At 44.6% G+C, this 144,179-nt stretch overlaps 2 protein-coding genes across 4 annotated transcripts; both read left to right on the forward strand.

Annotated features, from left to right (window-relative positions):
* The first annotated feature begins 19,248 nt into the window (after window positions 1-19,248).
* Window positions 19,249-78,823, forward strand: LOC142792857 (cell adhesion molecule Dscam1-like). The gene is made up of 17 exons (XM_075885689.1): window positions 19,249-19,400; window positions 21,060-21,215; window positions 22,111-22,413; window positions 50,124-50,447; window positions 51,808-51,953; window positions 60,071-60,332; window positions 64,020-64,181; window positions 65,647-65,946; window positions 66,422-66,643; window positions 67,851-68,024; window positions 68,562-68,709; window positions 69,478-69,626; window positions 72,802-72,933; window positions 74,988-75,155; window positions 75,700-75,770; window positions 76,244-76,493; window positions 78,720-78,823. The coding sequence occupies exons 1-17, from the start codon at window positions 19,289-19,291 to the stop codon at window positions 78,821-78,823; spliced, it is 3,183 nt and encodes a 1,060-aa protein (XP_075741804.1). The 5' UTR covers window positions 19,249-19,288.
* Window positions 78,824-81,592: 2,769 nt separating this feature from the next.
* Window positions 81,593-92,166, forward strand: LOC142786785 (cell adhesion molecule Dscam2-like). Of its 3 annotated transcripts, none has more exons than XM_075884433.1 (8): window positions 81,593-81,774; window positions 82,825-83,118; window positions 84,107-84,298; window positions 84,760-85,046; window positions 85,768-85,834; window positions 88,543-88,693; window positions 89,985-90,112; window positions 90,805-92,166. In XM_075884433.1, the coding sequence occupies exons 1-8, from the start codon at window positions 81,606-81,608 to the stop codon at window positions 90,861-90,863; spliced, it is 1,347 nt and encodes a 448-aa protein (XP_075740548.1). In that variant the 5' UTR covers window positions 81,593-81,605; the 3' UTR covers window positions 90,864-92,166. The 3 variants fall into 3 exon arrangements, with proteins under 3 accessions (XP_075740548.1, XP_075740555.1, XP_075740556.1); XM_075884440.1 differs by having other exon boundaries at window positions 90,808-92,166; XM_075884441.1 differs by lacking the exon at window positions 90,805-92,166 and having other exon boundaries at window positions 88,543-88,725; window positions 89,985-90,109.
* Window positions 92,167-144,179: the final 52,013 nt, after the last annotated feature.

The following is a 144,179-nucleotide window of genomic DNA, read 5'->3' on the forward strand; positions in this document are numbered from 1 at the left end:
AGTGTATACGTACGTACATGAAAATCGGAAGTTCCCACGTCCCTTTCCTGGGAACCATTACCGGGAGAAACAGCAATTCTAATTTTTCCCGTCTGTAGAGCAGGTTTTTGTTCTTTTATTACCTTACATTGCAACGTATGTAATTTTAGCCTTTGACAGCAATACTTATATGTCAGTTACAAGCTGAAAATAAGTGTATGCCTTCCCACAGTAGTGTACCCAGAAAATAATTAATATAAATTTCTCATACAGTAGCATTCGCTCATTTCGATAATGTCAGGCACAATTAGTGCGTGTCAAATGGTTGTTTTTCATTTAGGTATATATTGGAGCCGCTTCTTTACGTTTCAAAGCTAATTTAGCAAGGTATAAGGCAACACTGCAGTAGCACTGCTTAGTGAAGCTGAACAATATATAGGCAGTGACCACTAGCTACAAATTCCTAACATTCGTTGACTTAGATTTATATGAAGCAAGTAATTGCAATTGGAATGCGAACCACCGTTTGTGGCTATCTTGCGCAAAAAATATGAAGACGTACTGCAGATCCGGGAGTGTAGTTTTCGTTTTTGCTTAGATTGTAACCGACTATGCTTCTCCTCCTCAGTCCCACCGATGGTAAATTTGCTCAATATATAGGGCAATGGAAGACAGCACGCATTGCCTTTCAAAGTGCTTGGCTCTTCATAGAATATTTTAGAGCGAAAAAGTTTAGAAATGGACAGAAAATGAACACAGCGTTCTGTCTCTTTTGTGACTTTCTATCACCCGTCGCGCTGTAATATATTCTACAATGAACAATCACTAACTAGTCCAACTCACAATTTTGCTTGGCTCCTCCTCAGAGGCACTTTTTGGTCGCTACTGTGACTCGTACTGAAATTTAGCGATTTTGGTCAAAGTTGTACCGCTTCTGTCGTTTCAAAGAGCATAGAAAATAGTGCGATCTAACACTACCGACTTTTACATCTGCTGTCTAGGAAGTTGGTCCGTTTTTATACTAAGCCGTGCATTTGTTAACACGTGCTTAATTTCCCCGCTGTTCTCAGAAATTTGGACATTTCAAGATAATTCATGACAGTACGGTTACTTTGAGCCAGAAGAGGTATAAGTGAAGTGCACGCTTTTGTGAAATGTTCCTTGATATGCATAACAAAATTTGACCTGCCACGGTGAATTATTGTTTGAATTGTGTGAAGTATGTGCAAAAAATTTGCCGCAGAGAAATCAGCGGCGTTATACTCAAAATTATCTACAGCTGCTTTACATCAGGCTTCAAGAAACTCTTACATGAATAGCTAATGTGATTATAAGATAGAAAGTGTCCCTGGCAGAGGTATGAGTACAGTTTTAGCTGAGTACTTGTGACCTGGCTGTTCTAGCACATCAATTCCTAAGGAAACAGTTGCTCTAAAAAGAAGGGCTTGGCCATCTGTAAATGAAGCTTTTGAAATGGATGTATGAGGAGTTCGAGTTTTAATGAAATGAATTTTTTCACAAAATAACCTAAAAGGAGAAAAGCTACCTTTAAGATGAGTGACTTCTTAAAAAGGGCACAATTGTCTCAACGAGGGGAATTCACGATTTCAATCTGACAAGAACTACACGCGATATTTACCTAGCTGTAACAAAAAGCTCAAATTTGAGTTGTCAATGAGGCCATAATCACGAGAAATCCCCTCGGAGCATCGAAGTTTTAAAAGTCATTCTTTGGCAATTAGGCGACATCATAAAATGCCTAGCGGTAATTTTTACTGATAAGAAAGAAACAGTATAATGTGTATTTTCAGTGAAAGCATCCGCGGTTTCCAAACACAATTAATAGAAGATGACTATAACAAAAAGATAATTAGTAAACAAACTGCTGCCCCTTCGGTGCATATAGGCACTTGCACAGTCTTTCCCTACCACTCTTGGCAGGTATTCAGTAACAAGCCGTTGAACAAGCGGAATCTCTAATGTAAGGGCAGCTCCACACTAGGAGTACCGACCATAAAGACGGCATGGTTCTGGGCGGCCTTCTTAGTTGCTTTTCCGTTATATCTTTTTTTCCTACTTTCTTTCATTTTGTCATATTCTGTCCTTTCCGTCTTTTTTTTTTGTCTCTTTCCTTCCTATTGTTTCTTTTCATTCTCTCTTTTTCTGGCTCTCACGTGCTGCCTCCCTTTTTTTCGTTATTTTTAGACATTGCATATACCTTTTATACCGTTCCTACATTTTGCCAAGTGGTGACACCGTACGACAGCCCGGGTCACTGAGGTGCTTCGCACTTATCTTTATCTAGGCTCCCGAAGAAGAAGATGAAGAAGACTGCTCCGTGGCGCTAAGCGCGCACTCTATATGCTACACATGACTATACTAGTCATGTTTCAAGCGCCGCCGCGGTTGTCTAGTAGCTAAGGTACGCGGCCGCCGACCTGCTGCTCGCGGGATGAAATCTTGGCTGTGGCGGCGGCATTTTCGATGGAGTCGGAAATGCTGTACGCTCGTGTGTTCAGATTTGGGTGCACGTTAAAGAACTACAGGTGGTGTAAATTTCCGGAGCCCTACACTACGGCCTCTGTCATCATCATATGGTAATTTCGGGACGTTAAACCGCACATATAGACATGCGCTGGGTCCTATCCTCACACATGTTCAAAAAAGTTTCCATCTCGAATCAATGTTGAAATTCTACTTAGTGTTAGGCATTGCTTTTGAATATGCCAAAATTTAGAGGCTCTATGGTCAAGCAATCCCAAAGTAGGCCTTGAGAATTAGTGATATGGCAAGTACGTACGTCATCTCTTTACGGATACTTAGATAATGCCCTGCACGGTTGCCTAGTCCTTATGCCGTCGCAATGCAGCGGCTAACGTGGTGGCATTACGATGGAATCTAAATGCAGAACGGCTTGTGTATTTAGACTTACATATTGTTAGAGAGCTCCAGCGGGTTAAAAACTCTTGAGAATTACTCAGCCATACACCATGCCACATCCTCAGACCGGTGTGTTTGCACGTAAAGGTCGGGATTTTTTATCTTAATTAGAGCTCTAGAAAAAGGAGGAATAAACGCGTGCAGGCGAGCACTGTACGAGAAGAGAAGAAGAAGAAGTTGGAAACAAGAAATGGTGTTTGGTCTGGTTTCCTCAACGATCGATAAATTTCCTTTACATTGTGGAAACCCCTCGTGCGCACACGTCTCCTCCATCGCACGACTTCAGGGAACTTCTACTCGACCGCGTCGTGCTGCGGGCGGCGAGGAATGCAACGGATTGTTACTAATCGGCGTAGACCAGACTCAACTTCAAACACTGGATCCGATGGAATGCCTCAAGACCAAGCACTCCGCTTGACAAGTCCAGAACACCAAGCCCCTGCAGGTAGCAAAGTCTCTGATAACAGACCCTACCACGTACAAGCGTTAGCTCACAGCTATTTACGACCGTTTGTCAGTTAGCAACAGCGGGCTCTCGAAGATTAAGGATGCGCTCGAGGAGCACCTAGCTGACGAGGAGCTCGAAGCAGAGTATGCCGCGGCAGCAAAATATGACGACCAAGCTATCAGCATGCTCGCCGAGATTCGCTGCAATATAGACGGCTTAAGACGCGTGAAAAGTACAGCGGTGACTGCTCCTACGAACGCGACAGAAACAGTTCTTGACGCTATGACCAGAATTGGCCAAAGGCTGCCGAACCTTCACTTGCCAAAATTCAGAGGCAATATTCACGAGTTGTTGGCTTTCTGGGAGCAGTTCGAACAGACTGTTCACCTTAACAACTTATTATCGATGACTACGAAGTTTTTCTACCTGCAGCATTATTTTTCGGGTGAAGCGGCAGCTGCGATCTCTGTATTCCCGACTTCCGAATCGTGTAACGCCGACGTTATAGATCTAATGAAAGAACGGTTCGGCGATCAGGCCAGAATCGTGCAGCACCATCTGTCAATGATTCGAAATCTTCCGCATGTCAAGTTAGTAAACGACATCCGAAGCCTTGGGCAACTATACGATACTGTGCAGCTCAACGTTCGATGTCTCACTGCACTAAATGTACCAACGGTAACTTTCTCGGCAATTTTGGTTGACATTCTACTAGAGGCTTTGCCGTACATTATCATTCTAGCATATGTCACAGCAAAGCGCAGCGAGACTTTAGGACAACATGAGTCTTCTACAAACGAGTCAGATCCAGCATTGAAAGCTGCAAACACGAATTCAGAGCTAAAAGTGCTGTCCATGTTCATACGTATTGAGTTGGAAAGCCGGGAGCAGTGTCAGCATTTTTCAGAACGACCTGTTATCAACCACGCTCCCCATCATCAGAGAGGACGAGACGTCAACACAAGCACTGCTTCGGTACTGCACAGTGCGTCGTACAAGACGAACGAATGCTTTTTCTGCAAATTTACGGAACATGTCACACGCGCCTGTGACGCCAACCTCTCCATCGTTTATAAGAAAAAGAAGTTAGCTGAAGCCAACCGCTGCTACAGATTCACATCACGAGGTCACCTGGCTCGACCTTGCAAAGTGAAACTTACGTGCTCAACTTGTCATGGAAGGCACGCGACGAGTATGTGTGACCCTAAATACGTAAGAAAACCGGCTACATCGGAAACGTCGCCACGAGCAGAAACTTCAGGCTGCACATCAGGTACGTCGCACTCATTAATGTTCTGCGGTAAGAATTCCTCAAGTGGGTGCGCTAAGACGGAAACAGGAGTGCACCTGCAGACCTTTCGCGCCCTTGTCGTCAACAATAGCAGGTCAAGATACGTTAGAAAGATTTTCGATGGAGGAAGGCAGCGATCATACATCACAGAAGATCTAGCTGGAAAAATGCAACTTAAGCTGCTGGGAGAAACTCGAGTTTCATTTACCACCTGCGGCAGCGTTTCCCCAAGTTCAGCAGAAAGACGAAAAGTTGTTGAAGTCCCCTGTGGAGCTAACACCATTCTCAAATCCACATTATTCGAGCCATTGTCGTACCAGTTATCGGTGACGACATTCTTTCGCCGACAAGTGATGGCTACCTCATACAGAAGTTGCGTCGCGAAAGGAAAGTTATAGCAGATGAAAAGAACATTCATGAGGCGGAGACTGAGACTGGCACCAGCTTGTTGATTGGAGCTGACCATCTGTGGAAAGTTCCTACAGGAGGAGTCATAAGAAGTAGAGAAATTCCAGGATTCGTCGCAATCAACACAGTGTTTGGATGGACACTGCCAGGGCCCAGTCGTCAAAGTGACTCGCTCGGCTGCGACACTAACATCATGTTCTGTGTCCTACAAGTAGAAGAGATCAGCGTAAACGACACAGTATCACATATTCCCGAATCATTCTGGCAGTATGAAGCAGCAGCCATCATAGATCCTGGTCTTGGTGAAGCACACTGACATGAGTTGATCGCGAGCTTCCGAGGAACGACTGAGTAGTGAAATGAGAGACACGGAATCACTTGGAAGAAAGATCAGAAACAGCTACTAAGAAACGACCGTGATGCCGTGCTGACATGTCTAGAAAGTTTGGCAAAATGTCAACGGATGAATGATATCTTGAATCGATATGCCCATTCGTCTGGCAATGCATAGGGCAAGGTTAAGCGGAGATGCTACCTGAGAATGCTACGATCTATCAGGCCAACTGTCATGCATCACATCGAGAAGTTGTAAGAGAACACTGTTTGACTTCTGAGCTCCAAGTCGTGTTTCACACTTCAGCCCTCAACTACTGTTTCGATAAAAAGGTGAACCACAAGCCAGAGAGGGGCATCAAAGCGAGCTCTTCATTCACACCATCAACGCATCGAAGACATTCGAAGTTTATTTCACGTGGAGCCCTTTGGTTTGGTGGTTCGTGTGGCAGATTTGCCAGAGAAGTGAAGTCTTCATTGCTCAAGGCACTTTGAAAGAGCAAGCACAGCTGCGAAGAAACGGAGAAGGGGCAAGTGTAAGCAAATGCGAATGACAAACTAGGACAGCTCACCTACACGTATACGGACATCAAAGAGTGCAGACGAGCACTGTACGAGAAGAGAAGAAGTTGGAAACAAGTAATGGTGTTCGGTCTTGTTTCTTCGCTCATCGATAGTTTTCCTTTACAAGAGCAAGACATCTCTCTCGCACTTGTTAAAATTTTTAGTATGCTGAATGGCGTCGGTATTAAAAGAACTGCGTTTGGTAGGGAAGCATTTCATTGGCATTTTAGCGTCCTCCTTCAATAACTGAGATGCTTTCACACCACGTGTATCGCCTGTTACGAACAAAAAAAAGAGCTTTGTGATACGCACCTAGTTATAGTGTTTTTATTTCTGAGAAATCTGCCACATTTATAAAAAAAAGGTGATTTAAGACTCAATATATGATCTTTCACTGCAAAGTTGTTTTTTTTTTGCAATGTATGTGTCAATCGAGAGAGAGTTATTTTATTGGGCAGCTGCAGAAGTTTGCCTGGCTTTTCACCTCACATACTACTCCAGGTACCGGGTGATGACTATGATAACTACAATGATAAACACATAACGCGTAAGGTAACACACACGCACTACGCTATTTACAAAGTTTTGTTCAGACGTGTGTCCCTAGAGAATGTCAGTAGTGATTTTGTGGCGTGAAAAGCACTGGAGCTGTTCTGCCATGGACCTATAATATGTGTCAAATACAAGCTTGTGTTCCGTTGTAGTTTGAAGGCCTGAATCAGAGACTCTCTTTCCCGTGCGTTTATCGTGCACTCACAGACGACGTCATTTATGTCTTCTACGACCTTACATTCCACACGCAATAGTGAGTCTGACAGTCCAACTTTATTCCAGAAGTAATTGGTATATGCGAAATTTATTCGGATCTGGTGTAAACATGTTTCGTCTTGCCTGTTGAGATTTCTGTATTGATACAAAAACACTCAGAAGGAAATTCTTTTACAAATACGCGTTACTAAAATTTACGAGACTTTTATGGAATAGGCTGTGAGCGCAAAATTCCTGGTGTGTGTGTTCATGCATGTATCTGCGGGTGTCTGTGCATGTTTTATGGTGTAAAACGTAACGCATAAAGGCGACACACAAAAGAGGGAGGACACAGGACACGCGCTGATTTAGTGTTTTTCCTGGCTTCTTTTTTGGTGTGTTGCCTTTATGCAAATCATTTGATACCATGAAGCTAAACCAACTCGCTCAGTTTTGTACGCTGGTGCAGTCTTTACGTGTGTGTGCGAGTGTGTGTGTAAATCTGTGATTAAATGCAAACGCACATCAGTTTCAGACAGGATGAGACAGTGTTAACAAGAAGCATATTAGAGCTCACGTTCTTACCCATACACTGAATGAGGTAGTACCAACCAATAAATGAAGAGTAATATCAAATAAAGCAATCCGATTCCCGATTGCTTAGAAGAAGACAACGTAGCTTATTTGTCCTGGTCGCGTGCGCTTCCTCTCAATTATAGTATTTAAAACAACTATAAGACTATCACTTTGAATGATTCGACGAAAGTATATATACTTACGCACTGTAAGCACAAATCTGACTGTCCTTACACCGTGGTCGTTCAAAAGCAAGAACAGCATAAGAGTATCATTAGAGCGCCACCATACACCTTTGTTTTGCCACTGGACGTTATATTCGGTAAATGACAAAGTACGCTCTTGAGCGGGCAGCCACAGAGGTCGTCTTTAATGGTCCGTGCAAAGACATTTTCGAGAGGAAAAGAAATCGAGAAAATGAACGTAACATACTTGAAAAAGCGGTTTCAGACGTTGCCCAAGATGGAGTGTGGCCGAGTGCCCATTATCCGATAAACCACAGTTGCCTTGTCGGAAGTCCACCGCTCTTCTTTATATGTACTGTTTCCTATGTGAGTTAGTTCTTGGTTTAGTATATGTGTTCTCTATTTCACTGTAGTTTGCTTGCCCTGGAAATTCGAGGTCTTTTGTGGGGTCCTTCTTGAGTGGGTTTTCATTATTAACGGTCTCTTGTGGACTTCACGGCATCTGCGCGTTGTGAAAGAGGCATGCTTTCTCTCTTTGGTTTGCGACAGTGTACAGCTGTTCCGGAAGTGTTCTGGAGTGCATGAATCAGTCCTTGCATAAGTTAAAGCTTTCTTTTTACGCGAAGCTCTTGCAATCACATTAAGGCGCAGAAAACTGTAGTTTTTCGTTGCGTATATGTGTGCGCGTGCTTCACTGTGTTCGTAAGGACACTACCTAGTTTTGGCGTGTGTGCATGTATTCGATATTTGCAATGTATTTCGTCCAATGACGTCATGCTGAAACTTTGTTTACAAAAATGTATGTCTTATATAATAATTGAGAGTCCATGAAGTCAAAAAGAGGGTAGCGGAGAGTCCACATAAGGCTGAAAATAGGCGACTACAGAAAAGGCTCAGAATAGCCAGAGCACAAACGAAACCATTTTAATTCATACACTCTTAGTCGTTAGAGTATGTTAAAATTTCAACGTGCTATAATAATTCTGGACTATTCAGCTGATTATCGTGTTAACACAATTCAAAGGCTTTACTCATAATGTCCCGGAATCGTGGTGACTACGATTCTTCTGAAGAATTTTTTTTTGCCGTGTTGTTGTAGATTACACTACATGAGAAAGACGCAACTGGATATTTGGAAGCACAATGGAAACCAGCGAAAAACCATGGCTCTCAACAAGTACTTGTAGCTATATGTTGCTAGCTGACTATAGTCAGTAGTAATACTATATACATGCGAATATATCTCCTTACATATGCGTTTCTGTGGACCCACAGCAACCGGATACCTAGCGGTAATATACTATAAATACTATAAAGTTTAAAAAGTGCACTGCTCTTGTTCTGGACCATGACAAAAAATATATCTTAAGCCACTTTACCTTGTTTTGCTGAACTTGATAAATAAACACGTTTCAACCAAGAAGTTCTTGTAATATGGGATGTGTATTTTTTATGCTTAACACTTACTAAAGCAGATGACACGTGGTACCTGTGCACTTAAAAGAATTAGAAGTATATATATATATATATATACTCTGACGACTTACTCTGACGAAGGCCGTGCCACGGCCGAAACGTTAGTAAATACGATTTCCTTTTCAAGTGTGCTATCTGCAAGTTCATTCAATATATATATATATATATATATATATATATATATATATATATATATATATATATATATATATATATATATATATATATACTTCCTATCCTCTCTTACGTTCTTCCTTTTAGTGAATTTTAAAGAGGCGGGCACAGGACAGGATTTCATACTAGCTTGGACTATTGCATGGAAGCGAATGGGGTCTGTTGGCTGTTTCGGAAACAAAATTAAGAAGGCTGAATCACTATAAACAAGGCATGGCTGTAATCTCCAGCACAAGCTTAGAGTAGTAACCAGGTTGAAAACATGCTGAAGACTAGAAATATTGTGTGGTGGTTCTCGCGCTTCTGCAAGAAAACGAAGTGCCAAAGCAACTTTAAATTATAGCTCTACTGAACACAAGAGGAATACACACCGTCAAACACTCACCTTCGGGTGGAATGATTGCTTTAATAGACAGCACACAAATATAGAAGAACGGAAACGGAGACATTTTATGCGGTCTTTTTAGGAGTTCAGCGCATACCTTGCTCAAGTGTTTGCGAAGAAAAAAAAACATTTAGAGACAACGCTTTCAAGGAGGCACCAAGCGTACTGGAATTCAAGGCATTTCTACGTCGACACTGCGAATTTGGCTATAGAGCCAGGCATGAGAAAATTTTCAACATAAAAAAAGATTTTTGAAATACTATCAGAACTAGGTCTAGCTGGCAGAAAAACGCGTTTCTAAAGTGAGGAAAACACGAAAAGGTGATATAAGGCTGACTTTTTTGTCACCCTTGTTCTTTCGTTTATGTAATCTTTACTATTTGCTGCAGGGTGGGCCGCCTCGGGCGTTTAGAGCGGGAGTTATGCATGCACTGTCCCAGAGAGCGCAGTGCTTTTGAACTATGTGCATATACTGAGTGTTCTCGGCGCCCCGCGTTATATACATAAAATTATACCATGTTTCCTCATCGTTCTTTTCAGTTTGTTTGCTTTTAAAAAATGTTGTTTTTGTTGGTGCCTGAGCTTTTGCTTGAAAAAAAAATAAACTCTCTGGCGTGACGGAACTAACCTGGCTGTCGCTAGCAAAGCAAAAAAAAAAAAAAAACACGAATTGCGAAGTCGTTCACGTTGAATGAACGAAATTGTGAATGCCGGAGAAGAACAGAACCCGATGCGGGCTACGGATAATCATTTCCTTCGTGCCTGCAAGGCATGACCAAATGAGAGCGACAGCAGAAAATGTTAGAATGGGGGAGGAGAAAAAAAAATAAAATGGTGAGTGAATAAGTGAAGTCAACTAAGCCTGGTTCCACGCGAAGAACACGAAAACGGTATCCAACGGTGACTTTCTAAAGAGAGTCTAGCAAGAGCGGAGACTCTTTCAACCGCTTTAGAAAGATTGCCGTTGAAAAACTGGAGTTGCAGCGCTGTACTCGGAAGGAGCTACGTCTCTTAAACTTTTATTGTTATGTTTAGTAATGCTTAGCGTTTTTAAACGCGTGGCTGCGTACCACAGTAGTGGAATCTCAGTGCACTGTAACAGAGTAGCTGTTAGATAGACAACGCAAAAAAACATATTTCCAGGCCTTATCAATCTTGAGTGCTTCCTCGAGTGGAGCATGGAGAAAGCAACGAGGGTTGTCATGGATATGTCTCCTTTTTCTCGTTGGACCGCCGGATCGTTTGCATTCTTTTCGTTGCGTATTTTTACATTCGCTCTCGTGTGGTTTCAAACTGTTTCTTTTTAAATATAAGTAGAACCTTTGTAGGAAGCCAATAATTGTAGAGACTGCCAACGTGATAGCAAGAATTAATGTCACTATACACAGCCCGCTGAGGTTGCAGTGCCCTGCAGGAGACATGCAGTGGTGATATCGGTCTTCTATTTTAGGGGCGAAGCTTTTTATAGAGGCACCCGTTCGTCCCTCGTAGCCGTTGTAGTGTGTAACAAGTATAACATTTTGATCTCCAAGGTGGTGCCGGTGGGAGATTTCTTCTGTGCGTTGTTGAACAATAAAAAATAGTGCTGAATGTACATGCCAATGGCTGCTAATGGAGAATGAGAGACAGCACCATTCGGCTTTTAGTTAACGCGCACGCTGCGATCAACATTAGCAGTCATTGGTATGTACATTGAGCACTATCTGACAAGAAAGGGTTGCTATGTTATACGCGCTGGGTGTAACCTTCTTAGATCTAGAGAGGTTTAGCGAGCGTTGAGCCGCAATGCCATGAATCCGATGAACTAGTATATACCATGAACTCGAGGTGGTTAAAGGTGGGAAGTAGATACGAAGCGCAAGCCGTAAGAAAGTAAAAGCCGAATTCTCCTGTCTCTCATTTCCCATTAGCAGCTATTGGCATGTACATTGAGCACTATCTGACAGGAAAAGGTTGCTACGTTATACTTGCTGGGCGTAACCTCCTTAGTTTTAGAAAGGTTTAGCGAGTGTTGGGCCGCAGTGCCATGAATACAGTGAACTAGATATATCATGAACTCAAGGTGCTTAAAGGTGGGAAGTAGACCCGAAGCGCAAGCCGTAAGAAAGTATGCGTGTGCCACCTCTTGTTTAGTCCTTGGAATGTCCGCTGGATAGCGGTGCTTCTCTATGGGGAATATCGGATGAAACGATGCGGGATGGTGGTACTTGGAGTGTTGAATAGATGGACGAACGGACTCACAGGCAGATGCATGGATGGAAGCATGAACGGACGCAGGGGCGGAGGCATGGACGAACGCAGGAACGGACGCACGAACAGACGCACGCACGGATGGGCGGATGGACGCACGGACGGTCAAACAGACGCACACAGGGACGGACGCAAGCAAGAACGAATGGACGGACGAATGCTTCGCCTCACTTTCGATCATTCACTACGTGGATATGCTGCCATTTTTTTCTTTTGCTGATCACTGACTGCACCTTTTGTCTTGGTAAACGTTCTGCATAGGAAGTCTTGGAATAAAATTTGCGCCATATTAACAATTAAATGTACACACCAGGTAAACTCTTTAGCGTTTCGCAGTGTCCTTTTCGCAGCTCGTGCTTGAACATGATTAAAAGGTAAAAGCCATCCTTCAGAAGAAAACCACCTCCATGCTCCTGGCTCAGCGTGTCATGTCGTCGTCCTGGTCCGTCATAAAATGGTATACGCCCAAAAATTAGGCAACTCCCAGCACTCGCTACTGTTCATAATATGTGCACTATGAGTAATTGTTTGTCCTCACTGCCTAAAATATTGTGTTTTAGCAATGGCGTCAGAATGTCCAACAGAATTTACCAGGACACTCAATTTTTTAGTCTAAAGCCAGAGATACAACCGCAGAACTCTAGGGTAAACCCATCTATTTGAAACGCGATCTCTTGAAACATATCTGCAAAGTGTTCGTACTTTCCATACCACCAGTTTATGAAAAGTGATAAACGCAACAGTGAGGTCAACGTGCAGACGACGACGTTAATAGAGATAAAACACTTTCTCATACATGCCGTAGGGAGCGGAAATCTGGCAAACAGGGATAGAGAAGCACCTTAGGGTAAGCTTCGTTTTCATGCAGTTTTCCGATCACATCAGGCGTGCCGAAACATCCTTCTCTACAGCCTAGTCCTCATAAATGGTATCTATGTAAAACTAATGTGACGAAACATCTCAGACAAGTCCTTCTTGTTCTTTCTTTTCTTCTTCTTAATCTCTCTTCAATTGTTTTTTAAAAGTATATTTGCTGTGGGAAACACCGTCGCAAATTTCATATTTCACTCATCCCTTGCTTTTTCGTAAGTGGAACTCAAACAACCTTTTCTCGTACTTCGCCCTTCCTTATCTTCACTTTCTCTCTGGCTTTCTTTTTTTTCCTTCTCAGGACACGGCTTTGATGCGTACGCTTCACAATGCTTTGATTGATTGATTGATATGTGGGGTTTGACGTCCCAAAACCACTATATGATTATGAGAGACGCCGTAGTGGAGGGCTCCGGAAATTTCGACCACCTGGGGCTCTTTAACGTGCACCCAAATCTGGGCACACGGACCTACAACATATCCGCCTCCATCAGAAATGCAGCCGCTGCAGCCGGGATTCAAACCCGCGACCTGCGGGTCAGCAGCCGAGTACCTTAGCCACTAGACCACCGCGGCGGGACACACTTCACAATGCTGGCTACATTGGCACCATATCACCTGTCAGATCTACAAGCACCTTTTTCCTTCGTGTCCTTGCCTTGTTCTCGCGAATTATTTTACATGCTCCGAACAAAACAAACCGGACCATTTTTCGTCGAGGCTACATGACCGAAATTCTGCACAACCGAGGTACTTGCTTTTGCGACTGTGCAGCGCCTCTGTCTCGCCTGCCAAGCACCGGTAGCTCCTGCGCGTTTGTTTATATCGCCGAGATTTACTGCGTCGTAAAGCGAGTCCTTCCTACAGAGAACGACGCTGCAGAAAGTAAGGGCGGTATAAGAATAGGCACCTTGGCCTTGTTTGTGTCTATGGAACACCAGGGACACGCCAGCCCGTTCCCCTTCAGGGTCGTTCTTTCCCTCCAACGCCATCTGCCACTGATAGTCGCGATTCGGGTAGGAACTACATGTGTGGGTCTCACGACGACACTAAGGGACGTGCCGCGTCGGAGAGGCGAGGACAGTGAAAGGAAGGCAAGTATTCCAACATAGGTGCCGGCTGCTTTCTTCAAGGAGTCCTGTTGCCAGCATACGCCAATCAAGAAGCGCGATAGGAACAATGAAGAGTAATGGCCTCATTGGGGGTCGTACTCGAGAGTATCGGTAAACTAAGCCTGTTTTGGGCCATATTGTGTTTTCTTGCGTCTGCGTGAATCATGGCCTCCGTACGAAAGCATGGGACAAAGCCTTGAAAAGATTGTGGTTTAAGCATGTAGCAAATTTATTTATTTATTTATTTATTTCATTAGTATACAGAGATACACAAGGACAAGGAGGAAAGAGGGAGAGAGCAAGCTGACAACTGCCTCCTAAATGGGCACAACGAAAGACAAGTAAAACTAGGCTTAGGATGCCTAACGCATTGTGGTTTACCATCTCATGGTTCCCATAAACCATGTGTCATTTTACTTTGTGATAAAATTGAACGGCTTTAACTTGCTAAGGTCCACCTTCCCATTGTTCCGTTTTCTGTTTCGTTTTAAGTTTTGTAGCTTCACCATTTTTGTTACGAGATGTTTTATTTTTCAGCAGGAAGTGTTTCTCGATTCGCCACATCCGTTATGGTAGCCCCCCAGGCAGTTTCGAGATGAATCTTGTGAATAATGCTGTGATCTGAAAAGGCCTTTCGACAACATTCACCTCAAAGCGCGGGTTCCTAGAATCAATGACATAAATAAAGTAAAGGTGCCTTCACTTTTATATAAAGCGCAAATATATGTGCAAGCTTTTGCAAGACTAGCAATAACTTACAAGCATGCCACATTTCAAAGTGTTCTTGCCGTAGCGCCTCTTCACTGATTGCACCGTATTTCAGTTACGTCACCCCGAACGGTTCCTAAGCGTGCGCAAGCCTTGAATGATATTGGCGTACTCAACAACGAGACACAAATATGTAGAGTAAGCACTGTTGCAACAGATAAGTTCACGATGACTGCCCCAAAAAGCTCGTGCATTCCTACCGCCGTACGTACCTTCCTACTTGCCGTCATTCATCATCACTGTTCTACATAATGCAGCCTTAAATGAGGCTGGCTTTCACGCATAACCTAAATGAGTGCTAACACATGTACAATCGCAGTGAAAATCTTGAAGACGACCGGAACGCGGGGCAAATAGTATCATGGTGGCTGTTCCGAAACTCAAAAGCGTTAACTGGGCACACGTGTCCTCGTTGCCTTCCCGACCTTCTCGTTCGCTTGCTTCAGCTGCGCGCGAATGAGAACTTTAACTGCCGGCTGCCACTTCTGCAGTCACAGTGGAAGCAGTGAGTGATTTGCCCGTAAGAAAAAGTAGCGCCGCTTTCTTCAGGTCGAACCACTCGCTCACAGCAATGCTGGTAGGCACCAATCTCGTCCTGTAGCTCTGCAAGGTTTTTCTAAGTTATGTCCAGCGTTCTGTTCTTTTGCAAGTTTTATTCAGGACCTGTACTTAAGCGAGTAAATTATTAACAAATGTAAAAAATTACGTGGCGTAGTCGCAGCTGCAAGAACATGTCACCAAGGTGAGCGAGGAAGCGTGACCTGGTAAAGCGGAAGAGCGAAGAATGGCAAACTAGTGATACTATTGTACAGCAAAGGACGTGTGGAGCGGTGGTTTGCAATTCTCCCATTCCTGCGCATTGGGCGGTGTGGTAAGACTACCCGCTTTTCGAAGTAAAGCATCTTTTTGGTTCACGTGCGTAACACCATAGGTATGTGCGTCCCTATACGAACGCACCGCAACGCACTCGCCTCGCCGCAGGTGTTGAAGCGGTGCCAAGTAGGTCATGCCGCAATGGCGGGTTCACACAACGCCGACAAAATTTCAAGGCCGAAAGGCTGCCGCAGTGACGTCAGAGGGTGGGGGCCCAGTTACGCCGCGAACGCGGCGGAAAGCCTGGGTTTCGTTCACGTTTTAGGAGAACCAACGCTCCCGCTCTCGCAGCTGCTGCGGCTTGATTGGGCCGAATAAAAGATGTGGAAAAAAAGTCTTACCGAGCATGCTCAGTCTGGCAACTGGGCCCCCAACCTCTGACGTCACTGCGACAGCCTTTCGGCCTTGAAATTTAGTCGGCGTTGGTTCACATCGTGCTCCCCTCGCACGCTTTCCTCGCAGGTGCGCGCTGACATGATTCTCTCCCTCACCCGCAGCACGCTCGCCGCTTCGCCCGCAGCTGCCGGCTCCTTGATCCACTCGCAATATACTACTCGCTCACTTCACCCTCTCCAACGCCCGCAACGTTCGACCACACATCCAGTGGAAGCAAGCTTTCGGCTCGTTTATGTGCGATAAAATCTACACGAAACCCAACCCACTTGCCGTGTTTTTATGTTTCTAACAAACGTTTACTCGAGTAAACGCTATATCGAATTTCACTTCAAGCCATTCTTCCAGCACCCGCATCGACGCCCGTTTCAACTGGGTCAGCACCGTGCGCACCGCTGCTCCTTTGCATCCCATCAGGGTTCCTTTCGGAGAGATTGTCCGCATTGTTTCTTTGAAGTCTACTGGTCTGGTGTAAATTCGTTGTTTACGGCAAGCTGTTGAGCTCATAAGCACGCGATGAATGCCCCTTGTGGAGGTTCTCACTGAATGACCATGACACTCATATGTTTTTATACCAAGGGGTAAGTATTTACGTGACCAATTTTCCCCTGCTTTTGTTTGTCCTTAATATTTACTCTTTTTTTTATTTTCCCCCAGGTGTTTCTTTCTCCAGTGCAGGGTTACCCACTGAGCATTTATCTTCCAGTTAACCTCCATTTTTTCTCTCTCTTTACAGATGCAATTAGTGTCAGTCTATGTCTCTATTTATCCCCATTGCATAAATATTAGTATTGGTGATTGCAAGTAAAAACAAAGCTCCTCTTAGAATTTGGAGCGATAGGTACATTTCACAAGATGTACGCTCACGAAAAGCCTTGTTCCGCAAACGTGGCCTTAGTGCTCATCCGAGGTGAAACCAGCATTCTTGAGTTGTGTAATCTCTGCGGGATATCATTCACATATTGATAGAGAATATTGATATTGATAGAGACATATTGATAGAGAATATTCACATATTGATAGAGAAGTGATTGAAGCGTCCGCGCTGGTGTTTATGCTGCGTTTCAGCCCGTTGATCACACGCTTCATTTTACCTCAGTCGCGTTAAGCGAAACATTATAGCCGCAGAGAAAACAAAAAGCGCGCTCCAAGCTTGGCTGCAAGTAGGCAGGCACGACGTGCATCGGCGCCTTAGACTTACTTCTAATAAAGAGTGGAGGTGTGTTGATTCCTCAGTTCGTGAGCGCAGAGGTTGGTTTTCGCCTAAGCCCACGCTTGATGTAAAGTTAAACTCACCTCTTCTTTTTCCAAAGTAAGCTAAACTGAGCTACCACTCGACAAACTTGGTATAACCATTTTCAAGCACTGGAAATAATACATGTTTATGCATTTACTTTATGAAATACTTTATAAATGAGGAGATATTTTTTGTGATAGCAGATACATCAACATTTACTACATCTTTTTTGTTTATATTTGCCTGTTGTGTGAGTACAACATTTCAAAAGTGTTTTCGACAGGTTCCAACCATACGAGACAATGTTCTGTTTGACTACACACGCGTAAATATCAAGCTGTTTCTTATTTATTTGCGTACTTCTATTGGTACATCAGCTCAATTCATATTTATCTGGTTGTCATCTACGTTTGAGAGTTTTCATTAGTTTTCTCATTCATATGCGGTGCATAAAATAGCTCGTCTTGCGCGAATGCTGTCTCGGAGAAAAATAATTCCGCGGCCTCTTTCATCCCAGAGTGACAATATAATTGAAGGCGCGTCGTCTACGTGTGACGCGCTCAAGCCTTCTCGCAGCGCAAACGTATCACTATTTTCGGGATTCAGAGCACGCCTCGCTCCCGGCTATAGTTGGATCGCATTTCGGGAAGCCCCCGGGGGCCGAGACCAACACCTATAGCCAAAAGGCTGGTGTAATAAGGTTGTTCGATTGAAAAATGGCCGGCACAACACGCCTGCTCCCTCCATGACCCTCTGTTGTGTGTCGCTGTTCTAGCGTGCTCGAAGTAATTGCACTGTAGGCTGGAACTCTTTTTCATTAACCCCCGTGGAAAACACACCTCCTATATCAATTTACGTCAAGCGGTGGTGAAAAGGGTAAGAACGGAAAGGATGTAAATGACTACAGAAATTGCTGATCACGCCGTTGCGATAATGATAACAGCATATTGATATCTTTCTCTTGTCACCTCCGTAATTACCTTTTGTAGCTTTGCGATGTTGAGCTTTTATGACTCAGCACTTTCAGCTTCAGATGTTATGGCAACATCTTCTTAGCACGTTAGCCTTGCCTTTAGCCGTTGTGACGACCCGACTCCCCTTTATGGCACAGACGTCCGCTTCTAACCCGTGATTGAATATTTACAGCGATCTGTTGAGAATCTAGCTTTTAAACAGGCCACGTTTATAGAGTTAGCTTAGCGCACTTAAGACTAAAGCACGCAGGATTGTTCATCATTTCTGATTCACTCTTTTTTTTATAGCAAGTTCTTTTATATCTTCTTCGGAGAGCTTAAGCTCTGTTTTAAAAGAAAGACTTTTGAGGTGTATTTATAGTGTTAGCTTTTTGTTTTAGTATCAATAAATAATTGTACGCCTAAGCGTTTTGAAATCGTAACTAAGTTCGTAAATGAGTAGTGCTTCATGTCCATATTTTTTAAAAGGCGTCCGTTCACAACACAAAATAAACATTTGTTTTGCACACAATGCGTTACCGCTCTCGGATAAGCTTTCTTGTGTGTGGTGGCACATTTATTGTTGCTATCTTGCGCACTACCACATAAACAATTCATAGTATTTTGTCATTACTTCAAATATATAGCTTCGCCTGTGTGAATCACGATAAAAATAGCATGAAACTGGAACCTATGTATTTCCATCTTTAACACTAAAACGCAAATCTTTCTGGAACTCGCGGTGCGCCGTCAGAGTTGCGTGCTGCACACTACTGGCGCCGTACTACACGGTTCATATTCAATGCCTTTCGGCATGCATCCTAGTTGCGTGTGATGTATAAATAATCTATCTCATCTTATCAATATCTAGAATGACTTGCTAAGCGTATGGCAAGACAAACACCATCAGCATTCATTAAACAGTATTTTCTTGGTTCTGACTCTCCCTCTTTCCTTTTATGCGTACTCAAGTGCTGGTGCTTTATCTGTCTCCGCATTTTGTTCATATATCTTACTGTACATAAGAGTAATTCGCACTACACAATGAACTGTGGATATATAAACAACCACACAGAAATCGTGGATCACTACATAGATCAACAAATTGATTCCTTCCTATTAATGCCCTACCTGCAGTATGCTCCATCACTCAAGTAAATAACGTAATAATTTGTTTTTAGTGTAAAAATCAGACATACTATAAACGGCTATGTTGCCGCATAAAAATGACCTGCCTTATCTAACGGTAGTGTTTTTCTTTTCTTTCTTTTTGCAGTGGTGCAGCAGCAATATGAAATTCGTGTTTACGACGACTTCGTAATCCGCATGAACACCGGCGTGCTTCGGTGTCACGTCCCGAACTACGTCAAAGAATACGTCGTCGTAACGTCGTGGGTTCGCAGCGACGGCTTCATCATTTCTGTGCAAGCCATCCCAGGTAAACGAGAGTTGCTTACGACAGACTAGTATCAATCTAGAAGCGAAAACTTACGTTATACTATTGAACAGTAGAAATTTACTTTCAATACTGATGCAATTATTCGGCTCTCCGATCAAATATTTGCGCACAAGGTTATTTTGTCGTTGCAAATGTTGTCGTGTGTTGTGTTTAGCGGAGCATGCCTGGTAATTATCTGTATGAATTTTTTAAGAAAGAATTAACAGCACATATATGATAAAGAAAAGCGATGTTATGAGTAAAGGCGGAAGGGGCCCTTTAGGTCTGGTCTTTTTGTACATTTTTCTTATCGTGTATGTTGTGCTAATACGTAATACTGAGACCTTTAGACTGAAGCTTCAGTTCTTACCAGGTAAGTTTTGCAGTTAGGAGGTGAATATTTAAGTCTTTGTAATATATTTCAGCTTATAAACTATGACTATGTATATCTAATTACCGGCATCAAATATATCAATAACGTGGTAAATGTGCAGAAAACAAAAAAAAATTTAATGCGAACGAATACCTAAAGGTTTTTTTTTTTGGTGTAGCACTTCTGTGAATGTACCACAACTCAATGCCGTTGCACAATTTGGTCAATCTGTCACTTCTTGATCAGTCATCTCACCTAAAAGCATCGCTGTAATGACAAGTCTGGCTCCTGCTTTCAGGCTTACTGGTTCGAGAAGCAGGCACCAATGCTGAAATCAATATCAAGTGCTGTTGATATTGAGTTTCTATAGTTCTGGAGCATATTTCCTCCATAATTATACCTGTGCGTACAAATGCTCTCATCAAACGACTTTTTTTCGGAGATCAGTAAGTGTCAGCGTGGTTTCATAACCAAAAATAAATGACCAAAAAACATATAAAGGAAAAACGGAGTTAATAGTTATGGTATAAGCATAAAGTTTGTAAGTTAGGATGATATTGAGACCACGTAATTTGACTAGGTAAATAATGGTGCCGATAATGTTCACAGATCTTGCGCAGGAATCTGAGCTTTGCCCAATGATACTTATAGGCTAAGCTTTGGAGCAGCTTTTCTTCTTACTTCTACAAAATATGGACCATAATGTATAATTGGTTGTAAAGTGTAGAAAATTTAGAGTCTACCAAGTACTCTTATGAGTCTTCATAAATAAAAACACGAAAAGCCGAAATTCTCTTGGCACCTTACAAATGACGACAGATAAAAAGAATTCTCTAATTATTTGGGTGCTGAAGAAATCAGCTGAAACTGCGCTTTTCTGCACATCAATTTCAGTTAGCTGTCGCAACTTCTGGCTCGCTTCAATGAAGACGCACAAGAGTCCATTTCTGTAATTGCTCTGGATCAAAAAAAAAAGGTTGGCTCTATAGTTTTGGAGAAAAAAGCGGGAATGCCTCAGAATCAATTTTATATCAGGCTAACAGTCAGAGTGAGGCAGCCAGCCTCATTATAATTATTGCCCACGTATGTTGCGTTCATGGCAAGAATAAATGGCTATTTAGTTTCCTGTAGGGCGAACTAAACTTTTTATGAGGCTCCTACACGTTAACGACACGCATGATGACTCGTGATTCATTTCTGTCTTTGTTGCAGAAATTATTGGGAACGTGGGCGTCCACGTTTGTTCAAACTGTGCTTCTCTTTCTTGCGTGTGTTTGCTGGTGCAGATGAGAATTCGAAGTACGTAGCCTTCACGTCGGGTGAGCTGCACGTTCGGCGTGCAGGACCTGAAGACAGCCACCACTCGTTCCAGTGCCAGACCAAAGACACTCTCACCGGTGCAGTGGTTAGCAGCATCACGGCTGGAAAACTTGTGATAACTGGTACGAGCAGGCGTTCACTATAAAAAGGCATTTCAAGCATGGTGTGCTTGTCTCCCGCTGTTCGTATTAGAGCTAAAGTGTTAGAGCTAAATACTAGAGCAAGTATCTACGCTCTCAAACGAGAATGTAGGCGAATAGCAGCGAGAATAAGAATCAGATCATCCAGCCACCTTGTCAGTATCGTGGTAAACGTATAAGCAGTAAAATACGAAAACGTCTACGTGTGTTCTTCCATTTCTTCTACACACAGTGTCTCAAGTCAGGCTGGGGTAGGGGCACAATGCCACGACAGGAGCCATTCATAAGTTATGCGTACGCCGTTTCCGAGGAAATGCAGACGGATGAACCAGTCACCTCTACCAATAATCTAACAAGAAAATGTCTACTGACATACATTCTCCGGAAGGAGTAATGACGATTGTCAAACTGGCTCAAAGTGGAGCCTGTCTATTAATCGTTGCGTTCGTTTTGACCCTTGTCTGGCTCACAGAGAGTCCCGCTATGGTCTCGGATGACTTATCTTCTACTGCTTGGTGACGCTATACATATTCGAGCGGGAGACACATTAAACAAATGAATGCATTGATTTTACTCCGCTCAAGAATTTCTTTTCGAAGTAGTTGTAGGTGACATTTGCAGCAGTATTCATATTCTTCCGTTTAGCTTTCTTTAGCGCAGTGTACGATTAGTAAAGATTAGTAATGTTGCCATATTATAAATGATAATGCCTTACGTCAGACCACTGAATTGCTAGTTCAGATAAAACCATCACTACAAAACCTATTGTTCCAGATTTCTGATGTACGGTTCTACACACGCTTCGAATGGCAACCTTTTTTTTCGCGTCGGACTGTGTGAGTTCTCCCTTGACTCCCCCCCTTTTTTTTTTCGGCAGAGCCACACTCCAGCATTCCTGCCAAGGTGATCCACTGGAGCCGACAGGTAGAAGGGCCGCAAGGATCAGCGCTTTTCGTGCCGTGCGAAGCCCAGGGCCACCCACAGCCTTCGTATCGCTGGTACCGCCAGTACGGTGCCCGACTACGACCGCTGCTGCCCCTCAGCGAGCCAGGAATCGTGCTGGTCGGCGGCACTCTCGTGTTCAGGCGGGCGTCGGTCCAAGACAGCGCCACCTACGTGTGTGTTGTTAGCAACGGAGCAGGAGCCGAGGAGAAGAACGAGATACAGGTCTTGATCACTGGTGAGTGACCATTATTCGCTGCCATGAGGGCATCAGTGTGAATGATATTATTTTGTGCATCAAAAGTGCACACACGTTCGGCTGCCAATCGAGAGGTTGCTGGTTCAATCCCAATTACGGCAGTTGGATTTGAGTAGAGGTTAAGTGCTAGAGGCCTGCTTACTCTGTGATATCTGTACACGTTAGAGCACCTAATGAATAAAATTTTCGGAGGCTTCCCTTTGGACGTGTCTCCTTATCATACTATGTTTTGGCATGAAAAACCCCAGATATTATATTTATTAAACATTCGCCGACATCTACCGAAGCACAGCGATGATTGCTAAAAAAAGAAACCGGAGTTTTTATTCTCTCCAACCATCTTCAGTTATATCAATATGAAACGAGCAATAAATCGAAAGCAACCTAATGGTAGAAACTTCATGCATTGTTTTACAAGGTTGTTATTATTAACTGTTGGAGCTTAACATTCGAAAGCTACCATATCAATATGAGAGACGCTGTACAGGAAGGCTCGGGAAACTTCAACTGCCTGGGGTTCTTGAACGCACACCTAAATCTAAGCACACGTGCCACACTTTCGCCTCCATCTAAAAATACGGCCGCCGCGGCCCGAATTTGATGCCGCGACCTGCCAGTGTACAGCCGAGTAACTTAGCCACTTGACCACTACGGCGGGTATTGACGAGGGCGTTAACGCGATAGAATGACAGAGCTCTTTTATAAGAGCGATAGAGAGAGATAGACAGAAAAGAGAAGGCCGGGAGGTTAACCAGAGTCGTTCGTCGGAAGCCGAAATTCAGCATTTGCTGCTGTTAAAAAGTGGAGATGGAGTCAAATAAATTAATATGAAAAAGCTCTAGTTCAAGTGGCAGTCAAAGCCAAATCATATGCGTCGCCAGCTGGTGCTCTGGCACAGCGCTGCGTTAGTGCCTTAAACTGCTCTAAAAAGAAAAATCACTAGCCAAGCACATTTTACGGATTGTTAACCATTGCAGTTCAAATGTTCGACCATGGGTGGTTGTAGATCTCTTAAACGAATTTTTGACTGTCCCTCAGTGAAAATACGAAATAATGTAAATAAAGAATAATAATAACAATAACAATATTAAAAAGCTTCAAATTGAGTGACCACGGAACAAAGCGCTTTCGTGCGTCGAGCGGACGTTGTGCCACAGAATCATGCCACTGCTTCAAGCTACTTCGAAAAACATCACTCAAATATCTCCCGTAATGAAAGGAGTCTGCTCAAGACTTGGTGTGGTTGCAGAAGCGCACGAAAGGTCAGAATATGTGAATTCCTTAACAATTTGGTAATTAAAATTCGCCCACGTATTACGACGTGTGTAGCTGCGCAGGTGCGCGTGGCAACTTACTGACGCGCAGTTCATACTTCGCCAGTTCACGATAGGAAAAATCCTTGCGTAAAAAAATGACAGCATATCCACGGGGGGAATGATGGAGAAGGGGGCGAAGCATCCGTCTGTCGATTCATTCTTGCTTCCGTCCGTCCATGCATCTGTCTGTGTGACCGTTCGTGCGTTCATCCGCCCGTCCGTGCGTGCGTCTGCTCGTGGGTCCGCACGCCCATCCATGCGTCCGTCCCTGCGTTCGTCCATACGTCCATCCGTTCCTGCAGCCACCCGTGCGTCCGTCCATGCATCTGTCTTTGTGTCCGTTCGTCCATCTTGTCAACACTCCAAGTATCACCATCTCGCATTTTTTCATTATATATTCCGCATATAGAAGCGCCGTCATCCAGCGGGCATTCCAAGGACTAAACGAGAGGTGCCACACGCCCACTTTCTTACGGCTTGCGCTTCGGGTCTACTTCCCACCTTTAACCACCTCGAGTTCATAGTATATACTAGTTCACTGTATTCATGGCACTGCGGCCCAACGCTCGCTAAACCTTTCTGAAACCAAGGAGGTTACGCCCAGCGAGTATAACATAGCAACCCTGTCTTGTCAGATAGGGCTCAGTGTACATGCCAATGGCTGCTAGTGGGGAATGAGAGACAGGAGGATCCGGCTTTTAGTTAACGTACACACTGCGAATTTTCATTGTTCAACAACGCACAGGAGAAATCTCCCACCGACACCACCCTGCAGGTCAAAACGTAAGACTGGTTACGCACTACAACTACGACGAGGGACGTATGGGTGCCGCTTTTTAAGGAGCTTCGCCTTTAAAAGAAGTTTTCAACTGTAGTTGGTGCATGCGTTCAGGAACAGTGTGAAAAGCTCAGAGATATACGAGTGCAAACGTTCCTTTTCCTGCGGCATGGCTAAGGCGTCCATCGATAAGTGCCGTGTGGGTTAGCAATTGAGAGGGCAGTGATGATGACTTGATATTTGGCGTTTAACGTCCCAAAACTACCATATGATTATGAGAGACGCCTTAGTGAAGAGCTCCGAAAATAGAAGGCAATGACCATGCATGGGTCCATAATACGTCATCACATTCTATTCTTGACGACGAAGCTTAAGTTTGAGGCCTTAAGTAGCCTCCAAGTTTGTGTCTCTTAAGCCATTAAAGTAAGGTGTTCCTGGGCAAAAGAATCTGCGCGTTTAAAGCCACCAAGGTCGTAGGATCTGCAGAGGCACGTAAGAAATGAGAAAACTTTCTTAGCGAAGCAAAGACACTTGGACCCAACCAGGTGGTATAGTGGTTACAGCACTACACTGCTAACTCGGAGGTCAGGGGATCGAACCCCTGCTACGAGAGTTGAGCTTTCCAAGGACGCGACAATATCCGAGGCTCCTGTACATAAATTCAGTTGCACGTCAAAGAACAAACACCATGTAGTCAAAATTCGTGAAGTGCTCCATTGTGGCGTCACTCATAATTATATCGTGGTTTCGGAAAGTTAAAATTTTGTCAATATTAGTAGGGGCAGTTTAAGCATATTATTTACATGCCTCTCCATCTAGCTACGCCAGGGTGCTCTCGTGATCGTCTTCACAGTATGATGCAGACTGAAATTACGCGAGAGAGTAAGAGTGCTTGGTTAAATGACTTGAATAACTATAAAATCCTGTCGCGTACGTCGTCAACCCTTTTTCTCCAGATGATAGGGGTACACATGCGTTAGCAAGGGCCAGGTTCTAAAGGTATGCACCACTGGTGATTGAGTATGTCTGCCTAAGATAGGCCAGATTAAGCAATGGATATTTAAACTGTAGGGTTGCAAAAATTACCTGAGCAGCGTTGACCCGGTGAATGCAAAGAATACAAAACACAATCTAATCAGGAATGAATTCCGAAGCATTCTGCGTGGCAGCAAAGTATTCTATCACAGAGCTACCCAATCTTATTGTTTTGTAAACTAAAAAAAATTGCACGTGTAATTTCGCTGCAACCTCAATTGTGCTTGCATTGCTGGCTATCTAAATTTATCAGAAACAATGAAGACATTACTTATGGATATATATAATGTAGGCGTCATTTCGGCTTAACATAAATTGCGTTTCCAGTATTAGTTCCAATTTTATCGAAGTCTAATAAACAGTACATTGTAGGTCCAAAATTCAGAAAGGTATATTCAAGTGATTACGTAAGCGCTGATGAAAGCACTAACAATAGTTACGTAGATTATTCACATCATCGGACGGTAATGTGAACTGCGTCGTAATAACAATGGCGCATGTGCTCTAACGTGAGGGCTGACGTTACGTACTACTATAATCAACCTTCAAATTGCAGTGTAGTCGGTGTGCCTGAAAAGTGGATGATGTGCGCCCATTTGGTACACTTACGAAACACGTCGTTCCGCCACGTAACGCCTGGCACTCAAATCCAATAATGCTGATATACGACTTCTGGCTGGGTTGACTGCTTCGCATGAAAGAGATTCTCACAAGGTGTGAGATGCATCGAACTTCTTTTTACTGTTCTTAACTACTCATTAGGTTTTGTTCATTCTGCCTTACTAAAAGATTTGCTTTTTCGCATGCTGTTCTTCCTAATCTACGTTAATGATGGTTTGCTATTTTTCGTTCACTTAACTAACGCCCTGTGTAATGCCTATAGCTATAAGGGTACAATAAGTAATAAGAAAAAAGTTTATGATAGGATTTCAAAATAGTGCGTGCCACAAAGTGCACAGGCCACGTAAATCTACTATTTTCATCAGTTCTTTTTTTGTATTGCTTTTTAGTTTTTTTAACTGGCCGCTGTAAGAAGCCGCTGCATGTCCCTAATTAAGGCCCCTAGATTTTTGAATGACCCACTGAATCTCATCTAGTACTGCGAACGCATCATATCTCTACGTATTTTTCACCACTATGTCTTTTATCAAATAGGCAGCCTTATCTGATGCTCCTCTATAACACATAACACATGATACCGAGTATTGAATGTGGTCTCTAGAATATATATATATATATATATATATATATATATATATATATATATATATATATATATATATGTCACACAGGTCCCGTTAATTAGGGAGGCGATCGCCGGGCTAATTCCAAGGGCCGAAGTATCGGTCCCCCGAACCGCACCACGAAAGCGTGGACAATTTAGAAGTGGTCCTTTTTGGCGCGCCAGCGGACGCCGGCTGTGGTCCAAAGAACAAGTCAGAGCCGAGAGTTGATAAACCAACAAAATTATATTCTCAATAATGGCAGATCGGAAAAACAATACACAATTATGCTCACTCCACAATAGTTGCATACAATACGTCACCAATCAAACAACGTACTACACAGTACAATCAGCCACACTCAAAACCACGGACACAGACAACGATACGCTCTACAATGCAGTCGCATGCATTGAGCATCCAAGACACTTAAAGACTAAAGAGATAGACAACCTATCCAGTCCAAAGTTCTTGGAACAAAAGTCTGAATGATACTCTTCCGAGAATCACTCACTCAAAGTCCAGCGTTGTTGTCGTTCCGCGCCCTCGAAGTTTCTCTTCCAGGAAACCTCGCGTCTTCAATTGGCCACTCTCCAAGCTTCAACGTCTTCGCCCGAACACGTCGGCTTCACACACGCAGCTGTCACCACGCGTCTTCGCTCGATAGCGGTAAACACACTCTCTTGCTTGTAGTTCGAGTCGTCACCCCTCAGGTGGAAATCCTCTTCATCTCCTGCTTTGTCGCTACCGACAAAACCTTCGCCGACTACACGGCGGAATCCCTACGCGCTCTGGCGCTAACTTCCGTCTCCTCCTGATCTCTCATCTCGGCTGCTCGGTTAAATACCTTGCGCGCGACATTCCAGACGGTTCTCGTCATTTCGTCGGCGCGATACGCAGCGAAGGCTGGGAAGAGGGCGAGGCTGTACGAGGGCCGTCCCCGACCGATGACTCAACTCGGTATGACCACGCCTATTTCCTTCTGGAACTTTCGCGGGCTATCTCGGCCGCCGATGTGGGGTGAGGAGGTTCGTCGGCGAAGCCCAACACCGACTAAATTCCAAGGCCGAAAGGCTGCCGCAGTGACGTCAGAGGTTGGAGGCCCAGTTACCCAACTGAGCATGCTCAGTAAGACTTTTTTTTCCACATCTTTTATTCGGCCCAATCAAGCCGCAGCAGCTGCGAGAGCGGGAGCGTTTGTTCTCCTAAAACGCGAACGAAACACCGGCTTTCAGCAGCGTTCGCGACGTAACTGGGCCTCCACCCTCCGCTGTCACTGCGGCAGCCATTCGGCCTTGGAATTTAGTCGGTGTTGCGAAGCCACGCTTCCGAGGGGAGAGCGCGCGCCCCGGGGAGCCTTTAGATGTTTGTTTTCTTTTTCTTTTGACCTCGCGGCGCCACTCCGGCGTTTCGTCGCGACAATTTGGCGGCGCGCCCATTTTTAGCGCTCGTTCTGTGACACTGCCCCCCACTTTAAGAATATTATCTCATAATATTCAGAACCACACAAACGAGCGCGAACAGTCCCCACACACTCAAAGACTGTAACATAGTCCGTCGCTCATGACACGTCACATTCGCAATAGTTCACTCAATACAATTGTACATTGTAATTCAATTCCACAACACTTGAAATATAGCCACAGGTACATGACTACAACGCTTCATCACACATTCCAAACAATACAAACGTACAAAGTTCACTCATTACCACAATTATACAACACTATACATCACATCACAGCACAGACACTTCGACACTTGTGACACAGGATAACACAACATTAACACAACATATGGCACTCAGCACTGCCAAACACATTCTGATTCGACCTCAGCACCTATCCTGTGTATTCCGAGCTGCGCTTGCGTCCTTTCTTGTGGTGCTCGCTCGATCTCTTCTTGTTTTTCCTTGTTCTTTTTCGGCGAGCCTTTTCCAACGACGGTATCTGAGGCGGCGTCTCAGCCATCGTTTTCACTTCCGACCCTGCTAACGGGTCATGACGTTCAACGGGTCCTGTCTGTTTATTTACCAGCTCGTTCATGTCACGGCATTTGGCCTGGCTGGCCGACTCCGTCTCCTTTACACTGTCGGTCGGTTGAGTTCGTGCCGACGTAAGTCCAGTTGCTCGGCCCGGGAACTCATTCAACACGATCAACTTCTCACTCACTGTCTCTTGCGCCGCGGCTTCCCCTTGGGCTCTAGTGAGATCCGTCACGGGATGCTCCTCCCCTGTATGCCGTGGCCGCTGGGTTGGCGAGGGCTCTATCTTCGGGTCTTCTCCCAAACATTCCGGATCATTCGGTCCTCGCGCCCCGTCGATGTTTCCGATGACAAGGTCGTACAGGGGGGTCGTCATACATAAAGCAGTAAGCTTCCCGCTGAAGTACGGGGTTTCAACCTCAATTTCTGCTTCGGGAAGCATCCGGACTGTACGGTCAATTGGGCAAACTGGTTTCGTTCTGCCTGTCAACTCACTTTCCCGTACCAAATTTCTCCGCACGATAACCGTGGAGCTACCGGTGTCTCTTAGAACCGTAATCTTCTTGCCTGCAACCTTTCCAGGCAGCGTTGGCATACCCTTCGTAACACCGGTTGGCTGTTTTGACATTACAGCACCCACAATAGGAATTTTCTCCCCATTCTTCAACTCTACGAATCCATCGGTGACGGCATTATTATCAGATTTCGGTGCCACTTGCACACAGGATACCTGGTGAGTTTGACTCACTCCGTTCCGACAAGCGTCTGCTTTGTGCCCAGTCTGACCACACTTGAAACATTTTACTGACGTAGGGCTCGTAAAGATCGTTCGACAATTTTGCGCGCAATGACCCACTCGGTTGCACAAAAAACATCGCGGAATGCTCTCTTGTGCACGCTTCTTTTCTTCGGGAGCCTATTTCTTCGAATCATCGGGACAATCCTTCTTGACTTTGGCCAAATTAGTTCCACCTTGCGCTTCCAAGAATTGATCAGCCAATTCAAGCATTCCTTCAAGTGACTCAGCCTTCCTCTCTTTCAAATACAGCGACAGGCTTGGGTGGCAACTAGTAAGAAATTGTTCTCTAATTAGGAGCTCTCTAAGTTCATCGTACTACTGCGCTGTCCCGGAAAGTTCAATCCATCTGTCGAAATAATGGCAAAGTCGGGCGGCATACTGCGTAGCCGTCTCACCATCAGCTGGCTTTCCTGTCCGAAATCTGTCCCGGAATCCTTCTACAGTAAACCTAAATCGCTTCAGCAAAGCAGCTTTCACCTTTGCATAGTTGGCTGCATCGGTCGGCGTCAGCCTACCGTACACACTGAGCGCTTCACCACTCAAGCAAGTACTCAAAGCAGTTGCCCATTGATGTTCCGGCCAATTCTGGCTCTTCGCAATCGTCTCAAATCGGTGAAGGTACGCGTCAAGGTCGTCCTTCCTTTCATCAAACGCTACGAGCAGCTTGCTTGGGTTCAAGCGGAAGCCGTGATCTTCCCGTTCGCTGCTTTCAACTCTAGCCTGGACGGGAGTTTCGCTTCGCTGTTGCAAACGGAGCCAATCGAGTTCCTTCTCGTGCTGCCACTGCCGTTCCCTTTCAGCCATCTCCGCTTCTCTTTCTTCTTTCGCCCTCTCAGCTGCCAGTCTTTCTCTCTCTATCTCCAACTTCAATTGTTGCTCTCTTTCTTCCTTCAGCTGTCGCTCCTTCGCTTCTCTTTCTTCTCTCGCCCTTTCGGCGGCCAGCTTTTCTCTATCCAGCTCCAACTTCAATTGTTGCTCTCTTTCATCCTTCGCCCTCTCAGCTGCCAACCTCTCTCGTTCCAACTCAGCTGCTTTTTCTTCCTTGGCTCTCTCAGCTGCCAACCTCTCTCTCTCCACCCCCTCTTTCTCCTTCTGGCTTACCCATTTCCGTAGTTCGGCGCCAGAAAGACCCATCTTCTCACCAAGAGCGCCTAACTTTTCGAGATCACCATCCATGGTGTCTCGCAACTCGCAAGTAAAACCTTGCCGCGTGCAAAAAGTATCTGCCTAAATCAGTCTATCGGAACACTCCCCTGCACTCGTTAACGAGAACACTGCACAACACACAAAATCGTTCCGATAGCACTATCAACACTCGAGGCTCTTTCTCACTACCTTGGACACACTGTGCACCAAAAGGTCCTGTGTCGCGGACGCCAGATTAATTGTCACCCAGGTCCCGTTAATTAGGGAGGTGATCGCCGGGCTAATTCCAAGGGCCGAAGTATCGGTCCCCCGAACCGCACCACGAAAGCGTGGACAATTTAGAAGTGGTCCTTTTTGGCGCGCCAGCGGACGCCGGCTGTGGTCCAAAGAACAAGTCAGAGCCGAGAGTTGATAAACCAACAAAATTATATTCTCAATAATGGCAGATCGGAAAAACAATACACAATTATGCTCACTCCACAATAGTTGCATACAATACGTCACCAATCAAACAACGTACTACACAGTACAATCAGCCACACTCAAAACCACGGACACAGACAACGATACGCTCTACAAAGCAGTCGCATGCATTGAGCGTCCAAGACACTTAAAGACTAAAGAGATAGACAACCTATCCAGTCCAAAGTTCTTGGAACAAAAGTCTGAATGATACTCTTCCGAGAATCACTCACTCAAAGTCCAGCGTTGTTGTCGTTCCGCGCCCTCGAAGTTTCTCTTCCAGGAAACCTCGCGTCTTCAATTGGCCACTCTCCAAGCTTCAACGTCTTCGCCCGAACACGTCGGCTTCACACACGCAGCTGTCGCCACGCGTCTTCGCTCGATAGCGGTAAACACACTCTCTTGCTTGTAGTTCGAGTCGTCACCCCTCAGGTGGAAATCCTCTTCATCTCCTGCTTTGTCGCTACCGACAAAACCTTCGCCGACTACACGGCGGAATCCCCACGCGCTCTGGCGCTAACTTCCGTCTCCTCCTGATCTCTCATCTCGGCTGCTCGGTTAAATACCTAGCGCGCGACATTCCAGACGGTTCTCGTCATTTCGTCGGCGCGATACGCAGCGAAGGCTGGGAAGAGGGCGAGTCTGTACGAGGGCCGTCCCCGACCGATGACTCAACTCGGTATGACCACGCCTATTTCCTTCTGGAACTTTCGCGGGCTATCTCGGCCGCTGATGTGCGGTGAGGAGGTTCGTCGGCGAAGCCACGCTTCCGAGGGGAGAGCGCGCGCCCCGGGGAGCCTTTAGATGTTTGTTTTCTTTTTCTTTTGACCTCGCGGCGCCACTCCGGCGTTTCATCGCGACAATTTGGCGGCGCGCCCATTTTTAGCGCTCGTTCTGTGACAATATATATTGTTACGGATGTGATGGGTTTATTTACAATGAAAAATGTCAGCGCTCTACCGTCACTGCCGAATCACCATCGCTCGAGCGCGTCCGATCTCTTCTTCTTCCTCGCTCTTTCAGTCCGCGTTACATTTCCCTCCGGGCCAGACGAAGCTCACCGAGCGAGTAGAATCGATCGGTGTTGTAGGGCTTCAATCGGGCAATGTGCACAATTTGCGTCTTGCGCGAACGCCGGTTCTGAGCTGTCACTCTCGCGACAGCGTAAGTGATGTCACTTAAGCACTGAGTAATGACAAACGGTCCTGAGTACTTATTTTGAAACTTCTGGCAAAGTCCCTTTTTTCGAACAGGCGTCCACAGCCAGACCAAATCACCTGTAGCGAAAGTCACGGGCGGGTGTTTTGCGTCGTAACGGTCTTTCGCGCGAGCGTGGGCGGAAAGAGTTCGGAGCCGAGCAAGTCGACGAGCTTCTTCGGTGCGACACAAAGTCTGCGCGACACTGGCGTTTTCGTTCGTCGAAAATGGAAGTATGGTGTCAAGGAAACTTTGCGGATGACGAGCATAGAGAAGAAAGAAAGGCGTATAACCTGTGACTTCGTGTTTCGCGGTATTAAAGGCGTATGTAACAAATGGTAATACGGCATCCCAGTTCTTGTGATCCGCTGCGACGTACATTGAAAGCATGTTGATGATGGTACGATTGGTGCGCTCAGTGAGGCCGTTGGTCTGAGGGTGGTATGGCGTGGAATGGCGATACTGACACCCACAAAGCCGTAGCAACTCTTCGACAACGTCAGCGGTAAACTGTCGGCCGCGATCACTTATCACCACACGAGGGGCCCCGTGACGAAGTATGATCGAGTGTAGAAGAAACCATGACACATCAGATGATGTGGCTGAAGCAACCGCCATCATTTCAGTATACCGCGTCAGGTAATCTACGCGCACAATAATCCAGCGGCGGCCGGTGGTAGACTTGGGGAAAGGGCCCAGTAAATCTATGCCGACTTTTTTGAATGGTGATGTCGGTGGCTTAACCGGCTGCAGTGGGCCGGCCGATGGTGTGGTAGGTTGTTTGTGGCGTTGGCAGACATCACAACTTGCGACGTAGTGCTTGGTGGTCTTCCAGAGTCGAGGCCAGTAAAAACGTTGTCGGATACGGTGAAGCGTTCGGGCAAATCCAAGGTGCCCAGACGTGATGTCATCGTGCACAGCTTGGAATACCGCAAGACGCAGGCATTCTGGCACGACGAGTAGTAGTGTGGAACCATGGCTGGAGTAATTCTTGCGATATAGTAGGGCGTCATGAATCACGAATGGCGTGGCGCGTTTAGAGCTACAAGCCACATCAATCATTGGTTTCAGCGAAGGGTCACGCTGTTGTTCGTGACGAAAGACATCCAAATTTGGAAAGTTGGATGAGATTGCGGCCAGGTAGTTGTCAAAATCATCATCATCAGCATCCACAGTTGGAGATGGAAGACGAGATAAGCAGTCGGCATCTGCGTGACATCGACCGCTCTTGTAGGTCACAGAATAATTATATTCTTGAAGCCGTAAGGCCCAGCGAGCCAACCGACCAGCTGGGTCACGTAGTCCGACAAGCCAACAAAGCGAATGATGATATGTGACGATCTTGAACTGCCGGCGGTACAAATAAGGTCTGAACTTTTGGACGGCGAAAACAACTGCAAGACATTCCAGTTCGGTGACCGTATAATTCCTCTCCGCCTTAGTCAAAGTACGACTTGCATACGCCACGACGTGCTGCCGGCTATCGTGATATTGAACTAGCACGGCACGAACTCCGATACCACTAGCATCTGTATGCAGTTCCGTGAGTGCCTCCGGGTCGAAATGGCGCAAGAGGGGCCCGGAAGTAACCAAATATTTCAGCTGCTCGAAAGCAGCCTCACACTCAATGGTCCATCGAAATGGAGTGTTTTTGCGGAGCAACTCTGTCAGGGGATGAGCAAGCTGGGCGAAGTCTTTGATAAACCGACGAAAATAAGAACACAGGCCCACGAAGCTACGGAGATCCTTCAAAGACGTCGGTTGCTTGAAGTCTCGAACAGCACTGATTTTGTGCGGGTCTGGTCGTATACCGTCCTTGTCAAGTAGATATCCAAGCACAAGGGCTTGACGCTCATCAAAATGACACTTCTTTGCGTTTAAAACGAGACCAGCTTGTTTGACGCAGTCTATAACAACGCTAAGCCGATGGTTGTGTTCGTGGAATGTCTTGCCAAAAATAATTACATCATCGAGATAACACATACATATCTCCCATTTGAGACCGCGAAGGATGGAGTCCATGAATCGCTCGAAGGTAGCTGGGGCATTGCATAAGCCAAACGGCATAACGTTGAATTCAAATAATCCATCAGGCGTGACAAAAGCAGTCTTCTTTTTGTCAGACGGATGCATTGGTATTTGCCAGTATCCAGACCTTAGGTCGACAGACGAAAAGTATGCGGCCGAGTGCAGACAATCAACAGCATCGTCGATGCGTGGTAGCGGATACACGTCTTTCTTTGTGACGGCGTTGAGACGGCGGTAGTCTACACAGAATCGCCAAGAGTTGTCTTTCTTTTTTACCAATATAACAGGAGCTGCCCAGGGACTGCTTGACTTTTGAATAACGTCTTTCTGCAGCATGTCGTTGACCTGATCGGCGATCACTTGCCTCTCTGACGGGGATACGCGATAGGGTTTCTGGCGTATCGGTGTAGCATCTCCCGTGTTGATGCGGTGGTGCATACGGGATTCGGGCAACATGGAACAACGCCTGTTTTGAGCGAAATCAAAGACTCCCGCGTAGCGTGTAAGTACCTCCTCAAGGACATTCTGCTCGGAAGAAGGCAACGACTTGTTGATCATACGTTTAATCTCGGCTGAGTAGTTGGGCGCAGTCTGACTGATAGCTGGAGACTCTGAGACCATTCTCACGTCAATTGTGGCCTGCTCCTCGAACGTACCCAGTTTGAATCCGTCTGGTACAACAACAGGCTCTGAGGCTGCGTTGAGTGCCCACAAGCAAGCATGTCCGTCGATGGCTGTAAGGACAGACCGTGTGACCAGCACATTCTTCTTAATGGCGTTTGCATGATCAGGCTCCACAAGTCCAGTGCAGGGTCCTGAGCGGACATGAGAAGAGCACACGGGTACAAACACTGCTGTCCGACCAGGGATCGTCACATCTTCAGACAACGAAAGAGCATCGATGGGCAGAGTCGGAAAATCGTCAACTATTGCAGCGGGCAACGTACTTTGTAGAAGAATCTCTCCAGTTCCACAGTCAAGCGTAGCGCCGCATTCATGAAGGAGGTCTATCCCTAAAATGATGTCATGAGTTGCGCGAGCCAGTACGGTGAATTCAACTCGGAAATTTTGTCCACCAATCGTGAGTACAACTGAACAAATACCAACAGTGCATAACGTTTCGCCTCCAACTCCACGAAAAGTTTCTTTACGATTCCACGCGAACATAACTTTGTGACCCAAGAAACGATGTTTGAAACGAAGGCTCATAACCGAAACAGCAGCACCAGTGTCTACAAGAGCAAGAGTATCTACACCGTCTATACACACACGCACTTTGTTCATCAACATCACAGCAGAAGGAGGAATTGGCGAAACTGACCGTCCCGCGACCGCACCTCCATCGGTCGCACCAGTTAGTTTCCCAGCTGATGCGGGGAAGGTGACCGACGACGCGGAGACGGCGACCGGCGGGACCGTGTCGGAGGCGGCGCCAGGCTTCTCTCGGAGGCAGGGGACTCGCTGCGAAGTTCGTTAGGCCATTGCTGTCGGGGACGGTGGTCGGCCGAGTGAGAGGTCCAGGTTTCGTGCATACGAGGCGGGTGCGTCGAAAAACGTGGCGGCACAGGCGTTTCGTACATACGAGCCGGATACGTCGAAAAACGTGGCGGTGCAGGCGGCCGTCTGGGACAGAAGCGCGAAATATGCCCTGGGAGACCACATGTGTCGCAAACGGGGACTTGTCGACTTACGTTAGCCGGAGCAGAGGTGGCAGAAGTACGCGGAAACGGGTCGTGCTCCGCAGGAACATTTTGTGATGAAGCATAGTAAACTTCTGGTAGAGGCCTGGTTGACGACGGTCGGGGGTCCGCAGCGGCACGTCGAGATGATGACATCCGGTGGTGGCCACGACCCGTCGGGGAAAACGGAAGCCGCGGGGTAAAATCTGCAGTTTCTGTGCGTGGTCGGTTTTCGACGTGACGCTCTCGCATCCAGTAGGGAGGTGGTTCGGGGCACGTAGCGAACGAGCATTGGTGGTGAACGTCACCTGCTTAAAGTCGTACGAGCTCTTCTCGAACTACCCGACGTACGAGGTAGGAAATGTCTTCGCAGGTGGCGACGTCCATACTTGCGACAGTGGGAACATTGTCCAAGCGCCCGAACTTGGGTAAAATTCTTCGGGTCTTCAACGCCTCGAATGCGCGACATTGCTGCCTGAAAATCGAAGGAGTGTTCAAGTTTTCTTTTGTTATCAAAAAATTGTACACGTCCTCGGCGATGCCTTTCAACAAATGACCGACTTTGTCTTCGTCAGACATATTTGCGTTGACAATTCCGCAAAGCTTCAACACTTCTTCAATGTAGGTTGTGCACGTCTCGCCGGGCAACTGAGCCCTACGTGACAGCGTTTGCTCAGCTTTCTTTTTCATGGAACTCGTGTCCCCAAAGCAGGCCTTCAGTTCCTTAACAAATATATCCCAAGTGGGGAGGACATGTTCATGGTTCTCAAACCAAAGCAAGGCTGTCCCGGCAAGGAAGAATACTACGTTCACGAGCTTCGCCGGTGCGCCCCATTCGTAGTAGCGGCTCACTCTCTCGAAGTGTTTTAGTCAAGCGTCCACGTCTTCGTCAGTTTTACCTGAGAAAATTCGTGGCTCAGGTGCCCAGTAGTCTGGTTGTCGAGGTCGACGGCCACCTTGTGCTGTGTCGGTGGCACTGGTGGATGCAGCAGCGTAGGACGTCGATGGGATTGCTGTGTCGTCGTTCATGCTGATGTTGTCCGGAGGTAGGCCAGCTAAGCGTCTGCTTCTTCGAAGAACTTCTGCTGCGGGGTCCAGGATGGCAAGTTACCCAGCACCGCTCCACCAAAGCTGTTACGGATGTGATGGGTTTATTTACAATGAAAAATGTCAGCGCTCTACCGTCACTGCCGAATCACCATCGCTCAAGCGCGTCCGATCTCTTCTTCTTCCTCGCTCTTTCAGTCCGCGTTACAATATATATATATATATATATATATATATATATATATATATATATATATATATATATATTGTGGGCATTTGTTACTTTCATCGTCATCATCCCTGCATGAACACAATCACCATCATCAGCTTGTCTTTTTGTCCTCATTGCCACTCTGGGTCATCATCATCGTCATCGTCTGTGTACTGGCTCTGCCCGTTCGTTTTGCGAGGTCTTTCCTCAAATAAACGCTGACGCAGCCAAGACTACCAAGACTTCGTACGTAGTGGAGGTGGACTTTCGGTCCTCTGACCTCCCGCAGCCCACTTTACCCCCTGGAGCTTCGTTCAGGCCGCCACTTGCGCCCGCAGTCAGGCAGCATGTCCCTGACCGAGCCTGCCGGCACTGATGTCATCAACCACGCACCGCCGCAAGTTGTCCCTCCTACTTACATACATCGACATCAGTGGGAACCCCCGCTCTTCGCTGGCCTTCGGGGAGAACACGTGGAAGACTGACTTGATGACTACGACCGCGTAAGTGCCGCTAATAGGTGGGACGAGGCCGCCAAACTGCGTTACGTCCCTTTTTATCTGATCGGAGTCGCGAAGACATGGTCTTTCAACCACGTCGTTGGCTTACCCGACTAAGCTACCTTCCAGCAGCAGCTGCGACACGTCTTTGGGACACCAGACATTCGATCCGCCGTCGCGAAGAGGACACTCGATACTCGCCGACAACATCCCGGTGAATCGTGCACTTCATACATCGAGGATGTCCTCGCACTTTGCCGGCGTGTCAATCAATCCATGCCGGAATCGGACACAGTGCGCCATATAATGAAAGGCATGGGGCCTGTTGCCTTTAATGCCCTCGCTGTGTGAAACCCAGCTACCATCGCTGATGTCGTGACGACATGCAAGCGGCTTGATGCGCTGGACTCCGTTCGCCTTCAACCGGACATTGGCGACCACCACTCCACGTCAGATGGCCATCTGCGTGACCTCATCCAGGACATTATACGCGAAGAATTGCGGTCCATGGGCTCCACACCTCCTACACCGCGACCTACACAGCCTTCGGGAATGCCCTTACGTGACATCATCAGGGAGGAACTTACATAACTGACTGGCTCTGCGCCCGTACAGCCATCTCCTTCTTACCTTATATCCACGTACCCTCAAATTGCTGCCGTGCCTCCCAGTGACGCCCACGCGACATTGCCACGTCCATTCTACGCGTCAGTTGCTGCCGCTCCCCCGGTGAACCACCATTCCGTGCCCCCTGACCCTTCGGCCCACCTGACCGCGCTATCTCCAGGTGCCCCGAATGCCTTATATTTCCCACCGTGGCGCTCGTTTCGCCCTGTATGCTGCTACTGTGGCTATCACGGCCACATATCTCGTTTCTGCTGAAAGTGCCAGCAAGATGAGCGTCGGAACGACGTGCGTGAACGGGATTTGTACACCGGGGCATCTTATCAAGGTCGGCGTTATTCTTCTACCCCGCACCGGTCTCCATCTCCTCCTGCATCGACTGCACCACGAAACAGCCGAAACACGAGACGCCGCTCGCCTTCGCCCTTCCGCCGTTCCACTTCTCCACTTCGGCCCGCCTCATTCCCCTCTGATATTTATTCGGAAAACTAAGTGATGCAGTTTGTGGAGGAAAAACTGCATTCGGAATTATCAATCGTTATAGAACTGAAATTCCTCCATCAGGCCCGTGTAACATGGTTTCTGTGGAAGTGGAAGGAGTGCGAGTCGATGCTTTTGTGGACACAGGTGCGACATTGTCTGTGATACGTGATGACTTGTGTGAACATTTAAGGAAAGTAATGACGCCTTATGATGGCCCCACGTTAGTTGCTGCCCAGGGGAACGGCATTCACCCTTCCGTGTTTTGTACTGTGCGTGTTTTCATCGGCGGCATCCGCCATCGTGTCCAGTTTGCTGTCCTGTCCCGCTGCTCTCACCAACTAATTTTAGGGTTGGATTTTCTATCATCTGCTTCCGCGGCGATTTGTTGTGGACAACGCGTCGTTCACCTCGCTGACACGGACTACATACTTGACGACGACAATCAGAAGCCACTTCATCTGGTCGCTGCGAAAGACATCGAACTGCCGCCACTACAAGAGCAAATTGTCAGCATTACGTCCAACGACATCTGTCACGGGGATGTATTGGTCTCACCGTCACCACTTTGCGTTCGCAAAGGTATAGTTCTTCCGTCCGGTGTCGTTCGTTTTTGCAATGGCTCGGCACTTGTCACCGCTGTCAATTCTACACCGGAGAAGATCTTACTGCCACAGGCCACTACTGTGGCCCGTGTTGCTGACTTCAAGCCTGTATTTGTCACGCCACTTCAGACCATCGCATCCAAAGAACCTTGCCTAGGTGAGCATGTTTCTTCCTCCGCCTTTACCACCGCTATCAGCAGCGAATTGACATATTCACAGAGGCAGCAGTTGCTCGCATTGTTACAGAAACATGCTAATTCTTTCGATATTGGCTCGTCTAAGCTGGGTCGCACTAATACTACAGCACATCCAATTCAAACTGTTGGGACATCTAACGTACACCGCCGACCCTACCGCGTGTCTCTAACTGAAAGAAAAATTATAGAAGTAAACGTTGTGGACATGCTTAAACGGGAAGTCATCCGTCCCTCATCTAGCCCTTGGTCGTCTCCTATTGTTTTGGTCCATAAAAAGGATGGCTCTGTGCGGTTTTGCGTGGACTACCGGGTGCTCAATAAGATCACACGCAAAGGCGTGTACCCTATGCCACGCATTGACGACGCCCTTGATACCCTACAAGGCGCGGAATTCTTTTCAAGCATCGACTTGCGTTATGGGTACTGGCAGATGCCCATGCATAAAGACGATAAGGAGAAAACGACATTCGCAACCCCCGACGGGCTATATGAATTCAACGTGATGCCTTTCGTGCTCTGCAACGCACCCGCGACTTTAGAGCGCATGATAGATACCGTGCTGCGCGGCCTGAAATGGAAAAGTTGCCTTTGCTACCTGGACGACATTATTATCCTTTCGTCAACGTTTCCTGAGCACCTAGAACGATTGGATCAAGTTTTGACGTGCCTTGCAGGCACCGGGCTTCAAATAAACACTAAGAAATGCTCTTTTGCTAGCAAATCTATCAAGGTCTTAGGACATGTCGTTAGCAAAGATGGCATCCGGCCCGACCCTGACAATATTTCTGCAGTCCTTCACTTTCCGCGTCCCGAAAAACAAAAGGAGCTTCGCAGTTTCCTTGGCCTCGCCTCCTATTTTCGCCGGTTTATCCAGAACTTCGCTTCTATTGCTGCTCCGTTACACCAACTACTTGCTTCCAACGTCCCCTTTCTGTGGTCTCTAGAATGTCAAACGGCATTCGACCTGTTGAAGCGGGTACTCACGTCTGAACCTCTGCTCTGCCACTTTGACGAAGCCGCACCGACAATCCTCCATACCGACGCTAGCAGCCTTGGTATAGGAGCTGTTCTTCTACAACGCGACAAGTCTTCCCTAGAGAAAGTTGTTGCATATGCCAGTCGCGTACTCACCCCTGCCGAAAAGAACAACACTATAACTGAGCAAGAGTGTTTGGCTGTGGTTTGGTCGGTCCAGAAGTTCCGTCCCTATCTTCACGGCCGTCTCTTCACAATCGTTACGGACCAACACGCCTTATGCTGGCTTTCTACACTGAAGAACTTGTCCGGACGCTTGGGTCGGTGGATACTACGCTTGCAGGAGTACGACTTTGACATAACTTACAAATCAGGCAGAAAACTTCAAGACGCCGACGCTTTATCTCGTTGCCCGCTTCAAACTACCCATATTAGCGTTGGTGAGAACTCAACCGCCACCTCTACCAAAATTCATACGCTCGCATCAATAAGGCAACCCTCTTCGGACGACAATCCAACATTTATCTCCCACCAGCGGTCCGATTCATACTGCAGACGCATGATGGACCACCTTTCGGGAGTTTCTCATCCACCCAACGCGCGGCTCCGTCGTCAACTCCTGCACTTTAAGCTGGACAATGGGGTTCTCTACCGCCACGTCTATCACCGTGACTGTCAGCGCCGGGTTCCTGTACTGTCACACTCTCTTCGACTTCAGGTGCTTGAAGCCTTCCACGACGACTTTACTGCTGGTCATTCTGGTTTTAAAAAAACTCTTGACTGCATTCGATGTCGTTATTACTGGCCTGGCCTTTCTTCTAGTTTAGCGTGGTACGTCGGCTCCTGCTACTCATGCCAGCGTCGTAAACTCCCCACGTCTGCACCTGCTGGACCTCTACAGCCACATCCATGCCCTTCACTGCCGTTCGAGGTTGTAGGTGTTGACTTTTACGGGCCTCTTCCCGTCACATCTGCTGGCAAACAATGGATAGTGACCGCCGTGTACCACCTGACACGCTACGCTGAGACTTCCTCTGTTATTACAGGCTCAGCTGTGGAAGTTGCAGACTTTATTCTTCACGCAATAATACTGCGTCATGGGGCTTGTCGTGTACTGCTCATTGACCGCGCAAAGTGTTTCTGTCACAAATGGTAAATGAAGGATTGTGCGCTTCTGGAACTACACACAAGACAGCCTCAAGCCACCACCGTCAGACAAATGGTCTCACAGATTTCACCGAACCCTTGCTGACATGATAGTCGTTTACGTCCAACCCAAGCACAAAAACTGGGATACTCTTTTACCATTCCTGACATTCGCTTACAACACCACCGCTCAGCGAACAGCTTGCTACTCACCGTTTTACTTCGTGTACGGACGCACCCCGACTACCTTTCTCGACGTCTCCTTCTTTAACAGCCATGGGAATTCATGTCAGTCTTCTAGCGAAGAACACATTTCCCGCCTGGCCCAGTCTCGCCATCAGGCTCGCATCAGTACTGAATCGAGACAGCACGAGCGGAAGATCATCTATGATGAATCCCACCGCGTTGTGTCTTTCCAACCTGGTGACGAGGTGCTGCGTTTGACACCTATTCGCACTCCTGGTCTTTGTGACAAATTCCAACCACGCTTCATCGGGCCATACATTGTTTCAGAACAGACTTCGCCAGTTAATTATCGTGTCACACCACTCGTCGCCCAAACAGACCGCCGCACCGCAGCACAGAGATTGTCCACATTTGTCGCATGAAACCTTTCACGCGACGTTCCCCGTCACTTTGACTTACGGCGGCCAGGGTGTCCGCTTCCAAAGGGGGGGGGGGGATTAGTGTGGGCATTTGTTACTTACATCGTCTTCATCCTTGCATGATCACAATCACCATCATCATCTTGTCTCTTTGTCCTCATTGCCACTTTGGGTCATCATCATCGTGATCGTCTGTGTACTGGCTCTGCCCGTTCGTTTTGCGAGGTCTTTCCTCAAATAAACGCTGACGCAGCCAAGACTACCAAGACTTCATTATATATATATATATATATATATATATATATATATATATATATATATATATATATATATATATATACCGAACTAAAACTATTCCAATCTGAGCTGTCTCTTAATTGCTCCAAGTTTATTGTGCACGTACACGTTCCACTACTCTTTTAAATACACCCCAAGTGAGCGACCACGACCATTCCTTTTCACAGGCGTTGGAATTTCGTAAGTCATCATCATCCTTACTTAAATATTGTGGCGCTATATTTCAGGAGGGCGAGGTATGTAGCGCTTCATGTGACGAATCATCATTACCCGTAGCAAATCTCTCGATTCCCATGCTATACCCTTTAGAGTCAAATCGATAGTCATAGCACATGCGTGCATCAATGTTTTTAGGCCCGTTTTATTCTGCTTTTATGTGTCCACTCACGAAAGTAAGTTTCTCTTTTGTTCTTTGCTTTATCTCACATTGGGTCGAGTAACAGAAACGCTTACGACTCATCTTTAAGTATATTGGAGCCGTCGTGAGCGATACCAACTTTCATATTCCTTGATGGCCTCTCAAACTTTACGTTGAGGATAAAAGCGCATGTTCGCTCATCGCCCCCATCTATTCCTTAACGTTCCCTACGTTGTCGTAATTCGACGCTCCAGCCATCGTTGAGGTAAAACGTGTTCGAAAAACAAAACTTTTCTACATGAAACTGGCCATAAACTACACGAGCAAATGTGTTTAGTTCAAGCAGTTTTTTTGTGTGTTTGTGCGGGGTGATACTGGTGTGGTAGCACTGATGATGGCAACATTGTGTACTTTTTTTTCTTTTCTCTTGTTCTTTCTTTAACGGTCCATGAGAATATCACGTTGATAATGCGTCAGTTTTTCAAGTCTACTCGGGCAACGAGAAAAAAAAAAGAATCATCCATTTTCTTTTATCTTCACCTTATTTCTGCGTGATATACTTCGTCGTATTTGTCTCGGTGTGTCTTGTTTTTTCATTTAGTGTAACGTACCAGGAAGATTGGCTAAAACTCTTGTCGAACTTTAGAAACATGAATGAGCAGCTGCATGGCACCGACAACTTTCATTGCAATACTTTGCTGGTGTTTCGAGAAATAAAGAAAGCTTGTGAACTGTTTCTTTCGTGATGCCCCTGCGCGCCTGCACACCACGAGCAATTTGCTGTTCTTGAGCCTATCGCTTAATGCGGTTTGCATTTTCGCATAAAGCTGTATTTGAAGTTAGGCACGTAAATTTAGAATCACGCAGACGGGACATCGTTCTTGGCGGTATTTACACGCAAATTACCTATCTACATTTTCCACATTCACTGAGAGAGAGCCAGTTAAATTATGCTAGAAAGCCCACCAATGCTTACGTGAGTTAAAACAAGCGTTCGAGAGAAGTTTGAAGTTGTCTATACTAATTAAAGCCTCGCATCACGGTTTCTTAAGCTGGAGCGTCATTCATCGCAGTGACGAGTGAAAGTTTCACAGTACTTCAAACTACGCTTGCATATACTCGCAGAGGTAGCATTGACGAGAACTGCTAGTTATCATGGAAGCATTGAGAAAGTTAAACCATGTTGCCTTATCTTGATTTACGTCAATTCTATGAAACAAGCACGACTTCAATTGCTTTCCTTATAATGGAGAGAGGAAGAAATAGGGAAGAATATAGAGAATAACGAAACTCAAGCTAGTTAGGCTTCCCTATATGCAGGGTGACGTCGAAAAGAAATTAAAGGTTAATATAGAGAAAAAGTAACGGTAAAGAAAGAATGAAAAGGACCAGTTGCTGTAGATACGCACAACACGAACTCGTGCCCTTAGCTCGCAGATGCTGGAAAAGTCTGGTTGTCTTCAACTATACCCCAACAGGGCTTTCGTGATCTTGTCCTTCTGCGGCAATCCTCACTGTGAAGCCATCGATCTGCAGTAATACGTAACGATAAATCTTAGCTTCCTTTAACTGCTGCTTTAACCTTCCTACTGTATTTGTTAGCCATAGCGTGAGCGCTTTGTTATCGGTAGTAGAGAAGATAATTTCGTAGATTGCGCGAATCCATAGCTTTTGTCAGTGGCTGGACAGAGTGCAATGCACAGCTTATCCAGTTTATGTCTGCAAGAGTGGAAACTCATATCGCACGAAATTTCATATGTTCCATATTTCAGGAGATTCATGGTGCTGTGTCTACCAGGAATATAGCTGCAAGCTTAACCGGGCCCCACTAACTTATTTAAAAAAAAATGTTACAACGTTTTTCTCGCGAACCAATATAGAAGCGAAAGCAACCCTCAGGTTAACATTGTTTTTTTTTCTTCTTTCGTTCAGAGCGAAACGCATCCGCAACACAGCCTTCTTGAATAAGTAGTTCGCCCTTGTTTGCATGGAAAATGGATTCCTGGTGAAAGCATTTGACCTGGTAAAAATTACTGAAACTGTGTCACTTGTAGTAAAACAGGCACCGAAAAGCCGTGCTCTTTTATAAATTCAACCTACATCGATCGTCTTCTACAGAAAATTAATGTGGCCCTGACGGGAACGGCTGTGCGGCTGGGCAAAGAAACAATGACCACTTTAATTATTTCCGTTGCGTTGAAAATTAATGGCTAGGACACAGAATTGACTTCAACCTTAACGGGAAGAAATATCACATTCCGGCTAAAACCAAGGCCAGTGAGGAGGAATAGGAGTATTAGAAAAAAATACAGACCGGAGAAGCTTGTTACGCTATGTCAACTGGTCTGAGAGTGAATAAGAATGGATGAGAATGCAGCGATTACTACTTCGTTTTCCCTTGAAAAAGGAAGAATCAAATAATTATCTCTACAGCCTGCAAGACTCTGCTTTTGATATCTCTGAATATGTTTAACGTGTCGACATAATGAAACAACCTGACATAAACAAGTTTATCAAGCGAAAACTGTATAGGTAGAAATACATACACCGTAAGGAAAGGCAGCGAGGGTTAATCATTATTAACACAACTGGTCTGCTTCCATCTGCTAGCGGAAGTGGTGGAAAGATAGGTGGAAAGATCAGCGCAGAGAAAAACGACAGTGAGGAAAAAAAAGCCTGAACCCGAGTGAAAGATGAGGAGCGGTAATACTATATAGTGTCAAATAGGCCGCTGTGACAGAGCAATTGTCTAAGGCTCTAATAAATTTGCGTGTGAAGACAATTTTGAACTGTCTCCTCCAACAGCTAGGGTCTGTCCCCAAGCCGGTCTAACAGAGTCGCTAGTGCAGTCAATGCGCCCTGTGGTGCGAGCTGCAACATAGAACGTATTCAAAAGTTTCAACGCTGCCACAGCTATTGCAAGCAGCTGTTACATACCTGCCGATTAAGAAGGCAAAATATTTGGTGAAAGATAAACCAAGCTACTGTGGACAAAGCATCTTTGTATAAAAACAGGTGAGCCCAGACAGCGGCCAACAAAGTCGGAGATATGTTGATCTATACCATGGCTGGATAATCGCAAGTGGCTGTGCTTGTCGTATGCTACGTACAGCAAGGACAGAAAAAAACTGCTTGAGCGTTGCGGAGAAAAGTTGCGATTTTTTCAATATTTGGCCATCAGTCGAATCTGTGCTTGAGCCATGCACCGTTTGGAAGGGGGCGGAGTTGTTCTGGCTGGCGCTTACTTTGAAGAAGAGGGGGGCACCACGTCACTCTCCCGACAATTCCGCAAAATGACAACCAGAGTATAATGAATGAGATCGTCAGAATCCCAGACAGAGACAACCGCCTGTTTCTGTTAAAAAGCCACAAGGAGTCCGTGCAAATTTTTTATGTAGGAAATCATTTCATTTGAAAATATAGCTGATCCCCCTAAATAAAAATCGGTATGACACCAAAAAGAAACATGCCTTTACAAAGGTAATCATATGGTGGTTTTGGGACGTTAAACCCCACATATCAATCAATCAGTGTCTATTGTGCATTGTTTCAGCAACAGAAACAAATTGCTAAGTCAGGTTAGCAACGAGAAGCAACTGGAAACTTGAAGCACGTGCCTCAAGCAGAAAGCACGCACAAAATTAGAACACACAGGACGGACGCGGACTAACAACTGTCATAATTCTTTCTTGATCGTCTGCCAGCAGTGTGCTACTTTCGTAAACATGTCCGTGGCAGCCTGCAAAGTGATTTTGGTCTTCTCCTGATTACAAACCTGATAAGCGCGCACGCAAGGAAGACCACGTTCCGTGGGACAGTGGGGTGGCGCTTCACGGAGGGGGCGACCATGAGAGAACGTTGAACGCGAGACCGTCAAGCCATCTCGCCAGTGATAATAAAAACGTGCTAAAGTTTTCAAGGTCTGAGGACTTCCAAACGGTGTATGGTGCATATAAATGGCTTGCCGTGAGCACTCCCGACACGTACGTTTTGTGGCGTAATGGTTAGCGCCACGCGCTGAGAATCGAGATGTTGCTGGTTCGATTCCGCGCGGCACTCTTTTGCCTTCTTTTTCTTTGCAATCTGCTAACATATGTTTCTCAAAGTCACTTCTGTGACGGAAGTACGTCAGTGGAGTCGAGGTGGACTCCTACATAAAACACTTTCGTGTTAAATAAACATCGTCAAACACCAGGGATCCAACACGGTACAAAAGTGAACCCCCATTTAGGATCGAACTCGAGTGTTTGACAAACGCGCCCTCGCAATGCATTTTGCTAATATTCTTGTTATTTGAATTTTGTAGATGGACCACTCCTGGAAAGCGCTAGTCATGTGTCGCCGCCCAGATGTGGATACCTTTTTTCCAACTAAGCTTTCTGTCTGATAAACTCTACGCATCTTTTGTGGCTTCGTGCTGCACACGATTCATTGCGAGAAAGCTTTTCGTGATGAGGAAGGATGTGCACAAGACACCTCACGTGTGCTCTGAGAGTCTCCATGCCAATGCATTCGTTTTTGCTGTGAAGTCGTTTTCAATCGTGATGGCATTTTCTGTTGACGAATATCACGGAAATTGAAATCAAGTGCTACGCGCCGTATTGAAAACGCTTTCGAGCGTACGAGAGAGATTAGGAGTTCTACTATGTCTCTGCTGCATACGGTGCCTATGACCGAATCGAACTAGAGGGAGCGAATTTCTCAATAAAGAAAACAGGAACTCTGCTTTTTAACGAAATACACCATTCGTGCTAAAAAAAAGGTAACCACTGCTAACCATGCACCAGTGATTAAAGAACTTAGCTTGTATTAGCGCAGCATTTATGAAAAAGAAAAAGATGACACAAACGTCCACAGAGGTAGGCGCTAAACTTCCAACTGTTTATTTCGTGCCCTTCACATCCATTTAATGCCTGCGTAAATACACAGCTTATCTTGCACGTGGTCTCATTCTAAGGTACGTCAATTTTTTTCTGTCATTAGGATTTATAACCTACTCACACAAAAGTATCGCATATCTGCTTTGGCTTTAGCTTCTTTTCACGTGTCAGATGATTCTAAAACCGGTCAATAACGATGCAGCTGTACAGATTAGGAGAGCTACCACAACCCTTTCATTGTGCTGTTAGCCACTCAAAGTCTAATATTGCGTTGTAGTCGTGTTCCCGTAGTCTACCATTAAGCCATCACTTTGTCTGCCCTATATGGCACTCGTCACACGATAATAAAACTTGTAGACAACGCAGCACACACAATCTACACATCTGACCTGGTGTCTCGTATCACAGACTAAGCGAGGGACACTAACACTGGGACAAGTCAACTTGCTAAGCTCCCGTAGTTTTGGGGCGACCGAAAACACTACGCCCACATTACTCCGATAGGCAACTTTCTTGAAGTTATGGTAAATAGTGTGCATGTACGGGATCACACCTACTCTGCTACCCGAACACACCAACGCTTGTCGCCTATCGTTGTGTTAATCTTTTAGGCGGCGGTTATACAAGCTAAGTCCGTGGATAACCAACTCACCCGAGCCACAACACTTCGGCGGCTATAGACTTATGGCGTTATGATGATTGTGAAGTGTGACTTTGTGTGTACGTTTTTGCTCTCCTCTGTGTCTCTTTTTCTCCATCTTTAAAACTAATCCAGGCATTTCACCAGTGTACGGTAGTATACCGGTCCTTCTAGACGCGTAAACATCCCCGCCTTTCCTTTCAATCGTGTTCCTCGTACGGTGCCTTTGCGAATATCTTCTGACGTGCTGCTTGCTTTATAGTAACATTTAGTGTGCAAGTGGAAGGCTACTGACGGATAATCTGCTGTTGTAAATCTGATGCTAATAAAACCAGGCAATCAAAAAGGACATTGCCAATACACCTAGAATCTTATAGCAAAAGCTGTACATGGCTAGGGAAAAAAAAACGAAAAACCGTCTGGTAGCGGTGTCACGAGCCATCTCCATTGGCTGTGTTATCAAGTACGTCGTTCGCAGCGTTATACACAAGCACGTGCGCCATTGGCTGCGTCATGAGTGACGTCATTCATCCCATCGAAGCCACGTCTTGAGCACGCACGCATGACTTTGTCTAGAAGCCTTCCACATGAGTATGCTAGAAACAACTCTAGAAGAGGGCCGAAAGTGAAAACGTAACCAGTCGCTGGCAATACGTTCTTCAAATGCCCGAAGTAGGATTATTCTTTAGCGGGACGGCTCAGTGCTCTCCCACAGTTGAGTACGAAGTACTCGAAATTGTTGAACACTTTTTCTAAACACAAAGCTGAGATTATCCGGGCCGATGGTGCAACCTTGGCACAAAAACAGGCGCGGGAGGCCAAGTGCTAGTAACAACTGCGTACCGTTGATCCAGCACTCTTCCAAGCCGCGCTTAATCTCGAACGAGAAAACCCCCGGTGGTGGGCGCATCCTGCAAACCACACCGCCAAGTTAGTTCACAAGGTCAAACGCTTGAAACAACGCGGCCTTGCAGCGTCATAGCGATGATTGCGGGAGCGCGTTTGCCGCGGTGAACGCCCACTTTCGACAGTAGTTTGCTACAGCGGCACGTTGGTTTCGGCGGTGAGACGTCTATGACCACATATGGTTCGAGAACAACCGCTGTGATAAACACATTGCGAAAATCATTTAACCGCTCAGTACACTCCTTCATGACCATGATCGTGTCAGACACAATGGTAAACCTAAGCCAAACGTGCGTATAACCTCATCAAGAAGCACGAAAATGTCACCAATAATTGTGAAAGGCTTCTGTGCCGCGTCGGTTGAAACCAATGGCGAACAATGGTGCCGCATGTTTCGCTTTGCGTTGGTTAACTATTTGAACGGAGTGCTTGTGCGGTCACTTTTTTACAAGCTCTGATAATTCATCCACTTGTATTTCATTCAGCCGTCTTCAGTGTCTTAAAGTGTGCTATTTATGCGTGTGTGTGTGTTTTTCTCTATTGTTCTTTCCTTCTGCTCCTCCTTTCACAGAACCGTTGGAAGTACAAATGTGGCCCAGAACACGGGAGGTTCGCTCCGGCGACTCCGTCACTCTGAATTGCAGCGTGTCCGGGTTTCCTGTACGTTCCGTCACGTGGTCCAAGGACGGGAGACCTATACTAGGACCGTCGACTGCGGGCGCATCGACATCGGCGGGCAGTGGCGGCGCTTCGGCACTGTCGCGGCGCGTGCTGATGCTGAACCGGTACGCGCTGAGGATTCAGGCAGCGCAGAGTGATGACTCGGGTGTATACCAGTGCCACGCTACGAACGAGAGGGACTCCGCGCAGGCGCATGCCTACGTCCATGTCAAGTGTACGTGAGCATCTTACGCGTTTTATATGAATATTTTAGCGGCCCAAATGCCTCAACGTATGCGTTACATGCATGCTCGGTCACGCTCTGTTATGTTTATCAGGACAGCGTAGATTACCCAATTAAATGTGCATTCGCGATGCAGGCAGAGCTTATGAAAGCTATCTGAAAAAAAGAAATTTAATGAATACACTATAGTTTATGCTTTAATTCAAATTTTAAATATGGTTTGCTGTGCGAGTTGCTAATTTAGCTTGATGTGGCCAGCGTGAAACCTGCCAGTCTTCTGTTTGTATTTTGCTCTGTCTTTGCAGTTCCCATGTTGAATACGTCAAGATGCATTGGCATGCCTGTAAATTTTGTGAAACATTGCCGAACACTTTCCGTCGCGCAGAATTTAACGAATAATTTACAGGAATTGCACCAAAGAGAGCTGCTAGCTTCTTTAGATAAGCTTTGGTGACTTGGGATTGTGGCTGTTCCGCCACTCATCTCCTAAAGTTTGTGTGTGTGTGTGTGTGTTAGTGTGTGTGTGTGTGTGTGTGTGTGCTTGTGTGTGTGCGTGTGTTGTGTGTGTGTGTGAGTGTGTGTGTGTGTGTGTGTGTGTGTGTGTGTGTGTGTGCGTGTGTGTGTGTGTGCGTGTGTGCGTGCGTGCGTGCGTGCATGACAAAAATATTTAGTGCAATGCCGTATTCAATATATAGCTAACTAAATATGCAGGTTACTGGGAAAGACAAGTATACTTCTTTTTATGTAATGCTAGAAACAAGCGTAAAAGAGTGAGCTGTACTTAGTTTCTGTCTGAATTTACTGAAACGTGCAGTGCCTCATCTACGTGTATAGATGTCTATATCAATAGCTGGCGAACATTCAGAGCTATACTTAAATTTATTTTTTTTTATTTTCCGTGTCCTCAAAATGCATATGCGCAGTTAGAAAAAACAAAATGCAAACATCTAATGCGCGCTATGCAGCCAGCTTCTCGACTTATATTCTATACGGGTGTAGTTTTCCTTCCACATGGCCATGAGAAATGAACGGCCACATCATTTACGCTAAATGTAGGGCACCGTTCCGCCTATCTGCCTGCATGCCATTAATGGGTTTGCAACTCTTCCTAATGACTGAACAGGAACATTTTTTCAATTGAGATAGGGCAGTGTCTGGTAATCGTGCATCGTCTTTGCCTAAGTATACCATCCCATTTTTTCACCGAAGTACCTAAAGACCACTTGACCTAGTTGTCAACAGCCTCGCTCGATTAGTGATGGTGCTAGCTATATAGCTATACATTTATTTATTGATTGTGATACGGAAACAGCGTGAATAACTATTCTCAACGCGCCTTTGGTTTGTACAGCGGAACCGCCGGTTCTCGTTTCACACTTCGAAGATAACGTTGTACGTCGAGATGAGCCGGTGTCTCTTCGATGCGCCGCCACAGGGACACCACTGCCCCAAATAACGTGGTCCATCTATGATATACAAGTGCAGGACTCCAGTCGAGTGAGTATCTTCTTACTTGAGCAAGTTGTACTGAGTGATGCTGCCTGTTTGTTTTGAATAAAGAGGCATTTTTACTGAATGAGCCCAAAACACAAAATAAAGAAAGTGATTCTGTGTTTTCTTCAAGACAGGAATGTATAAACGTACTGCTGATTGCGGTTGTGGGTAGGTTTATAAAAAACAGCTTTGTAACGTAAAAGCACTACAAATTCTGGTAACGACCACCTTTAAATGCAAATACATTTTTTAGTCGGGCTATGTCAGGCATTCACCATTGTCCGCGGCGGTGACCGCGCCCCGGCAAGTGTTCTCTATAAAGTCCCTTGATCTTGGGAAAGTACCGCCATCCACTGTACTCGTCGCAATGCACTCGACCTGCTCTCTCCATCCTCGCACCATTCGCGTCCTCCCAGTCTCCGACACTTCTGCAGAATTATTGGTCTCTTTGGCGGTTGCCCTTAGAAACGCGTGGGTCTTGCACTTTGCCGCGTTTTTAATGCGAAGCATGTCTTAGCGAACTTCGGAGAGTTTCAGCGTATCTATCTATCTATCTATCTATCTATCTATCTATCTATCTATCTATCTATCTATCTATCTATCTATCTATCTATCTATCTATCTATCTATCTATCTATCTATCTATCTATCCGCCTACGACCTTCAGCTCTCCGGGCGGTTTCCATAATAGTATTGATACCAAAATTGGTCTGGCATAACATGACTGTGACGAGCATAAGTGACTAGACTTAACATGAAAATAATGATACGTACGTCATAAATAACATGATTTATATTTCATGGTATGGCAGCTCTTGCGGAGGTTTCGTTCGCTTGACATGTTTCAAAACTGATATCGTATTACATGACCGCATGGTGAACCTATGGAAAAGACCATAACATGAAAATGATGACGTGCGTGTCACGTAACAACGTGACTACATGCCACGCTAATGATGCGCTGGTGGCAATTTCGCTAGCTTCACTTATACCGAATTCGGCATTACAGGACGTGAATGGATGAAGAAGGTATGTGACTAGTGCAAACATGATAATCGTGAGATGTGAGAGGTAACAACATGACTACATGCCACGCTCATGATGCGCTCGCGGCCGTTTCGCCAGATTCAGCTATAGCAAATTTGGTATTACGGGACGTGAATGAATGGCGAAGGCATGCGACTGGTGCAAACGCGATAATAATCAGGTGTGTGTCATGTCATGTAACAACATGGCTACATGCCACACTAAAGATGCGCTCGCGGCAGTTTCGTTAGCTTCACATATGCCGAATTCGGTATTACATGCAGTGAATAAATGACAAAAATATGTGACTGGTGCGAGCATGATAAGCATGAGAAGCGTGTCATGCGAGAACATGACTGCTTGCCACAGTGAAGGCTCCGATACAGTTCGACGTGACCCGGCGCGCGTGTGCGCGGGCGTTCGTTTCTTATTGTTACTCCAGGGATGCCACGTCAGGCGCCAATCTGCCTCCCATACACTTGCAGGCGCGCGCTGCACGGCGTAGCTTTGACGCGTGAGCGTTTGAGCGCGCCCGGTGTCCCCCGACACGAAGAGAGGCAGACGCGGTGCTTTCTGAGTAACGTCGTCAGCGCGAAATGCAGCATGTCGTATTTCGAGTCGGTTGGCGCCGGGCCACGCCGACAGACGCTGGTCGCACCATAGAGTATCCTAAAATTAACTAGAGGGGACTTTGGCGCTGCGATCGTTCAGCGACCATGGGAATAATGGGTAGTACTCACAATAGCCTAGTGTTCGTACTTGCGGGCGGCGAATTCTACTTGTGGCTTCGTTTACTGCTGGTTACGATTTTGTTTTGAAGGAAAGAACGAACCCTTCTGAACTTTGTGACCCGATTTGAAATGGTAAGCTTAAAAGAGTAAGGTTGTGAAGCGCAAACGCTGAAGATTTGCTAATTTTTTTTCGCGAAAAAACAGCTCCAAGCCACACGAACACACACGGAGTCAGCAGCGGGCCAAAAGCACGAAAATTAGACAAATATGTGTTCTACCCATCATTCCCATTCTCACTGAAGCGCTGCGCGTTGCAGATCCCTTAGACACTAGCGCCAGAGTTTCCTCTAGTGTATATTAGAAAACTCTATGGGTCGCGCCAGTTGCGCCTGGCGTCAGACTATATAGTGCTTGCGTTAATTGTGTTAGTGTAGTGTCGCAGGGCCCAGCGCGCGCATCAACGTTAAGTCGGAATGTACTGGGCCCTTCACGATGCGCTCACCACAGTTTCGCTCGTGATGCTCTCGCCGCCGTTTTGCTAGGTCTCCATATACCAAATTTGATATTGCATGACGCGAACGGACCATGAAGGTAAATGACACGTCGATACAAAACTTCACTACATACTACGCTTACAGCACACTCGCGGCCTTTTCGCTAGCTCTAGATATACAAAATTTGGTATCAGGTGACGTGATTAGATGACGGGGGTAAATAACACTTCGAAACATGATAATCTTGGCATGAAGGTCATGTACGACCTAATTTTCCTCCACCTCGTAACGTTGGGCTGACTTTAAAGTGACAATCAACCTTCCTCATACGTGCTTCGCATATCATCGATTTCCACTGTACGTGGGATCTGCCAATCTTTTTTTGGGAGATCGAGAATGAGTGGACGCCGTTATATACATTATCAATCGACTTTGCTGTGTCGTCCTACGGGCTGTGCTTGCATGTAACATGCAATTATAGCATGCGCAATTACAGTGCATGGTGGGATTATAGCATTCATGGTGCATGGCAGTTTCAGTTATAGCACGCACGTGAAAAAGTTTCTTTCCTGTGACCGTTGCCTTGAACAGTGACGTCATTCCGGTCGTCTGCTTGCGGCGCTCATTGGTGCTTCAGTTTCGGTTACGCCGTCGAATTTCACTGCGCCGCTATAATTACTAGGGGCCGCTTTTTCTTTATCTCAAAGCAGTGATGCGTTCCACGCACGAAGAACTTGAATTCACCCTTTAGACATTTTCCGCCATTTTTCGCCGACGCTCTGCCTAACAAACGTAGCGCACGCGTTGTTATCTGCGCTTTGTGTGGGCGCTAAGCTATGCTGTTGCGCCTATTACTGCAACAGCCACAGTGAAAATGATTACATGGTTTTTACAATAATCCAAGGTAAATGCGATGGCTTGCTCAAGCAGCAGTGGCTGCACAACATCGGCCGAAAAAAAAATATCTTTCTGACATGAACACTGTACTTTGCGAGGTAAGGCGCCTTTCTTATTGCTCGTATCAAAGCATCACCGAATGCTGCATTTGAAATATTGTTTCGGGCTGCTCTTCAACATACGTGTTTTTTTTTTAGGCGCGGAACTTCATCCGCCATGGGTTGCATGTCCTCTGTCGTCGTTATTGTCATAATAGCCAGTTGCAAAGCATTAGATGTCGATAAAAACGGTGCCATAGCATATCCACGCAGTGAATGGTGAGGAGTGGGACGAAGCGTCCATCACTTCGTCCGTGCTTCTGTGCGTCCGTGTGTGAATCCATCCGTTCGTTCGAGGGCCCATCCGTAGGTCTGTGCGTACGTCTGTCCGCACGCCTCGCCCCACTCGTTAACGTTAACCTCGTGGATATGCTGTGATTTTTTTTTTCTCGCCTGCCCGTGCGTTCCTTCAAAGGAGAGTTGTCATCAATATGCTGAATTTTAGAAACAAAAAGAAATTTGAATCGTGTAACGTTTTTATACAAAATTGTGTCAGGGAAAGTTGCCCTAAATGTACCTTCTTGCGTTCAGCCAGCCACTGCTAGGAATACCTTCCGTAAACGTGATCGATTCTTGGCACTCAGGTTTTTACGAACTAATGCTTACAAACACAGTTATTTTGCCAGCACAGTTGATGAATGCAATCCACTGCCTCATGAGGTTTTTCAGGTGACAATTTTTAATGTTGCTGGAACGTTATCTACTTGGTAATTAGAATGTTCAAATAAGTTATAAATTTTGTTGCTGTTTCATAGAGATGTGACCTCTGTTACCGTATGAATTCTTGTTGCTTCTTTTTTACTGTTACGAATGACTTGATGTTTCTTATGCCCCTCCTGCCTGAACCAAAATGCTGGTCAGCAGTATTACTAAATATCTAAATAAAAGAAATAAAAATATTCACCTCCTACTTCATCACCTCTCGCACACTTCAGCAATCATCGAAAATGCACAACTGTAGTCTGTTTTCACTGCGAGCAATTACGTAGGATGATACACCTTCTGGATCGTGCTTTCTGTGACTGTTAGGATGCGTTTACGCGAATTTTTGTTAGAGAAAACAAATGAATGGATGAATACAAATAATTCTGATTGGCGCTTGCTTTCGTAAGGGTATTTATTTTTATTGTTTTTGGGAAAATTAACACACAAAATCAAGAAAGATAGGTGGTATATGAAAAAAAAGTAAAGAAATACTGAGGCGCAACGAAAAAAAGCTATAGCACGGTGATAGCGAGTGACCCAATTTATTAGGAAACCGTGGCCGCAATAGTTTTGGTCCCGCCTGCATTAGCATGTCTTCCATTCTCTAATAAGAAACTTTCTTATACTTTTTACGACGGTCACCTGAGTATTTCTGACCGGGATCAGCCACTTCGGATGGGACTTTTTCGGTCGCTATAGATGCGCAGATTATGATGACATTCCTGGTGCAGAGTTTCTTCTTTCACAAGTAACACCATCGCTAGTTTCTTTGACAAAACCGTGGTATCAAGGTTTTAAATACTCATTTTCTTATGTTTCTCTTATTGTGGTAAATGAGTCACTGTTGGTGACCCTAATCCAACCAATATTGCTCAAAGGCCTTCTTACTTTTGCAGACCACTGCGCACAGCTACTCTCACGCCGAGGAGATGAACACATGGCTAAACGATCCACCATGTACGAAGTAATTCCAATATGTGACGCTCATACCTGTGTCGTACACTGGCACAAAAGCACGGAAAAAAATTCTGAACACACACGAACATACCACAAGCGGAACTACTTCAGATGCAAACGTACAGCCTGTTATCATGTGGCATAAAAACTTTCGCATCGTAGAACTCTCAATAAATACTTTTATTTACTTAGCATGCCCCATTTATACAATCTTTGGAAGAAGCTAAATCCTTTAATGGACGGTTGCCTCAGTGTTTATAATTTTATTATCACCATTTAAAAAGAAATTTCAGCACTAGTGCGGCGCGCAAGCTGCCGCAAAAAAACTGCCTCAATTGTAATGTGCGGCTCACCCACGGGAACGTCGGCGAAAAATGGCGCCGCGCGTATGGCAAGCGGGCGAGGGGAATTAAAGAGGAAACGCGTGCGTGAAAGAGAGTGTCGTTACTTTTAGCAACTGCGCCGTGCTCCCGACCGGGTTGCAGAAATTAGGTGCCTTTTCTCATCTTCTAACCACTACCACCGTTACTTTCCCAAGTTCAAGGGGTTTTAGTTCTCTATCGGCTATCACTCCCTCTCTGATAGCTACAGCTGCGGGCGCACGCGCTTGTCCTCGCCCCTATAGAAACCAGAGCATGTGGCGCCGGAGAGTGTAGAAGAGGGTTGATACAGTTCATCGCCACTCCTTCTCTCGCCATTCGCTCTCTCTTCTCCCTGTAGTGCACTCTTCCGCCCGCTCGCGCCTCACTCTAGACCTTTCGCTGGCTGGGCGCCTATCAAAAACATCCGGAAATGCGGGTTTGAGATGACACTCTGAAACGCCAACGCCGAGTCCAGAACTCTGGCGCCCCACTTTCCTGTCCGCTCTCTTGTCACTCTGGAACGTTCACCGACTGGGCGCATCTCAAGGCGATGGCTGAAGTTGGTAAAGATGAATGTCAGGCGGCAACAGTACCCTATCTCGGCATAAGAAAGGCCTTCGCATTTCTTCACAGTTCTTTTCGGGGAGGTAGGGGCACTTCATGCCACGGTATTCCTTCAGAAACGAAACGTCCTAGGGGAATGAGCTTTAACAGTCTGGCACCACGACAACGCAATAATCACGTAGCCCGTTTTAAGAAAGGCTCTCATATCTCGTCGTGACACGCTACGTCGCAAAAAGACGTCATAAATAAGAAAAAAAAACGTGCCATATTCAGTCAATTAGGTGCATCCTTTATTATTTCTTCTCGATACCAGTCCTGCCTTCTGTCTTGTTGTTCATCCCCCCCCCCCTCGATACCAGTCAGATCTGCCTGATAATAGTAATACTATTATTTCTATAACTACTACTACTACAACTACTACTACTACTACTACTACTACTACTACTACTACTACTACTACTACTAATAATAATAATAATAATAATAATAATAATAATAATAATAATAATAGTACTAATAATAGTAATAATAATATTGATTTTTCACCAATACGTTCGATGAAGCACAGATGCAGGTAAAAGCTGCTCTCCGAAAGAGGCAGCTTAGCAAGGGCCCTCAGCCACCTTTTCACCTATTTTTTTCCCTCTCATTCATCACACCCTCCTGTCGTCCTTCCCTGCTCAGTCCCATTGCTTATCCCTGACACCTACTTTTAGTCCATGAGAGAAAACAACTTCTATCTGATGCAAGGTGACTAACTAAGGGAGTTTTGGTTTCCTTTCCGACATATCCGTAGGGTGGCGTCTTGTATCCCTCACGATCACAGTGTTGGCGGTCGCGCTTGCTCCCTATGCGACATTTTCTTTTTGGATGGTGCGTCTCCGTTCGTCGCATTATGCGGGCTGCCAAATGATATGCGTCACTGCGACGGTGCTCCATGCGCTGTTTTCAATATGCTCGACCACTGACGCTAATATGTTTGCGGGCGTCAGCCTACAGTGCAGACGTCCGCGAAGTTTGGTACATGATGCAAGCTCTATTTTGAGTATTATAAGTGAGACGCTTAACACAGAGAAAGAAAGAACTTTGAAGTCAAGCCATGCTTTTTTTTCCTTTTTTTTTGCAACGAAATTATATCACTAAGAATTGCTAATAATAGTGCATTTGCTTAATATCGATAAGTCGATATAACTTCCGTGCTTACGCAATGAACACAGCGAGCCAGTTAATCATAAAGAAAGGAATCAACTCAGACTATCAAGCTTGCACAAGTGAAGTAAGGGTTAGGCGTATTGAATAGATAGTTAGCTGTCATTACTGAAGTTGAATACAGCACTCAAAGGAGAAATTACTTGGATGTTCAAAGGCAGCAGACGCCACAGCCTTCCAGTATTTCCATTATTTTACCTAGATTGTCAAGCCATTCAATAGTTTATGTCGCGTAATTTCCATGCTTTAATCTCACGAAAATTTAAGAAGCAGCTGTTGCGGAGTTTCCATGAACTATTTATGCTAATTGTGGGTGAGATGCGTGTAGGATCGTAGAAGCAATATTTATGTAGGTTGAAGGCCAGCCTATATGTATGATATAGAGGAATTTCAGATTTAATAGGAATTTGCCACCAGATTCAAATACTTGTCTTTTCATTGATAGTGCTTTGACCTGATAAGGAAATTTTCGTGATAATAAGAGTGTGTTCAAGTGGCAGGTATTGCACTGTTAACATTGATAAAATTAAGTTGTTGTATTAACACATCTTGTGTCGCTTCAGAGAATCTCGCAAAGCGAGGAACGTTAGAAAGCACCCAAAATACATAGACCTGAAAGAACAAGATTTGTGATCGGCGCGATGCGATAAATTCAGGAGGAGCCGTGATTCGTCATAGCTTCTACACAATAGCCCAAACCCTCTGATTAGGTCAAGTTCCGAGAAAGCTTTGCAGTCCTTATATCTTTTATCTCTGTAGCTTCATAAGTGAACTTGGGTATAAAGTTCTAATGGATAAGTTGTCATAGATTTGGTATGCGCAAATCAAGAAACACGACTATTAGGTCGAGAAGCTGGGAAATTACACGACACACAAGCTACGATATGTGTGTAGTCCTCAAGTAGTACGCTGGCTAAAGTACACGTAAAGTGACAACAAAAGAACACCGATATAAACCGATACGTAAAAAGCAACGCCCCTGAGATCGCTGGTTCTTTCTCCCCAGTGTATAAATACACGTGAAGGCCCGACGTGAGAAGAACGCTTTGTGGCTTTGGTGTTGGCGGCGCCTCGCAGGTCCGTGTCGGTGACTACGTGAGCCGAGATGGGTCCGTGATCAGCTTCGTAAATATCACAAGGGTTAGGCCCGAAGATGGCGGTGCCTACCGCTGCGAAGCCTCCAACGAACACGGCTCGGACGCACACTCCGGTCGCCTGAACGTGCTCGGTCCACCGGCGGTGCACACAATGCACAACCGCACAGTTGTTGCGGGAAGGAGGGCGATGCTGCATTGCCCCTACTCTGGCTTTCCGGTGACGAGAGTAATTTGGCGTAAAGGTGAGTACACGAAAATGTGCATTGCGTAGGTGATGGAAGATGTGACTAAATTATGACTGAGTGCTCCATTATTTTGTGGAAAAATTCGTGTTTTGAGGCAGTGACCGTTGGCCACAGGGTAGCTTTGTGTGGCTTAGAATCTCGCTTGTCCAATGACTAAAGTAGCGAAGATTGCCCTACTTAACAAGGTAGACATCGCGCTACGAACAGAAAGTGACAATATCTTGAAATATATGCGTATCGAAATTTGGGCCCAGGTGATCGTTACGCACGTCCGGAGAAACAGCGAGAAGACCTGATACATTGTGTCTTTCAAAATATGTATCTTTAAAATAATGTTTCAAAAGTCAGAGAAAGTAAAACACATTTCAAACAGCAATTAAGATTGTTAGACTAATCTACTTGCTAATTATTGAAGTTAGGCGGCTAGGCCAAATAGGAGAACTGATGTTCTTCATGCGAATAACCCATCAAAGCTTTGTGATACAAAATAAAGACAACCTCCAGTACTTGTTCTGGCGTAAATAAATTAGAACGATTGAGCATTCAAAACCGAAACTAATGTTTACTATAACAAGGGAATGCTCTGAACGGCTGCTGCACCATTGTACTGAAAGTGAATGCCATATCAGGTCATGTCACTTGTGGTGCTGAAAGTTGTAGTTACTTAAGAGCTCTGTACGGCAATGCCAAATTGATGCTGGTTTAGAATGTACGCTTCAAACTCGGACCACCTGGGCTTGAATGGTAGCCGTAGACAGTGAACGTTTTTAGTGGCACTTGTTATAACTGCATTGGTTTTCCTTTATTCTTAAGTATCACCATGATTTGCTACAATTTTCTAAAACAAATGAACGTGAACATCACCTCTCGTGCCGATTTTTTCATTTACTGAATTGAAAAATAAAAAGTTTATGTCACCATTACCTTGCGACAGATACTTCTATCCACTTGAGTGTTTGAAATAAAAAATTAAAAAAACAAAATAGCATATATACACATATACAGTCCTACATAGGTGACAAAAAAAGTTCTCATGAGGCAGGAACAAACACGCAGCCGCCACGCTCCCGGTTAACTCTTATTCGCGAAAATCACGGAGTTCCTACTTTCAATTTTTGATCAAGCTCATTCGGTGGCCTTGAAAATAACAACGCCCACTACCAACTTTTTCTCTTTTAGACTTCACACTTCACGTTACTTTTTTTTGTAGAAATACGCAGCAACAGAAGCTAGCCTTAAGAAATAAAGAAAAACTAATGCAGCTTTGATTGATATCTCGGGTTTAACGTGCCAAAACCACCATATGATTATGAGAGACGCCGTAGTGGAGGGCTCCGGAAACTTCGACCACCTGGGGTTCTTCGACGTGCACCCAAATCTGGACACACGGGCCTACAACATTTCCGCCTCCATCGGAAATGCAGCCGCCGCAGCCGGGATTCGAACCCGCGACCTGCGGGTCAGCAGCCGAGTACATTAGCCACTAGACCACCGTGGCGGAGAAACTAATGCAGCTATGCCAAGTGAGCATAAAAGTGAAAACACACCTTCAGCTGCGATTCGAACTGAGGCTTTTCTAGCGGGATGCGGGTATTCTACTTCTGCACCACGTTGGTGGAGCTGCGCACAACCATTATGCGAAGGCACAATGCAAGCTACTGATCGCAGTGTCACAATCGGCTTGAGCCTGTTCTTGCTTCACTTCTTCAAGCTCATTCCGAGTACTCCCCTTCTCTAGTAACCCTACCGAAACCTAGACACGGCCGATTGCAGCAAGCAGGCGACCAGTGGGTTCACAACACATGACAGAAATTACAGTGTTACCAGCATTTGTTAAAGTATGTGTGTCATGAGTGCTATAATTGCAAGCCGCACGTCTTCAAAATGAAGTCGGTTAATGACTGGTATAACCAGGTGCACTCACTCCTGTCATTTCAGCGGAATAAGGCAATAGCGCTCTTGCAGGCTGCGGTTTTGGTTTTACTGATGAATTCGGAAACAATATAACTGCAGGCCCCCAGTTCAAAATCCCACAGATATACTGAGTTCTTCGCATGAAGGGTTTCCATGCTCGCATTTGGCATCACTGCCTAACTCTACTAATTGAAAAGTATGTTGTTTAACTTTCTTAACCATCATCTGAAATGACGCTTTCAACAATCCTGATAGATTCGGCTACAGACGAAGTAATCGTGAAAGCATCGAACACACACAGCATTTTTCCAAAGTTGGCGAATTTACGACTCATTGCTTGAAACTCTCTGAATGTGGGAAATATACTGAACGAGCGAGTACCAACACTCTATGAAGCATTCATTGAAAAAAATAATGATCATATGCAGGGTAGGCAGAGTTATTAGTCGAGCAAGCTAAATAGGAGATCTAACTTCATGTTTTGCTAACAAATAAAAAAAAATAATCGGGATGGAATGAGGGAACTTAATTTCATTAAAGTGGGATGGGATGCGCTAATACTGATCCTAACGCTGAATCAGGCTAACATAATTCAGAGCATAGCCCTTTGATACCGCAACAAGCGCAAATAAAGGAAATTAGAATTTTTATCTCTGCGTTATGTGAGGCGCATATCGCTAATCGTCTCCATAAAGCCTTTGCTCAAGAATATGCATTCCATTCATTGTGAGAAATGCAGGCAGGCCAGAGCCACAGCTTTGCATGTTGAGTACGGGTAGTACAGAATGACAGTTAATACAGACGTCGGGGAAGTGAAAAATTATTACCAACTAGAGCGGTGGCTTCAAACGCTCAACGCGCCATGAGGGGTAGACCAATGCGCAGGGACCGTATTGGTCACAACACACACTTGAAACATACCCTGAGGTGTTTAGGCCAGAATGCATATGATGTGAGGCTTTGGCAAATTTTGATCATATCGCGTGGGATTATAGCATAGCTATATGTCGACCACCAGCAGATATTATGGGCGATCCGACTCTCGAGCATTGGGGGCAGGCCGCATTTGCACACTATAGCCCATTTGGCCAGATAAGCTTCACCTAGGTCACCGTGCAGCTTGGGTTAATGTACAACAAACGAAGAATCGTGTGCATCTACTGTCTTACGAAATACCTTTTCATCCATCGAGTCTACCTTCAAAACTTCAGTGCAGCACGCACAGTAGTAATCTATACTGGTTAGGAAGATACTGCTGACTTAAAGATCCTGAGACCTAATCCCTACCTCGGCCACTGAATTTCAATGAAGACGAATTGCTGGTGTCCCTCGTATTTATATTAGGGAGCACGTTAGAAACACCAGGTGGTGTAAACTTCCAGACCTCTCCACTATGACGCATTGTATATTCCTATGGGGGATATGGGACGTGAAACCCCGACATTGATTAGAGCTTCAGTGCAGCGTAAATATTTTAGTTGAAATAAAGCTTTTTTTACACCGGTGACATGTAAAACTTCACTACCATAAAATTAGTGGTTCTACAGCCCCTTAACTGCAACAATGACCCTAGGTTTTCTATTGCCATGAGTATTTGCAAACTTCCAGGTATACTGACACTTGACGTGATATCGCAATACGTAATCATGTATCGAGAAGCGCATCCAGTATATCGAAGACTGCGTTCTGCGCGGTACCCTGTCTGTTCTTCTGAGCGTGTACGCTGTAGTTCGTGGGAGAAGCAGTTTTTCATCTTGCGAAACACCGCAGACGGGAAAAGCCTGCCTAGCAGCAAACGTGTGATGCCGTATCAGAACGGATCTCTCATTCTGGAGACGGTGAGCCGCAAGGACGACGAAGGACGCTACTCCTGCACCGTACGAAACGAGCACGGCAGCGAAGCCCGCAACCACCTTTTCCTCAGGGTTCTCGGTGAGTTTGCATGTCGCATTAACTTTAAATTGGTTCATTTTCAAACGCCTGGAATCAGGCGTATCCCACTGATTAAGAGTGAGACTGCATACACTCATTTCATTATGTATTCAAACCTCTCCGCTCCTTCATCTCGAGCTTCTTTCCACAAAAAGAAACGTTCTATAACCCCAAGTGCTTCATTCCACAGTCCCGTATCGTAATTTGTATAATACACATTTGTTATATGAAGCGATGAAAATGAAGCAGTGAAAAGAGGTTATGTTTCAAGCCAACTGCTTTTTTCGATCACTTGTTTGGCCCTCTTGACAAAACTGTGCCCGCAGCCATACTTTCTGTTCAGTTATCTTCTAATCACTTCAGTCCTTCATCATCCCTGAATATCCCTTATGTTCGTTACTCTTTTTACTTATTACGCAGTTCTACTGATTTTATCGAACAACATGAAGAGTAGAACATCTGCGTTTTATATAGGTTCGTCACGTATACGATAAATAAAACCAATGAAAATGTTCGTGATTTTAGCCTAGCGGTTTCTTCTCTTTCGAAAGCTTGTCATTCCTTACACGCGTCTTATTCACAGTTAGAAAAATGTTAAGAAAAGTTACTGCGGGCAAGAAAAACTCGACACAAAGAAAAGATACAGAGGAAACAAGCGTGTGTGTGCATAGCTTTTTCTTGCACTAATTATTATCTCTGTATGTATTAAATAGGCCTTTAAATTGTCCAAATAAATCATGGTGTTCGTTGTTTTTTTTTATCTAGCGGATAATGCGAACTTCACTGTGTCTAGAGGTTTTCTTACTAAAATAAGATGCTTGCTCCCCCATGATATTCCTTTTGCTGCGTCTTTGTGGCTGTGCTTTCTGGTGTCCCCACATGCTCCCAAAGCAACACTTGGTGGCGGTTCGACGCTGCACAAGCAGCGCCCTCTCTGGCAGAAAAGTGTGGATATACGTACCTCGCGCATTTTACATTCTCTCCACCACGCTACAGCTCGCTTCCGTACTCATGCAGGGCTCTCGCGCTCTGCTTACAGTGTTCCGCAATGCAGAGTTTGAAAGAAAAGTTTCCCAGCCGGACGGGTGCTACGAAAAGTGAACGTAATTGTGCAAAATTAGCACGTGCAGAACGCGTGCTGCACGTGCTTCGTCTGCAGTGAAACTTATTGAATCGCCTGCGCCCTACTTCGGGCCTATCCCCAATTTCCCCGGCCCTTGCCGCCAGAGCCGCAGCGCGGCGTTGTCATCGCTCCTCAAACATGAGCTTTGGGTCCCTATATATATAGGGACCCAAAGTGATGGGCGAGTTACCTATATTACCTACAGTTACCTATAGTTCCCTATTTATGCCTATATAATTGTCTATATATGGTTATACTACCTATATATAAGAACATCCAAGCGAACTTACCCACCCTTCCTTTCTGTTTGCGTCCTCTCTCGGAACACGAAATTTCCTACAGTTCCACCATCGATCACACCATTCTCCTTTCCGGAGAAACCTCAGCTGGGCTCCCGTGCCAGCGTTACATGCAGCGTTCCCGATGGTGACCCACCAATACGTCTCTCATGGCTTCGCGATGGCGTGCCATTGGACCCATCGCCATCTACCGGAAAAGAAGGTGTCTCTTTCGGTCACGTGGATGACTTCATCTCCACGCTGGTGTTTAAGTCCCTGCGTGAGGAGCACACGGCCGTGTACACCTGCCTTGCGGCGAACGAAGCCGCTGCTGTCAACTACTCTGCGCCGCTTGTCGTCTACGGTAAGTACAAACCAGACGTTTTCAAATGAGGTCTGCAAAATATGCAACAACATACCAATAAATGTGGTACGTGCGACAAGAGAAATTCAAAGTTCCTGGTCCTACTCCTTCGGGAAAGTTTGCCGCTAATACGCTTCACATTGAAAAAAAAAACGGCACTCTTCAAAAGTTCTGTGTCGAGGTTAATAGCTGGCATATCGTATAACACGCAGAAAATCTACGTACATTTATATTTATTTATGTGTACGATATAGTCGCACGCTCATGATTCTGTTCAATGCAGCTTGTTTACCTATGCTGATGTTTCTGTTCCACGTTCACAATTTTAGGACGATGAACCCGACTGGCGTTAAATACCACACTAGGCATTCGCAATTACTTCTCACAGTTTTTTGAAGTTTCTATATACTCTTTATTGACTTATGCAGTAATAAATTAATGTATTATCACTCGATGCTCGGTCTTTCTGTGGCAGCCCCACCAAGATGGCGGCTGGAGCCCGCGGATACGACTGTTACTACCGGTGAGCGAGTAATCCTGGACTGTCAGGCTGATGGCACCCCGGAACCCAGGGTTCGTTGGAAGAAGTCGGCAGGTTTGAAGGTTTCCCTCTCGCACCACTCTTTCGCCACTATAGGCTGCCTAGACAGTGTTCTTAGCTGTTTCCGAGTTTGCAAGGTTGAGTTGATGGTTACTCGTACTAAAGGCTAACGTTGAACATGACATCAGTTTTCCCTCTGTGCGTGCCTTTACACTCCCGTAATATGTCATGTTCACAACTCGCCAACTAAGTTATTAAACTTCGGCTTAAGGGTGAAATTTCGCGTTCATCTTTTTTCTCTAATTATCACCAGCATATGAATTGTTTGTGACAAACTTATTTTAATAATCGCACATGGATGAGCTTAAAATAAATTCATAAGTTCAGCCAGCCTACTACAAAAACGTAAGCCATGGTAAAGCAAATAAACGCACTAAAAACGTTGCTTCCTCGTGCCTGAAATTCCCGGTACACTCGACACACTGCGCTGTGCAAACTCAAAGTTTAAATCGCTTGATTATGCAAGCACGTTTTGTAACAAGATGTTCACTCGAAACCAGTTCGTAGTTCATGGGCCTTTTTTTTTCATCAAACCAAATTCAGCAGTTTTTTTTCTGTCATGATTTGCCTGATGGCAACGGTGCTAGACTGGCGATGCGAAACTCGCACATGCGATTCCGACCCTCGCTGTCGCATTTCACTGCAGGTTAAATAGTAGAGAGTGAACGACTGTAGCCTTTCGCTGCAACTTAACTAACCGGAGGTGGTTGAAATTAGCCGGAGCCTTTCACTTTAGTGTCTCGGTAACACGGGTCTCTTTTAGACGTTCAACCCAACAAACTAACCTAACTATGCAATTAACGCTCACTTATTCAAATCGAAATTTCGCGCACGGCTAGTAAATTGCAAGGGAGCTTCGAAAAAATACATAATAGACCGTGTCTAAAATAAAGGCTCGTTCACAATGTCTCGTTATACTGGATGGCGCATAGCATCTGTTTATCAGAACAGCTAGACATCGACCTGTACCAATCGCTGGGAACACGACTTCGTGTATTTCTACACTTGCTTTTTCTCTACATCGTTTCACTGTGGCACATGTGTGCCAAACAATAATGAACACGAATAGCGCGATCTCTTCCCATTCTCGTGGCAATATTGACTGTGCACATGTATTATTGTGAATTTTATCAATTTTACCCTACAAACAAATAAATGCACGCAATGTTATTTCTAGTACCATTAGGACTAGTATTTTACTATATAATCGTCTTGTATTGTTCTAGAAATGTTTTCATCTCAAATTTGAAGTTTTTTTCTAGCTTTCACGTGGCATATGCGCACTGTTGTTGCCTTTTGTCAGGACCTCAGAGCACGGAATTCCGCACCGTTGTCAGCAGCTCTCGCATGCAAGCACTGGTGAACGGATCGCTAGTGATTCAAGAAGTGGAGACCGCGGATGCAGGCGGTTATATGTGCGAGGCCTCGAACGGCGTTGGTCTGCCCCTGTACACTGTCGTGCAGGTTAACGTCCATGGTAAGCAATTCAGTATTATAAAAAATGACAAATAGCGCTAAAAAGTGCATTATAATGAGGCATGTGATCTGTAATATTAGGATAAACCATGGTTGCGTCTCAACAGTGAATAAACAACTTGTATGAAGTAAAACTAACGTGCTGAAGAATCAGTGTATTTTTATCAGGACAGCTAACGTACCTAAAAAGCACTATATTTTGATCAGGAGGTGTAGCTGTAGCCGAAGTTGTGCAAACCGCCGTGAATAATCTTCATCTTAAGAACATGTCATCACTAAAAAAGGAACAGATATGTAACCTAAGATTTCGATAATGACATGAGTCTTAGAACGGTTTCACTTCACTGCTCGACAAACACAAGCTTCAGTGATAGCTGGGCCTTTTTTTATGAAAGGTCTGCACTGAAAAACAATCGACGAGAATAACACGGTTTCAGCTCTCACTAAAGCCTTCGTTGTTTGTTTTAGAATGCTTAGCTTATTTCTTTTGCACGCAGGAATAACATTATTTATTTTACCGTTCTTTTTTTCATTTCAGCCCCCGCCAAAGTAAGGCAGCGTTTTATGTCCCACATGGCTGGGAGAGGGCAAGTGGTGAAGCTACGCTGTGAAGCTACGGGAGATGAACCTATCAGCTTTTTTTGGTCGAAAGACAGCAAACCAATCAAGGCATTCTCTAATCCTAGGTAGGGACAATATTATGTTACCAAATACTGGAGCTTACTTCATTTGTTAATTTAGAACAGTGGGAGCTTTCTGTTTTTCCTGTTACCGCTCTACAATATGTCTTTCAGTTACATTAAGCTCAGCGACATACTGTTTCGTACCTTCGTCATTGTGAAATAAAACGCGAAATTGAGACTTGCCAGTGAAATTCGTTTGACATTGTATACGGGAGTGAACACGCATGCAAGACCTTAGCATTGCCTTTTTGGTTTCGATGAATGACTACGGTTGGAAAGAATTTTGAAAAAAAATTTTATAAATGATTTACAATAAAGAAAATGCTCGGAAATTTCTGAAACTGAAAAAATCAACGTGCGCGCAATTATTAGTTTTTTTTAGAGAACATGAAGACAAATTGATGCAGTAAAGTTATTTTGTGGCAGTCAGTGCATCTTTTGATTAGGCACGATTTGAACAAGTCAACTTTTGTGGTTTCAAATGCTACCGAGCTCAAGCGGCATGACAGTCCTATTGGGTTCGTCCTCGCGTGCAGGCCACCCGTAGCTATAAATCAAGCCCATTCAGCTCGTTTCGAACACTTGAGCTGCTCGTTAATGGCTTTCTTAAAGTGTGGGTCTCGAAGTGTTGGAAAAGGTCAGAAGCAGGCGCGGTCATCGTCCGAGAGGCGACGTCATAGTGCTCTCGCCCCCGGACTCCGTCCATCTTCGACCGTCATCGCTCTTACACTGAACGCACAGGTGTACGATGGCGTGCCTACTCGGGTGCAGGTACACCATCAAAGACCACTCCCGCGAGGAGTCACCTTGGTCCGAGCTGATGATACTGCTCGCCGAGAAGAACGACACAGGCACCGTCAAATGCGAGGTTTCCAATGCCTACGGACATGACGAGCAGGTGACACACCTCTCCATACAAGGTAGGCTTCATCATAATATCGTTTCTTTGCCAGATGCGTAGTTTCTATTTTGTGCCTTATTGCTTTAAGCGTAATATATTTAAGAAGTCGCACTTCGAAGAACAAAAGGAGCCTTCAGTTCAGCCAGTTTTGTCGTGTTTCAATGATAAAGAAGAGTGTCAGATTTCGTACTTGTAAACAACGTATATTTTATTCCAGCTTTGTTCTTGGAAGTGGCCCTTGTTCACCCGGTTGTTCTTCAAGTAAATTTCATATACATAGCCAATTATTGAACGCTGTTGTGTTTATCTAATCAGAACGCCCTCGGAAGCCCGTCTGCTCAGGATCAAACATTATATGACAAAGGACCAGCACATCCCAAAAAAACTTTTTAAAAGAAATAGGCTTCAGCTTCTTCACATTTTATCACGAACAAGCCTTCTAGAAAAAAATTCGAAACATATTTCCTCATTGTTTCATTTGGCAAGTAAATATGCTGGCTTTTCATTTTGTCATAATAGTGTTTACATTTACACACTACAATACACAGTTGAATCATGCCCCATCTTTGAATAATGTCATGGTCTTTTCTCCATAAAGTTCTTGCTGCGTGAATTGGAGGTGACAACTGTGTTGAATAATTGACACCTCAGAGATATTTCACGAAGAATAAAGGAGCTCTTTCTCAGTTGCCGGCTTTCATTGCAAGTGATTGACGTTAGGCTGCAGTACCCATAAGCGGATGCCGGTCACTCGACCTGTCATTGATATTGGCCACTCATATATCCGCCGTATCGTGTGTGTGTGAAATTTCACTGATGCGATGTATTTTTTTGTGGTTATCAATTTCCTAGTCTGTAATTATGCACGCTGTACATTGGTTGTAATCATAATAGTGTACAAGACGCATATTCAAAGAAAGTGGTATTTCCAACGTTTATCTCATATTTGATGGTCAAATCGAAGAGTCGTTTTCATTCAAGAGAGTTATTACGCACGCACCACGCATTATTATTGCAATGCCACATTTTGTATTGCGAAGCATGTATAGGAGACGCGTGTGTTTGTGAAGCCTAAAAGTTATATTCTCTGTATTTGCAAGAAGAGGAGGTCATTTTCCCTGTATTCAAAAGCAGACGTGTGGCTCTGTGGTGGAACACCCACTTGCCACGCAAACAAACCGAGTTCGAACCCCACAAAGACCCAGAATTTATTTAATTTGCTTCTTTCTCAATTTTTCGGACACGCGCAACATGTTTCGCTCACAACCAACGAAGCCAACGCCGACGCCGGAATTTCTGCAAAACGAGCTCTTTAAAAATAACACATTAAAACTGGATCCGGAAAAAAAAGGTTGGCAGTGAACGTGAACTCAGGCATGCCGCGCACGCAGTGCAGATTTCTTTACGCGTAAAGTGTTTGCTGGGCGCATATATTCTCATAGTTGCGTGCAATGTGTTGAACAGACTGGGCATCGATCGGTCTTCGCTTAGCCCTAGCGCTCTTCACCTCCTTTCGGGCTCGCCTTTTCTATCGCGATTCTCGTGTTCTCTGGGTTCCCGCTGCGTTCCGCTTCTTTACTTTCCTTCCCTCTACGACAGAGGTTCTTGGCACGTGGATAAATGGCGCACGTTGTCAGTTGAGCGATGCCTCAAAAATCCAAGTCGGCGGAGGATCGTCTTACTGAGGCCAGAAATACATCTACATGTTTCTTGCGAAGCGTTTTCGAAAAAAAAGCGACACTTGTGGCACTTTTTGAGGAGAATAGCGGCAATGAAAGACTTTCATGCTGCATTACTTGCTTTGTATATTTGCCTATTGGTGTGGCTGTTGCGGATTGTCATGAATTATTTATATTACCTTGAACTGAAATCGAATTTTCTGCAGTGTGCACCCGAATTACTACTGACTGTAACTAACGTTAAACTTCAGCACCAGTAGCACAAACAATAGCTGTTGCTAAACTTGCTCACAGTTAATTTCACTTCTATATGTTCTTATTGAGCAATATTTAGGAAAAACGAAAACATTGTTATAAGTATACCAGTAAATAAAAGGGTGCAGGTGTAAGTACCAGAGTACTGTGTTTTTACCTGCGTAGCAACACAAGTAGATTCTAGCTACATCAGTGCTGTTATGCATGTGCTAGCCTAACACTGGAACTTCTCTTCCCCAACTTGAATACACTATTTAAGAGCAAGACAATCACACAGGTTAACTTCGCCATTAAATTATCAAATTTTAAAAGACGAAGAGCCGTTTCATGCAGGTGCTGTAAAGGCCACTTCTAAACCAAATGTGCGTAAGTCGTTCTTAGCGTTCCGGTTAGTTTCTTGTAAACTTCACGCCTCTGGTCACTAGTTCGCGGTCTGCCTTTGTCCCTACATTCATAATAAATGAGAGGTGTCCGCCACAGACGTAGAAATGTGGCAGTTCTGGCGCTGCGCAGTCTTCAAATGTAGTTGACCCATTGTTGAGAGGATGGGTGGTTTATACGGACCAGCCAGGCCAGGTGTCCAGAGAGTGGGTTCCTGTTCGCATGAGTAACTGACAGATTTTTCGGGGACGGAGTAAATAATATATGAGAGTATAAGGCTAATGATAAGAGCGTGCATGTACCCCCGAAAGGAGAGTATTGAGTAGAATATTCAAATAAGCGGAGACCTAACAGATGATATCAAGTTATAACATCTGCATTAAACTCTCATAGATCAGTGCCGGTAGCGGTGCTGACAAGCGATACTGAACGAAGCCGACAGAAGCACAAGAAGTGCATTTTCAAATGCCGGCAACCAAGATATATCTCTTCCAGTGTTCGAAGAGAACATGCTAGGCTTTTTTTCTGTGTGCACTTGACTACTTACGCACTCTCTGGATAAGCTTACAAGTTACGCGGGGTAACACGAGGAAGGCGAAGTGGCTTCCGGAATCAAAAAGCGGAAAGCAATATTACATCAGAAAACCCCTGCACGTTTTAGAAGCCAGCACGATTTAGTAGTCACTAGACCGCTTTAATGAAACATTTTTAGATATACTGCCTTGTGGCCTCATTCAGGGTGCATTATCGTACTATTTGTTCATTTTGTTCGTTGAGAAATAAAATTTAACTATTATGCACTAAAGAAAAACAACTTTCAGCTCATGCGAATGACTCCTACCTGTGAACCAAGCCGCCATGCTTGTGTTTTCCTCCAAGACAGGCCCGATGAACCTCCCAGACCGGAAGCGCTGAACGTGCTCAGCCGATCTGTGACCATTCTGTGGAAAAGCCCGAACGATGGGAACTCGCCCATAACTAAGTACATCGTGCAGTACAAGAGGAGTATCGGTATGTTTTTCTGGTTCTTCTGCATGTTATTATTATTATTATTATTATTATTGTTAATTACTTCAAGTATTGTGACAGGGTTATGTGCATGCATAAGTGCCGAACAATTCTTGGGAACCTCAATTTATTTGGGCATTTTTTAAATGTCGGACTCACTATACTGACCCGACGCATTTTTGCTGTAACGCTGCTCATTGGTCAGTTAAAAACGAAGTACACGCCCTTATGATAACGATGGATAATCTTGAGTGTATAAGTAAGCGAAATAAGAGCTCATCAGCCAGAACATATACAACAATGAAGTGTGGAAGATTTCAGGCACCGAGAAAGACCGTATCCTGCTCCTTGCACTTCTATGTGAACGTTGGAGCAAATCACAAGGAGAAAGAAGCGCAGTTTCTTTTATTTTCATCAATTGCACCAAAAGCTGTGTCGATGTTGAAAATAAGTTTTGGGAAATTTGCTACTAAATGAAATCTATCTGTGTAAGAACAATGCAATTAATGTTCATGTAGCTGTAGTTTTATTTGTCGTTGTTCACCACAGGTACCAACCTTGTCATTTACTTGCGGGCCATTTGTTGTGATAGGAGAACAAAATGCCTAAGTCAGCTACAGGAAATGGCTAAGAGAAGAATTACTAAGGCAGGAACCAATTGAACACTCGGCGTGTCCTTGTGCTCGTCTTTTCATGTCTCTTTTTTTCCATTTTAACAATGAACCTAGAAAAGAATACCACTTTAGGTATTTCTTGACCGATTTTTCAGGTGTTAGAAGAGATGTACTTCATCAGTACACGTACATACATAATGGTTGTTATTGTAATATTGTACGGAATCTCTCGGTGGTTTTATATGTCGTCGCCGTCATGTCCCGTAAGGAGTATATATTATGTACACAATATAAATAAAAAATCAAGACCACACACACACACACACACACACACACTCATATATATATATATATATACATATATATATATATATATATATATATATATATATATGGTTTTAATAACTTCCCCTGTACATTCCTTGGCATTACTGTCTGTTATATCTCATTAATATTGTGTTAAAACACTAAAACACGGAAAAACGAGCCCTTAGGTATACACTTCTTTCCCTTATTTTATATATATATATATATATATATATATATATATATATATATATATATTCTCTGCGAGATAAAGAATAAATAAAAGATATTCAAAGCGAGTGACCAGTGAGTGCATGTGCTATCCTTCACTCCGCAGTGCGCCACGTTTCACAACTTTGCTACGCGCCATGCATCCACCAGCATTATAACGCTGGGCTATCTTAAAACATCCTTTACCGCTAGCAGGGCGCAGATTTTTGAGGGCGTTGTTCATGACTCGCAAGATGGCTCAAAATGTGCTTTCAAAACAACATTCCTGGATTTTTTTTTTTTCAGAATTGTCTTTGAGACGCACACGAAACAGTGGTTAGTTTTCGCACCAATACGCTATGTGGCATGCCGAGCACCCAATGCGTCGGATGCCACAACGAGGCAGTAAAAAGAGATGGCTCACTTCCAGTGTCACATCTTAAAAAAAAAAAAACTAATAGGAGCGCTTGCTCGTGCATTGTCAATCCTTAAAACATGGTTTCGAAACATGACGTAACAACTGTGACAATTGTTCTCACATGTCCTGTGTAGTGTTATTTTTGTGCGTGCTTTTTGCTTGAGCGTTGCTATGCAAGTTCCTAGCTGCTTGTTGAAACTTTTGTGACATTCAATTTTGTTACTATCGCAGTCATTTCTCCCCTCTTACGGCGTAACTGTTATTTTATTCTCATGAATTTTTCGGGCGCTATGTTTTAAGAGGTAAGAATTTTACGTGAAGTTAAATAAAGCCTTTCACTATTTGTTTTCGTTTAAGTAGAGACCTAAAAGAACACAATGGTTTGTTAATATTTCATCGGTATCGTTCTTCGGACCTAATGCTACCGTTTTATAGGCATTCAAAAGTTCTGACCCCGGTATTAATTAAAAGTTCTCGCATTCACTGCTTGTCGCCATTGATCGCTGCAGAGTCATGGGAGAAGCAACTGAGCGAAATGGTGGCCGAGGCCGACCAGAGCCAGGTTACTGTGCAAGACCTGCATCCACTCACCGAATACAACTTCAGAGTGCTCGCTGAGAACATCATTGGTATCGGGCCACCAAGTGAGGCGTTAACTGTCATCACCGATGGAGAAGGTGAATGCCGTAGCAGATTGCATTCTTTGCGAATGATGTAGAAAAAAATATGTTATTATTACGGTTGTTGAGAGGAGCCTCTTTGTGACGTCCAGCGCAAATTTATCACTAACCCATTGATTGTAACTATATCACTAAGGCGTATAAGTGCTCTACACCATTTTATTATTTTTTTGCATAATGCAGGCACGTCAGATGGCGGTAGTTGAAATCATGAAATTGAAGGCTACTTTTCGTATGCACTAAGACATGACCACAGTTTTCAGTGTGGTATAACAGTGTGTGGCAGTTCTGCAATGAACATCAAAACATTGAACGAAATAGAAAGAGTTATTGTTGACAACAAATGTGAAATATACAACGTCGCAGAACCTGATAGTTTTCTGTAGACAAAGAATGAAAAACACTGAGGTGGTAATAGAATTTGAAGGTACTCCGGATGATTATAAAAATAAATAACTCAATTTGATCATCGCATGTACATGCTGCTATTCTAGAGCGAGAAAACACTAAAAAAAATGTTTCTTCTTGTGACATTTCACAGTACCTGCCACTCCTCCTCAGAGCGTGAAGGTGACAGCAGTCAGCTCAAGAAAAGTAGAAGTGTCATGGAAGGTGAGGCGCTTCAATTGGTAACTGCAACGCTTGATCAGTGATAATAATCTAGAGCACAGGCCAGCTACTTCCAATTGAAGATTAACGCTCTTACGTTTCACTTTGCAAGTATCTTGTACTCAATATATTTGAAACCGAAAATAGCGAATGTGTTACCGAAAGCATCTCTATAATTATGGGCAAACTCATTTTGAAAATGATCAGCTGTCTTTGATGTGTCTGCCTAGTTTGCTGTCATTTCAGTGTCACTTGTATTCACTTTTTTATGACTTTCTCAAAAATATATAACAGCTGTGTGCTACGCACTTGATGTTCTTTAAACTACGATGTGAGTAGAGTTAACCACAATGCAATATTATATATGGCAACAGCATTGTATACAGAGAAGTGTAAAATTTCCAATTCCTGCATTCATGACTCTAAATTCTGCACTTCGCACTCTTCTTTTCAATCTGCGCAACACCATGCCACAGCCACCACCAGTGCACCTTCAGTACGGCGAAATCCAGGGTTATTATGTTGGCTATCGTGTACACGGCTCCACCGAGCCATACGTCTTCAAGACCGTGACGGGATCTTCATCTTCGCCGGGCAACCCCTTCACGCGATGTGTCGTGGATAACCTACAGCGGGCCACTGCCTACGCCGTAGTAGTGCAGGCGTACAACGACAAAGGGGCAGGACCGCTCTCCGACGAGATCATGGTGCAGACGCACGAGCAAGGTCAGTGCGTCGTTTTTAGGAGGTGAACCGCGATAAACAGCCCGGTGAAACCGCAGGGACGAAGCAATGAAGAATACAGCAATAAACTGTAACGCTATACGAAGTAAGGCTAGCCACTAGCTCTTTTGTATTCCGTCTATGTAACTCTGCAAAACACAAGTTCCGCACAGTCGCTTAGCATTGAGAAAACAACAGTTCAGGAGTAACGTGAGCCATCTGCTGATGCCTACAAAAACAGCTCACGTCCCAGTGATGACAACCGCGCACTTACAATCAAAATTCACAGCTGCCGCTCGAGCAATGCATTCTCCACATGGCCACACCACTTTTTAATACTCGCTCAAGACGGGTGATTCGTTTCCTATCTGCTTCGGTACTCATCAATATGAGGGCTCGCGAGCGCTCAATTAGCGTATGCGCCCACCGTGAGATGGCAGTAGGTCGGCTTCTTTGATCTCTGCTTCAGCCACTTTTGTAGCTTTGTCGCCCCCGTTCGCTTTACCCAGGGGCAGAACATGCGATGCACGGGGGATATTATTGATCTGCTTTTAATACGGGTCAGCAACGGTGACGACAAAAACTTGTTGATACTGCCCTTATACCTCCTATAGCAAGAAAAAAAATATGCACTCAGTGCTCTGTAACAACGTATATCGAATTACACGGCGTTTCAAGAAATGGGTCCAACCTTATTAGAAAATTAAAGAAAGAAGGTAGTCACAGGCTGTTCGTGGCGATACCTTTATTGACGCAAAAGACATCTGAAGATGGGTAGGAACATTATTACGGCAGCAATTATAAAATTAAAAAATAAACTTTTCAACTAAAGAAAATAGGCTGTCGAATAAAACGGGTGAAATTAAGGTCTTGCTGAAAGTAGTCCATAGCCAATTTATAATCTCTGAAAGGCATACACTCTTAATCACACCGGAGCGATGAAATCTTCTGAAATTAGCTGGAGAAACAGCAACTGGTGTACTAAACAGCGCATCTGCCATTCACTTTAAGAACACTCTCGATGTCAGCACTATTTCTGTCGGATTGTGGGGGGAATATAAGCTAGCGTCGATAAGCAGCCATGTGGCAAAAAAGCTTTGCCACTAAACGAAGTATCTAGATTAATGGTCGATAAGGGTGAGGAAACAGTGTCATCATTGAAGGCGTTTTTGAAGTGAATGGTAGATGGGATGTTTCGTACGTCTGTTTCGATTTCCGCTGCTAAATTAGCGAGACTTCATTGATTCGCCGTGTATACCAGTGACCGTACTTCAGAAATTTTAAAGTTGTTATGGACTGAGCGCAGGAAGGACATATTTGAGTCTTTCGACTCGGCAACTTACTTCCACTGATTAAAAAGTTTATTTTTATTTTTTCAATTCCTGTTGTAATTAGCTTTTGTGCGCATTTCAAGACGCCTTATGCCACAACAAAGGTACCGCCGCAGTCAGCACGCAAATCCCTCCTTTCTTTATAATTTTTTAACACTACTGGACATTTTTTTAGACATGAGCGAGAGCTGTAGCCTTGCCTCGAAATGTAGCTCGCATATTGTCCCGATACCTTTGACGCACAATATTTTCTAACGATTTTGATTCTACATCCTTGTAAATGGTCCTCCTAAAGGGTTATAAAATATTTTAATTCGTGGTATGAAGGCAAATACCTGCAGCACTTCAACAAAGTGGGCAGGACGTATTTTTATGGTCGATATATTACTTTGTGTATTAAATTAATAGATGATTATTATATGATTGTGCCTAATTATGATTGCGAATGCGCATATTCTATGAATGTATATTTATACCCATTTTGTCACACTGGCCAAAAGTTATAAATATTGAGAATGTGGCTGTTTTTTAAATATAATGAAATATTTTGCTAAAAAAAAATAGCTTGACATGACTAGTTAAATAAGAGTAAAGGCAGACACAAACAAACTCTATTGCTGGTCATATATATTTTAACTTTTTTTGTACAATGATCGAAATATGCTATAAAGTACATAAGTTGAGCTTTTTGTGTACTGTAGGGTTGTTGTATCATTATAGCATTTATATAACGAACTTTCTGTATATTCTCTTTCCGATTACTCGCGCGGTGTCACAGTAACAGCCCTTGATGCCTTCAAGAATTACGCCAGTGCTCTCACAATGGTTACAATATCTGGGAGCGCGTTTGCGCATCCCTCATCAATAAAGTGGCAGAAAACATGATTGTTCTATGCAGATCCACCACCCCCACCTCTGGTGACCGTGACGTCTAGAACGAAAGATTCGATTGAACTTTCTTGGACGCCACAAGACGAAGGAAAAGAAGTCGTCCAAGGTTAGTCCGGCTAAGTCGCTTGATAACCTTTGCGCGCAGTGCATTACCCTAAAAGTATTCGCTTTCCTGCTCGCAGCAAGTATGCTTATTGATGTTCAAAGAGAGACAACTCAATATTGTGATAAAGAGCTGTATATTTTTTTCTGGCCCAGTTTTGGGCTTACGCCATCATGTTGTGAATTGTTTAAATCAAGAGCATTCTAGAGGTCTGGGATCTCAGCATCATCTAATGTGTCATATACACGCTGGCTAGTCTATACATAGCAATGTCAATGTATCGTAAAATATTGCGAAGGGGCGGGTGAAGGAAATGAGTGTGTGGAAGAGAAAAGTGCATGGTGCGAAAGTAGCGAATGGCATATCAACATATAGGAGGCCGCAGGCAAAATATCTATAGCGTGTTCTGGTATAGTATATACGGGAAAATAGAAAAGTGAGGGTGAAAATGAAGGATTTGTAGATGAGTCGGAGGGATGGGTAGAATCAGCCTATAGCCACGTGTAAAAGGATTAGAATTGGGCAGTGAGGAAGAGTAAAAGTAATTTGTGGATGAGGAGGAAAGGCGCAGTGGTGAGAATAAGGCGTAGCATGGACATGTGTATAGTTTGATACAACATTGGCTGGAAGTGGGACGTCAGAAAGCGTACCAGTGATGCAATGGTAAAGAACAGAGAAAGAAGTAGGGGGGGGGGGGTAAACATGTTATAGCACTGTATCGTGTAATCGATCAAGGGGCGCGAACAAAAAGTGAAGGTAAGCGCAAGGACGATGGTGACGGTTAGTCATACACGTGAATGAAGTTACCATAGCATGGATATGGAAAAAAAGAAGTAATGGGGAGGAGAAGGGTTGTGAGGATGAGAATAAGTGAAAGGAGGAGAGGGAAAATGAGGACGGCTGCACGTGCTTGCCCGTAAACACCAGCGCCGATGAAGCGCAGGTGAATAGGGAGTTTTAGAATAGCGCACCGCGAGCCCTTGTAGTGCGGTCACTGCCACTTCACATGCGTCATAACGCGAGTCGGCGTTCGCGTTCGCGGACTACACGCAAAAAATTCGGAATTGCGTGCGGTGATGGCGGCCCGCATGTGGCCCGCAAGCGCTGGTTTTGAGGCTACCGTGTCGCTGCGATCGTGCGTTGTGGTTCGCAGCAGGGCAAAAACGCTATTCTAAATCTCATATTGCGCCCGCTACGCCCGCAACGCCTGAGCGTTGCGGGCTAATATATATATATATATATATATATATATATATATATATATATATATATATATATATATATATATATATATATATATGTGGATGAAATAGATGATCAGAGTTTCTTCCGGCTACTGTAATAAAAGTTATAAACTTCGAGAATAGTGCAGTATAGGAAACAAAACAATAAAATATTTATTTATTCCTAACAGTTTCGGCTGGTGGACCAGCCTTCTTCGGAGGATGTACGTATATATATATATATATATATATATATATATATATATATATATATATATATATATATATATATATATATATATATATAAGCTAGGTCGAGTTTCTTTTTTTTTTGGTTAGTACTTGCCAAATCTGTGCACTTGGTAATTATAGCTTCAGAGTATGCCCACTCAAAGATTAGTCAAATTAAGAATAACACAAAATATTTCAATACGTACATACTCAAAAACAATGGCGAGAATTCTTCACTAGGTGGAATTTTGGAGCGTTCTCTCTTGACATGGAGTCTCTTAGCTCGTGATATCGCGAATAATATGTTTAGGTGAGTAGAAACCCGGAAGTGTGAATACGGGTCAGGCACCCCGGAGTCGAGATTATGCCCTAGAGACTGGCCTACGAGTTGTCTTTCGCATCGTATACGACGCCCGAGTGCGAGTCGCTGCTCCCTCGTTTCGGCAGCGTCGGCGGTATCGAGCGGTTGTGCGGCGTGACACCCCTTGAGTACGGCGCGCTGCAGCTGCGCTCGCATATTCTCGGATGCTACTTGGCAAAGGCGCTCAGGCCTATTTGCTCTCTGTATGCGTATTTGTTTGGGGAAGTGCAACGCATAGGTTGTTTGACGACGAGACTATTGGAGATGTTCACAATGAAAACGAAACGATAAAGTGAATGAGACCAGAAAGACGGGCGTAGTCCCTTTGATGTGTTGATAAGTTATAGTGTTTTCCCTTCAGCATACTATAATGCATAGTTTTAGTGGCAGCAGAGGCTCGTATCACAACTAGATCTTTTCTTTAAGAAAAACAATCGTTTTCTTTTGGTTGTTCTGCCTTTACAGACCCTTTTTTTCACTCTTAGTTCAAACGCTGTTCATTAAATGTATTTTATGCAGATTTCGATGAATGACCAGTACGCCGTTGCTTACATGCTGAAAAAATTGTATTGCTCACTTATGAAAGTTTGTAAAGTGCAAGACCGAAAGACCTGGAGCGCGTACGAGATATGCGTGACAAGAAAAACGACATCCACCTCGTGTGCTTCGTTTGGCAGTGAACAGCGTCTGGTAGGCGAGTCTAGTAACTATAGTCCATTCGATACGTGAGAACTTTATCCTATTCCACAAGCAAGACTACTGAAACACACAAAAATAGGTTTGGTCGATAAAACTATATACTTCCTACCTGCCAGTAATAGACTGTGTGGCTTACAAAAAACGCATTTAGTTGAGGAGTGTGTGCTAATTCACATCTTGTATGATTGCATTTACTTCCTGTCCAATACAGTACTATGCAAGCTTGTTCAACGCTTCGTTTCGAATTGCTACGCAGGCTACGTTGCCCGCTACCGCATGCAGGAGAGTCTTGAGTGGAGCGAGGTTCCTATAACTCCCGACAAGGGGAGCTACCTGTTTGAAGGTCTCCAATGCGGTAGCACCTATTCACTGTCTGTGCTCAGCTTCAACCGCAACGGACGTAGCGAGCCCGAAGAGCTGCTGCAAGTCAAAACAGAGGGAACAGGTACGTGAGCAATGAGTACAACGGTTCGACTGTCTAATTGCACACTGATAGAAAATGGTGTGTGTACTGTTTCGCATGGGTGTGATCGATCGCATTGCTGTTCCCTTGTTGTCGAAGCAATGTAAACCCCTGTTATTTTGACTCCTGCACTGGCTTAGCTAACAGTTGGACCAGGATAAAAAAACACAGTTGCGCATCCGCGCGTGGGCACGCCCGTAAACTCGCGTTGGTGCAGCTTTGTGAAAAAGTTGACTTAGGGTGTGATTTCAAAAAAACACAAAGTTTGTGAGCAAAATACTCGTTAACATAAACGCGGCAACCGTATAAATAATATTTTTGTACCGAAATATAATTAGTCGGGATCGAGTATCGCGAGTGTCCAACGTCCGCTCCCAAAAAGTACACGTAAGAATCTTACAAAATTTAGATGAAATACTGCAAAAAATATTGTAGATGCCTCACTTTTGAGCTTTGTAACCACAGTTTGTTTGTTGCTGCAGTTTGCTGAAATTATTCTTCAATTTCGTTTTAATGGTTGCTTGATCACCACGGCAGCGACATCATCGTGTAATCTTACGGGTGATGTATTGAAAGAGAAGGCTGCAACTTTATTCATATCGTGCAATGCATTATGCCGTACGCGGCACACTTGCTTGCAAATGCCCACCTTACCTTGCTCGCTGGCGTTTTATTTTAGCTTAGATCATTTACTTCATCACGTTGCAACGACGTTTATGTTATGAGCTTTTTTTTTGTTGTAGAGCTTGACTTACGGTGCTTGGTGCCATAGTCATCTTGGTTCTATGACCTACACTGGTGCTCTGTATCGGCAATAATTGGACTCATTGCATGTAGTTTAACAATGAAACATTATAGGCCTGCTCAAAAGTTTGAAAACGCTTGGCAAAGAAATGGGTATACCAAAGGCTTCAAAAATGATATGTCATTCGCTACTTAGTGACTGAAAGAGCTACAGCATGTAAGCGCCTTTTAGGAGCACCCGGACAACGTGCCATCACTGAAGCATTACTACCCTGCTATCCCTGGCAGCCCCCCAGGCTCCCTCGCCAAAGGCGGCAATACTCCCCAACGTGACCAGCCTTGGCCTCGTGCTAGCCGCCTGGCGTGATGGTGGCTGCCCTATTAGCCACTTCCTGGTTCAGTACCGGCCCCGTGACGAATTGGACTGGACGCTGCTGTCGTCGCGTGTACTTCCTGACCGAGAAGTGGTGACCCTCGGTGACTTGGCGCCTGGAACCTGGTACCAGGTTCTCGTGGTCGCCTATAACAGCGCAGGCTCCACAAAGGCAGAGTACACTGTCGCCACGCTGACCCTCGCAGGAAGTGAGTAGAAGAACTTACATAATTTCATCTTGATGTCAGAGTTTTCGCTCTGTTTCTTTGTTGAGAATATGGGTCGCTTTTTGGCAAATGTCACAGTGCTCATCCTGTTACGCCAGTGCAGAGAGTTACGCGCGTTTCTTAGAGATTGTCGCGTTGTATGCGACCCGTGTTTTGTTGATAAATAAGGCTTATACGTCATATACTTCATTATATTCCCTAAGTAAGGCGAAATGTGCCTGCTCTACGCAGGAAGTACAAGGGAGAGCGTCGGTCAGTGGAGTTTGTTTCTACTTGTATTCTTTATTTTTGCGTTCATTGGAGTAAGTCAGTGGTGCTAGTTACTCAAGCTCATTCAGCACTCTTGGTGTGATGGACAAACAATACAGAAATTATTGTTACATCTGAATACAAAGTCGCAGATCATTACCTTTTCTGTATACTTTCGTTCCTCAAGTTCCGCATGGGAATTGCCGACACTGCTGCATGTGACCATTGCGGCAGTGACGAAACAACTTGACACATTCTGCGTGAATGCCCACAATACTGCTCGCAGAGACAGTCACTCTGCAATGCACTAGACGAACTGGACAATCAGACTGTTTCGGAAGGAAGAATTCTGTGCTACCGACAAGACTTCATGTCGCAGAAGAAGGCTGTGAAGGCGCTCCTGTGCTTCTTGCGCTCAACCGGCCTGTCCAAATGACTGTGATCGGAACTCCCTGAATGTGTGCGCATGTGAATTCTTTTTTAATTTATTTTATATATCTCTATTACTATCCTCTTTCCGACCCTTTTGCCCTCTCCTGTGCAGGGTAGCAAACCAGTTCCTTAGGGTAACCTCCCTGTCTCTTCTTTTTTATTTGTTTCACTCTCCCTCTCCCTTCCTCAATGTCCCTTAAACAGACCTAGTAGCCTGTTCAAAGCGTACATGTTACCTGCCATATTCTTGTTCAACACATGCTGTACTTATTCTAAGCATGTTTTCTAGATCCTTTGGAGCCGGATAAAATATCTGAGGCTGGACGGGACAGTGCTAGCCCACGGTATCGAAGCTTATCTATCATCGTGCCTATTTGCTGCTCCATCATTGTCCTGATGGCCGTCACTGTGGCCATTATGGTGCTCGTTTGCCGGAGAAGATCTTCCGGGACCCCACCATCAGCCATCAGCACTTATGAAGGCATGCCTGTTTCACTGTTTCCTCTATTCGCTTTTTATGCGCCCTTGATAACGCTAGATAACAGTGAGACCGACATGGTTCACGTACAAAAGTATCATTGGTGCTCTTGCAGCGTTGGAGTTGTAAGATATGGCAATTTTCTACACACAAAATCAAGACGCAAACACATGAGGACGCAAAGCTATATGAATAATTGAAATGAACGTTTTCTTTGTAGAGTTCTAAAAACTGCGGTCACGGTGACGACCGAACAAAATATAAAAAGTGCAAGCGTTAAAATAGATGAATGAAAATAGAAGTCAGAACAATTACAGGGCTTGCTCGTTTGAGACCGAAAACAGCTGTGGTGGTTGCATACACTCGCGAACTGTCTCATACATGCTAACCAGGAGCTTTTAACACGGGTTTCTTATATCGCAATAATGAGGGGAATTATCTATTTTCATTCCCTCTGTCAACAGGTGTGCGCATGTGCGAGGACCTGAAAATGGACTCGCTCATCATGTCTGAGCTAGAAAAGCCCCATGGAGGCTGTGGTGGTGGAGATGCTGGCAGCCGCGAGTACTACCCTTCACCGTACGCGTCGTCAAAGCTGCCCGACATCTCTCGACGTGGCAGCGAAGGCGACGACGGCGATGAGCCTTGTCCTCGCGCCATGGCCGCGGCTGGAGTCTCCATGTCTCCCTACGCATCGGCTAGGATGGTAGAACACACCTACGACGTGCCGCAGCACCCGCGGGATGGCACGGTAAGGGTTACATTTAATGCGGTATCTTGTCGTTCCAGGATCAATAGCTGGACACAAGAACACAGTGAAATACGACAGGGAAAGGCCGTTGCCTTCCAGTGCGGCCCGTTTGCGCCTGGTTCTTCATTCACTCTGCTCTTGTGTTGTGGCCTGCATTAAATGCTGAAATGGTCTATCAGCACGCCCAAACTCAGGTTGTCTTATTTATTTTTAATAAAGAAAGTATATTAACGTAATGTCGTCTTTACTGAAACCGAGATTACAACACCGAACGTGGTAGCAACACAATGAGACACTTTGACTTTAACCACTGGTTGAAAAACGACATTTTTCATCCGCCTTTTTAGATCGATCAGGAAAACTGGATTGATTTATGAATTGGCATTAAGTATCCTCGAATATTAGATAAGCTGCCCATTTAAGTGCTGTCGCGCCTTACAAAACACTGGACCATTGTCTGGTAACACCAGTATGAGGCCACTACGTTACACCAAGTGGCAGTTCAAAAGCTACCTTTGTTTTGAGAAAATCAATTCAGCCCTTCTGATGATAATTTGTTGGTTTTAACAAAAAATGCGTGGTTTATGGATGCGTGCTAAAGGGTAAAGTATTTATTGCTATTAGAGGCTGATCGAACTTAGCGCAACATGAGAAAAAGTAGTGCTAGTCTAGCAAGGTTTTAATTAGCAATTCATTTGGTCTTTCTTTTTCTTTTCTTCAGAAATTACATGCATTTAAAAGTGAGCATAAGCACTCTTCATGTAACGACAAGCTCCAAAACCACATAGGTGAGTACAATTCTTCCTAATTGATTGGCCTTGACATTGACGTTTACGTGAACTCAAATATAATAAAAATAACTGAATACGAATGTATAGCATTTATTGTAATTGCTATTAGTAAATGATTACCATTGACGTGTAGAGTATACATATATAGGTTCTTCTGCTTTTTCGAATTTATGAGTATAAGAAGAAATTTATAGATGAAAAGAAACATGAAAAAACGTGCATTCGCAGAAGCACATGAGTGTTTGTTCGACATTGCTATGTGAGAGCTTGCGCTACATCTATTGGTGTATGACAGTTATAACCCCACTACACCACTTGATATAGACGCACCCAGGTTGACGCCTGATGGCACATTTTATTGCGATATCAATTATATGGGCACTCTTGGCTGAATTTTGCTGCCGGCATTGGCGCCGCCGTCACTCACCGTATATGTATACGTATATATATATGAAAATGCAAGAAAGAAAAAAATCTAGAAAAAGACTACGGCACGTGCAATCAAATGTGGGACCTCCGCGACGTGAATGCGAGGCGTTAACCACTGAGTCACCGAGGGGTACCTCCTTCAACGTTCAAACGGCAAGCTGTTAATATCTACCACTTACTGCTGTGGGCGCGAATCTCTGGGAAACTATCATGTTTTCAGCGTTATCAGCAAGATGGCGCAATGAGCGCACGGCTGCTCTCATCTTTCACGCGTACATTGGCCCGCAGAGAGGAGGGGAGTGGGCGATCTTTCACGCTCCCTCATCTCCCGGTGGGGAGTATCATACGTCTTGACTGGCGGTGGGCTGGCACTGGAACGATTCTGTTGTAGTTACGGGGCACACAAAGGTCACTGCATTCGTAGTACAGCCTCCGCTTGCGAACAGGGGGTGCTTTTCAGACACAGCGAAGTAACAACTGAGACGCTTATTCGCATTCATCTGTGCCTGTGAGTAGGTTTTGTGCGTCATTTTTGCATGAGAAACGTGGGGTACGTTTTGATCTGCTTCCCATCATGCGCGTGACCTTCCAGTTTGTCGCTATTGCCTTCATTGCTTCGCTTTTGCGGGAAAGATGCGTCTTTTTCGTCCCAACGACTAACGTACACGAGCATGTTTAAACATTTTTGGCAGTTGTAACGCTTAACATACCCTTCGAAACAGCTTATTGTAAATTCCTTGCAAAGATGACTTCAACCTGTACATAATGAGTGGTTGCACCCTATTGATCTTTCATTTTTTGAGGACCGAAAGGGGATGTGCACTCTCTGGTAATAGGTTGATCTGCACACTGTTCATGAATTTAGTACCCAAGAACAATGTTCAGGAATGCGTAAGGCAGAGTTCGTCGTGGGAGCCGTAAAAGTGCGAATACGTTCTACTTCGCGTTGACGTGCCGCTAACTGCGCCAAAAACCCACTTGCACACTAATTGCTCGTGGACGCGCTGCCTTTCTGCGGAGCTTATTGAGACTGCTTTATTTGTCAGTGCTAGTGCAATGGAAGCAGTAGGCATTGCAGAATCTTCATTCGACTCCTCCGAAGTGGTCACAAGCGGACGCGAAAAGCGAATAGCGCAATTTCTTCGTCATCAATTGCAGTCACTATTTTGAAATTTCACTGTCCACACACTATTTTACAGTACTGCAGTGAAAGGTTCCGTTCCGCTGATGGTACAGAAACGCTTGCAGTCGTTACTCGTTGATGTCATGAGGTATTAGACATGGCCTCCGAAATAGGCTCCGGCTACGCGCCACTGGTAGCGTTGCGGAAGCCACTTTGTTTTCATGGGAAGGTGCATTAGGATACAGTGGTGTTACAGTCAGAATAGTGCCGGTGAAGAGCTAACAGAGGGGCCCAACCACAGCCATGCTAGAAACATGAAGAGAAACACATCGAGAATCCCGTCTCCTCTCTATTACGGACGTGGTACCTCTCAGTTCAAGCGGAGAACACGAAATGACAACTAGGCAAGAGGCGATGGGCTATGTTTAAATAGGAAGGGGTGTTATTAGACACGCTTCGGCTACCACCTCACTGGGTGTTAAGGCGTTTACATAATTACATTTTGATCTCCACCACCGCCACACGCAGGCTGCAAGCGGTGCCGATCACGGAGACCACGATTACACTTCTTTGGGAAAATCCTCGAATGGAGGGGGGGGGGGAGAGGCTGTAGAAATGGTGCTAATGCTTGTTTCCTGAGTTTATCACAAAGACCATGAACTACTTCACTCCACCACTGGGTGGCGAGATCACCACGCGAGCCTAAAACCTTGCGAAAGATAAGTGTGACAGATAAAAAACGCGTTTGTGAAGTCTCCTTCAGTCGTGACAGTGGGTTCGACTTCCGTCAACTATAATCGCGTACCGACAGATTGTGGCTCATCTCCTGTGTACAAAACAGGTTTTTTTTTTTCATTTTTTTCTTACCGTCTAAACGCGTGTATTTTTTCCTAACCTATTTCTCAGACGTAAATAAGTTATCAACGTCTTGGTTGACTCAGGCATCGAACACTTTCATGTTAAAGGTGGTTTGCGGCGCTAGAAGGGTGCTATTCAGTGGTACAAATAGGAAATACACAACTTCATTGATATTTCGGCTAGATCATGGCTTCGCGAGAGAGATAACACTTCATATGTCAATTTTAACCCGTCGTAGCGTGTGCCTTTGCTATAGTTCTCGTCATCGTGTTACGGCCTTTCTTTATTTTTTCAGAAATGTGCAAAAAGGAGCAATACTATCAGCGGCTCGCTGGTAAAGGACGCCCGTCGGCGTATGGTTATAGCGGCTGTCAAGAACCTCCCAATCACTCGTCGGGCACCGCTTATCGCTGGTCCGAGCCCGGCGAGTCCGACCGGCCGGACAGGTAAATACTCGCCCTCCTGTAGACCCCGCTAGGTAGGTCTGCCAACCCTCTTGATCTCTTTTTCCTCCTCTTTGACTCCATCAATCTCCCCTGGCACGCAATTCCCGCTTTTTCCTTCCATTAAGCCGTGACGCGTGCAGTACCGGATTGACTGTTGTCTCCAACATGGAGTTGATGTTCGCGGTACCGTGCGTAGAATGTATATCGTTAATGCTATAATCTCTACGAGTGGTAAGGTAGAGGCACAAAAGAATGTTACGAAAAGATTGAAAAAAGAATTTGTATTATTCTTTACGAATGTTTTGATGAAGCTGCATTGGTTGTAAAGCAAACTTGAGCATTACGGTACATGCACAAAAGTTCTTTGGTAATAATTTTGCAAATGAAATAAGTTTTCAGTTTAAAATTTGATAAATGCGCTTTTTACACAGAACTTTTGTTTTTGATCATTTTTAATTGAAAATATTTGCATTTATTGATTGGCACCAAACAATATATAGATGCATGCTACTGATCGTCAACTGGCTAATGGGCCATCGAAATGACTCACGGTGGTCGTATATGGCCATTGCTTATCTCCCATATGAGGAGTTTCTGAATGGCTACGGTACGAATCAATTGGAACCTTGACTTCAAGAAAATTTTGTGTGATTTGTCTAATATCTTTCGTTTTTTTTAGTTCTGCGTGAACTGCATTTGATATGACGTTGAAGTTAAGTATACTTACGTCGTGTCGTTTCACGCATATCTGCTTGTATTAGCATCAAATTCATTCATAAGCGCAATTAGTCAAGATGTAACCGGACCAGGCACATTTCAGGAATGTGGTAGTTGCTTGTTGGGAGACGTACACTACGGCGTCATCCAATAGCATTTACATCTCTCCCAACCAAAACTTACGCGGTTAATCACCGGAAACGGGCATACGTTTGAAAAAGAAATGCGCATAAGTACCGTACACTATGCAGTGAGAACTGTATTTTATGTGTCGAAGTTTCTGAAGCGAAATGAGAAGCTTATGGAGCTATGGTTATTTTTCCTTATTTTCGATGTCTATTGATTGATTTTCGCACCAGACTAGTTCACCTGCACCATGCACACTCTCGACCGATGCGTCCAGAGACACTAAGGCTGAAATGAATCACCAGTTCTTAAACTCGTGACCGAAATTGCGCGTTTTTCTACACGAAATCACGACACTTCTCAATCTGCCTACAGATCATATTCTTTAAAAATGCCACTTCTTTTCATAGTTTCATTATTTCTTCATTTCTTCTTACTCTTTCATCAGGTGGTGTTTAAGTGAACGGGACTTGCACTTGAGCGCATTTCACACGCCTTGTACTGGAGGAAATTTGCCGGAGTTTATTGAAATATCGGACACAGAGTGCGACAGGGACCTGGAGCGACTTGAGCAGGGTGCGTACATGACGCATAACTATTATATTCGTGATACCATTTTTTTATTTTGGTAATACGCGACTTTTGCGTATTGGTAAAAAAAGAAGCAGCATTCTTTTTTAACCTCCTTGGGAACTTTATGGGCATGTCACAGCAAGAAAATTACCAATACATCAGTGTTCATAGCTTGAACACATAGCTTGAAGTTGTGCGTGATTTTCTAGTTTTATTTGGATTGGAAACCCTGCTATGTTTGTGCGAAAAGTCGGTTTCACCGTGGCTTGTTTATTTTGTAGTTCCAAGTGAATTCTGCGTTTTGTTGCTTCATTGTTTTTGTTACATTGCATTGCATTGTATGTGCGTGAACATTCTTTTTTTCTGCCCGTCCTGCTTGGACCATTAAATTGGTCTGCAGTATTGTATAAATAAATAAATAAATATACCATAATTTTTTGAGTGACATTTTTTGTACCTTTTGTGCATTGGTTGTGTGCTTCTACCTGGCAGCATAAGAAGGTGATTTTAGAAATGGCATGCTTTCAGTAGCTGCATTAGTGTTGATAAGCTTATGACCCAATTTTTCTGCGTGTGGCATGTTAACAAGCGAAATATTTCTGCCTATTACGCGAGCATGAAAACTATATGAGCATAATTCATTCTTTCTACTGATTGCTACGTTCCTTCGGCTGTTTGTTTCTTTTCTCCCACAGCAGAGATGAATTATCGTTCGTCGCTCCAACGGCACAGCTTGTACGCATCTGTCCAATAGAAACGCAGCGGAAGGAACAGGAAGACCACCGACGGGGCCTCAATGTTTTTTTCATATCAACGTGACTTCTCCATTGCCTTGACAGCAGCGAGATAATCAAACAAAAAAAATGCTTCCCACCCGCTGAGGAAATGAGCATCTTTTTACAGTGACAAATTGCCGTTCAATAGCTGCATACTTGTACAAATTATTCACTTTTTTTGTCGCCAAAGTACAAGCCACTGAGTACGTCACTTCGCCTGTATACCTTCCGGACGCGTGCGCGAAACAGCACATTGCTACTTTGGAAAGCAAGTGTGGTAATAGACTTTGGGGCGTAAAACTCTTTGCCTGCTTGATTTTAAAACGAAACAGTGGGTGGCAAAAAGAACGAATCAAGGGTTTTTGCATTTGTATGGGGTCAGATTAACAGCACACCTTCTAAGTTGCACCACCTAAGTTTCTTTTATTGTTTTTGTTGTGAACATATGGGTTTTGCTTACGGACGCGAGATGACCAATATTAAGTCGCTCCCGGCTCACATGTTGAAGGGCATGAGTCGGAGGCGAACAACTACGCTCTCTAACAGGACGACAACAAGGGCAAGAAGTAAAATTGCGGAGGAGTTTGTCGACTCCTTCATTTCTAGAATTTGAGTCACATGCAAATAAACAATAGGATTCTCTATATATTCAAGTTATGTAATAAAGTCGAAGATATCAACAGAGAAGTGTCTGGAAGTGCAGTGGCCTGTACTTTTTCGGCAGCGATCGAGCGTACCAACATTGTGTGTACATTGAAGTGAGTGAACAAGCACATGTACATATAGACCAAGGATCCTCAATTGGAGGATGGCACAGCACGTATGCCTGCCGAAGATGACTTGTTTTGTACAGTAAGAAAAATTCTATAGGAATGGATGACGAATGATTACGCACGCGTGACAAGAAGTTGAATAGAAAAACTCATTCACCGTGGGTTAAAGTGTGGCTGAGGCATATCTAAGCTGTTTGAAAAATCATTCCGTCACGTACACAGCGTAAAATCCTCTATTTTGTTTCATAGGTTTAAAAAAACATTTACTCCGATTGAAGGGTTCAAATTTGTACACTCACTTTCTTGCCAAAGCTCCAGTAGCAAGGGTGAAGTATCATAGTTTTTTTCTTACCATTTAGAGTTTCAGTTCATTAGAAACACCTACCTGCACCGCGCATGACTCGCGAAATGCTGTGTAAAACTGCCAGTGAATGAAGAAGGTCCGAGATATATTTGTACATATTGACATTATGCGGAATAGATTTGAAATAAAAAAAAGCACAAGCGACTTAGTCTCAAGTCTCTGTCTCTTTTTATTATATTTTAGTGTTCTGTATCCAATTACTGGTCTTGTGATGAGTCCACACATGCATTTTAGTGCGCTAGGAGCATGCAGGCTTTTATGGAGCTTGTAAGTGGAGTTGTTGTATAAGGCCTTACCTTGTGGTAAGGCCTTATTTGTGAAATAATTGGTCCAGTATCTTTTACACTACGCTGTGATTTTTTCCCAAAAGGGACAAATAAAAAATTTCACTAGAAAAATCTAAGTAGTAGTAGCGTTCACCTATTCTGGCCAATTTTCTTTTTGCAATGCTCAGCGTGGTTGTCTGCCAGTGAGATTCAATAGTTAAACATAAAGTAAGTAAAAGAGAACAGTGTGTTTTCATTAGGATAATACAAAAACATAAGAACTCTGCATAAATGCTAATAACAATTGACTCTAAAGAAAGTAAAAACGTTCTCATGTGAAAACTCAGTCTCAAAGATTCCTCATGTAGTGTGCCCACTGTGTCACCGTGGGACAACTTGACGTTTATGTTGCGCAGCGAAGCCGACAGACGGGAGTTCTTTTTTGTCTACTGTGAGAACAATTCTTTAGGTAGAAATGCGCGTTAGAGAGGCCCAGAAGGCCCAATTGCTTCGAAATTTTGAGCTATACCACCTCATATTGCATTGCGGTTACAGTGCGTACAGCTTTGGTATTCATTACACAGAGATCTGTCGAGACCGCTTCATTTTCGTAGTTCTTAATGGGTCGCCCGCTTGGAACGACGAAATAAAATCAATATTTTTAAGCTTTGTCCTGAGGACACAGCATACGAAATTTGCTAAAGCGGCCTTTTTGTACAGCTAAAGACATGAGGCATATATGGGTTCTAAACCGTCGATTTACCTCACGGGGAGAAACAGTGCAATAAACATCTATAGCAAGCACCAAATTATGTCGCAGTATGCAATAGGTACTATTGCCCCCATAATTGGTGAAGCTGAAAGTAAGCCAAGGAAGCCTTGAAACACCGAAACTGGATGATTTTAGAGACTAATATGGTGACGCCTAGACTGTTATTAGGCATTTTCTTGGTGATACCATTGTTTCTGGATTGCTTCTACGCCGTTGCTGAGCTTTGTACAGGGGATGGATTAGGCTGTTTCTATACGTCGATTTCCAGCGCATACAGGTTCGAGTTAAACCGCAGACAGACAACGACACCACACGGGCCCGTCGTCATTGGCGCATGCTTTCCGTCGCTTCTTGGTCCTCTCGCTGTCGGTGTTGCCGTTTAGCTTCCCTCAGTATCCTCCCTGTGTACGTGCTCGGCCTCTTCGCTTCGCCGCCATTTGTTTTGTGAATTGGGGCACATACTTTTTAATGACGATGATAGTTTTCCGATAGGCCATATAACTTTAGGTTGCACACGCCCATTTGTTGAGCTGTGTGTCACCTTTCTTTCCTTTTACTATTTAATAAGATGAAATGGGAGAGGCTGGTGCCATTATGGTGGCACCGGCTAGTTCTTTTCTCTTAGTAGGCAAGATATGCCGTAAGTTCAACGAAAACATTTAGATAGAAGGCATTTCACAGAGAACGAAGATACAGGGTTCAAGGCCAACTGCAGGTCTTTAGGAAATAGCACTTGTCGCTTTCAAGAAGTTTCTGGAAAATTCAAATATTTTATGTCAGTCACCTTGTTTATTTTTAGTTGGCCAGTGGCAAGTACCATGATTAACCAAATTTCTGAGTATCAAGCCAATTTATGATGCCCCGCCACGTTGGTCTTGTGGCTAATGTACTCAACTGCTGATCTGCAGGTCGCAGCATAGATTCCCGGCTGCGGCGGCTGCATTTTCGATGCAGGCGAAAATATTGTAGTCTGGTGTGCTCAGATTTTGGTGTACGTTGAAGTGCTCCATGTGGTCGACATTTCTGAAGCCCTCCGCTACGGCGACTTATATGGTGATTTTGAGACATTAAAAGCGCACATATCAAATAATCAAAGCGAATTTCTGATTACAAATTTTATGGTACGGGTGAACAGAAAAAAATTTCTAAGCAGCTTCGCTGTTATTATGTGGCTTATTCAAGCATGTAATCACGTAAGGGATTAGCACAACGCAAAAAAAGCCGGCACCATTCGATTGTATATAGAAAAGTAATGTCAAATACTGCTCGGTTATGAAGCTAAACGCGTAAGAATTAAGTAAAACACATGCGTGAATAAACGCCAAGAGAAAACCTAATTGAGCTTGCGTGTACGTTGTAAGCGCGCCAACTAACGCAATCAAATTGCATCGTATTGATTATTCTGTACAACCTCTTGCAACTGACTTCCCTTCCTCAACTTTACTTTAATTGTCAATGTACACCCAGCTATTTCAGTATAGCCAAAAAAAAAAAAAGGCAGTCGCTCATCTCTGCCTGCAGTCGTTTAGTGGCACAAATTATCGTATATGGGCACTATTCGATCGAGTACTGCTTCGAAATCCAGCATATGAACAAATTTGAAAATAAGAATACATAATTAAATCATAGTTCTTTGCTGCACTTCAGTTATAGAGCCCTCAACTGCTATGGTGGCACTGTGAGCGCATGCAGTGGTTCACTTCAATTCCATTTGGTCGCGTCGGGGCTAGGAATAGATGATTAATGTAGATCACCAAATTCGAGAAAATTTTTGCACTCGTAGCCAAATTGATGTAATGGTTCCGGCTTGTAGGGCTTCGGTAACATTCAGCGCTAAAATGATGAAATATTAAAAATAAAAAATGAGGTTTAGAAAAAACTGATATGGTCGAAAAGATGCATGTTGTGCAAGCAGTCATAACAAGGAAACGGTACGTGATATTTATATGAAACCTGACAGGTGCATAGAGGGGACAATATTCTGTGCATCTAAGTTCAAAGATTACCACATGTTCAAGTTGAGGTGCGTTAGCATAAAAAGACTGAAAGATTGATACTTGGCACGCTCTCTTTGCACACACTTGGCCATAGGACAAAAAGTAATCCCTTGCTCAGTGACAAAGAGAGAGACACTTTTTATTAGAATGCACAGACCAACAAAACAAAATACAGCACGCAATGAATAATCAAAAATATTTGTTTGAAAGAAAAGTTATCACTGTTTACTCAACTGCAGACTGCCGAAAATTGTGTTTTGAGATAAATGATTTTAAAGACTTGGACTGACTGGCCATGCAAGAAAAAATATGCATTATGTCAGAAATTCACCAGGGTCATAGCTTGGGACTCCTTTGAAGCTTCATGTTCTGCTTTTGAGTGAGCTAAAGAATGCTTTTTTTAGCTTGTTTTGCGTCTCGAGCTGACTCACATCTGACTGTTGGACAGAGGGTGCACGTTTGGTATATTGATTCCCTAACTTGAAGTCTTTTAGGTTCTTCAAGCGTTAGGACTTACTTAGACAACTTAGCAATGCGTAATATATACACCATGAGATATTTATGATCACATCGCAGGTTTCTGCGAAATGGTAACTTTCAGGCGCGGTGTCGGATGCGTCTAAGCATGGTTGGACAAATTATCATAACTTTTGAATGGCTCAAAATATCTATACGTAACTCATTTTGTAAATAATACTGAACAGCCACTGGTAGTAAAAGACAATTTCAAAATAATGTTTTTTCAGAAATTACCTTTTTGCCTTAACTGAAATATTCTGCTTCTAGCAATAGCAAAAAGAAAAGAAGAAGAGCACCGAACGAGGTATTTTAACATAAGGCTGTAATAAAATAAATATGTTTTTCATCTGCATGTTTCACCCAATACTGCCAACAAGGAAGCCACCGTATCCACAATGATATACCGCAGCAAGTGCCGTTTCATGTATATTTCACAGAAAATGTTTTATTCAGAAGACGGGGCTTCGCGCAAAGCCGCGACCGGACGAGGCAGTTGTCTGTAAAGGTCTAAGGTCGAAGCTCACAGCATCGTTGAGAATTGCTGCTGTAAAGGTGGCTTCTTGCCGGATCTTTCAACGTGGTGCCGACCAAGATGGTCAACTTTTAGATACGGAAGTCTTGGGAAACTTAGGTAAGGTGGCTGGGCGATTAGAATCTCTATAAACAAATTTTTAAAAGAAAAATAACCTTGCTGCAGTTTTTTTTTTTGCGAGACATATGTACATAAGCAATCTTGCGTACTTTGTCTAGTTTAACCTCTTTTTTTCCCCCGAACATTCCGGAAGAATGTTTTTCCACGCAGAGCGTAGCGTATACCAATGAACGAACGTGTCAACATTATGAATGAACCAAACCATCACAAGCAACTGATACCCGCACTTCCACAAGAACACCTAACCTGTGTTTTTTTGTGTTTGGTGTCATGTTTAAGTACAGCCCCTATTTATAAAACAGTGCAAGTATGCTTCAGGCACATATCTATGAGTTTCTCTCGCAAAAAAAAATTATGGCGGTCACTGTTCTAGCCGAGTCATATGACCTACAGCCGGTACCACAAAAACTGAAGTTGTCAAGAGAGGCATTCGGCTGGAGTTTTCTTCGCGTCTATTAGCTCGTTCTCTCAAACACAGCGAACATCTTGATCATTGTATTCACGTTACTTTGCGTTCTTCTACGCTATGCACTCTAACCAAGAAGACTGAGATGAACATCTCGAACACCGCTACTCGTACAGGGTATGCTGGTGTTGACGCTGCGTATGAGTGGTTTCGGGCAATGCGACGCCGATCTGAAAGAAGATAGCGCAGGTCGAGAAGTTTAGAAGATTTCAAGGTTGCACAGAAAGTACATTATGCAATGCAGAACCAACTGCAGCAGCTTTCAACCAAAAGGTGGCAAGAGTTATGTGCCTTACTTTCTCCATTTACCTCGGCGCCTTACCTGCGGAACTTGTTACGTGCCCTCTGACAGCCAGTAGTCCACTCGAGACCACTACAGGCTCTAGCGCTGTCTCGAGGAGTTAGCGAACGTGTGATTGCCGAAGAATTTTGTGATCCTATATTGAGAAATGGAGAGGCCGTCCAAACTAGCAAATATAAATCCTCAGCAGAATCAACTTCGGTGGTTGTAATGAAGCTCTCTATGGTCAGTTCATCAGACCTGGATGACAGCTTCACAACAAAGTAGCTGTCATCGTTTCACTGCTGTATGCAGTAAAGCAAACAAGTTCACCAGGACCATATGAAGTTACATAGGCTGCATTTGCTAATTTGTGCGAGAAAGAAAAATTACACCTTTTGAACATTTACAATAAAAGTTAGCAAAAACAAAAGGTTCCGGAAAGTTGGAAGCTCTACCCTTGCTATAGCCAGGGTAGAGCCTTATGCAGTTGGATATGTCTAGACCGGTCAGTTTGACAAGTTGTATTTCGAAAGTGATAGAGAAAATGATCAATGAACAAATTTTTGGCGGCAAGACATGAAAAAGCTACTACCAGAAAGCATAGCCAGCTTCAAAAGAGGTAGATGCACAATAGACTGCATTTTGGACTTGGTCAGAGATGTTGAAAACCAACGTATGCAAGAAAACATTACCGTCGCTGTATTCCTTCATGTCTAACAAGAATACGACACAGTGAGTCACGTTCGCGTTCTGGAAGGCCTGACGTTGCAGCGATTCAAGGGCAAAACACTGTGTCAGATCGTTGACTTCCTGAAGCACCAGCAAATTTTCGTGGTTACGCAGGAGGGCCCAACGTCAGAACATGTCGTCAACCAAGAAGTGCCACAGGGCAGAGTGCTAAGCTCTACTCTCTTTAATGCAGCCATGGCGCAGCTCCCGTATAATCTTCCACCTAACATCAGATGTTTAGTATATGCTGATGATATAAGTATACGGACGTCTGGCGCATCGTTTTTAGATGTCCAACAAACTTTACAAAAAGGATTGGATTATGTAGACCCTTTTAAGAAAAAGAGGTATGGCACTGAGTCTGGCTAAAAGAGCTATTCTACCGTTTACATAAAAAAGACCTCGGGATTTTTGCATTATTCTGCAAAATCAGCCTATTCAAATGGTAAAAACTCATAGATTCTCGGGATTGATTTTAAACCGGAGACTAACATGGTCACCTTATGTCCTGCCTCGTGAACAAAAAGTGAATCAGGCTATTCGAATCCTCCGGCATCTCTGCGGGGCTAAATGGGGCGGTACTACAGAGTCATTATTAGCCCTACAAGCTGCGTGGGTACGCCCCATCGTAAGTTACTCACTGCCTCTGCTGCAGAGACTTCCAGCCTCCACCGAAAAGAGACTTCACTTGTTATTGGCAAGGAGCTTGAGGGTATGTCTGCGGTTTCCACGGTCAACTTCCAGTGTTTAATGTATGCAGAGACTCGACAGGTTCACCTTTGGCAGTACTCCGAACTAAGGAAATATATCGAAATTTATTTAGAATTTTCATGCAACATGAAAGTCATCCTTTTTCTGGTGCACTAAGACAAAGGACGGCAACGAGACTACAGGACAGTGTATCATCATTTCAAACAGCAGTACATGGATTTAAACAATGGAAACCTACAAAACCACCGTGGACGCTGCCGCTTCTGAACGTTATCTGTGAAATAGATGATATATGGAAGAAACCAGACATGGCGCCTATAATAGTGGCACAGATGATACTTCATCATTTTCATATATCGCATGATTAAAAACTAAAATATTGTAAGATGGCGTTCAGTACCCTCAAGACTCTTCTTTATTGTCTCGAGTATGTGCCCCACAACCTAAGCTTGAGTAGTGATGATGAGTATGTACAGATGAAAAGATGGGACGCATAAACAATGCTCACACTTATTTTCCCCGCGCACTTGAGTGGCCGGCTCGGCTGAGACTTAGGCGAGAAATGTACGGCGAACAAAGGGTTCAAGACGTGAAACGTGGACTATCTCGGAGGCACGGTAACGACGGTCCGAGGAACCCTCGACGGGAGTGACAAGGCAATTGACAGGAGATGTCCGTTCAGAAATAACGTTAGGTCCGAGAAAGCGTGACTGAAACTTTTCACACAATCCTGGAGTGCGAACAGGCGTCCAAAGTAATACTTCATCTCCGGGACGGAAAGTGACGTCTCGACGGAAGCTGTCATAGCGTTGCTTGCGGTCTTGTTGACTGGCCTCCGCGTTGAGTTGAGCGCGTTGCCGTGCCTCAGAGAGCCTGGAAACGAAATGTTCTGGCGTAGTCGTGGACGTTTTTGTCGTTACATTGAAGAAAGAGGCGTCAATGGTGAATGTCGGCGCACGACCATAGACGAGGAAGAAAGGTGAATACCCGGTGGTTTGTTGAACAGCGGTGTTGTGTGCAAATGTTACGAACGGCAAGATTTTGTCCCAGTTATCGTGGTTCGGTCCGATGTACATGAATATTATGTCAATTAGAGTCCGGTGGAATCGCTCTGTCAGGCCATTTGTCTGCGGGTGGTAAGCGGATGTGGTCTTATGAACTGTGCCACAAGTTTTTAGGATTTCATCGAGCATTGTGGACAGGAAGGCCTTGCCTCGGTCACTCAACAACGCGCGAGGTGCACCATGACGCAACACAATGGCTTCTGAAAAGAAGGCAGCAGCGCCTGATGCAGAGCTAGTGCGTAGAGGAGCAGTCTCCACGTATCGTGTGAGGTGGTCGACAGCTGTGACGATCCATCGGTGGCCCGTTGGCGTTACAGGAAGTGGCCCGACGAGGTCTATTCCGACAACGACAAAAGGTGTATCGGGACATGGAATGGGTTGTAATAGGCCAGCAGGAGCTGAAGTTGGTCGTTTCTGGCGTTGACAAAGTAGGCAAGAAGCGACATAATTAGCCACAAAGGTAGGAAGACCAGGCCAGAAGAAACGGCTCCTAACGCGGTTGTAGGTCTTTCGGAATGCTAAGTGTCCAGCTGATGGGTCGTCGTGCAATGCTTCGAGAACTTGTTTTCGCAGTGAACGGGGAAGTACTGGCACCCACCGATGCCCATTCGCATTGTAAGTATAGTGCTGCAGGACGTTGTTCTCTAGCTTGAACTGCTGTAGCTGACGACGTAGTCTGGCATTAGGTGGAGAAGACTAGCCATTCAGGTATCCGATGATGCGGTTACAGTAGGTGTAGTCACGTTGGCACGCGGCAAATTGGGCGCTGCTGTTTAAAGATAGTGACCCAGCAACTGCCAGGGGTGATAACGTGGGTGAAGAAGAAGCCGTTTTATCACCAGAGGGGCATTGAGGATTCGTGGTTAGAGATGAAAGTGGCAGAGGGCAGCGAGAGAGAGCGTCAGCATCCTGATTCTGTTAGCATGACCTGTACACAACGTCAAAAGTGCACTCTTGCAAACGCAGTATCCAGCGACCGAGGCACCCAGACAAATTCTTCAGCGAGGACAACCAGCATAGGGCATGGTGGTCGGTGATCACAGTGAAGTGGTGTCCATACAGATAAGGTCGAAATTTCTGAATGGCCCAAACGACAGCGAGACATTGCTGCTCTGTTATCGAGTAGTTCTGCTCCGCAGGTGTTAGTGCGCGGCTGGCATACGCAACTACTCGCTCACGTGATGTTTCACCGCGCTGGAGGAGGACAGCACCGATTCCGTGGCCATTGGCATCTGTGTGCAGGAAAGTGGGTGCACTCTCATCGAAGTGACGGAGGACGGAGTCTGATGTCAGAGCACGCTTAAGGGCTTGGAAAGCACACTCGCATTCGTCAGTTCACGTGAAAGCCGTTCCTGACGTCAGAAGCTTGTGTAACGGCCCCACAATGGCAGCAAAGTGACGGATGAAGCGGCGGAAGTAAGACGCCAGGCCCACAAAACTTCGCAATTGTTTTTGATTGCCCGGACATGGAAAAGTAATTACGGCAGCAACCTTGTCGGGGTTGGGTCGAACGCCATCTTTGCTGACAAGGTGACCCAATACTTTGATGCTTATGCTGGCGAAGGGGCACTTCTTTGTATTGAGCTGTAGACCAGCGTTCGAAATGCACGTTAGAACTTCGTCCAAACGCTTAAGGTGCTGAGAAAAGGTAGAAGAATAAATTCGACGTCGTCTAAGTAACATAAACAGGTTTTCCATTTGAGACCACGTAAGACGGTATCTATCATGTGCTCGAAGGTTGCTGGAACGTTGCATAAGCCAGAAGGCATGACGTTAAATTCGTAAAGCCCGTCAGGCGTCGCAAACGCTGTTTTCTCATTGTCTGCTTCGCGCATAGGTATTTGCCAATACCCGGATCGGAGGTCGAGGCTGGAGAAATATTCTGCGCCTTTTAGGGAGTCCAGGGCATCATCTATGCGTGGCAACGGATATACGTCTTTTTTCGTGATCTTATTGAGCACTCTGTAATCAATACAAAAGCGGACAGAGCCATCCTTTTTTCTGAACCAACACCACAGGAGACGACCAAGAGCTGGATGAAGGTCGAATAATATCCCGTTTGAGCATGTCAATGACGCTTTCCTCAATTATTTGCCGTTCCGCCGAAGACAGACGGTATGGGCGGCGGCGTACAATAGAGCTGCCATCGGTTTCGATGCTGTGCTATGCAACAGAGGTACGGCCCAGAACTTTGGAATGTACGTCAAACAAAAGGCTGTGCTTTTGGAGAAGGTCTAAGAGGTCTCACTTATGCTCGGCAGTGAGGTGAGGACTTATGGTGTCATTTAAAGCAACAGTGGTAGCCTTCATATCAGTTGTAGCAGACAAAGGCGTTGCTTCTGCGTGAAGGGGAACCAGCTAGAAAGGGTCGCTGTCAGCGAAGCAGCTCACAGCAGTGCCTAGGGGCTGCAGCACTGGCGATGAAGTTGGGTTCAAGGCGGTGACTAATGCTTTACTGTCGTTAAACCGCACAAGGCCGGGTGCTATGGTAAGCCCCGCAGGTTTGGAGCGAACTGGTGGGGCTATGAACACGTCACCGTTAACTATAGTATCCGAAGTGATCGTGAGATTTTGTTCATCTCCTGGCGAAATGAAACAATCAGTGGCAGCAACGAAACGGAAGCTGTATGGATCAACATTGGATGAACTCTCAGTAGCTGACATTTCAATTACTCGCTGACGACACGATATGAAAGCTGATGCCGAAGAAAGAAAGTCCCATCCTAAAATTACTGTGTGAGTGCACCAAGGAAGTACAAGAAACTGAATGTGGCGAAGGATGCCATCTATGAAAACGCGGACTGTGCAAACACTTGAAGGCTGAATAGGGACTCCATCGGCGCAAAGAAGGGGAGGGCCATCGCATGGCGTCCTAACTTTTTTCAAGCGGGCACAAAAGCCTGCACGAATTACGGAAAGTGATGCGCCTGTATCTACCAGTGCCTCTGTCTGTATAACTTCAACGTACACTAATAAAACATTCGATGGGCGGTCCGGAGGAGTTTGACGCAGTTCAAAAGATGCAGCTTTCCCTCCCGAAGCTGCACTGTTTAGTTTTCCAGTTGGCGGTCAGGAATTGAAGTAGAAGGTCGGAGAGGAGAAGAGGAGGAACGCCGCATCAGTGAAGGTGAGCGACGACGTGAGAAACGGGAACTGCCAACTGAGCCAAGGTTCTGTGGAGACGGCGACCGACGTGGGCTGTTCTGATACAGTCGGCCATAGGGTGGTCCAGTGGGGTAGAAGTCGTCCCATTCAAAGTTATCGTAGCTTCTTCTTTCGTCTCGCTGACGGCGTTGGCAAAACCTTGAAATGTGACCACGGATGCCGCATTAGAAGCAAGTCGGCCGCGAAGTGCGCCAGTCGTTGTAAGGCTGGGAAGATGGTCGCAGTGCGAGTGAGTTGAGCGAACCATGCAATTCGGCCACTGGTAGCTGCATTGGGCTTTGCTGGGGTGCAGGTGTCCTAGCAGCAACTTGAGCATAAGTTGGCATGGCCACAGGATATGAGCTCGGAACTGATGAGATTGTCATCGAGGCCAGGCTTTGCTGGGGCGCAGGTGTCGTTGCAGCAACGTGAGCATAACTTGGAATGGGCACGGGATGTGAACTCGGAACTGGTGCACCTGTGATCAATGCCAGTTCCTCCCTCACGACGTCGCGTAAACTAGTAGCAGGTGGCGTCGTTCGGATATCAAGGGGGTGAGGTGAAGCCTGTGCATGAAGTTCTTTGCGGATGATAGAGCGGATCAATGCACGCAGCTCTGTTGTGTCAAGACTCGAGCGGAGATCAGGCATATCAGGTTGCACCCGAGTGGTTTGAAGCTCCTCGAGGCGCTGACAGGTAGCTACAACATCGGCTACGGTCTGGGGATTCGGCAGCACAAGCGCATTAAAAGCGATAGTCACAATGCCTTTTAGCAGGTGGCGCACACGGTCGTTTTCCGCCATATGGTTGTCGATACGGCAGCAAAGGGCGAGAACATCTTCAATGTAAGAAGCGTAAGACTCGCCGGGGCGTTGAACACGTGCACCAAGCCTTTTCTTGGCGATATCCGAGCACAGCGACGGGATGGCGAAAATCTGGCGGAGCTGGCGCGTAAAGGCGGGCTATGTCGAAAAATCTGTAGCGTGGTTTAAAACCACATTTTTGCGACGCCGCTCAAGTAGAATGCAACGTGGGTGAGTTTCGCAGGCTCATACCAGTTGTTGATGGCACTCACGCGGTCATACTCCTCGAGCCAGTCTTCCACGTCCTCACCCGGAAGCCCTGCGAACAGCGGAGGATCCTTTTGAGGGCTGGTGACCAATGGAGAGAGGTTTCTTGGCGGTGGGAGCGGTGGCGCAGCTGCTGCGCTGGACTGGTCGGCTTGCGACATTACCGAACCCAGGTCGCTTAAGCGGCGGCCTGAACGGAGCTCCAGGGATGTGTTCTAGAAGACGCTGGGGCTGTCCGAGAGCGCGAGAGGACGCAGGAATCGGGCAGCACCTCCACCACTTGTAAGATAGCGTTCAGTACCCTCAAGACTCTTCTTTATGGTCTCTAGTATGTGCCCAACAACCTAAGCTTGACTAGTGATGATGAGTATGTACAGATGAAAAGATGAGACGCATAAACAATGCTCACAATATATACAGTTGGATAATACACTGAAGAAATGGCACCCTATGCCATCTTTATACACGAAATTTAGAAAAAGAAAATGTACAAATTATCAAACAAATCTTCATCGACGACAGCAAAAATGGTGGCTATCTTTAAAGCAGTTAAACTTATCTGCAATAATTCTGAGCCACGAAAGTAGGTGATATGCACGGATAACAAACCTGCCATGAAGATAATCAGAAATGCTAGATCAATTTACAAAAATGGTGAAATAGCACAATGTATTCCAGAAACTGGGGAATATGACTCGGCGCAGGGTCACAACATCGTATTCCAATGGATACCCAGTCACATTAGAATAAAGGTAAATGAAGGGGCTGGCAGCCTCGCCAAGAAAGCATTGAACGAAGGACGGCATTGCGCAATCCCTATGCCTGGGACGAACATTCGACATTTCATCGCGCAAGGTGCTAACCATTGTTCGATGGAGAAGTGTTTGGACAGCCCTAAATCAAAGAAATCAGTACTTTGTGAAGTAATCTACACAGAAATGTTTTCATAGCGAAAGATCTCTCACGACACTTAGAGATATGAATCCACAGACTTCGATTGAGAGTACCACACACAAACAGCTTCTTGCACAAGATACATCGATGCAACTCCCCGGAATGCCATTATGGTCATGCAGAAGAAAATGTTTGACATATTTTTTGAAGTGCGGTAAATGCGCGAATGAAGCAGAAAAATTAAAGAACAAATTAGCAAGTTTGAACAGATGGCCCCTCACAATAAATAAATTACTTGGGCCATGGCCTGAGATGCATCTTCAGAAAAAGGTGAACAGCTTCCTGACAGACTTTATAGCGGATGAGCGCCTGTTATAGACAGCCAGGGATTGATATATATGAAATGTGTTAGTGCATATACTGACAGTAGAAAAAAAAGTGTGAGTGTGAACAGTTTATGAGAGTGATCTGCTGCAAGCAAACTGTGTATTGGCATGATATTTGAACTGGTTTCAGTGTGCTATTATGTGTTTTTTTATTCTTTTTTTTCACAGCAGAACTTTGTGATATGGAGTAGCAGAAGCCATTTGGACCTCAACCTCTCCACAGCAAAACAGTTAAAACAGAACAGAACAAAACAGCAAGAACAACTCAAAGCTCCCTTTTCGTCAACAAGTGAAGATGCAAGAGAGACGCGAACCTTTTATGTGCCTTGTTGTTTTCGTATCTTATTTTTGGCGCCCGTCACTGATCATGCACCTCTTGTGCTTACACGGCAGTATATGACGTCCACGCGATGACTGGCCTAGTTTGCCAGATTTTTTCAGTAACATTTTTTTTTAGACACGCTCGTCAAGTTTCGAGTGGCCCTAGGGAATTGTGCCATGATGACACCGAGGATAACATGCAAATGAGAAACCATCGAAGTAGAAATAAAGACTAAAACACAGAAGGCCGTGGGAAGGAGGTGGGTGAACATGTCGACGCTGTTGACAGATAGGACGTAAATGTCACGTTCCGGGGTTAATAAGTTAAGTTGAAGCATTTTTTTTTATTTTTAACCTAGCTGAAAATGAGTGCGAAATCAACTCTCATGTCATTTTATTTTTCTTGTGGTGTAATGGATAGATACATTGGGTAAAATACTGTTTTAGTAGCTAACTAGCAAACTGAGAGAGTTCCAAAGCACAGAAAACTAACAAAAGGTTCTCAAAATATTCGTAAGTATGGGCATTTATTGCAATACTCTGATGTATCTCATTATTGTGCTCACGAAGCTTTTTATTATCGGGAAGCTTGAACATACTTATTTCTTTTTCAGATGCTTCGAAAAATTGGTTAGATAAGTCCCTAATTGTTCGCATTCAATTATGCATCACAACTTGGTAATCAGTTTTGGAGCAGTGTAATACAAAAGCGGTTCTTTATAGAAAATTGCATCATAATCCAGCAGGAGAATTAGACTTTTAGTTTTATTTAGTTTTACATTATCCATCATAATCCTTTAAATCACCACCATATTGATATTCATAGTAGTGTTCTATTCAACATCTTACGTAAGCCATTATGAGGCTGCAGTATCAGCGCAGCCCACCAGGCTGATTTAGCGGTTCGGAGAAATGCTAGAGCCTCGTGTGCTTTATTTACATGCAAGTTATAAAACTTCAGCTCACCAACATTTGTGGGGAAGTGTCAAAGAACGACTGAGCGTGCGCGCATACATGCAAGCCTGCTTCTACCTTTAGAATGGCACTGAAGCAGTAAACAGCAGCAGCTATTCAACATTTACTTTCTCATGATCACAAGTGGTTCCTCAAAAGTTATATCAGATTAAATGCATCATTCTTATGAAGCAACATCTCGCACACGTGAGCTCGGATTCATCAATTTTATTCGTAATCGGTAAACATTACCAGAGCGGTGCCCTCATTGGTCATACTTACAGATGTTTAATATTGTCCGGGCCATGCTTGTTCACATTCTCAAGTTTAAGTCTGTGTATTTTGGCTGGAAGTTTTCCTAACTGAATGCTACTGACATCTGGTGTTCCATCAAACTGGAAAAAGAAGCTGCATGAGAATGTTCTTTTGCGGGGACGCTATATTGCTTGGATGCGCAAATAGTACGCATATATTCGTTGCATGTCAAAGCTAAACATGGGGTGCCTATTTTCATTTCTACAGCTCCTAGAACTGCTGTGTTGTATTCCTTCCATCTTTCCCCACACTCCTACCTCACCCTAAATTCACGTCACACGCCACTCATTCTAGTCATAGAGTCTGATCTCTGTGTGCGTTCGCAAACAGAATAGCCACAGTGCAATGCGCCATGCGTAAATTTTAAACTCTAATGTGTGTTCCGGAAAGAGGAGTGGTACTAAGTGCTGGAAAGGGGGCAGTAATCTTACGAACACGTTCCCAACACGCGTGCACCAAATAAAGAATCACTATTGTCGAAGAGAACAGCTACGTGCTCAAAAGAGCCATTCGGCTAGACGACCAGTAGTAATGATGTAGGAAATAATTAGGGAAGAGTATTCTAGCTGTTACACGCCAGAAACTAAGGCAGAGAAAAAGGGCTAAACAAAATGAACAAATGCACGCATGAAAGCAATGTAGTGATCGGCGAGCGAAGCCATTTGAGTGTACTAATGAACGCCAATTTACATAATTACACACTGTGGCGCCCTCTTCTTCGCGTGTTCAGCCCCATCTATCGGGCTTCATTTACCCATGCATTAATTTTAAGCAATAAAACGCGCACTAGTATGAGAGACACGTGTGAAAAAAAAAATAGCGCGTAAATAACACCAATAGCAGAGCTCCGTCCTTGCGGTCTTGACATTTTCGAATGGCAAATACTACAACAATGTTCGTCTTATTAAAAGCACTCCTCTCATAATAGGAAAGTTTGCTAGCGAAAACAAATAAGTGGAACAGCGCTTCTTGAAAGAGCCACTGCAGAATCAGTATGTTGTTCGAATGCTCGCAAGAAAGTTTGTGCGAAAGTAAAAGGCATCCCTAACAAGTATCTTGAATCATTTGTATCGTCACCTTTTTCTATAAGTAGTTATGCAACGAATTATATCGAAATACATTAACTGACCTTAAAGTCAGCTGCGAAATGATAGAGGCCCGTGTAATGTGCAATGTCCACGCACGTTAAAAACACCAAATGGTCAGAATTTCTGGAGCGCTTCACTACGGTGCCTTTCATGATCACGTCTTGGTTTCACTTGAGTTAACATGAGTTAACACGATAGGCGCGTTCGTACGAGGCCTCTATACAATTGATCAAACACTTTTTGTCACTACCTCATGTAGTGTATGGTATAAGACCTTTAGAATATATATAATATTTAAGCGCCGATACTTTAAATACTTTATATGCAGTATAAGAGTTAGTTCGGTGTCCAAGATTAGGCCTAAGAATTTATGTTCTGTGTTTAGAGAAAGACGCTAACCATGTTGTTCAATGTCAGGTTCGGAATGAATGCCCCTGATTCTAGAAAATCAGATTGCACGTGCTTTTTGTTGATTAGGTCGGAACCCGTTTCTATCTACCCATTTTGAAATTCTATTCGAACCGAGCTCAGCCTCCCGCTCAATAGCGCGTTGCGCTAATGCCACTCCTTGCTAGGTCACAAAACTTAAAGCCAACCTGGTCATCATCAAGGTGCAGTAAAATATTTTGTGAGAGATGGACAAGCGCGATGAATTCAGTCTGACAATAAAAAGACTACAACTCAGTACACCACTCAGAGGTTTCCCTCTCTCCTGGACAAATGTTTGGGACAAGAAAGTGCCTACTAGTACACGAAAGGTCTGATTGGACATGTAAGTTAAAATGTGGGGAGCATTCTACCCCGTACACCTAAATCTGAGAGGTATCACAATGTGCCAAAGCGTCCGTCATGTGCTGTCACAACCCTTTTTCTTATCGAGGAACCGAGAAAGAAAACCATGTTTGTAGACGAAAGCATCGCGAATCTGTGCCTCCATACATATCAGATCGTCGATGGTGAATCTTCCTTCTAGAAAACAGCACTGCTACGGGTCAAGAGGACTGTTAGTTTCGAAGAAGTGTATAAGTCAGCGATTTATCATATTTTCTAAGAACTTACATAGGCAGCTTGTCATTGCGATGTGCCTGTAGCTTCTAACAGAAGATGAATCCTTGCTGTGTTTCAATATAGGAATAGCAATGGCCTATTTCCAAGAAAAAGGGATGCTGCCGGAAAACTAGGTTGCCATTTTCAGGGAAAGTAAGGTTTTTTGCATTTGAAGTGGCAAGTTTTTCAACATTTGATAAACCATATGCCTGGTCAAATCCTCAAGTGTAATTGATGCAGCAGTTTAGAGATGCTTGCCTGTAGCTCAGTGAAGCAGAAAAGTTGGTTTTACGCTTCAAATTTTCTTTTATTTGGTGTCTAGTTTTTTTTCTCCACTCTTGCTTTGTATTGTTGGAACACTCGAGAGTAGTGTGACGAGCTCGAAACTTGCTCGAAGTGTGCGCCTTGACAGTTTGTCTGGTCCTCAAAGCTGTCGTCTTGTGTGCCAACTAGAGGGAGTGAATACGCTTGTTTTCTTTCTACGCTTCTCACTATAGTACATACTTTACCCTCTTGTGTATATGAAGTAATTCTTGATAAAAGTGTATGCCGACCTTCTTTTGTCGTCTGTCGGCACGTCCTCCTGCCTTGAGATTTTGTATATTTAAAGTTTGTAAGATTCTCGGCTATGGGTGAGTCTCGAAGCAACCACCATGTCTTGTTTTATTTTTTTGCGTGCATTACAGCGCTCATTTTTACACTATGGGACACGCTGTTTTCTTGGCAGTCTAAGGAATACATATGGTGCAGCGTCAGTCAAAGGAGCCGCAAAGTAGTCCACAGCAGTCTCTGTGCTTAGCACTTCCATGACAGCGCGTGTTAAAAAAAGTAACTTTTTGAAACTATTGCCTATAGCTTTTTCCAGTCAGCCATTTGGGCATCTGTGGAGAGCAATCATTTGCTATTGGTGTGCTCAGAGCTACAGGAAAATGATCAGTTCCATAAGGATTCCAAAGACTATCCTTTTGAATAAAAGAAAAGGCGTTGGAGGTGTAATGCTAAGCTTCTAGGAGGATTATGTGTTATTAGCAATGCTGTGATATGTAGTGTTTTTTTTCGCATTTAAGCGACATGCGCTTACAGAGGAATCGTTCGACGAGTCTTCTCACCAGCCGCAGCTGGTGTCGCCCCATGGACTGCTGCGTGCGTGGAAGTCTCCAAGCAGAAGACATGGTTCTGGAAGTCAATATATTATTGACTGGAATTCTTTGTTGATCACTTGATGGGGGGGGGGGCTATGTAAATTGAGAAAATTGTAGGAGATAACAGCGCAGACGGCCACTGTCCCAAAGGTTGTCTAAAATGGGAGATGAGCACAGATGGTTCCTTGAATAACTATAATGGCAACACCACCGCATGATGTAACAGCATTATCTTGGTCCTTCCGAATAATAATGTGACTGCGTAGGAAGTTAGTGTTGCGATTTTAGGTGTGCGTTTCGTGCGCACAGCACCTTCGGCGCACTTTTGTGTAAAAGTTTTTGGACATCTACAAGCTTTTTCTGCAGTCCTATGACATTCCATTGTAGTATCCGTGTCCTCATTTTGATGTACTTTCGTGCTGTTTGTACAAACAGTGTTGCCTTATGTTACAAGGTCCTTTGAGGGCCCTGTGATGCAGAGTGTGTTTTATATATTTTTGGTGAGCTCCAAATAGCTGCGGCTCTCTTTCGGCGTCTAAGGTACCGGAGAATTGTGACTTGTATCCCTAACCACTTCGGAAGAGGTGAATGGTAAGGCACAATATCTGTGGTTTCCAACCCCGACTGCGATTGTGGTGGCCCGGGGTCCAGAAGACATGACAATCTACCTGCCCTTTTTGTCGGGTGGCTGATATGTACAGGCTACTACAGCGCAGGCCGCTGATGGCTCGACCACGGTCTGACTATGTGAGACTCGCGGGCGGGGGAAGGTGTAGCGGGCACCCCGGTGCGTCACATCCACGAAGGAGAGATAAGACGGGTACTGTAGTAAAAGAAGTTGAAGCACCTCTTGGAAGGACAACTTAAATTAGGTTTGTGGCTTTATTATACCCTTCATTTTGTTCCACGAGGGGCATGATCGTCAGTACGCGGGGTGGTCCACTTCATAGTTCGAACAACGGGCTGCAGAGGTGCAGTTCTCAAAAGAGTGTTTTTTTAGATTCACATTTGGCACATGTGCCGTGCTCTCTTCAGTTTTGTGACCCACGTACGAAGCTTTGACACTTAAAACAACGACTTGGATTAAGAATATATGGTCGGGCATGAAGATTACAAGCCGGTTTCGATAGTTTCTGGTAGGTTGCTGGTCCCGAAGGTAAAGATGCGTTTAGTTTGGATCTGTTTATCTTCTAGTCGGGTCATCAATCTTTGAACCTTTACTACATTATGATCGGGCCAACCTTCCAGTAGTTCACTTTCAGTATTTATAGCAGGTCACCGTCAGAGAAAACACCGCGTTTTGTATTCATGGACCTGCGTGGGCCGATTGAAAGCGGAATGCCTCGAAATGATGCGAGTTTAGACAGCCTGTCAAAAAGGAGCTTTCACAGACCTCGAGATGAAGATCGCTGCTTCCAATCTTTGCCATGTTATAAACTGTGACATTAGCATCTGTGAATTATCTAAATACGAGCAATGGTGAGATCATTCGAACCGTCTTTGTCTCGTGTTGGCTGTGTATGACATGTTATTTAGGAAAAAAATCTGTAGGTTGTAAAAACGTGAAGGTCTCATTGGTGCGCCACTTTTTAGGTGGCGATCAGGAAGCGCTGGAAAAGAGCTTCCTATAAAAATATCGGTAGATTGGGGGTGATGGCGGCCTTCCAAAACCGAGCCCAACAAGCGGACGCTACATTATAGAGAGAGAGAAAACATTTATTGAAAGAAGCTTGTGAGTGAAGGTGGGAGGGTCCCTTATTCCAGGAACCCTCTGGCTTGGACAGCCCGCCGAGCTCGAGCGACGAGTTGACGCTGCTCGACCAGGTCCGGCTGGAAGATCGCAGCCTCCCACGCTTCACTGAGGAGGTCTTGGTCCGCATCTGGTGCTGCTGCTCGTAGTCTTGGGACGCTTACTTTGCACTGCAGTAGGAGGTGCGCCAGAGTGTCTGCCACATTGCAGTGAGGGCAGATGTAGCTGTGCAACGTTGGCCTCATATGGTGCAATAGTACGCCGTGTGTGAACGTGTTGCTTTGAAGACGCCTATAGTCAGTCCCTTCGTCTCTTGTGAGTTTTGGATGTGGCGGGGGGTATAACCTGCGTTCGAGCCGATAATATTGCAGTAATGCATGGTACGTTAGTGCTATGGCTTCTCTTGTCTCTGATTCTGTTGTTGAGTGTGAGGTGCCTACGATCTTGTATGGGAATGCCCAGTTGACGCATTTGCGGGCTGCGATGTGTGCCGCTTCATTTCCCTCGAGACCTTCATGACCCGGAATCCACACGATCATATGAAATCATGAGCCATACAACGCCGCTATAACCAAATATAACCGTCCAAAGTTGAGTAACCTCACAAAGTTAGCCCTCGCCGCCAGGAAAACTAGAAGCAAATGAAAAAAAAACGTAGAAGACAGAAAAGATAAAAAAGAGCCCAAGAAGAAGATATAGGGACGGAAATTGATTGGAAGAGGCAAGTGCTGATGATATCTAGGTGGGCCGTCAGCCCAAGGGTGCCGTCTACGTGAAGATGAGAACAGAGGATGAGAACAGAGGAACAGAGGAGTGCGTTGCCTCTGCAGGGGAGGTGCCTTAAAAGTCCAATCACGCGGCATTTGCTCAACCCCCCGAATTCACTTTACTTCGTACACGGCTCGCCCCCCCCTCCCCCTTCTCAGTTAACTCTGGTTCGTGGTGCCACCGCACACGTGCGCGACACCTGCTCGCGCAGACGCCCCTGCGGGTTCAAGGACGTGTGAGCAGTCTGTCTTAAAATCTGGTGATTATCACGAAACATAAAGCACCTTACACTAAAATACACCACATTATTTACGTAGTGTGCTTGGCTCATTGAGTAGTAGAGACTGATTTTGTGTAACTGTGCGAGGCTGTATGTCTCTTTTACGATTTGGCGTGCTGTTGGACGGGACAGGCCGTTCAAGTTCAGCCAATTTCGGTGAACCAAAAGAAGCTGCTGGCTATTTACGGACTATATTTTTTTATTGCTACATCCCTTCTGTGCGAGCCTGCGCCATTTTAAAAGCGCATAATTTTCATGCTCTGTCGAGGCAGCCTCCCTGGCAATAACTGTAGAGGTACACATCGCACTAGTAATCTTGTATTCCTCCCGTTTTCAGAACTACTCCAATTCACGTTCAGCGGTTAAAGCATTTGCTTTTAGCAGGGTCTCCCTGCACATTGCCACGATTCTCAAAGGTAGGATCATCACTACACACGAAATGACTTGGTTTCCGTTCCATTTGGGCTTTTGTGATTTCGGCATCACCAACTTTAGCGCATTGGCCAACACCCGGGCATGAAGACTCGCCTCTAGCGCAGGGCTTCATGGCGCTGCCTCATCGGACTCCCGCAATCTACCCAGTGCGATTATCCTCTGAATGAAAGTGCCCCTGACCAAGGCGAGGCTCACGGAAAATTCACGCTACATTCAATGAAATTATTTCACATTATTTTTTCGGTCATGATGTGTTTCCTTCCCTCCCTTCTTATAATATAAGAGGACAAGCAACCAGGCTCAAGTATAATTAGCCTCTCCCCAACTAGCGTGTAAATTGATACTGATATATCGGTCGACTTCCTAGAATATGGGTGTTTAAGTAGCATACTTTCCCATGCTCCGCCAAATATAAATAAAAGAAGAGTACATTGCATCACTTGGTGTGAGAGTGCTCCCTTCAACCAAATAAACTCAAGGTTCTGATTATTCTAAGTCGAGCCTTTTATTTCACCATCAAAAGTACGGATCATCACCGTCAGCTTAGGACAATTGAATGGACTCATGACGCTGCGGACAGGGTACTGCTTGCCTGTTTCAACATGAGAGTGGCGCGTAAGGGGGCTCACAGTAAAAGCAGGTTCTACTCCCATGGTGTTCAATACTATCTATCTATCTATCTATCTATCTATCTATCTATCTATCTATCTATCTATCTATCTATCTATCTATCTATCTATCTATCTATCTATCTATCTATCTATCTATCTATCTATCTATCTATCTATCTATCTATCTATCTATCTATCTATCTATCTATCTGCCTAAAATTTTATGCTCTCCGAGCAGATTTATTAACGACATGCATAACAGAATTGGTATGACATAACTGCATGTAATGAACGGCATGACTTACATACGAAGGTCATGATGTTCTTGCGGCTACTTCATTAGGTTTATGACGAACTGGAATAGAATTAATGATGAATGTTTGATGAGTGTACAATGTCACATAAATGAAAGGTCCTAACGTAGAATACATAGCACGGTTCCCATGTACAACATGATTTACATGCTGTGGCCTCTGGTCACTGGTGATCGCTTGATTGAACGGATATATCCCAGTATTGGTATGACGAGACATTTTTGTTTGATGAAAGTAAATGACTGGCCTGAACATGCCAATAACGACGGACACGGCAATTACGGAACGATGCGCCTGCCATGATTATGTCACACTGGCAGCAAGTTCACTAGATTGATACACGCCAGAACTGGTATTGCGAGAAGTGACTGTAAGACAAGCTCAAGTTGCAGTAAGAAACATCAAAACATGATATAAATATTATCCATGGTATGAATTATACACCGTGCAAATGGTATCTTCGAAGCCGTTTTGCTAGCTTGTGTGACGTCACTGTATTATAAACATGAATGGGAGATCATTTACACTCAAATCATGATTACGTGGCAAGTGCGCCATCATTTTAATGGCACTTAACACTACTAAAATTAGTAGGACATGATATCAGTGCGTTACGAACGCATATTTTCAGGTAATTCATGCTGTAAACAAAACGTATGTTTCATTGGCATGATATATACCCTATTATAGATGTATGCATGCATGACTAACATGCGCTATATAGTGAACTAAACGTCACGGCATGAATGACTTCATTTTACAAACGGTGTCGTGTATGGTTCTCTTTTCTGACTGCTTTGCATCACATCTATTCGAACAGTGCGTGGGATCTGCCGCATTTTTGAAAAACCTTTTTGTCTATCTTGCTTTCATTGTGTCTTCACTTCTCCCATTCCTACCCTTCCCCGAAGGAGAAGATAGGAGTTCTTCTCCTCCAGGGAGCAATGGCTAGTCTGCCTTCGCGCTATTTCTTCGGTGCTCTTCCGTGCTTGTACATGCTTATGAAAACACGAAGAATAGTAACCTGTATCGTTAAACGCACGCGCACTCACACAAACCTTGATTCGAAGACTTAATAAAAGGATATTGAGCAATTTACACAGCGAAGTGAAACACAAAACAATATATAAAGAAAAAGAAGAAATAAATGTGCTTGAAAAGTATGGTTAAGCAGTTTTGGTTTTCTTGGCACCAGGTGCAGTATCCGAGCTTTACGACTCGGGAAGTAAACTATGCCGACTGGAGAAAAAAAAACTGTTTTTCTTTTTCGTCCGCACGCCATCATTACCAATCAGTACCTATCCATAGATTAAGTTAAGGCAAACTTACGAAGAAATGAAGACATTTATTTACATGCTGCCTTAAGAAATTGAAACCAACAATAGCCCAATACATGGAAATATAGTAAAAGGTTAAAAAAAGCTGAGCTAGCAACCGAGGAGGTGGCCGTATGCAGAAAGGTTGGTGCAGTAATAATAATCATTTGATATGGTCCAGCCCTAAATACACGGTGTAGATGCGGCCATCTGTTTTCCGGACCAAATTATATAACTGCTCCAACTTAAATGGGGCTAATTATATTTAACCCTTTTTTCATCTCATTTTTACTTATTTTGCCTTGATTGAAATCTTTTATTTGTATATAGAATCTCACATGTCAGCTTCGATATTCCAGAGCAGAATGAAATCACCATCCAGTGAAGAAATATGGGAGATTACGTTAACTAGCGGTTATTTATTCCCGTCTGGCATAGAAGGGCTTTCAGTTTTTTAACTAGAAATGCAGGCTTCTGCGTTGCGCTCAAACACAACAAAATATTATTGATTTCTTTATCATAGGACGGCTAGCCGCGCGATACTTCCAGTATGTACCTCGGCCGCGGCGGTCGAACTTCTATTGTGGGTAAATGCGTGATGCCCGTGTATGGCGTATCAGTGCACGTTAAAAAAAACCCCAAGTGACCGAAATTTCTGAAGTCTTTGCCCGCGGCATGCCTCATCCACATATCATGGTTTGGGGGGCCTAATGTTTAGGCATTATTATTATTATTATTATTATTATTATTATTATTATTATTATTATTATTATTATTATTATTATTATTATTATTATTATTATTATTATTATTATTATCACGGGCATGGTAAATATCAGCTATTCTTCTACGGGAGAAACACAATGCCTTGTCACCTACGACGGGACAGAAAATCGACCAATAACAAAAAATTGCCTTCCGACTCTCGAAGCGTGTGCATATCGTGTCTGATGTCTAGACTGCGCAACACTAGCCGCGCCTTACGCTCGGTAAACCTCTTCCAGAGTATTCACTTCAACTTAAAACATAATGAAGAATGCTAGGCTTCCATGCGAAGGTTTCTCATTTCGTATTGAAAGCGTGCCCATTATACCTTCTCAGAATCACCACTGATCCTGATGTGAATGACAACTGATAACTCCAAAAAATCGGCAGACCCCACGTACAGTGGGAATCGATGATATGCGAAGCACGAATGAGAAATGTTGATATGTCACTTAAAATCACCACACCGTTACGAGGCGGAGGTAAATGATGCCGTACATGACTTCCAGGTGATGATTATCATGTTTGGATGTGTCGTTTACCTTCGTCATTTATTCACGTCACGTGATACCGAATTTAGTATATGTGGAGCGAGCAAAACGGCCGCGAGCACGCAATGAGCTTGGTATGTCGTGATGTTTCTACATGACAGGCGTGTCAGGATTATCATGTTTGCACCAGTCATATATTGCGTCATCCATTGACGTCACGTGTCACCCAATTCGGTATATGTATTGGGTATATGAGCGCATCATGAAAGGCCAAATATACTCCAATGTAGCGTTGATGCGCGCGCACGCTGGGCACAGCGATACCACGTTTGCAAAACGCGAGCACTTACAGTCTGACGCCAGGCGCAACCAGCTTCCGTCGGCGCAGCCCGACGGCAACCGGCGCGAAATGCGACATGCTGCATTTCGCAGATGGGAGGTGGCAATCCGCAGCTCATCCTTGGCAGATCAGCTCTGGGCTGTCCACCAAGCCGGCAAGGCGGCTGAGGAGCTTGGCATCTCAGTCCCCACGTGGGAGCTGCCCCCAACACAGTGATCTGTGTTTTGGAGGACCAAATAAAAGTTTATACAATCCAATCCAATTTCGCGCCGATGCGTTACCCAGACAACACTGCGTCTCCCTTTTTTCAAGGCGGAGGGACACTGGACGCGCTGAAACGCGCAAGCGTCAAAGCAACGCAGCGTGGCACGCGTCTGCGAGTATAAGGCTGGACCGGCGCCTGGCGTGGCAACGCCGGTGTGACGCGCCGAAATGAACGCCGCTAAGCACGCGCACCGCGTCACATCAAAATGTATTGGCGTCTTGACTGTGACATGTAGTCATGTTCTCACATGACACACATCTCGTGATTATCATGTTTGCACCAGTCGCATACCTTCCTCATCCATTGGCGTAGTGTAATACCGAGTTTGGTGCATGTGAAGCTAGCGAAACGGCCCCGAGCGCATAATGAGCGTAGCATTTATTTATGTTGTTACATGACACGCATCTCATTACCAGTATCATACCTTGGTCATCCATTCAGGTCCTGTGATACCAAGTTTCATATAAGTGAAACTAGCGAAACGTCTGCCAGCGCATCATGAGCTTGGAATGTAGCGTTGTTATTACATGACACGAATCTCATGATTATTATGTTTGCACCAGTCACATGCCTTCGTCATCCATTCTCGTACCGTAATACCGAATCGGGTTTGATGATTGATGGGTGGGGTTTAACGTCCCAAAACCACCATATGATTATGAGAGACGCCGTAGTGTAGGGCTCCGGAAATTTTGACCACCAGGGGTTCTTTAACGTGCACCCAAATCTGAGCACACTGGGCCTACAACATTTCCGCCTCCATCGGAAATGCAGCCGCCGCAGCCAGGATTCGAACCCGCGACCTGCGGTACCGAATTGGGTATATGTGACGGTAGTCAAACGGCTGCGAGCGCATTATGAGCGTGGAACGTAGTCATGTTATTACATCACACGCATGTAATGAGTTTCATGTTAAGGTCTGTCACTGGTGTTCGCCATGCAATCATGTCATACCATACCAGTTTTGCAACATGTCATGTGAACGAAACCACCGCAAGAGCTGCAGGACCATGAAATGTAAATCATGACACTCATGACATACACATGATCCTTGCATGTTATGACAATTCATATACGTTCTTCACACAGTCAAGTTATGTCATACCAAGTTTAGTATCGATACAATTACTGAAACGGCCAGGAGAACTAAAAGTCGCAGGCGACTAGATAGATAGATAGATGCGGTCAAAATTGCCGAAGTTCGCTAAGAAATGGTTTACATTTAAAAACTGGTATAAATGCCACATAGCACAGGCCTTACAGCGCCCAAAACATCAAAGAGATGCTTCAGCTCAAAAACAATAAAATAAAGCAAAATATATCAAACTTTTTATTTTGTGCTTTTAGGAACAATTCTCATTCCTAGCCGCTGACGAATGCGTCTCGTTTCAGGGACGTGTGCGCGGTCACGTTCGAAGGCAACGCCCTTCCCGTTGGGCTGACGGTTGTGAACACCAAAGCACTAAGCACGTCTCGACGCGTCGGGCTGGCTCGTCTAACAATACTGGATGTCGACTACCGTTGTCACGTCGTGCTGCTTTTTGTTAAGAATGAAACTTTCAAAAGTGGGTGAAAGTACCGCGTGATGTTTTTTCTGGCATGTAACCTGCATGGTAGTAAAAGTTATGGGAGAGACAAGATAAGCGGAAGACTGCAATGAAAGGTCGATCTGTCGTGCATGAAAAGGGTCGATATGTCATACGTTCACTTGTTAGGAAAAATGAAACACCCCGTGGACCTGCCGTTCACATCCCCCCCCCCCCCCTGTTTCGAGTCATCGACTTATTCGTCTACTCGCTCAGTTGCCCTTCAGCTATCTACTTTTTATACCTAGTCTAGCAGTTCTGGTTCTCATCTGCTTAGAAAATACAAATAAAGCGTCTTTGCCGTCACTTTTAGGTAGCCTTGTACTGATTCTATTCGCTAGCTCTTACACAAGTCACTTTACTGTAAGATTTCCCTCAAAGAATTTTGAATATTCGGAAGGGAATGTTTCTTGTTTTGTACAGTGACTAACAACAGCCGAAAAAATTCAGTGGGGCTGGAAAGAACAGAACAAACAGGAAGAGGGAACGTTCACCGCAAGACTGACTGAAGCAAAACAGAGTTTCAGTATGACTATAACCGAAAAGTTTTTTTGACGTCACCTAGCAAATATGTGTCTTATAGACTCGGTTTTTCAATCCGCGGAAATTTCGAAGAACTAATGACTTTTAATAATTTCGCAGTGGTCTGAACTGATGAGGTTCAAAGGGAGTTATTTCCCAAGTGAAAACTGCATGAACTGCAGAATGTTCTTTCGGAATGAATCGTAAGAAACGCAGAAACGCAGGAGAGCAGCATTTACCTGCAGCTGTCCTTCATCAAACTATTGAAGAAAAATAAACATTATTATTATTATTATTATTATTATTATTATTATTATTATTATTATTATTATTATTATTATTATTATTATAAAATAAATCGAGATAAAAAAGGAAAAATAAAGGAGAGGAGGAAACAAGTACAAAACTAAAGAGAGACAATAAAGGCTGTCAGCTTCGCAGTTCCTTCAAGCATGGAATCAATAGTGCGAAGCTGTCTCAAGTTTTCAAGAACTCTATCCTGGAGTGCTTCTCTTCCAGGACAAGACTTCTCAACGGGTCAACTCAATCCCATTAAAACGCTTTTGTCCTGGTATGGCATCAAGTCTGACAATGAAACTGCAGTGCACGTAATAGGAGAGGAAAATAAGTTGTTACTCGTTCTTGCCAGCCGAGAGCGAGATTACTGCTAGTAATAGTATACCCCAACTTGTATACAATGTATCGCACTCAGTAAGCTAAGGTACAACTTCTCAAGGAATCTTACTTTACGATTGTTATTATTCAACAATCACCATAAAGCACACCTCTCTGAGAATGTCTTTTTTTATACGTTACACAGTGCATCCTCAACTTTCCTGTTTGCTTTTGAAATGCCTTGCGAGTGCTGCAGCCCGCTAGTATAACAAAACCGAGTGATATTGAATTTACGTAGGACATTGGCGGTACGTCTAACCCTAACAATTCAACAAAGTTGCTAGGTAATTTGTGTAAAAAAAAAACTTGAGTGCTCATCTTCATTACAGTAAGGTATGTGCATAAGCCTTGTGATAGTTACAGCATCCTGGTATAAAAAAACGGAGTGATATGAAAGCTGTGTTAGAAACTGACGGTACGTGTAAATGGTCTTGGCGGTAACGCGTTACAAGTAACGGGCACCAAAATGAGATGCAAGACAGGAAAATGAATAGCGGAAAAAGCAGGAAGCGAGAAAGACTGAGAGGTGGAAGAGGCAAGACGCAAATGAAGATACAGAAAGAGCGTGAAAGAGTCATGTATAAAAATTAGCAGATCTCACGTACAGACGGAATCGATATTATGCGATGCACGCATGAGAAAGGTTAATATATTACTTTAAGATTAGCACAACGTTACAAGGTGGAGGTAAAGGATACTGTACATTACTTCCGTGTCAAGATTATCATGTTTGGATGTGTCGTTTACTTTCTTCATCTATTCACGTCAGGGGATACGTATAGGTTGAGCTAGCGAAACAGCCGTGAGCTCGCTATGAGCATGGTATGTTGTCATGTTCTTACATGACGCCCGTGTCCGGATTATCATGTTGGCACCAGTCATATATTTTGTCAGCCATTGACGTGACGTAGCACCAAATTTGGTATATGTGAAGCTAGCCTGAAGCCAGGCGCGACCGGCGCAACCAGAGTCCGTCGGCACGGCACGACGGCAACCGGCGTGAAATGCGACATGCTGCATTTAGTGCGATGCGTTACCCAGACAACACTGAATCTCTCTTTTTTAGTCACGGAAAGATGCCGCACGCGCTGAAACGTGCATGTGTCAAAGTCACGCAGCGTGGCGCGCGCCTGGGAGTATATGACAGGACCCGCGCCTGGCGTGGCACCGCCGGCGTAACGCAACGAAAAGAACGCCGGCAAGCACACGCACCGCGTCACGTCTAAATGTATTGGCGCCTTGACTGTGGCAGTTAGTCATGTTCTCACATGACACGCATCCAATTATTATCATGTTTGCACCAGTCACATCCCTTCTTAATTCATTGACGTCACATAATATCAAATTTGGCATATGCGAAGCTAGCAAAACGGCCGCGAGCGCATCATGAGTGTAGCATGTTGTCATGTGTTTACATGACACGCATGTCGTGATTATCATGTTTGGATGTGTCATTTGCGTATGTCGTCCATTCGCGTTGCATAATACCGATTTTGGTACATGTGAAGCTAGCAAAACGGCCGCGAGCGCATCATTAGCATAGCATGTAGTCATGTTGTTACATGACACGCATCTCATGTTTATCATGTTTGCACCAATCTCATACATTAGTCATCCATTCACGTCCCAGAATACCAAATGTCGTATAATTGAAGCTAGTGAAACTGCCGCCAGCGCATCATGAGCGTGGCATGTAGTCATGTTTTTTTTTATTGATATGATATATAAAGAGATGTTGGCGCACCAATATGGCGCCGGCTACTCCTTAGCCGTTGATTGAAACTTTAACACGTATCTTGAAGCAAAACGTACAAAGCAGTGCATGGAAAATAGAAAACTGGGGCACAGATATGCAAAGACACACTTATACGCACATATCACAAAGGTAAGTAAATGTTCGAAAGTCAATGTGAGAAGTCTCTGGAAATGTCCCTCGTTAATATTCGGTCCACCAGCACAAAACAGCAAAGCACACGTCTGTTCCTTATAAAGATGCGTTCGCTCGTATGTGCATAATAGTCGACACGTCATTCATTTCACAACACACACGTGATGGGTGTCACATGATACTGTACATAATAAGTACATGTGTTACAAATGAAACTTTGTTCTTTCTTAATACTTGTCAGCAATCCCGCTGTCTTGTAAAAAACGTGTTAATGCCTTTAAAGCGTGGGACTGTAAAACTCCAGTTGGCCATGGGCCCAGAAGTTTTTCATGCTAAATGGTCTGCGGTCCAATGCGAACAGTTCGAACTTAAGACGGCGTCTCGGCGTGTCATGAAGTGGACAGTCTGTGAGAAGGTGACAGATGCCTTCATCTATAAATCCACATTCGCATTCGGGAGTTTCAGCTCTGCCGATTCTGTGCAAAAAATGTTTTGTGTATGCAGTGCCTAGCCTCAATCGGTGAATTAAAGTTTCCATCCGTCTATCTAATGCTAGCGTAATTTTGAATTCAATAAGTGAATCGATGTGATATAAATCGCAGCTCTTTGTACTTTGGTCAAACCAAGCAGTTTTGATCATTCTGAAAGTTGTATTCTTTATAATACTACGCAATTCATTTTTCGAAATTGGTAAAGAAACAGTAACGTCTTCACGATGTGCTTGTCGTGCTGTTTCATCGGCAGCTGTGTTTCCAGGAATGTTGCAATGGCCAGGTATCCACCGGAGTTTGATCTCATGTTGCGCCTTCTTCGCTTTGGTGAGCTCCTTCAGCGTTTCGTGTGTCATACTATCACTTATTACCGTCCTGTTTGTACTGGAGAGTGATCTTAATACGGCCTGTGAGTCACTGAAAAGTACCCATTTTCTAGCGTCTGCTACCGAGTTTATAAACTTTAGGCCATACAGAATAGCGAAGAGCTCAGATGTAGTAGATGACGTCATGCGACATAATGTAAACGATTCCTGAATATTTAGCTGTGGTATGATAAATGCCGATGTTGAAGACGTTGTAGTACTTGAGCCATCTGTGTAAATATGTATGTACCCTGGATACCACATGTGTATCTGATAAAGCGCTAGTTGTTCAGCAGCTTGGATGAACATGTCTCTCTTTCTGATAATGCCATCCACTGAGAATTCAATGCTTGGTATTACAAGCAGCCATGGAGGATAGTCCATTTCAGAGCTCCAAATTTCATTTCTGGGTAATATATGTACATTAATCTGTACATCGTTATGAGCATTGCTTTTATCTCTTAGTAAAATCTCCAGTGCCAATGGGTGGTCCTTGTGTTCGTCTGTAAGCAAAAGAAATGGCGGCATGTTTCAATTGTTCTCATGACTGGAAAGGGTGGTTGTCGAGTCTCTGCTATGACAATCTGCTGGAAGTCGCTCGTGGAACACCTATGCAGACGCGCAGTCCCCTAGCTAATAGTCCTAGAAGTCGCTCCTCTGAAGTGCGGGAAAGGCCGTGTAAGACTGCTGCAGAATATGCAACTTTTTGTCGTATTAAAGCATTGTGAACAGCGAGCATGAATGATACAGATCCGCCCCATGATGTCCCAGCAATTCTGCGGAGTATATTCACTAGCGTATTCACCTCGTTTTCGAGTTTCTTTATGTGAGGTGCCCATGATAGCTGCCTATCAAGTATTACTCCGAGAAACCGATGCTGTGTCACAATCATTAGTGGTTCTTCTTCTAAATTGAGATTGAAGTTCTTTAACTTCTTACGGGTGAAGGGCAATACAGCTGTCTTTGCGTGCGATAGAATCATTCCTCTTTCTTTTAAAAAGTTGTTGATAATATTTATTCCGTCTTGCAATGCAATCGTAATTAACCATATGTCCGTGCCAGATGCCCAAATGCACATATCATCTGCATATAAGGAGTATTTCAACCTGGAAGGCAGTCTTTTAGCTAAATCAGCCATAACACAGTTCAAAAGAACAGGGCAAAGTACGCTTCCTTGTGGCACTTCCTGTCTGACGTCGTGTTCTGCACTTTTTCCTTCGCTCGTCTGAATGAATATTTTACGACCTGATAAAAATTTGGATACCCACCGCAAAGACCTGCCGGACAGTCCGAGTTCCAACATACTCAGCAAAACATGAGTGTGACTGAATGTGTCAAATGCCCTTTTGATGTCCAAGAACACTGCGACCGTCAAACTACCACAGGCGCGTTCATGCTCCACATACGTTACTAAGTCCAGTATTACATCGATTGTGCATCTCTGTTTCCTAAAACCTGTTAAGTAGTTGGAGAATACACCAGTTTTGTTGCGCCACAATTGAATTCGCGCACCAATCATTTTTTTCCATTACCTTACATAGACAGCTTGTCACACTGATTGGACGGAAGGATTCAAGGTTCAAGGCCGTCTTAGCCGGTTTTAAGATCGGAATGATGCGTGCAGACTTCCAAGACTCGGGTACAATTTCTTGCGTCCATAGATTATTGTAAATATCTAAGAAAATAGTTGTGCCTGTGGGCCCAAGGTTCTTCAGCATATTGTACGTAATGCCGTCCGGTCCAGAGGCCGATTTTTGACGACATGATGCTATAGCACAATGCAGCTCCCTTAACGTAAATACAGGGTCTAGTTGAGGATGCTGGGCCCAAAAGCAAGCATTAATTTTCTGGCTGGCTAACGCGACAGAATTATCAAATAAGGCATATTGTGATGCGGCGGGCCTACTGATAAGTTGACAAAATTCATCTGCTACCACAACTTCCGGTTTGTCCAAGGCTACAGCAAGAGCACGAAATGGGAAGCTCTTTAATACAGAGTCACTAACTGCTCGAATGACAAGCCAAATTGTTGGAACAGGTGTGTGGGGAGAAAGCGTGCCACAGAAATCACGCCAGCGTCATTTACCTAAATTTTCTAGCCGTCTGCGCCTTACACTGTGGATTTTCTGTGCATTTTTGTATGCTTCTAAACTTCCGCTGCGTCGATATGCCCTTTCTGAACGTCGTCTGATGGCTCTTAGATGTTCCTACTCTCCATCGTGTGCAGCATAGTCTTTTGGAATCGGAACTTTCTTTCTACATTTATTCGCATTATCTTGCACAAATTCAGTAAAGCTTTCAACTGTCGTGAGTTCACTATTTTTGTTTGTTAGGTGGTACCGAAAACCTTTCCAGTTCGTCAGTTTGCTGTAGCGTCTGGCGTCGTCTTTTCGCAAGTAGGGGTGATTTAATAGAATGGGAAAATGGTCACTCCCACGTGTTTCTACATCCGTTGTCCATACCACACCATTCACTAGATCTTGGGAACACAAGGTTACATCGATGCAACTAGAGTAATTATGCCCTCGGAGAAAAGTTGGGAAGCCGTCATTTAAAATTGTCAAATTGCATTTGTCTGCGGCACACTCAACAATGTTCCCACGTGCATCACATCGATCACTACCCCAGATTATGTTGTGCGCATTAAAGTCTCCGCATATAAACGTATATGAATCAGAAATGTTGAAGATATTTGTTAGCTCTTCCAACGAAATGCGGCTTGAAGGTTGTAGGTAAAAATTGATCACTGTTACGCACTGCTCACCAAAGGATACTTTGTAAGCGACGAATTCCGGGAAGTCCGAATCACTTGAGTGAACTTGGTGAGAAGGTAGGTCCTTTCTGACGCACAAATGCACTCTGCTAGGACCACTCCGACGAGATGACTTATATATTACGTAGTTGGAGAGGCGGAAATTATCATTCATTCCTGCCTCTTGGATGCAAAGTATTGAAAAATTATACTGCAGAAGGAGTTTACGGAAGTCAGCACACTTCCTTCGAAGACCATTGGCATTCCACTGGTATATGGAGACATCTTTGTAGCGCTTATTCATATGTTACTTGTCGCAGGTTTGACCCGGACAGTTGACACAGTAGTGCTTCCAGAGGCAGCAGGGCTTTTACTTCTGGCAGGTTGTTTGCTTATGGTAGAGCAGACAGGATTGCCCTAAGTGCTGCGAAAAGCATTGGCAGAATCAATTGCATGACTGATGCAGAGGCACGGTCTCCATTGAATGGTTGATTTTCTGAGGCCTGTTGAGAATGACGTGACGTTTCGATGTTGTAGTTGGGGCAAACACTGGCACTGTCGGTTTTGCTACTTTCCGGCAGAGGTCGCGTGGGCGTTCGCAGCTTTGACGCGTAGATTGGGTTACTTGAAGGTACTTCTCGTGAGTGGTCTCTCGGGTGGGCTCTTGGCGGCTCTCTTGGTGGTTCTCTTGGCGTGCTTGTCGGCTGTTGTTGCGGTGGCCGCTGAGGTGGATCACGTACAGGATGAACAATCGCAAGGTTTGAAGAGAGTTCATTGGGGCGCGGTTTTCTTCCATGTATGAGCTCATGCCGACGCATTTTTGCAGCAGCTTTACTTTGCAGGCAGCCTGAATATGAGGCAGCGTGATTACCTGCACAGTTTGCACATTTAGGCTGAAGAACAGACTTGCACTCCTTAGGATGGTGTTCTTCTGAGCAGATCTTACACCGGCGTGTGTTGCGGCAACTTTTCGCCATGTGTCTGAATCGCTCGCAGTTATAGCACCGAAGTGCTGGACCAAGATATTCTTCCACTGGGTGACTGGTGTATCCTAAGTAGATTCTTTCTGGAATCGGGCGGTCATCTCGAAAAGTCAGACTCACTGAGTGAAGTGGACGCGACGTTACTCCTCCATCTTCCTGGCGGTAGTATTTTATTTGCCGTCGCGCCGATATAACCCCTGCATCTCTCAAGTACTCTAGGAGTTGTTCATCTGAATACTGCAGAGGAACATGTTTTACTTTCCCAACGTTCCGAGTGTATGACTCTGGGATGAAAGGCTTAACTTCCAGGCCACCTACATTTGAAAGCATCAGAAGACGCTTGGCTGAACTTAAGGAAGCAACGCTGACACTGAAGCTTCCATCTCTGGTAGTTCTGAATGACTACACTTTTCCTTAGCAGCGGAAACTACTTCAGCTGACACTTGATTGGGGTTCACTTTCCAGAAGCTAGCACCTTCAGCTGTTGGACGAAAGACGACTGGGATACCCTCTGCTCGTTTCTTTTTATAAGTAACCAACGTAAATGGTTCATCTTCGCCCATGTCTTCTTCATCACTTAGGTAATAAGTTGACGTTTTATCGTCGAGAGGATTCTTTTCTAAGCGAAGCTTCTTACTCTCAGCTTCATCGTCTTCCATTGCTGCTGTGCTCGCAGGAGCCATTTCGTGGTTGGTTGTGAATTTGCAAACGTGCCGGTTTTATGATGCTTGGGCGCATCTGTAAGCCCCCAAGCTTTTCATTGTGTCCTGCAGTATCACTCATGTGGTTTAACGCACTTGGACGAGCATAAGGCTCGTGGCGATGGTTACCAACCACCGTAGTGGTCACGTACTAGCCAAGTCTTTGATAAAGGAACGTCGTACCTGTAGGGCGCCAAGCCCTTCAAGTGTTCACCTGACGTCTTGTTGGCACACCGCGAAGAAATGGATGTCAGCGTAATAGTCCAAGAAAAGAGCAGAAATTGAACAGTGCACAGAAAGAGCGACTGAACAGATCCACTTCTTCTTCTTCTCCCTAGTCATGTTGTTATATGACACGCATCTCATGATTACCATTCACGTATGGTAATAGCAAATTTGTTATATGTGACGCTAGCGAAATGGCCGAGAGCGCATCATGAGCACGGCATGTAGTCATGTTGTTACATCACACGCATGTCATGATTTCCATGTTAGGGTCTGTCGCTTGTGTTCTCCATGTAATCATGTCACACCACACCAGTTCTGCAACATGATATGTGAAGGAAACCACCACAACAGCAGCAAGATAATGAAAAGTAAATCATGGCATTCATGACATACATGTCATCATTTTCAAGTTACGACTAGTCAAATATGCTCGCCATATAGTCATGTTGTGCCATACCAAGTTTGGTAGTGATAGTATTATCCATTCGGCCAGGAGAGCTAAACGTCGTAGGTAGGTAGGTAGGTAGATAGATAGATAGATAGATAGATAGATAGATAGATAGATAGATAGATAGATAGATAGATAGATAGATAGATAGATAGATAGATAGATAGATACGCTCAAAGTCGCCGAAGTTAGCTAAGAAATGTTTCGCATTTAATAGTCACAGCTTTGCCGCAAAGGCGAAGCAATGAAAGTGATAGCAACAAATTGGAAGGTCACGCGCAGAATGGCAAGCAGATCGAAACGTTCCCCGCGTTTCTCACGCACAAATGACACACGAAACCTACTCACAGGTACAGATGAACGTGAATAAGCGTCTCAGTTGTTACATCGCTGTGTCTGAAAAACACGCCCTTTTCGCAAACTGAGGCTTTGTAATGATGGCAGTGATTTTTGTGAGCTCGAAAACTACAACAGAGTTGTCCCGACGAAACCCAAAGACAAGCCAAGACGTACGATTCTCCTCACTGCAAGATAAGAGTGGGCGATCGAGCGTACACACCCTTATTCTCTACGCGGGCCAAAGTGCGCGTGAGAGATCAGAGCCCGCCGCGTGCTCACTGCGCCATCTTGCTGATAATGCTGAAAACACGATAGTCCCCCCTTCCTCCCCAGAGAGGCCCACTTACAGCGGTAAGTGGTAGATATGAATGACTTGTTGTTTCAACGTTCACGGAAGTACCCTTGGGTGGCTCAGTGGTCACTCCACTTTCGGCTTCTGTGGAAGACGGACGTGTGATAGCTCGCTCCGTGTGAGGTGCTTCGGCGGCCGCTGCTGGCCGCGGTGTTAGGTTCCCTTCTGCACCATCAGATTACCGGTTTTTGTTGCCTACATTGCCGTCGGGTGACAGTATGAAAGAGTGTGTGTTTCTGCACAGTGATTTGAAAAAAAAAGACCATACCGGTTGGAAGACTTTCAGGCCCCGTTGGAAGAAGTGGGAATCATCAAGGCGATCACTGGCATTGGAGCCTTCTAGATGAATCACATCTGGCTGGTGAAGATGCGAAGCAAGGATGAAAAAGATGCATTACTCAAAACAGGTGAACTCCAAGTCAAGGGTGGCTTCTGTGCTATCATCGACCCTATCCAACACGATGTAACCGTAAAAATCCACTGGGTTGACTTTGCCGTCTCGAATGAGAGCATTCGACAAGCGTTGGGTGAGTTCGGTGAAGTTCTCGAGGTTTCGAACCACAATTGCACCGTCGCGGGCTTTGAACACGCGATATTCACGACGAGGGTGGTGTGACTGAAACTGAAGGAAGGCGTGGTGCTAGAAGACTTGCCGCACCTTTTAAGTTTGGAGGGGGCACCGTCCTTCTTGTGGCCCCGGGTCGGGCACCGCTTTGCCTAAGGTGTCACATGCAAGGACATATACGACGAGACTGCCAGACTCCCCGCTGTGGTGTATGCCGAGCGTTTGGACATAAAAGTCAAGATTGCGTCAGGAGTTATGCTAGAGTTACGAAGACCGCGCTGCCAACAGATGACGCCCAAGATAATCTAATGGACGCTGAAGAGGCTAGATGTTGGCCCCTGGCAGCAATGCCATGGGACCCGACGCCATGGTTCAAGCAACTGGAGAAGAAACAGCCGACGCGACAACGCAAGACGGCAAAGACTCAACGAAGGAATCAGAGGAGTTGCTCGCAACAGGCGGCCAGCGGGACATTCCAGAATCGATGGAGAAAGACATGAGTACGTGTGGCGAGATCGCTACGCCAGAAGTTAGCACAAAGTCTCCGGAAGCGACCACGAGACGCGGCACACGTAACCAAGTGGAAAGATTGATTGATATGTGAGGTTTAATGTCCCAAAACCACCATATGATTATAAGAGACGGCGTAGTGGAGCGCTCGGGAAATTTCGACCACCTGGGGTTCTTTAACGTGCACCAAAATCTGAGCACACGGGCCTACAACATTTCCGCCTCCATCGGAAATGCAGCCGCCGCAGCCGGGTTTCAAACCCGCTACCTGCGGGTCAGCAGTCGAGTACCTTAGCCACTTGACCACCACGGCGGGGCAACCGAGTGGAAAGCACGGAACGCAACCTGAAACGCCCGGAGCGTCTGTGGCATCGCGTCACGGGCGCTAAGAGTAAAAAAAATGGCAGCATATCCACGGAGTGAATGATGGGGAGTGGGGCGAAGCATTCGTCCGTCCATTCGTTCTTGCTTCCGTCCGTTCCTGCGTTCGTCTGTGTAACCGTCCATGCGTCCATCTACCCGTCCGTCCCTACGTCTGTTCGTGCGTCCGTCCCTGCGTTCGTCCATGCATCCGTGCCTGCGTCCGTTCATGCGTCCATCCATGCATCTGTCTGTGTGTCCGTTCGTCCATCTATTCAGCTCTCCAAGTACCACCATTTCGCATCTTTTCATCATATATTCTCCATATAGAAGCACCGCCATCCAGCGGACATTTCAAGGACTAAACGGGAGGTGGCACATGCACACTTTCTTACGGCTTGCGCTTCGGGTTTACTTCCCACCTTTAACCACCTCGAGTTCATGGTATGTACTAGTTCACTGTATTCATGGCTATGCAGCCCAACCCTCGCTAAACCTTTCTAAAACCGAGGAGGTTACGCCCAGCGAGTATAACGTAGCAACCCTTTCTTGTCAGATCGTGCTCAGTGTACATGCCAATAGCGGCTAATGGGGATCGCTGCGTGCGCGTTACCTAAAGGCCGAATGCTCCTGTCTCTCATTCCCCTTTAGCAGCCATTAACATGTGCATTCAGCACTATCTTTTATTGTTCAACAACACACAGAAGAAATCTCTCACCGGAACCACCTTGGAGGTCAAAGTCGTAAGGACCGCTATTTCGGGTATATGCCACTGGGGGTTACGTACTACGAGGGTGCACAAGCCACGCCGTAAGGAGCTTCGCCCCTAAAAATATGCCCTCGAAATCCGGTCGACGTCATCGTCGCTGGTTCGGGGACAGGATCGCGACGCGTAAGAACCCGGTTTTCCCTCTGCACGGTATACGAGACACGGTAAGCGCAGCATTGTAGTTTCATCTTTGTCATCAACATGGCTAGCATGACTGCGCCTTTACGCATCGGTACGGTGAATGTACGTGGTCTAGAAACGCTTCGTAAACAGTACCAGTTAAAACGCTTGATGCAAGGAAAAGACCTTGACTTCCTCGCAGTCCAGGAGACTAAAATTAGTACTTAGTACGGAGGACGTTACTGATAGCTTGGTATCAGAAATTTCATTGCGGTACAATGCGTGTGTGAGCCATGCATTGGGAGCATCAGCCGGATGTATTATTTTTATCAAGAACTCTCTTGGTATTGTTGTGGAAGAGGTCACAAGTTGCCTACATGGGCGTTTTGTTTTGTGTGACTTTTGTTACAAGAACACTAAATTTAAAGTTATCCGTGTATACGTACCTACAAATTCGAGAGACAGATGTTTTTTTTTTGTGGAAATGCAAGCGTACTTTGAAAGTCAGAAATGTGGGATTCTGTCGGATGACTTCAATTGTGTTTTGGCCCTAGAAGATTGCACGTATACTGCTAAATTAAGTTATTAAAGTGTTGGTTTGCTTAGAGATAGCCCTAATAAGTACTTTTTTCATGTCGTATTTCTGTTTGCGAAGGGTGGCAGTCGCCAACACTTAACACATTTTCAAGGTTCGAGTCACGCACGACTAGATCGAGCATACCTTTGTTCTGAGATAGTACCTTTATGTCAAAGCTATGATGTTCATGCTGTTTACTTCAGTGATCATTGCTTAGTCTCGTCTGAGATAGGTAGAAAGTGCAAAAAAAAGGTTGTATGGGAAACATGAAAACTGAATACTAAGATCATTACGCACGAAGGGTTTGTAGATAAGAAAAAGAAGGAAATCGAGATTTTTTTCAAAAACGCAGAAAGGAGTGCCACGGAAAGATGGGAATTATTTAAGCAGAAGATAAAAATGAAGGCAATAGAGTGTGGTTGCTACATGTAGTATCAAACTCGAAAACAGGAACGTGAGCTACGGGCAGAGCTAGATGATTTGGTGAAAATTGAAGCAGAAAACCCGGGCTTATTTACACATCAACTGCAGGTTGTCAAAAACAAAATTGAATGTCTTGAAGAAGATATATATCAAGGCGCAGTTATACGAGCGAGAGCTGACAGATACCTCGTGGGTGAAGCCCCGACAAAGTGAGCCTTGTCAGATAAAAAGGCATATGCGCGAGCTCACGACATACTAGAGATAGAATGGAATGGTAAAATATTGAGACAACATAAAGATATCAAGAAAGGTTTTGAAAGCTATTATCAGGACTTATTTGCTTAACGCGAACCAAAAAAGCTGGGTTTTGTAGATGAGTGCTCGATAGAAATGCCGACACTTAAAGCTGAGGACACAAATTCATTGGAAATGTCTAATAGTATAGCGGAAATTGAGAAGGCTATCGATGATCTTGGCACGAGCAAATCACCTGGTCCAGATGGCATTAATGCCGCCTTTTACAAGGCGTTCAAAGAGGATATAGCCGCCGCATTGCATTACGTTTTTTCAGATTCTTTAGATTGCGGAACTCTGCCTCCATTGTTTAATCGGGCGCACACTGTGCTGATTCCTAAAGAGAAAGAGCAACATGTTTTACGCAAAGTGACAGGATACAGGCCAATCACGCTAACAAACGTAGATTAAAAGGTGTTTATGAAAGTTGTGGGTAGGAGGTTGGAAGGAGTTATATACAAGTTGGTCGGGTCACATCACACTTGCGGTATCAAGCGTAGGAGCATATTCACGAATATTCATGTTGCCAGGAGCATTTTGGAGTATTGTGACGCTGCACTTCTGAAAGTAGCTATCTCGCAAATTGATCTAGCCAAGGCTTTCGATATGGTTCCACACAATATACTCTTCACGCTAGCTGAACACGTTGGTCTTGGTGCAATTATATGCAAAGGTATTAGATTGGCATACAGCATTCAGCCACAACCTAATCGTAAATGCAGAACTCTCACAGCGCATACAGGTACTCTCCTCGTTGCGCCAGGGGTGTCCTTTAAGTCCTTTGCTTTTCGCTCTATTTTTGGAGCCACTGTGTCAGAAAGTGAATCACCACACAGGGATTAATGGTTTCAGGTTGCAGTCATGTGAAGTGCGTGTTTCGGCATACGCTGACGATATTGTCTTTTTTGCTGTTGATAGAGAGAGTGTCACTTTGTTATTAGGAATACCTCGAAGGTTTTGTGACAAGAGTGGAAGTTTAATGAACAAAAAGAAAAGCATTGGTTTTTGGCATGGTAATAGGGACCTCACGCCCAGTTCCTTTGGAAATATTCAGTGGCTCCCGACACCTAGTCGTTACCTGAGGGTACCATTGGACAGGTATCAAGACAGTGAAGCATTTCGGCTTGTAAAGGCTAAAGAACTGAGCGCGACCACCGATGGATGGGTCGGTCGTGGCTTATCAATTTTTTCTTGGTCAGCTGTATGCAATGTGTTTCTGGCTGCTAAAGTTATTTACATTTTGCAAGTAATTAGTTGTACGCGTAAAGGTATTCTTAAAATCCACAGGGTATTTGCCACGTTCATCTGGAGCTCTACATGGGAGCGAACATATAAGAACAAACTTGTTTTGGCGAGTTAAGCAAAGAGGGCTGTCTTTGTACCATCTGTCTCTTAACCAATTAATATCACGTTTACTGCTGATAAGAAACCGTAGAGACTCTTTTTTTATGTTCTTTATTTCAAACAACGCTCTTACACCACATGCCTGACTTCTTTGTATCTTCAAACAGGGGAGAACGACACACGTTGTCACCATTCTTGCGCTGAAGTTGTGTTCTAATATCGTTCCTAAGGGCAAGGTTTTCGATAGATTATTTAACTAATGTGAAAAGAAAGCGCCTTATGAAAGACTTAATACAGAATGTTTTTCCTGTGCCTCTGTACCATTCAAAGTATGAAAAATCATATGGTCATGACCTACTAAAGCGAGTGAAAAACATGTGTATACAACCCAATGTGAAAACCTTCTTTTTTAAACTTCATACGGGAACCTTGCCAGGAAAAACAAGGCTTGAAGAGAGAGGGTTGTATGTACCATGGGGAAGCAGCTGTCACCTGTGAAACAAACCTGAGACCATTGAACATGTGTTTATTGATTGTAAGAACGCTATTTTCTTTTGGGACATTTACAGAGGACTTTAAATAAAGATTTAACTCTTACTCCATATGGAATTCGTTTTTCGCCTTGTGATAATTCTGTGCAAAATTTGGATGTTATAATTTTTACTTGGTCTGCATTTGCTTTGGCGTAGTATGCTATCGTACAGACAGTGTGATTTGAGAGTTCTTTCCGTTAATGAGTGTTTCGTGGAAGCTGTTATAGAAGTGCGAGATGTGTATAAGACTACCGACTGCGTTGAAGATGTAATATCTTTGTTCGATGTGTTATCACGCATGAAACACGTGTGATAGTGATCGTCAGATTAGGTTGACCTGTAGTCAAGAAGGCAATAAAGCAAACAAATTGGGTGGCTCAGTGGTTAACGCCTTGCATTCACGACGCGGAGGTCCCACGTTCAATTCTGTGTGCCGGCGTCTTTTTTTCAGGGATTTTTTTTTCTTTCTTACGTTTTCATAGATATAGATACGTGCATATGTGCGGTGCATGACATCGACGCCGACGCTGGCGGCCAAATCCACTGACGTAAAGTGTGGGATTGGCTTAGTTGGTAATCCATTATTAAACTTCTCAGCGCGAAAAACTTTGCACAACGAACACAAAAACGAAGACAAGCACTCTTTTTACTCTCTTGAGTTTGTTGTCGGAAGTTTTTTGCGCTGAGAAATTCAATAAAGGTGCAGTTCAGCCGAGATTGTCGGTATAATTGCTATCTAAGTAAAAGAGAATTGAATACGTAACAATCAGTAGAGACAAAAAAAAAGAGACAGAAACATACAGACTGCAAATGACGGTGAGAAATTGAAAAAAATTAGGCCATATCCACGAAGTGAATGATGATGATAAGTGAAACAATGGGATCTTTCAGAGCTACAGTAAATCATGCGTCACAGTAACCCCTCCCGCATGTAAGTGCGTGCCGAGTGGTGTGCAGTTATATATGCTTCGTGGTCATAACTGGTACGTTCTGTTTAGTTGGGTATTTTGTTTTGCCTTCATTATTACTGCTTTGTGGTATCAGATCCAGCCTGAAGTTGGCAAAGATGACATCAGGGCACGTTCTCTTTGTGGTTGTTGGTGGTTTCAAGTCATCAGAAATTGATCGTAGGGCATATCGAGACGTCATCTACTGCACAATCCAGCCACTGTCCGTGATCGTCATAGTCATCACCTTACTCGTCATCTGTGTAATCGTGATCGTCATGCTGTGTAGTGGGTGCATTTTATGTTCTGTGCCGTGATGGCAGAAAGGGAATGCGTTGTCTGGAACGCGCTTGTTCTTCATCGTCATCAGCATCATCGTCGTTGTCTGCGGTGGCATGCAGGTAGGTAAGCAACTTTATTGATCCACGATAGAATCATGTAAGGAGGGGTGTGGCAGTGGCTCCGGACAGTGGGCTGGGCCTGAAGGGTCACGGAAACAGCAGTATCCGGCCAGCTAGAGCGGCCTAAGGGCTTGTCGTCACCCTGCGGTGGATACGGCACAAAACGCCCACTGCCACAGACCCACCTTGACTATGAGGTATTTCGCCTATAATTTTTAGAAAAGAAAGAGAGAAATAAAAAAAAAACGTTACGTGAGCCAGCTCCGCCCTTTCTCCTGGCTTGGCATCACCAGGTCTAAACTGCGGCAATTTATAGGGGTGAAGCTTCTTGTGGTCGGGGCTTGTCCGTTGGCGTTGGCGTTGTGAGCTGTAGCCGCCACTGGCAATGACGATGAGGACGAGGTATATTCAATATTCACTGAAGGGCTAAGTAGCAGCTGGGTACTACTTAGCCTTTGTGCGACATGTGCGACATCTTCTTATATATGATATATATAAAAAGCGCCTGCCATACCACACATTCTCTTTCCACCATCCCATCACAGCACATGCAAGGTATGCATTATACGTCATGACGATGATGATGACGCGGATGACGATGAATATGATGACAATCATGATCACGGACGACGACTGGCTTGTGCAGTAGATGAGCTCTCAATAAGCTCCACGATGGATTTCGTACGACTGAAAACAACCGACACCTACTAGTGAAGCGTGCCCAGACCTCGCCCTTGCCAACTTCAAGGTAGATTCGATACCAAAAAGCACTAAATATGAAGGTGAAATGAAATTCCCAACTGAACACAACATACCAGTAATGATCCATAAACATTGTTTATAACTGTAAAACGCTTCACACTCATTTATAAGCGTGACTGATCAATGTCACGGGTGATTTGTGGTAACACCAAATGACTAGACTGCTTCATCCACTCATCCTGATTCACTTTGTGGATATACCGTCACTTTTTGCAGTTCCTTTTGAAATATACATTACGAACAAGAAGCGAAAAAAAATCAATGCTGCGTAGCGGAAACGAATTACCTGATATGTTGAAGGTATTTTTCATTGTTAGCATACTGATACTTAGTAAAGTCGTAAAGTTTCATACTTATGGCTTCTTTGCTACTAAACTGGTAAGGTCACGCTAAATAAGAGTGCTTTTTCAACAAGCGTTTCCAGGTCATTTAGCGTAGGAAAAGCATCGAGTACAAAAAACGCGCTTTCCAGTTGACAGACTCCACTTCCTATCAGAGCGATGGTCGAGACGTGAGTGTCAATTGCAGAGAACACAGGTTGGCTGCCCCACCCCTCCAATTCTGCAGTCACCCACTTCCTCAGTAAGTAACGGCTTTTGCGTGGACTCCTCCCTCGGACGTTGGAGTTCACGACAAACACTCTCTCCGATCTTCTGCTGCCGCGTACTTTGAGAGAGCGAGTTGTCGTGAAGATATATCTCCGACCGAGCATATATAGCAGCTGGGTTCGCTCCCGTGCTCTGGCCAGCCGAGGCCCCGCTTGGTATTCCCGAAACAGTCGCCGGCGTTACACGGGCTTAGGTGCAAACTTGCAGTCGGGGAGTTGCGCCCAGTGGTAAATTACGCATCTTGAAGGAAGCCTCAGCAGAGCTTGAGTGCAAATACTTGATGCATTCATATATGCTAAGCATGACCGGGCTACCAGCTGTAGCCAGGATACGGTGCTTTGCAACAGCCGTGCCCGTGTGTTGGGGACGTACTATCACCTTTCTTATATATACTCCTCTGAGATGATCAGTAACGATTTTACAGCTAAGTTTTCTGTGCTCTGCAAAGGCGATACTGTGTCGTATCGCAAAATCAGAGTATTGGCTGAAATAAGAGAAGCTGTCGCTCAGATTTCAGTCAGCAAGCAAGAAAGAAATGATATGGTTTTTCCACGTCCATGTTAATGAGACCTCGGGCTTGGTTATTAGCGGATTCGTTCTTAGGATTCCCATATTGCGCAGACCTCCAATTCAGCTCTATATGGCGGGAAGAGTTTTTTGAGGGATAGCTGAGAATGCGGACAGTGTTCTCATGCTAATTCACAGGCGTGTGCTTTGATGTAGAATTGTCAATGCGATTTTTTTCTAATGAATCATAAAGAACGTCGACACGCGAAACGTTTATTAGAGATAGTTTTCGACATTTTAGTGGCAGGAGGAAGGTGATAAAATAGAATAGGCATAAGAACTCACAGCGGCCTAAGATACTCCTAAACATCGAAGAACCAAATTATAAGGACGCCCTTGAAAAACAATGCTGCAATAGATATAAACACAATAAAAATATTGTATACGGCAAACAAACACAGCTACTCGAGCTTGTTGATACGTCAAGTGGATGAATTAGTGCACACTTAGCCAGGGAAATGATTAGCAAGAAGACAAAATCACTTGTGTCGACTACTGTATATATTCAGTCGTCGTCCTCAACATCATCATCATTATCATCATGATTTTTAGCCAGTGGTAGCCCGCTGCAGGATGAAGACACCTCCCAATGATCTCCAGTTTATCCTATGCTATGCGTGCCAGTTCCAATTTATCTCTGCAAACTTCCGAATTTCATTCCATATTTCATCCTTCTGTACAGCGAAGCTGAGCAACTGAATACTACTCGAGCTTGTAAAAACAAAACCATGGGCTAGTCATTTCACCATTTCATTTATTTTAACCACCATCTTGCATAATACCAGATTTTGCAGGTTGGTGGGTAAGTACAAAAGCAGGTGGTCAACCTTTAGGTAAGGTGGCTGCTTGAGATATATAGTGCGGCAAACCTCACGTAAAAACAGCACAAGAAGACAGAAGACCAAGGAAAATACAGGTGGCAACCATGACTTACAACAAGCTTAGTTTTAAACAGACACATGATATACATATGTGCAGTATCGAATAAAAAAGAAAGATAGGGTAATTATTCACTACCATATATCATAATGGGAGCGGGCCATAAGCATCACGTTTGAAAACACTCTCGAAAAAAACGGATTTCTTTAAATGAGGGTATAGAAGGCCTGCTGACACATGCTTCATAGCCTAGCTATTTTTGAGGCCTCATGAATTTCGCTTATCAACTGGTCCCGAAGATGCATGACCACAGCACAACGCCGGTAGTCGGGAATTCAGCATCAGTCTCGGCAGTGAATTCCAAGGTGGGCCAACATTTTTTAGGAGACACTGCGAGCGTGCTCAATCAGCGACTCGTGTAAACACCAGCCAGTTTAGCCGATCTATTCATTGCCCCAGGACAGTGGTAAAAAGTACACCGCTACTTCAAAGCAAGATGCATCAAGACAACTTTGTTCCTTGCATTGAAGGGTTGGTGGGCTCCTTCCCCATGTTCATTGGCAAGAAGTACATCCACTGAAGAGGCCTATGTTTAAACGAGCAGCTGAAGGAAGCCCACAGTGTTTTCTCAGAGGCTTTGGGCCACCTCGTCCTTTACTGTCAAGACTTCGGCTGTGTTCCCGACTTCCAGCGTTGTGCTGTGGTCAAGAATCATCGGTAAAAGTTGACATACAAAATTTACAAGGCTTCACCAATGCCTACACTAACCTACATGCAAGTGAAACAGCATTTTATTGCCTTATCACTCATATATAGTGATTTTATTCGAAATGTTTCTACCCGTTACGTTCATGGTTACTGTCGTGATGATGTATGGCAGCAACTTTTTATTGTATTTTTTTGGGATACGAAGAAAGTGCCTAATAGCGCCAACGACAGGAGGGAATAGAAGATACCAGAACAGAGTGCTACGAAACATTGTATACAAAACATCGTATTTTCTTGCTTTTGTTATATACTGCGCAAATATATATTGTGCGATAGTGAAAAATACGGCTTGCTTTAAGTCAAACTTGCCGCCTGTGTCCTTCTTTTACGGGTACTCTGTGTTTTTGCGCTGGTTTTATGTCGAATATTATCAACCTTGTTTTACGACCTCGTAAAAATTGAGATTAATTAAGAAGCATTTCATAGCGAACTTCGGATCTATCTATCTATCTATCTATCTATCTATCTATCTATCTATCTATCTATCTATCTATCTATCTATCTATCTATCTATCTATCTATCTATCTATCTATCTATCTATCTATCTATCTGGCCGATTACGTTTGGGTGCCCTCGTGATCACCTCCTAACTTATCGAGAACTAAAATTAGCATGGGAGAGTAAGATGGTTTGACGAATATGACGCGCAAGTGAAGACATGAATAATGTCACAACCCCGTCGCGTACGTCGTCAAACACTTCCCGCTAGACATTGGCACATACCTATGGGCAGGTATGTGCCACAGGTGATTTACACTTGGTATTTACCCAGAAACGACGAGAACACACATGGGCAGTTTGAACGCTTAAGCATAAAGCAATACCCGACATCGGTAACGTCGACCCAACGAAGGCATAGAATAAATGTCAGTGTTAGAAAAGCCTGACATAGGCAGCGTTGACCCCCCGACGAATGCAAATGATAAATTTGGCACTCAAGCATTTGGCACTTAAGCAAATGAAAATAGGTGGCACTCAAGCATTCTACCACAGAACCAAGCCAGGTATCGAAACTACTCTTCAAATAGATGCTAATCGTAGAACGTGAACAGTGGTTGTGGTGCTGCCTACCCAACATTATAAATATTACATATGCACTCGTTTGCTACAGTGGTCGTGTCGGGTTAACGTCAATTGTGGGTAGATCCCATGCGCTGAGGTTGATTTATGTAGCACTGTCCAGGGCCAGCATGTTCGCGAGGATCAGAGCTTCATATAAGCTTCTGCTGTTGCTAATACGCATGTTTCAGTTGACATCGTTGCACTAGTACAAACAACAGGTTATATAAACATCAGCAACTCTTCAACATATGTCTGCGCGTGCAACATTTGATTGATTTGTGGCGTTTAACGTCCCAAAACCACCATATGATTATGAGAGATGCCGTAGTGGAGGGCTCCGGAAATTTTGACCACCTGGGGTTCTTTAACGTGCACCCAAATCTGAGTACACGGGCCTACGACATTTCCGCCTCCATCGGAAATGCGGCCGCCGCAGCCGGGATTTGAACCCGCGACCTGCGGGTCAGCAGCCAAGTACCTTATCCACTAGACCACCGCGGCGAGGCTGCGCGTGCAACATTTGTACTTATGTTTAGCGTCATCTCATCATCATCATCATCATCATCATCATCATCAGCCTGACTACGTCCATTGCAGAACCAAGACCTCTCCCATGTTCCGCCAGTCAACTCGGTCCTGTGCTTGCTGCTGCCAATTTATACCCGCAAACTTCTTCATCTCATCTGCCCATCTAACCTTCTGTCTGCCCTTAACCCGCTTGCCTCCTCTGGAAATCCAGTCAGTTACCCTTAATGACCAGCGGTTATCCTGTCTACGCGCTACATGCCCGGCCCATGTCCATTTCCTCTTCTTTATTTCAACTTTGAAATCCTTAACTTTTGTTTGTTTCCTAATCCACTCTGCTCTCTTCTTGTCTTTTAAAGTTACACCTATCATTTTTCTATCCATTGCAACACAGTCACCTTTCCTCCGAATGCTTCGCATAACGTCAATTCTCAGGTACGTGGGATCTGCCTAATTTTTTATGCATGGTTATGATGCTCGCCTCGGAGGTCACAGATTTGATCCTGGTAGTGGTGGTCACATGTTGATGGAGGTAGAACGCCAGAGGCCCGAATATTATCAGTATCAGTACACTTTAAAGAACACCAGATGGTCAAAATTCTCAGAGCCCTTTACTACGCCGCCTCGTATTCATATCATGGTTTGTGGAACAGTAATGTCAGATAATATATATTGTTGTGAGCGTATCAATTGTAATAAGCTCTTGTGGGTACAGCAAATACTTGAGAAGTTACATCGTGAATTAGCTCTGAAAATATTAACCTATAGGTAACCCTTGTTGCTGCTGCAGAATAAAGCTGTTTATCTTATTTGTATTGGACCTAATGTTCCTTAAACTAGTACCGAAATTTCTGCAAATAGCAAGCTCGCACTTATGCAAGCCCTAAACAGTGGTTCGCGAAATTAGAGTTGGAAAAACGTTCCAACCGAGTAGAATTCTTCATTTCAACCTATGCGGGATCGCGGTGGCAGAGAAATCTTAGAAGAGTGGCCCATCTACTCATGATCAACGTACACAGCTTCGGCATATCCACTTGCTCCTAGGCATACCTTGGCTTAAGAACTTCAGCAAAAAGAAATGTTTTTCCTACGCATTTTAATTCAATCCATATGCAACCTGCTTGCTTAGATACGAGACTCACTATAGACAAGAGAATAAAAATGTCCAACTTCCATTTAATATTCTGTGTCGGCGAGGTAGAAGAGAACACCGAAGGGCTGGGAGACCATCAAAGCCGACAAATACGAGATAGGTTCTTCAGTGTTTTTTTTTTCTTCTAAGGCACTTCTTTGAAGTTGGGACTGGTGCCCTAAGTTTCAGTGAGTGGTGAGGTGTGGGCGAGTGCTGTTTGGTGGTGGGCCGGTTGAGGCGCTCAAGGCAAAGAACAAATTAGAACTCTGAGTGGCCGATCACGGCCTGCCGCGGCGATGGTGCGTATAATGAGTGCGGCCTAAGTGGTGGTGGGCAATCGATATACAGTGGATGGCCTGGCCACCCTCCGGAATTCAAATGAGGTCTCCTGCCTAAGTCACTTCCGGGCAGCGGGTCCTTTAGATGTGCGCAAGGGAGGCCTCTGTCCTCAAGAGTGACGGTGGTGCTGGCCTAGCTCCTCAATTGCCACTCGAGTCAAAACGGTCACCACGGTCATCATTAATTGATAAGGGGAAACAAAGTACGGCTGTACGAAAAGCGATAATGCTGAGTGTAGCAGCTTCCCTACACTATCATTAAAGGTAACTTGTAAGGGCACACTATAACTGCAATGAAAAGAAGTAAAAAGAAAACTTGCGGGTAACTTTCGCTTTTTGCGAGATGTGTGATTCTGCAAGGGTACCAACTCTTCGCTGTGATCTTCAAAAAAAGTATGTACGTCTCTCGGCACAGTATTCATAGAGCGCACAACGTTTCGTGATACTTTCATTGACAAGCTAATAAGTATACGCTTATTATAATGCAACTATATTACTCCACTGAAACGAATAAATGTAAAGAAATTGCGCGGATAAATGAGCCTTTTCTATTCCAGTCGCCCTACTGGAGAAGCTTGCACGGATGCCTAAAGGCTCATGAAGCCAGACTTGGGTACGCACGGACGATGGATTGGAAATACGCCTTAAACGATCATGCTCATATTTATTAATTCATCTTATGAAAGGATTGTTCGCAGAATGTTTGCTCAAGTTTATTCGAAGCAAGCAGCATGTTTTTGTGTTTATATCTCCATCTTGCAAATTTGAGCATCCGTCTGCTTGTACGTGCAGGCATTGTATTTAAAATGTTGAAATTATATTGCCATGAAATGAAATATATAAATATGCACAGGCTAACCTCTAGTAGTTCTTTATTCTGCATAACTTGTCCAGGAGAAGTTGTTAAGGAAAGCACGAACTTCCAGTGGTGCTGTTTTCTGCAATGCTGACTAGCCATTGCACATATTAGTCAATCGTGCACCCAGAACTCTCTTAGAAGTGAGGAACGTAAATTATACCTCTTTTCCGATGGGGGAGGGGGGTACGACCAAAATATTTTTTCGTAATTATACCTAAATAGACGAGAATTTAGGCTTGATGTTTTCGCATTTTTTCAGTGGCGGTTCTTTTATTTGTAGGGTTTCACAAATGATTCAAACGCCGAACTACTACCAATAATCCGATCTGTCAATAATCCGAGCCGCCGGATTTTCTGCCGGACTATTTGCATAACCTTCTGTGTCATTCGGCACTTGGAGAAAATTGCGAGCAGTGGAGTCGGAGGGCTGCGCAATCTGTCTGAATCCATAAGCGACAATGGAGTTCAGTAGGGCTCCAAAAGAGGACAAAACTAACAGCGCCCTGTTTTAGCCACGGCTACGTTTTTAGTGCCGTTTATTTTTTTCGTGACAAATGTATTCCTGTATTGAGAAAGGCGCTTATAGAAGAAGGAAGGGCGCGATCGAAACGCTTGAGCTCGGCTGCCGAAAGGCGATACCTTGCCGACGCACTCCTTTACAGCAAAACGCCGCCAAAGCCTTCGAAAGTGCATTCAACGCTTGGAAGCCTGCGGAAGTACAAGCCGATGTACGCGAGAGCCCATCTCTTGCTACATAGGGCAGTCAAAAAGAAAGAAGTCGCAAAAAAAGAAAATTCTGTCTACACAACCATTTAAAATAAAAAAAACATAAAAATAATGCCTGCTTTTGGCAGAAACGACTGTCGATCCTGCATACGCGGCCTACGAAGCGAGACTGCGTGTCGGAGGTAAGAAAAAGGAGAATGGAGGAGAAGATGGCACCAGAATATTTTCAGAACTCACATGTTCGAAGTTGATAACTTCTTTCGCCATTTTGTTTTTCACGTTTTATGTAGTGTTCTTTGTCCCTCCTGCTTGCGAGTGCAAGCTATCTCGCACCTTTCACTGTGAAAACAGCATCACCCTAAAAGGCAGAGGAGCGAAAAACACCGATGCACTACGCAGTCACCTTCCACTTCCTCGTTTCTGCTTGGCTTGTCATGGTTTTTTTCACAGCATGGGCTCACACATCGGGGTGTACGTGTCAGGCACACAGCACGGGCATGACCGGTAGTATGGCTTTTGGACTTGACATTCTCATGCTTCCTGGTACCATTTTAAATATTTCATATTTTTTTTCTGCAGCAGACTATAGGCTATACTCGTAA

The sequence above is a fragment of the Rhipicephalus microplus genome, chromosome 2 (assembly GCF_043290135.1).
Source record: "Rhipicephalus microplus isolate Deutch F79 chromosome 2, USDA_Rmic, whole genome shotgun sequence".
Lineage (NCBI taxonomy): Eukaryota > Metazoa > Arthropoda > Arachnida > Ixodida > Ixodidae > Rhipicephalus > Rhipicephalus microplus.

Coding starts and splice junctions, on each gene's coding strand:
- LOC142792857 (XM_075885689.1), top strand. CDS start 19,289: ATGAACACCGGCGTGCTTCGGTGTCACGTCCCGAACTACGTCAAAGAA. Junction 60,333..64,019: donor GAGAGTAATTTGGCGTAAAG/GTGAGTACACGA, acceptor GAAACACCGCAG/ACGGGAAAAGCCTGCCTAGC. Junction 75,156..75,699: donor TGTCATCACCGATGGAGAAG/GTGAATGCCGTA, acceptor GACATTTCACAG/TACCTGCCACTCCTCCTCAG.
- LOC142786785 (XM_075884433.1), top strand. CDS start 81,606: ATGCAGGAGAGTCTTGAGTGGAGCGAGGTTCCTATAACTCCCGACAAG. Junction 88,694..89,984: donor GAGTCCGACCGGCCGGACAG/GTAAATACTCGC, acceptor CTCTTTCATCAG/GTGGTGTTTAAGTGAACGGG. Junction 90,113..90,804: donor CCTGGAGCGACTTGAGCAGG/GTGCGTACATGA, acceptor TTTCTCCCACAG/CAGAGATGAATTATCGTTCG.